Consider the following 123,125-nt stretch of genomic DNA (forward strand, 5'->3'; position numbering starts at 1 on the left):
GCTCTTGGGCGGGGGTCGGCAGCCCGCGACCCGGGGATCCGCCAGGGGGCGCGCGCGCGCGGAGGCCGCCCTGCGGTCCGCCGCGCGCCTCCCGCCTCTCTATGGTGGCTCGGGCGCGGCAGGAGCGGCGGCGGCGCGCTCCCGGGGGGAGGGGGGGCGCCGGGGCGGGGCCTGCACGAGGGGCGGGGCCTGCACGAGGGGCGAGGCCTGCACGAGGGGCGAGGCCTGCACGAGGGGCGGGAGCGACCGGCCCCGGCGGCTGGGGATGGCTGAGGGGGGGCGGGGGGGACAACTTCCTGGGGCCGCCCGCGAGGATGTGGCGACCGCCCCCCGGCGCCCCTCAGCCCTAGAGACGCCGCCGCGGCGCAGCCCGCAGCGCCCCTGCCTGAGGCGCCCGCGGCCCGGATCCGGCCCCTCCCCTCCCCTCCCCTTCCCCTCCCAGGTGCGGGGCCGGGCAGGCGGCCGCGACAGGTGAGGAGGCAGCGGCGCCCGCGCAGGGGTCCGCGGGGCGCCCGGCCTGGGGCTGGGCTTCTGGGGGAGACCAGAGTGGGGGAACGCGGCTCGGCCTCAGGGTCTCGCCAGGCTGTGGTCCTTGGTGGGGGGGCGGGGGGCGCCTCCTCTGTGCGGGGCGCGGCCTGAGACGCTCGCTGCCCACGGGGGATGAGAGGAAGCCCTCAGTCGCTGAAAAGTCTGCGCATTCACGATAGCCCGCACCTGTCCCATTAAAAAGTGCTCCTCACGGAAGCACTTCACCTGTGGGAACACTAACGGGAGACGTGTGTTATCATATATCTCCAAACGCCCTTCCCGACCGGCAGGTTCAGTTGGCTTGTGGGGGTGGGGGGGAAAGAGGCGGCTTTTGAAGCAGAGGAAACTGAGGCAGGTGCGCGCGGCGGCCTGCGTTCAGCAACTAGCCTGACCCTACTTTCCAGGGCAGGAGCCCCGCGGGCTGCTCGGAAGAAGGTGGGGCCTGGAGTTCGGAGGCTCGATGGAGAAGTTTGGGGATATGCTTCTCCCAACCACGTGCCCCCGTCCCCACCTAGGGGCCCCTGGTGGAAGTTGTCTTCTGTTCCCCTGAGGTAACCTGTATGGGGTCGCCGGTGGCCAAGACGGAGAGGAACGGTGGGGCCTCAGCAGCCGGGTTGCCCACGAGACATTTGACTAGACATGGGGAAGAGTGCTGGACCCGGGGAGGGACAACCTCGCAGGCTTCTGTCTGCTCAGAGCTTGATGTCAGGCTGGCTGAAGATAGAAACAACAGTATACTTTTTCCTTTCTGTTGGCCTGTCATTTGTTCTAGGGGAAAAACTGCTTGTGTAATCAAGGAAGAGTGTACCATGCTCCTCCCCGTCCACCCCTGGGAAGAATTACTGTTAGCTCCGACTGAGGGCTTCACCCACAATTGTCACTTTGCCCCCTGGCTAAAGGCCACCAGAGCATAAGGAATAAACATCCCCAGGTGTTATGTGGCCTTCTAAGAAAGTAAGTTTCTTGCCCATCCAGTTTTACAGATGGTTTGGAGGGCAGATACTCCTTGTCACCCCCCGTTGGCTACAACTGTGTGGGGAGCAGTTGTTTTCCCAGTGACAGTTCAAGATAGTGTGGCCAAGGTTGTCCACTTACGGGAACATTTTTCTAGGGATGGAAGCAGGCAGGGGACACGGTGCTGGCCGAGTTTGTGTATGGAATTCTAGGGTTGGGAGCTAGTTCAGGGGATTTCAGGTTTGACTACTTCTTTATCTTTTTTTCTTGATTGTGTTTTGCCTCACATTCAAGGAAATAGATGATGGCAAGCATTTCTGAAACTCTGTAGCGTATTTCCAATTAATTCCGGACTAAAGAGTACAAGTCATAAATTACAGTTTATTTAGAGGTGTTATTTTCTTAAGTTTGAAAATTGGGTATGACAATTAGTTTGATGTGGCAGGCCTAACTGAAATAACTTCATTGTGCATGAAGAAGGTTTCCATTAATCTTGGGACACACACACACACACACACACACACACACACATTTTGATGTCTGTTTAGGAAGATCAGCCCACTAGAAACTTCCATATTGATCAGGAAGACAGCTGTTATCCCAACTGTTTACCTTGGGGTCAGGGATTGTAAATCTTTGAAATCGACTCAATTTAACCCGTTGCTAAAATAACATGCACAAAAAGAGAGCTGTTCACAAAAAGGTTAGACATTAATTTGTTTTCAAAACTTTCTCACGATCAAGCCAGTTGATACTTCTCTGCTTAGCACTGTCTTAAGATAGCAGTGGAAAAAGCATTTTCTGTGACCAACATTTAAAAATATAAAAAACAGCAATAACAAAGAAAGGGTACAGTTTCTTCCCTAATTACCTGTCCATTGTGATGTTTAGTACACAAAATGTGTTGTGCCTAGAACTTTCTGAAAACACCCTTGTAAACCTAAGGAGTGTTAAGGAAACTAATTCCACCTCGATTTTTTATTCTTAGAACCTGTAATAAATACTGCTGTTGTTTTAAAAGATTAGAGACTTTTGTATGAAACTTGTACTGGCTATAGGGTTTATGTTTTGAGAGGAAAGATTTAACCTCTGCACCTTAAAATCTCATAACCTCTGCAATACTGAACTGAGTTATAATTTAGAGTTTAATGAGAATGCATAGTTTAAATTGCTGTTGCTGAAGCCACGAGGTGTGAGCTTCCTCATTATTGTTTGGTAATGGTTACCAGTTATTATTTTTGTTTGGTTACTGATTTGGTAGGTGTGACTTGTGTTTCTCTAGGAAAGATTCTGGCAATCTGAAGGACAGTCTTTTTCTATGCAATCACAGATTCCCATTCCTTCAATAGGGAGGTGGTGAGGTTCCTTTCTTGTTTTGTGAGTTTATATTACTTGGAGTTTTAAAACCCTAAAACCTGTTGGACTCTTAATAGAGTATCCTGTTGTATCCTACATGAAAGCCATCCTAGATGGGTTGGAATCATTGGCCTTACGTGTTGAAAGACTTCAGCTCTCCCAGGTCCAGGATTTATCTGCTGTGGTTAGGACAGTGGTTTTATCTAATCCTCATGATGCCATTCTTAGCTTAAACCCTTTATCCTCCTTTATCTTTGTTAAGAGTGTCATGAAGTTTCTCTGCTTTCTCTAGTTCAGGGTGACTGTTCCACATGTTTGATGCATTTGGGCCCACTAATGTTCAGAATTGGAGCAGTTGGTTAAGAGAATCTACCTGTTTTTAAACATTTTCCTTTTTCAAGGGCATAAAAATCTTGAGTTTCCTCTGGGGAAAATCAGCTCTTTAAAAAGCTAATAGGAAAACAAAAGCTGGTTTTTCAAGCTTTTTACCAGTACGATTGATTATTCTCAACCTTTTCTTTTCTGGTTTTACCAGTACAGTGACTGGTGAGTGATGATCCAGAGGCACGGGAAAACCCAAGATCTCCCAAATCATCAAAAGAAGGTCACATTGTATTCAGTGTAGCTTTAGCCTTTTGTAACTCAAAAGTGAGTTTTATTACAAGGAGTTCCCAAAGCCAGCCACTCCTTAAAAGATTCACTACATAGCAATTTTGTCACCGAGGGGTTCTTTAAAAATACAGATTTCCCAGCTCCACCTCCTGAAGTGTTTTTTTGTTTTTGTTTTGCATGGATAAGTATTTTAAAAGCCTCTCTGGGCAGCTACTTACAAAACGCTCCCCGAGTGATTCTGATCTGCAACTGGGTTTAGGAACCAGTGTTGCATTGCTTTGAAATTCTTTATAAATTGGTAGTCCCTTTAAAAGCGTCATTATGTTATTCAGGATGTTTGATTTGCTAGAATAGTCCATTTCCGAGTCATGACAGATAACAAAGAGCTTTTATAACTTTTATGTAAATTACTTTCCAGAGGGGCCCTGTCTGCCTTATTATCTGTCAGGAGTCATGAGTGAGGGTTGGTGAGAGTAGCTTCCTGTATTTCCTGAGTGGACAAATGAATGATAATGTGGAAACCACTGGAGGACTGAACGGGTAGTCAAATCTAGTTCTGATCAGTGTTGCATAGGAGAGCTGCCTGGTCATCCTCTGTATGTAAGATTTTAAAATAAAGCCAGTTTGCCAGATGTTTCATTTCTACATTAACTGAAGCACTTATTGGATATGATGGATGCTTAATAGGCAATAAAATTTAGTCACAGGTCCTTTGCCGAGTTCATGAAGGAAGAAAAGGTGAAATCCAGAACCCTCTGAGTTAAAGCAGAATGGGGCACTTAATATGTTAGGGAATTAAATTTGGGGAAAATGTAACAGTTTAGAAAAGAGACAAACCTGGCTTTGAGTCCCAGTTCCTCCACCTCCTGGCTGGGCTGCTTTCGTTGTTGTTTAGTCCCTAAATCATGCCTGACTCTTTGTGACCCCATGGACTGCAGCCTGCCAGGCTCCTCTGTCCGTGGGATTTGCCAGGCAGGAATACTAGAGTAGGTTGCTATTTCCTTCTCCAGGGGATCTTCCCAACCCAGGGATCAAACCCGGGGCTGCCTTAGACACGTCACTTAACCTCTGTGGGCTTCCTTTTCTTCATGTGCCAGATGAAAATAATACCTGGTGGCTTTGATCAGTGGATGAAAAACGAGCAAATCTCTTCTTTGTACATTGTATGGAGCTCAATGAATGTTCTCTTCTCCCACTTTCTCAGAGGATTTTTATTCCGTAGGCTTCAGATATCTTTCTAAATCTGGCCTTTCCCCTGTCTCCTTCCAGGAATATCTACTCGGTCAGCTCTTTTAGAAAACGTATGAAAGAGTGAGGACTCAAGAACGAGAGAATATGGTAAAGAGGAATGAGTCACAGATACTTGAAAAAATTTTTTTTCTTAGAACGAGTGGAGTGTAGGCATATATCCAGAATGACTGTGGGAATAAATTCATGACATTATCCAAATTCTGCCTCCAGTGTCTGGGCTGTAGCCTGGGAGCTCAACTCAGGCTCCTGGGCTTGGGTGGGGGGGGAGGGTGCTTATTAAATAGCACCTGACAGATCTTTCTTTTCTCATCTTCCTCCACCCCTCCCTTTTTGGTTTTTTTCTTCTCTCCTTCTCTCCTCCCTTTCCCTTTTTTTAAACTGCCTTTCCTTTCGACTTGCCAATCATGGCCACGGTAATCACAGATCGGCCGCTGGAACTCTGAGGCTAAAAAAGGTTGCTCGTTGCTAACACCTGTCCGCCCAGCTAAATGAATAGGATCTTTTGTGGGCAGGAGGTTAAAAAAAGCTGATTAGTACAATACTGGCTTAAAGGACCTATTAATGACGTAACATATGTAAATGACCGAGTGATTTTAAGCCATTTTGGAGATCTGTTTCTTTTTATTATATTGAATTAGGATGTTGGTTGGATTTTTCCATGTGTGAATCTGCTTATTGCCCAGACAGACTGATTTTTGTCACATTGATTGGGAATCATTTATATTCTAAAGAAGTTTCTGCCCTTAAGGGCCTTTGTGTTGTTCGGCAATGTCTAACTTGCGTATAATACAATTAAAGTTTTGTTCACTGTGCTGCTGACATAATTAGTTTAATTTCTGCTCCTTATATATTTCTCTTGGCAACTGGGAAATTAAAATACAAGATTTTGCATAAAACTGCTTTTTTGAGGGGGTGATTTTACTGTGAGTCCAATGGACTTAGGCCCGAGGGTACAGTTTTGAAGATGTCTTACTCAACATTCCTGTAATAGTCTCTTTTTCTCTCTTAGAATTAATGTGTTAAGACCCATAATTGGCTATTCAAGCATTCAGAAGAGACAATGTTTGGCCTTTACCCCGTGATTCTATTTTTTCCTATATGTCTTCTGAGGAAATGTATGTAATTTTTGGAAACCCCTAAGTATATTACAGTTACAGTACATTACATGAACACATGAACTTTTGCGAAGGCTAGAGAATGGAGTGGTTTTCTCTGATAAGCTGTATTACTTAATTCTCTCCTCAAATCACCACTGTTCTTTTTAGATCATAGCGTGTGCAGACCTGATGTGAAAGTGAAAAGGCTGTGATGCCTGGCAAATCCTCTTCACAATTTTTTTCTGTGATGCGTTTCACAGAGATGGCTCTCGTCTTCAGGAGCAGAAGTCGCTCTCAAGGAGACTTTACATTTAATTACTCTAATCCACACTTAATTTCCTACAGCGTTCTTGGAGAGATTCTCACTAGGCTGCTGATTTCATGGAGTTATGACCTATGGAGGTTTTTACCTCGGTTAAGCCTGCTTTTTTTTTTTTTCGGGAGAGAAAGTGACGTTGGTCTGGTAATTTCTCCATTGTCCTCTCCTATAAAAAGATAAGCAAAACCTTTTGGCTCTCTCAGCCTCTTTCAGCACGCATGTGCTGAATTTGAACTTTACAGAATTTTTTTGAGCTGGTGTTACTTGACTTTTAAAAGCTGCCTCTTCTCCAGTGCTACAGATTAAGCCTACATCTCCTAGTTTGACCTTCACATGGTTTTTCTCTAATGGCATGTAAGAACACGGTTTCATTATCTCTGGGTTGTGGAGTGAATGGTCATGGACAGAGGAGCCTGGCCGGCTACAGTCCATAGGGTCGCAAAGAGACTGGTCGCAAACAGGGCTGGGCAACTGAGCATGCATGCAGTGGTCAGGTCTCCTAGGGACAACCGTTGTGTTTCCACCAGGCCTGTTCTCAGGGTAGGGGAAGCCCACCCCATTTGAACTACTTGAAGCCAGATTGATTTGCTGAAACATTTTAACTGTCTTCATCCTCTTTGATGAAATACTGCCTAGTCATCCTGAAATTTACAGGAAGTTAGGCCTACAGGAGGCTCTGCTGCCCCCACCCCCACCCCCAGTGGTTAAACATAATTAGTTAGTAATCAGCACCATTGTTTGTTTGCAACTGCTGGATTATGTTAAAAGACTTGGAAGAAAAGCTTTTCTTAAGGAAATGGAGCAGCCTCCTCTCCCATCCTGGCTTTTTCTTGTTTTCCTCTATTCATTTACTTTGAAAAATCTTTCCAGTCTTAGTCCTGATAAGGCATATGAATCAGTATATTTTATGCAATAAGAAAGCTTCTTGTTCCTCCAGCAATTTCTGTGAATTCCACCTCCCCCTCCCTTAAAAAGAAAAACAAAAAACAAACAAACTTTCTTCCAGATTAAGAAATCTGCTTGAGAAATAACCAGACCTCATCTTATGTTGTCTTCCAACCTTTTCCTGGGCCTTGAGTCAGTGGTTCCGTAGCCAGTGAATTACACCCCCTCCTGATCATGCTGAATTATTATCTTCAAGGCATGGAACAAGATCCACTAGAGGGTGAGCCTTTATTTGAAAATGCTGGATGAAAGGAGTGTTCTGATTTGGGGAAAGAGGGTGGAGCGTTTTCCAGAACTTTGGAGGGAGTGGGGGCAGCTTTGTTCAGCCAGTTTGAGGAATCTTTGTCAAGAATGGCTCTCAGGAAGAGGGTGGAATTGCTTTGGGATTGCTTTTTGCAGACCAGCAGCCGTGGTTTGGTCAGTTTGGATTCTATGGAGGTGAAGAGGAACAGTTAGGGGTTAAAATTTTGTGCTGGGAGTGTGGGGTGGGAAGAAATAACTGAGGGACTAGGAGAATTCTTGGGCCTTCTCTCACTTCTGTCTGCCTCTCTACCTCTTGAGCGTGATTAGATTTAGGTGCCATTCTTGGTCATTTGTCCTATACTGACGGAAAAGCCTGCGTAGTCGTTGTGTGTCGCAGCTGAAGTTTGCCTCGGCCAGTGCTGGCTGCAGGGCGGGTGGGGAGGGGATGCCCCAGTGCTCCCAGAGTGCTTGACAAGGCCACGGCCACCTCCCTACTGCCCTCACCTTGTGGTTGGACCCAGCCCTCCAGGTACCCTGAGTCATCACTTCCACGCCCATTGATCTAGTTCAGTGTTTCCCAACTGTCTGGACTGGTGACAGCTGCAGACTGGCAGCTTGAGGAATAGTGACGTGAACCAGCCAGTTAGTGAGGTATTAGACACTTCTGCAGCTTCACCCCCAGATGCTTGTCATCAGATTCCTAAATTTTATTTATCTGAATAAACTTTTCTGTACAGCACATCACCATGTCTGCTGTACTACCAAAATTAATATTAAAAGTGAAAATACATTGACATTTACATCTAATTTGGTTTTTGAGATACCAACTATCCACACCTGAACTGTTATTTGTGGAAACACTCAGAAATAGCCACCTGAAATCTTTCTTCTCAGGTTTTCAGAAACAGCACAAATATAAAAGTAAGTCACTAGTTTTCTTTGGAAGGGGATTGGTACAAAATTTGAGAGTTCTGAATATCATGTCAAGAAAGCAGATCTTGATACCATAGCCTGTAAATGTTTACATGTATTTTAATATACATTTGCTCTTCCCAACTGAAAAGCTTTTTTTCTTCCCCCAATGGGGAAAAGTTGAAATTTGTTGTTATGTATTACTGATATTATAAAAACATGTTAAAATATGCTTTATGTAAGTTTTTTGTTTTTTAAATTGTGGCTGTGCTGGGTCTTCATTACTGCATGGGCTTGTCCCTAGTTGCTGCGAGTGGGGGCCACTGTCTAGCTGGGTTGCACGGGCTCCTCATTGCAGTGGCCTCTCCCGTTGCAGAGCACAGGCCCTAGGGCGCAAAGACTTCGGTAGTTGTGGCACACGGCCTCAACAGTTGCGGTTCCTGGGCTCTAGAGCACAGGCTCAGTAATTGTGGCTCACAGGCTCAGTTGCTCCTTGGCATGTGGGATTCTCCTGGATCAGGGATGGAACCCGTATCTTCTGCATTGGCAGGTGATTCTCCACTCCTGAGCCACCAGGGAAGTCCGCTTCCTGTAAGTTTTAATATACTGATTTAAAAAATACTTTACCTAAAGTAATTTATCAGGGATTACACTCAAATCGTGACCTTTTTTTTTTTTTTTAATTCTTAGAAGCATTAGATTATTATTGCAGTAGATCAGAGTTTTTGTAAGTGTCAGAGTCTCCTGGGTACTTATAAAAACTGCCGTTGGTTACTTATAAAAACTCCCGTTTCCTGGTTGCTAGCCCACAGCTATAGAATCTGGGAATTTGGAAATGAAGCTGGGGATTCTGATGTAGTTTATCTGCAGACCACACTTGGAAAAAGTATTGCTGTCAGAAGGAACCACACATTAAAAAAAATGAACAGTGTTGAGAAATGCTGATATTGGGGGGCTGCCTTTAAAAATTCTGCAGAGGAGGAATTCAAGGCATAGGGAAGTAAAAAAATCTCCAGTTCACTTAGAGTCTCCAAGTTAGTTGGATCTTGCAGACCAGCAATGAGGTCTGTTGAGTCTAAGTGGACACTGTTTCTGTGAGGTCACACCAGGGTTTACCTCCTTATTGGTTTCTTCTCACGTGTGTGTGCGTGCCCAGTTGTGTCTGTCTGACTCTTTGCAGCCCCATGGACTGTAGCCCGCCTGGCTCCTCCGTCCATGGGATTTCCCAGGCAAAAATACTGGAGTGGGTTGCCCTTTTTTTCTCCAGGGGATCTTCCCAACCCAGGGATTGAACCCAAGTCTCCTGCTTGGCAGGCAGATTCTTTACCATTGCACCACCTGGAAAGCACATTGATTTCTCTAATTGCCCTTAAATCAGAAGCTGTAGGATAGGGCAAGTATGCTCTGATTCCTTCAGAACAATAAATGACACAATTGGCATTTCTGTAAGTGAAAAGCTAGTGCTTCTGAAACTGTGGTGAAGGGCCAGCTTTGTGAAGTGCTTATCCAGTCTATTGCCAACTAATATTTTTATAAAGTACAAGAAAAATGAATTACCAGAAAGTCATACACTTGGATGCACAGCAGTGTATACCTACTATGAATTTTTTGTGTTTACCTTACTACAGATCTCCATGGACGATGTGTGACTGCACACTTTGAGTAGCGTTGTTCTAGGTAGTTCTGAGGACATCTTAGGAACTTGATGTTGTTGTTGTTCAGTTGCTAAGTCGTGTCTGACTCTTTGAGACCCCATGGTCTGTGGCACACCAGGCCTCCCTGTCCTTCACTATCCCTCGGAGTTTGCTCAGATTGATATCCAGTGAGTCGGTGATACTGTCTAACCATCTCATCCTCTGTCACCCCCTTCTCCTTTTGCCTTCAGTCTTTCCCAGTATCTGGGTTTTTTTCCAGTGAGTCGGCTCTTCCCATCAGGTGGCCAAATTATTGGAGCTTCAGCATCAATCTTTCCAATGAATATTCAGGAACTTGATAGGTTACGTGTAATTGAAGCAACCAACTAAGAACTCCCTTACCTGGAGAGAGTTCTACCACTTGATGACTGCTAGATCAGAAAAGGTGAGGACACACCTTTCTTTTTTTCCTGACTGCAGTGAATCTTTGTTGCTGTGCGAAGGCTTTCTCTAGTTGAGGTAAGCTGAGGCTACTCTCTCGTTTTGGTGTGCAGGCCTCTATTGCAAAGCACAGGCTTTAGACGAGCAGGCTTCAGTGGTTGTGGCACACAGGCTTAGTTGCCCCAAGACATGTGGGCTCTTAGTTCCCTGCAGTGGTAGGCAGATTCTTAAGTCCTGGGAAGTCCCAGGACTCTTACTGTTAATGTATTTAAGAATCTATTGATAGACCTCTGGTACCTATATAAGGAAGGATATTTACCTCTTTTGTCTTAAGTATTGGAAAGGCGTTTCCAACTTTTCTGGCCTGTAACTTGACTTACAGTTAATAAAGATGCTTAAAGGTGGGGGACAGAAAATGATGTTTAAGGGTGTGCCGTTTCTTTGAGGCACTTCAGAGTGCTTGGTTTCTAGAACCCTTTTATAAATAGGAGCAAGCATTATTAGTTTTTGTGGCCATAATGTAAAAATGAGTGTTGATTTGGAGCAGGGGGAAAAAAATCCTCTTCATCCATGCGTTGCGTCCTGGTTTAATTGCTTGGTTGGATGAAATGGCAAGCTTGATAGATTATTAGAGCTGTTATTTTGGAGGTTAAACAATAATGGAACTGTTTGGATGTTTGCAAGGAACACTGCTCTCTGTGTTTGGGCTTTGCTCTGGAGAAAGTTTCAATTGTTCAGAAGCAGTGCTCGTTATAGAATGCAGCTTCTGTGCCTCCTAGCACAGCTGTCTAAACTACTCGCTCTACTGGGGCCTTTGGACAAGCATTGTTTAACACTTTGGGAAACAATTTGTGTTTCTGATTCCAGATTGTCTATGGTTGTTCCTGACTAGTTGGGAGACCGAGAAATGGGAGAATGGTATTACGTGTGTCTTACATGTGTCTTAAGTTTTTTTTTTTTTTCCTTTAAGCATCTCTAGAACAAACTCCGTCTTTCTCACTGGGGTGGGGATGGGTAGGGGGGTTATGATGAGACCATTGATTCCCTGGGCCTTTTCTTTCCTAGTTAGTGACTGTTCAGTAGAATAGCATGTTGTTGGGCTGTGTGCCCACCTACGGAGGACTTGGGTCATTATATCCTTATGGTACTTCTCCTTATGTCATATTTTACCCCAGGGGTCCTCGTGTTGTAAGTGATGGTGGAGTAAAGAAGCCCAGATGAGCACAGAAAGTAAAATTTTGAGCTTGAGGCTTGTGTCCTTTGAGGCGTGTGTCCCGCTTCTGTACATGTGATATCTGGCTGAGAGAATCACAGAGGAAGCATCACTGACACTTTTCCCACTAACCTCGCCCTCGTGTTTTAGAGACGACTACTGAGACTTTTGTAGCAAAAGCTATTTTTACTACCCGACCCGGTAACCACATCTTTCACAGTTTATTTGTCTAATCGCCGTAGTTTTCAGATGCTTTTGAGTTCAAGCAGGGCACTTTGGGCCGCATGCTGAGCTGAAATTGCGGTGAGAGTTCACTCTGCATGGGTTACCTCTGGTGCCTCCTGGCTCTTTGCTTCTGGCCCCAGGGAAGCTCTGAGAAAACCTCGGGAGGGATGGGGCACAGGTAACACCTGAGATACACTTCAAATGGTTGAGCCAGCAACCAACCCACACTGAAAGAGTCCTTTTTTCTTTTTTATTTCTGGAGTCGAAAGGATAGCAGAATAATATGAAATGTGCTTGCCTTACAAACTATTCGCCTCCCTTATTTCCCCATGGTGGTTGGATATTTGGACAAGTAATTGTAATTGCACCTTTATGGGCACATACGTCCCTTTCCCCCAACATCTTTAAGCCTTGGCAGTAATCTGTGCTCTCTCTCTATAATTTTATCCTTTTTGAAATGTTATGGGAATGGAATCGTAACAACATGTGGCCTTCTGAGATTGGCATATTTCACTTAGCATGGCGCCCTCCATCCAAGTTGTATTTAGTCATGTTGTATTTAATAATGCTTTTTGTTGCTGAATAGCGTTAAGTAGTATGGATGGATGGATCACTATTTTATTTAAATTGAAGTATAGTTGGCTTACAATGTTGTTTTCATTTCTGGTATATAGCAAAGTGATTCAGTTTTTATACATATAACTAAATATTCCTTTTCATATTCTTTTCCATTATGATTCATCACAGGATACTGAATATAGTTCCCTGTACTGTACAGTAGGACCTTGTTTTATCTATTTTACATGTTGTAGTTTGTATCTGCTGATCCTAATTTACTTTCCCTCACCCCTTTTCCCGTTTGTAGCCATAAGTTTGTGTTCTATGCCTTGGATGTAGCACAGTTTTTTAGCCATTTACCTATTGTAGGGCATTTGAGTTGTTTCCAGTTTGGGGCTGTTACAGATAAAGCCATTATGAACATTTGTATACAGGTATTTGTGTGGGTACAGGTTTTAATTTCTCTGGGTTAAGTGCCCCAGAATGTAATTGCTGAGTCTCAGAGCAAGTATATATTTAGTCTCTTGAAGAAACTACCAAACTGTTTTGCCCAGCACTGTACCATTTTACAGTCTGTCCCACCAGCAGGGTATGAGATCCAGGTTCTCTGCATCCTCGCCAGCATTTGGTATTATTCCCATTTAACTTTTTAAAACAAGTAGCATATCTGGTTTTTAAATTCATCAGTTTACTTGTAAACCTGATTTAATTGACAGAGAGCAGAGATTTTTGAGTTGTGGTTAGTCTTCCATGTGGCTGTGTCTCGGGACAGTGGTCAGTGGTCTGTTGACCTGCTTTTTAATCCTCTGCCCTGGTGAAGAATCCGCCTGCAGTGCAGGAGACCCCAGTTCGATTCCTGGGTTGGGAAGATCCGGTGGAGAAGGGACAGGCTGCCTATTCCAGTATTCTTGGGCTTCCCTTGTGGCTCAGCTGGTAAAGAATCCGCCTGCAGTGCGGGAGACCTGGGTGCAGTCCCTGGGTTGGGAAGATTCCTGCAGAAGGGAAAGGCTACCCACTCCAGTATTCTGGCCTGGAGAATTCCATGGACTATAAAATCCATGGGGTCACAATGAGTCGGACAGGACTGAGTGACTTTCACTTTCACTTTGGTGTCCTCAAGAGAGGGAAGACTAACCAAGACTAACCTTGGGGGAGGCATGGACCATGAGCATGAGACTCGCTTTCCCCTTTACCTGGCAGGACCTGGCACATCTCTGCATCTGGTCCAGAATGACAAACAAATGAACCAGTTGCTGTCCTAACACTGAATTCTGGTTAATTCTTTACAGGTTTGCCTCAGTGAATGCAGCCTTAAATATGCTGAAAATTTGGCCAAGAATGGCCCTAAGAACTTGTTCAAGTTGTTCTGAACTTGTTCAGTTTATCCTTCAAATTTCATTTTCTTTGTCCAGTGATCTTAGGTATTTTATTTACTTCATTTCTGAATGTTAATTAGCTTACACTGCTCATTTGAGTACTAAAATAACACAAAAGTGTATATAGAAAACAAAAAGTAAACCTTCACCCCTAGCAAAACTAACTACTATTGAGTGGCTCTAGACTTTTGAACTTGGAGAACGCAATGGCACCCCACTCCAGACTCTTGCCTGGAAAATCCCATGGATGGAGGGGCCTGATAGGCTACGGTCCATGGGGTCGCTGAGAGTCGGACTTGACTGAGTGACTTCACTTTCACTTTTCACTTTCCTGCTGTCTAGTCAAAGCTATGGAAAAGGAAATGGCAACCCCCTCCAGTGTTCTTGCCTGGAGAATTCCAGGGACGGGGGAGCCTGGTGGGCTGCCATCTATGGGGTCGCATGGAGTCAGACATGACTGAAGCGACTTAGCAGCAGCAGCAGACTCTTGAACTCTGTTTTGTGTCTCTCTCTCTATATGTGTGTATGTATTCTGTGTGCGTATGTGTGTGTGTTCTCCACCTGCTGCCTGTACTGATTCCCCCCCACCCCCCATGGATCGTATATTGTGGGCATTTTCCCCTGTGGTTCTTTTTTAAATGTTTTAAGTGAAGTGAGTGAAGTTGCTCAGTCGTGTCTGACTCTTTGCGACCCCATGGACTATAGCCTGCCAGCCTGCTCTGTCCATGGGATTTTCCAGTCAAGAGTACAGGAGTGGTTTGCCATTTCCTTCTCCAGGGGATCTTCCCAACCCTGGGATTGAATCCCGGTTTTCCTCATTGCAGACAGACGCTTTACCATCTGAGCCGCCACAAAACTTTGGGTTCCTTTCTCTAACTCCTTTTGTTCTTTTGTAAACAGGATGAGAGTGATAACTTTGAAAGACCCAAATAATGTCTTTTACTCTTTGTTACTTGAGTTTGAATTGAAATAAGTGCGTGGCTTTATTTGCAAGTAAATCCTTAGAATTCTAGGTATTGGGCTCTGTCTCTCCAGTCTGTTGTAAATAATGCAGGTCTGACTTTATCATGTGATCTCTTGCTGAGCCTTGAGGGAAGCAAGAACTGTGAGTGCAGTAATCGTTAGAGTGTATAGTCCTCTGGGTATTTGTCTACTCTTTGGCTGCTTAGTCAGATGGAGTGTTTTCTTAAGTGCTGCTGAAATGCACGGCTCGGTTTTTATTTTGAAATCCCTCCTTCTGTCTTCTCGGCCTCTTCCATTACTTTGATTACCTTGATGGGACATCCGGGCTGTGCAGTCTTATCCTTTTTATTTCCATAGCAGTGTGAAGAGCAACTGTAGGTGAACAGGTAATCTTATCTGCACGGCTTAGCAGTTACCCATCAAGATGAACCAACAAATGTCCTCTAAACTTAGGAAGCTGAAGGAAGGTAACTTTATCTGGTGGCATTTTTAGTGGAAACTCGGGTGAAAAATTTAGGAAGTTTGACCTACTGGAGGCAGAGCATGAGCGAGGAGAGACAGAATGAGAAGAGGATGGGGAGGGGAAAGAGAGAGAATGTGTGGATGTGTATTTGGGGAAGAGACGAATCCAGAGCTATAGAGTAAATAAGAATTATAGGGACTTTCCTGGAGGTCCACTGGTTGAGACTTTGCCTTCCAGTGCAGGGAGTGAGGGTTGATCCCTGTTCAGGGAGTTAGGAGCCCACTTGCCTCCGGGCCAAGGAACCAAACCATAAAACAAGCAATATTGTAACAGATTTAATAGAGACTTTGAAAATGGTCCACATCAAAATAATCTTTTTTTTTTTTTTATGTTTATTTGTCTGCACTGGGTCTTAGTACTGGTCTGCAGAATCTTCAGTCTTCCTTGAGGCATGTAGGGTCTAGTTCCCTGACCAGGGATTGAACCCAGTCCCCTGCATTGGCAGCCTGGAGTCTTAGCCACTGAACCAGCAGGGAAGTTCCCAAAAAATATCTTTAAAAGAAAATGAGTTATGAATTAAGGAAATCTTCAGAGTTGAATTACAGGATCTTTGTTCTGAGAGGGTGGCTCCTGGGGAATAGGACGTGAGCTTACCAGTCACTTCATTATGAAGCTATTGGGGTTGCTTAGGTGATGGAGTTTAATGACAGGGCCCTTCTCCCTGCCTTTCTTCTGTATTAGCAGCTCAGGGGGAAAAAAATTAAGAAATAGCTTTGTATAGAAAATTACACCCATCCAGTGATTTCCAAGATTTCTGTTGCCAGGTTTCTAAAGAGAGCTGGCCTGAATTGCAGTTTGGTCACGTCGCAGACTTCCTTTCTGCCAGTCTTGTCATCGGGCCGTCAGACTGTGTCCCGGCAGCTTAGGAGTCTTCCTTCCTGTGGTCTTGCTCCTCTTTCAGTTCCCGGTATTTCACTGTGCCTGAGGTAGGCAGTTGTAGCGCCCTTGGTATCGGATACCTTTCTGTCCTTTGAAGTATTACGCCACAGTGGATAGTAAAGTGCCCAGATTACATTATAGAACAGACTGTGGGAGCTGCGCCCCCAGGGACAGGCTTGGCTCGCATCCACACCCTCCTGCAGCTCTGGGGGCTTTTGCAGCAGGGTGCTGTGAATCGGGTTGAGCCTCATTCAGCAGTCCCTATATCCAGACACTAAAGTGGCTCGTTAAAGGGACCGACTGCCTGGTCTTTCTGGCCCCAAGATGGAAAGATTCCCGCCATGGCGACAGCCTCTGACTCCCAGGAGAGGCCATCTTATCCTGCACGGTTGTGCTTCCAAACATTACAGCAAGCCTGTGGTGACCGATGCTGTGGTGATAAGTTGGCATCTGGGTACTTGCAAGACATATGAGTTCTGTAGCACCCCATGGTTTGAATTTCTGGGCAAAACTGCCTCACCAGGAAATCGAACGCCTCTCCTTTCAACCCATGCCTTTGGGGAGGTTCTCTCCTTTGTTGTATTTGACTACTCTGTTGAGCCAAGTAAACTTTAATTTTCACAGCTGTAAAAATTCCATTAAGCCCTGTGTATTGCATCCCAGGTGTGAAAACATCTCAGACTAACAGGGCTGTGGGTGACAGCGAAAATCCTTAAGAGTAGTTAGGATACTTGCCTCTGGAGGCTTGAAGAAAATACTGGTCCAAAATAAATACAGTTCATGGAGAAGGAAATTGCAACCCACTCCACTATTCTTGCCTAGAAAATTCCATGGACAGAGGAGCCTGGCGGGCTACAGTTTCATGGGGTCTCAGAAAGTCAGACAGGACTGAGCACAGCACACACACACATACCTTTTATCCTCTTATTGACTATGTGACTTTAAGCAAGTTACTTCATCTCTCACTGGGCCTTAATTTCCTTATCTGTAAAGTGTTAGGATAATATATCCTATGTTTGTAATGAACAATAGTTGAGATATGCATGTACAGCTTTTGAACCTGTCTGACATAAAGGAAGTGCCTAGTAAATGTTATTACTATTGACTAAAACTAAGTCTTTGGAAAGTAAAAAAAAAAAAAAAAAAACAAAAAAAAAAAAACAAAATAAATACAGTTCAGTTGTTACAGTCTTCTTAAAGAAATTATTTTTCGCGGTGCTGGGTCTTCGTTGCTGTGCACAGGTTTTTTCTAGTTGTGGCCAGCAGGGCCTGCTCTCTGCATGGTCTTCTCCCTGCAGTGCCTTCTCTTGTTGTAGAGAATGGGCTCTAGAATGCGCAGCCTCAGTAGTTGCTCTGAGGCATGTGGAACCTTCTAGGACCAGAGATGGAACACCTGCATTGGCAGGCAGATTATTATCCAGTGTACCACCAGGGAAGTCCAGGTGTTATATTCCTGATGGTTCTCATGGGGGAGGGGACTAATGTCTAAGACCTGCTCTGTGAGACTCGTGTTCAGTTTGGGGATCTTTGGTGGGGTTGGGGGGTTGGGGGAGGGAGTGGTAACAGTACTACCAAAGAAAACACGCTTTATTTTACAGCGCTTAGGGAACAGAACCTTGACCTGTCTCTCAAAACATGTTTTGATACCACAAGGGCTGTTTGTATCAGAGTCACTTAGGAAAGGGAGAGGCTTCTTAAACATTCTCATTCTGGGGCCTCCTTCCACTTCTACTAATTCAGAGTGTCTGAGAGACTGGATTGGGAAGTGATAACTTTTCAGTAAGCACCCCTGTTGATTCTCAAGTACCCCTAGAGTTGATTCTCAAGTATCCTAAAGTCCTCTTCATTTTTCATGCTTAATTTCTGTGGTTTATTAGATGATTGCTATTTGGTTGACATTCATTGTCCTTTTTGAAGAGTAGGTACTCTAATTTAAAGAAAAAAAGGTGGGGGGGAGGAGTTATGAGATTCCTAAACATCCAGGATTAGAATTCGGCAGTGTCTCTAATTATCAACAAAGTAGGAAAGCCACTGATTCTTGGAAATTTTGGTTTATCAATTCACTGTCTTCTCAGTCAGTAAAAGGATGTGGGGGAAAAAATAGAAAAAGGATGTGGACATAAATAAGATTAATTTTGTTAAAAAGAGGAAATGTGCAGTATTACTTAGGATGCCAGAAATGGGGAAGCAAGTAAAAGGGGTGGGTGGAGAGGAAAGAATGGGAAAAGATTCAAGTAGTTTATAAACAGTAAACAATTTAAAACTTTAAACTGGATTTTAAATTTGTTCAGTTGCTCAGTCGTGTCTGACACTCTTTGGGACACCATGAATTGTAGCACACCAGGCTTTCCTGTCCTTTACTCTCTCCCAAAGTTTGCTCAAAGTCATGTCCATCGAGTAGGTGATGCCATCCAGCCATCTCATCTTAGTCCTCCGCTTCTCCTCCTGCCTTCAATCTTTCCCAGCATTAGGGTCTTTTCTAATGAGTTGGCTTTTCCATCAGGTGGCCAAAGTGTTGGAGCTTCAGCCGTCAGTCCTTCCAATGAATATTCAGAGTTGATTTCCTTTAGGATTGACTGGTTTGATCTCCTTACAGTCCAAGGGGCTCTCAAGAGTCTTCTCCAACACCACAGTTCAAAAGCATCCATTTTTTGGTGATCAGCCGAAGAATATTTGAGTATATGCTTGTTGTAAAAAAGTATTCAAACATTGATAAAGCTAAAATACCTTCTTGATCTGCTCCCATTTCAGTTCCCTACCATATCTTTCTGTACATATTTGGTAACTTTCTATGGATTTGGAAGACTACAGAATCCTAAGAAATGAGTAATTTCTTTTGACACCTGCTTGTTTAAAATGTTAAGATCTATCAGAAAAAAACCCCAAAGGTGGGCTATAAATGACATGACATACTTCTGTTCACGTAAAACAATGGGTATGATGTTTGTAGAAAGAGTGTGTGTGTGTGTGTGTATGTACATACACAGAAATGCATACATACACACATGCATATATTAAATACCTCTTAAGACTACACATCAAAAGTAAACCTATAGAGCCTTGGGTGCTGAATTACTTGTTTGAGTTTTATTTTTTATTTATGTATATACTTTTTTTGCTCTGAGTTTTAAGATAGTATATTGAAAGAACTTAAGCACAAAGCTATGATTGTCTTGCTTATTTCTCATGCAGTCTCATATTCTTATTTTTTTTTAAGATTTTTTAAAAAAATGTGGACCATTTTTTAAAAGTCTTTATTGAATTTGTTACAATATTGCTTCTGTTTTATGTTTTGTTTCCTTGACCATGAAGCATGTGGGATCTTTATTCCCTGACCAGGGATCGAACCCATGCCCTCTGCACTGGATGGCTTGGGAGGTCCCCCAGTCTCACATTGTTAGAGTTTCCATTTAACCTTATAAAATCTCAAGTGCCTGAAGCCATTAGTTCAAATGTAGCGTCTTTTTAAAGCTGTCCATCTGTAATCCTCAGCCTTTCCTGATTAAAAGAGGGAATGCCGATGAAGCGCGGCTATATTTGGGGGGAACTGTTCAGAACTGTGCAGAATCCCACAGAGGGAAAGGGTAATCTGAGACCGCCCTCCTCACCTGCTGAGTGGCGCTTATCTTAGCAGAATTTTAGGAAGTTCTCTTGCTTCTGTTGCTCCTCACATCATTTACATTTATTTCCTGGGCACAGGACCAGCTGGACTTTCTCTTCCTCATTTAAAGTTTTCTGATATAGAATGAGTCAGAAGCTTCTGACAATACTCAGTCTTTGTTTCCGTATTCGTCTCTACTCTGTGCACCTTGAAAGCTGCTCCATCTTAGGATGTTTGTGGCTTATCGTCAACGACAGAAATATGTTTTAAAGTGTGGTCCGTGAGATAATGGCTGTCGGCCACTGTAAAGATGCTTCTGTCATTGGAAGGACTAATTAACACATACCATAGGAGAACTTCTTTAAACACAGCTATTTTCTGAAAAAAGGAAAACACTGAAGGGGAGGAAATAAAGGAGGGAACATTTTATAAAACCTTCTAAAAGCCCAGCATGGTTATCCTGCTGGAATAATGTAATTAAGGGACATTGAGTTGGATAAATACCTTTTTTTTTTTTAAACTAGCTCCGTGAAAAGGAATTGAATTAAATAACATAGTTTTTGAAACCCTAATTCTGACAATCTACGTGTACATTTTAATGAATCCTAACGTTTACTGAAGGACCGACTGGATTGGCGGCTACATCCAGAGTCCGGTGCCTTGAGAGACCTACCTGACGGGATGAACTAGGCTAGGTGTGGTGGCCTTGAGAGTCCGTGCTGAGCAATAGCTGATGACCGTGGGAAATTTGGAGCAGGGAACAGAAGGATCTGATATGTACTCTAGTTTCTTTCTTGTCAAGTGAGCACACAGGGGAAGCAAGGACTTAATCTTTTGTTTTCTTTGTCTAGCGCCACTGCCAGTTTTAGCCTGCCAGGGCAAATTCAATAATAATTAATAGCTGTTGATGAGCCAGTTGTTCTAGAATCGATTTTTTTTTTAAGCTGACCAATAAATGAGACTTGCCATAAATTTAAGGATTCTTTTTTCTTTTAGAAGTAAGTGTTAATGTGATTTTCACAGCCTCCTATGGTTCCTTAAACATCTAGTAGGTGTGATGGTGGATATTAGTATAGAGACTGTATGACAGCTGATGAAACAACAACCCTCCCATGTATCTGTGTTAATTAGAGAACATGAGTTGTCTCTAGAAACAGAGAGGTCAAAGAAGGCCTGGTGGGGAAGGAGCAGTGGGCCTGGTCAGAGCTGACAAAATTCACTCTAATGATGTGACCAGCCAGCCCTCACTGGGCACGTTCCCTCAGTCCTCTGACCCAGCTGCTCCAATTTGTAAACGTGAAGTGACTTTCTTATCAGCTTCTTGGGGTAATCTGCAGAATTTCAGTAATCTTGCTGTCCTGAGCCCCCAGGCTGTTTTCAGATGAAATTTCAGAAGGTGACTGGCCACAGGAGCTTCCCTGATGATCAGCAGCCTGGGAATAGGTCCACCTGCCTCCTAATAACCAGCTTTCAATTTAAAAAAAGAATCAGTGGGGCACCTCTTCTTTTCTGGGTTGCAGTTGATTGCGGTTGGCTCAGGCTGAGTTGTTTGGGAAATAGAGTCTTGCCTGGCATGAGTCAGCACTGCCCTGGGTAAACCGCCTGCTCTGTTGCAATCTTGCTTACCAAAGATACGTCCCCAGGCAGCACCATTCACTGCCTGAAAGCTACTGCTGTTGGCTCCCGAGATGATCTCATCTCAACGGGGCTCCAAAGACCTCAGCAGCGGCAGGAACCGAAGGCAGCTGGCTGTCTGCCCTGGCCATGTTTTGAAACAGGCAAAATCAGGTAACCCCAGACTCTTCTCTTGAGTGCCATGAGCTAGACCCAGCTGCAGCAGAGACGGGAGTGAGCCTTGGTCTTTAGGAGTGAGTCCATGCCAGATCGATCTGGTTGTCTGAAAGTCAGTCCTTGAGCTCTTCGGAGGGGACATGAGGGGAAGAGTTCATTTTGTTTGGGATGTGGTTTTGGACCTAATAAGACCGCTTTTTATATAACCTCAGAGAAATAAGAAATGTTAGGTTTACAGCTTCATCCGTCTTTTGCCCTTGTAGTCTCTGTTCTTTCTGTGTCTTGTGAGAACTGGTTTAGTCACACTAACCCATTCTTAGAGAGGGGCATACGCGTTTGCTTTCCTGCTTACTGATGTGACTACTGAGTTGTAGAGGACACGATCTTAGCAGTCCGTTTCTGATGTGTTATGAAGAACCTCCCCCCTTCCCTCACTCTGTTCAGACTGCTGCCCTATTTCCTTCCTGTTCTTCACCTCTAAACTTCAGAGAGCTTCGGCCTCATCACTAGGCAGTAATACATCCACTCCTTCAAGTTTGCCCCTGCTTCTTGCAGTTATCCCTGGATGGTCTGTGTTGTCTTTTACTTCAGGCCTTTGCACAAGCAAGCGTTCTCTGAGACACCCTGACCCAACATAACCCGGCCAACTGGCGCTAGCCTGGAAGTCACTTCTGGGAGGCCTCCTCTTACCAAGACTGGATGAGTGCTCGGGAGAACCCTGTGTTTCCCTGAATCACAGGATATGTTTGAGAAGCAGCACCAGTTTTGTTAGAATTATATCCAATGTGCTTGGCACACGGTTCTCAGGAAGGGGAGCGCGAACACGAACCTACACTGAACTTCCTCAGCTCTGATCCTGTTAGCAACTCTTTGTTACTTTGACTTCTATCCCCATCACCCTGTTTCTCTTTTCCTGAAGATTGCAAGGAAACTCCTGATTTCCAGACCCAGAGTCTGTCCTGATTTCAGCCTCCATCTCAATCTCTGCCTACCATTTGGCACTATCAAACCGTTCTTTTTATCCCGCCCCCAGCAGCCCTCTTCCTGTGGCTTTGAGGCCACTTTGTCTCTCTGAGTCTCCAGAGCATCCTTCCATTGTTTATTCTCATTTTCTTTTGGTTAGTCCATAAATGTTGAGATGCTCCAGGGCCTTGGGTTTCTTTCCCTCTTCTCCTGCCCACTTCCTCTAAAGACCTCAGATAGGTCCATGAATTCAGCTGTCTGCCCTCAGTGTGCCTTACCAGCCCAGTTGTGTCTCCCAAACTTCAGATCCTTATTTCCAACTTGACAAGTCTTTAAAAAATTTTTTAATTTGTTTTTAATTGGAGGATAATTGCTTTACAATATTGTGTTGGTTTCTGCCATATATCAACATGAATCAGCCTTAGGTATGTGTGTGTTCCCTCCCTCCCATCTCCTACCCCATCTCATCTCTCCAGGTTGTCACAGAGGGCCGGATTTGAGCTCCCTGTGTCATATAGCAAATTTCCACTTGCTATCTAGTTTTGCATACATAGGTTTCAATGCTGTTCTCTCAGTTCGTCCTACCCTCCCCTTCCCTTCTTGTGTCCACAGATCTGTTCTCTGTGTCTGCATCTCCATTGCCACCCTGCAAATAGGCTCATCAGTACCATCTTTCTAGATTCCACATATATGCGTTAATATACGATGCTTGTTTTTCTGACTTATTTCACTCTGTATAACAGGCTCTAGGCTCATCCACCTTATTAGTTACTGAATCAAGTGCGTTCCTTTTTATGAGTAAGTAACACCAGCTTGACAAATCTTGACAGGCTCTGTCCAGCTGGGTCATTCAAAACTATCAGAGTCATTCAAAAGCCATTTTAAATTCAACACGTACAGAACAAGTCATTTTCTCCCTCCCCAGTATCTGTTATCTGCTCATGTTGCTGTATGTTTGAAGTCTGTTGATTATATGCACCAAATCTTCTTCTTTCATTCTTCTTATGCCTCACATCTCATCTATGGTTGCTCAACCCTTTCGATTATATCAGAGTGTTTGACGTGTGTCTTTTCTTCATTCCCACTGTACTGCTTTCATTTATCAGAGGTCAAAAACTAGATATTTTGTTTAACCAGCCCTGAAGCTTAAAATTTTGCGTGTGAACACTTTGAGGCAGGGCCTGCTCTCTGCCAGGGTTACAGATACTCCCCGGTCTTACACAATGAAGATGTCACATTTTACGTACTTTGCCTCTAGGAATTTGCTTTTGTAACTTCTGATTCAGAGCCTTATCAAACCTTATGTGCTTTTATCATGTCACCCTACATCTTCCTGTGCTTCAGTACCTCTCATTTCTTGTTGCCAAAGTTGTGTTACTAAAGGCCAAATCTAATCTTCTTATTCTCAGGATGTCAGAATGCCATTGGTTCCCTGTTTCCTACTTAGCTGGAGAGGTAAAATCCTTTCCAGTTTGACCCTACCCTACCTGTTACTCTTGCTTGTTTTATTTCTAATTTTTAAATTTTCTTTATTTTTTCTTTCTTTTTTTTTTTACTTTTTGGCTGTACTCTGTAGTATGGGGGATCTTAGTTCCCCAACCAGGGATTGAACTGATCCCTCTGCATTAGAAGGCAGAGTCTTTCTTAACCACTGGACCACCAGGGAAGTCTCAACTCTTTCTTGTTTTACCTCCTTCCCTCTCCTCTTCCCGGCCATTTCTCCTTTCTCCAACTTCACTGACCTTTTAATTTCTCCAGTCCCTGATTATACCACGTCCTTTTAGGACACTGCCTTTTCCTAGGGGGTCCCTCCTCTGACAGGCAAAGTTAGTCATCCCCTAGGAGACCTAGTTCATATGTTACACCTTCCCTGACTTCCTCCGGTAGAGTTCTTCCTTTATTTGAACTTCTGCAGCAAAGCCTGTCTCTTTTGGATTGTTGAATTCCTTCACTGAACCTGGTCCTTGACCTAAAGCTTAGCACCGTCAGACAGTGGTTGAAGTGGATCCCCAGGGTCAAACCACTAGCCTAAACATCTTTATTAGACTTGGCAGTATTAGAAAATCCACAAACTCTCTAGTTAGAAAACGTGGTTTTGGTTCCTGTTTAATGAACTTGAGCCCATAGTGCCTGTTCCGTATATGTCACCTGGAACCCTCAAATAACCATCCAAAGTTATTTTGAAGATTGATAGGACTTCCTGAAACCTAGTTCTAGATCATCACCTAAGTAGTGGAGTACCTTACAGAGTTATTCCGCTGTGCCATTTTATTTGATACCTATAAGACCCTGTGTTGGGTAGGCTTTATTATGCCTATTTTATCGGTGATTGTAAAACTGCTTCTGATTGAAGCATACATTCAGGTAAGACTCAGAGGGAAAACATGCTTTTACACTGTGGCTTCTCTCTTTGTAGTTAAATATACCTTGTTGGGTTCTACAGAGAAGGCTGTGGTTGTTTAGTTCCTAAGTCGTGTCCATATATGTGACTCCAGGGGCTGTAGCCTGCCAGTCCCCTCTGTCCTTGGGATTTTCCAGGCAAGAATACTGGAGTGGGTTGCCATTTCCTTATCCAGGGGATCTTCCCGACCTAGGGATCGAACCCATCTCCTTCATTGGCAGGTGTATTCTTTACCACTGGACCACGAGGAAAGCCCGGACAGAAAAGATGCCTTTGCTCAATAGGTGAGTGCTAAAGGTATTATCTTTTTGTAAGGTCACTTTATCTTCAGGGTGGATGGAGGAGGTACCTAGAGCTTGCTTGGCCTTGAAGAGGCCTGGACCGTGGTCAGAGACCTTGTTCGAAAGGAATGGTACGCGCACTCCAGCCTCTCAATCAAGCTTTTCTGTTGTGCTTCAGATATCTAGAATTTATTAAAATCTGCTCAATAGTGAGTGTCAGACCAGGTTGAGGAGTGAAGCGAGTCATCATAAAATGGGATAAGCTGAGTGTTAAGAACAGAAGGAGTTTCACATTAATTCCAGTAAATGATTATGTTTATTCACAACTTTTGGGGGACTAACATGCCATATGTGGGACTCTGGAATTTGATTATAAAAAGAGGAACCATCAGGGGCTGGGACATAACCTCTGGTCTATACTGGCATGCGGGATCCAATTTTGGTCCTCCCATACTTAAGAGAGGAATAAAAATAATTTAAAAGTTTTTTAAAAAGTCTTTATTGTTATATGTTTAAAAAAAAGATTTTAGCCTAGAGAAGCAAGAGCTGAGGGGTGGCTGATTACAATCTTCAAGTCCAAGAATAGTTTTTGCCAGGAGGATTTTGATTAATTGGTCTTCCTATACTTCAAAGATTTCAGAGGAAATGGGCTTCAATTGAAGGAGTGATTTTAATGAATATGAGAAAGAGTTTCTTGATCATCAAAGTTGGGAAACCTTTGAATGACTGCTGAAAGTGCGTTGAATTTCTGACTGTTAATTATCCATGACTGTGTAATAGAGTGTCCTAAAACTTTTGGTGGCTTCAAATGACATTTTGTTTGTGATTCAGTGTGTTAGTAATTCAGAGTAGAAGGATGTACCGCTTTGCTCCACTGATGTTGATTAGATTGGAGGATCCAAGATGACCTCACTCACGTATCTGGGCCTTGGTGCTGTTGGCTGGGACATTTTGGTTGTCCTCCATGAGGTCCCTTTCTCTCATGGCCTCTCATCATTCATTAATCCAGACTGGGCAGCTTTTACATGTGGTATTTGGCTTCCCAGGGGCCCACAGTGCAGCTGCAGGACCTCTTAAGGTCTAGGCCTGTGTTTCATACAGACACTTCTGCCCCATTTTTGGTTAAAGTAAGTCACGCATGTAGCGCACATCCAAGGGGAGGGGACATGGACGCCACCTCTTACAGGGTAGAGTGTCCAAGTCACACTGCAGAAGGGCATGCCGCATGCTTGGAGTTATCGTGGTCAGTTTTGGAAACAATTGACCACACTGACCTTAGAGATTTTAAGTGAGATAATTGTATCAATACGTATTTATTGAGTAGACAGTTTGGGCGTATACTTTACAAACTCGGCCGCATATCAGAGTCACCTGGGAGATTTTTATAAGCCTAGTCTCCTTAGGTATCACATATGTGACTCAGTATCTCCTGCGGGTGTTCACACATTCTGCGTCCTTTCTCTTAGGTAACTGTCAGTAAAATGAGGCTGGGGTGAGGGGAGGGAACAAGACCGATTGAGCAGGTATAGTATATGAAGCAGAGCGGCAGGTGGGGACTTCCTTGATGGTCCAGTGGCTAAGACGTCTGGCTCCCAATGCAGGAGCCCTGGTTTGATCCCTGGTCTGGGAACTAGAGCCCACATGCTGCAGCTGAAGACCCCACATGCCCCAACTGAGACTCCGTGCAGCCACATAAATGGGGGATGAAGAAGAAGAATGGTAGGCACCCTAACAGAGGCCTGCTGACGTCCCCGTGCTTCTGGGACCTGGCAGATGACGCCCTTGCCTGGCAGCCTCCACCTTCCAGGCTGGAGTCTGTGAGTTACATCTCACTGAGCCAGCGATCACCAGACGAGTGTTTCTTGATGCCTCGCTTGTGTTTTCTCAAAGTTCCTAGCACTTTTTCCTTCATAGCAATTCCTAGTTTATAATGAAATATTTGTGTGATTATTTGACTGGTATATAATAGACAAAAGTAGGTCTGCTTTGCTTTCCAGTATCTTAACATAGTGCCCGTCTCATAAAAGGTACTCAGTAACTATTTGTTGAATGAATAAGTGGTTGATTGAAAACGTGAATGAATGAAGTGAGATTTGAATTGAATTTGGTTTTCATGGGTGATTAGAATTTTGGACAGGTGTAGCAAACGAATGGGAAATTCACATTCCTGAAGCAGAAATTGTGGGTTATGTTACCCATATAATTTCAGAAGATTGGAGCAACTCGTTTGAGGAAAGATGAAGTGTTTGGTTTTGAGTGTCCTTGGTGTGCTAGATTTGAAGTCTGGATGTCGAGCAGGCATTTGGAAATGGCTGCTAACACTGAAGGGTTAGATTGAGTCCAGATACTTAGATTTGGAGTTGTCTGACTAAGACGGAGGAATCTGTTCAACAAATACTTACTGAGCTTCCACTGTGTGCCAGACAACAGGAGGCTGAGCTGAAGCCTGACTGATAAGGCGCCGACTTTGTGAAGAGCTCTGGAGGGTGTTCCTGGCAGGAGAGGAGCCACAAGTAATACATGAAAATAGTTTTTGTTTTTGAGGGAGTCAAAATAAAAGGAGACCACCAAGGGTCTAGAGTGAGGTGAACGAGAGTGATGGCGGGTAAAGAGGGTGGGTGTGTGTGTGTTAGTTGCTCAGTCGTGTCTGACTCTTTGCAGCCCCATGTAGCTGCCAGGCTCCTCTGTCCGTGGGATTCTCCAGGCAAGGGTGCTGGAGTGGGCTGCCATTTCCTTCTCCAGGGGATCTTCCTGACCCAGGGGTTGAACCCGGCTCTCCCACACTGGAGGCAGACTCGATGGTTTGAGCCGCCAGGGAAGCCCCGATGGGAACGGGTGGCATGAGGTAAAGTGGGAGAGGCAGGCAGGGGGCAGATCACCTGGGCCTCTGTAGGCCATATAGGGAGTCTAGGCTTTACAGAAGGACACCATGGCTTTCAAGCAGGAGAGTAACAGTATTTTATGTTTTATTTATTTTTCCAGAATGTATCTTTTAAAAGAGAAGTTTACCTTGACTACTGTGTGGAAAATAGAGTGGCAAAGAGGGGACTAGGGTCTTCCCTGGTGGCGCAGTGGTTAAGAATTGGCCTGCCGATGCAGGGGATGAAGGAACTAACATCCCACACACCGATGGGCAACTAAGCCCCCATGTGGTGACTGAGACCCGACGCAGCCAAAAATAAATGAATAAGTAAATATAAAAAAACAAACAGAAACAACAAGAAGAAGGGGTCAGTGAGGAGGAGTTTGCTCTAGTTCTTGAGAAAGATAATGACATATAAGACAGGGTATGGCCATGGACACAGGCGGGATGTTTGCAGGATATATTTTAAAAGTAAATCCAATAGCATTCACTAGAGAAGGAAAGCAAGAATGGTTAGGGCAGAGCCCCAGGGGGCATTTAGGGGACAAAAGGAAGAGCCAGGGAAGGACAGGGAGGAAAATGGGTCTTCAAAGGAGAGCAAGACTATTGTGTTTTCAGTGGGAACCAAAGGGAAGAAGAAGGTAGGTCATTGGTATCTGGGAGGTTGTCGAGGTTTGATTTAGGAAAAAGCCACGCATTTAGTCATCACAAGATCATTGATGACCATGGAGAAAGGGCTTTTAGCAGAGAGGAGCAGAGTTCATGAACAACTGTGTGATGTGGAAGTAAAGTGGAGCACCATCTGTTCTGGGGGAGCGGGGGGAAGCTGGGGATTGAAGAGGAAGAAAGACTGAACTGAGAGCTTACTTTGTGCATACATGTGTGTGTAGAGAGAAGTGTGTGTGTAGAGGCAGGTTTTCTAAAATCTGTGATGGACCAGTATTTACCGAGCATGTACTCTGTGTCATTCACGTTGCTGGGAGCTATACCAAGTCTATTCTGTTTGCCTTTGTCTCAAAACAATTTCCATAGAAGTATGGTGATCTCCAAGATAAATTTCCAAATTCTTGGGACAGATATAACCTTCCTTTGGAGTATGGGAAGAAATTATTAGAGCTCAGTTTTTCTATATTTTTATCTTACCCTTTGAAATTTCTTTTTTAGTATTATGCTTTAGATGGAACACAGTTTATTTGTGTAGTGTTGTTGATCAGTTGCTAAGTTCTGTCTGACTCTTTTTGACCCCATGGACTGCACCATCTTCCGGAGTTTGCTCAAGCTCATGTCCATTGAGTCAGTGATGCTACCCAACCATCTCATCTTCTGCCACCCCCTTCTCTTCCTGCCTTCATTCTTTCCCAACATCAGGGAAAGATGTTTTCACAACCCTTTTCCAATGAATTGGCTCTTTATATCAGGTGGCCAGAGTATTGGAGCTTCAGCTTCAGCATTAGTCCTTCCAATGAACATTCAGTACTGATTTCCTTTAGGATTGACTGGTTTGATCTCCTTGCAGTACAAGGGACTCTCAAGAGTCTTCTCCAGCCCCACAATTCGAAAGCATCAATTCTTCGACGATCAGCCTTCTTTATGGTCCAACTCTCACATGTTTACATGACTACTAGAGAAACCATAGCTTTGACTATACATACCTATGTCAGCAAAGTGATGTCTTGGCTTTTTAATACGTTCTCTACATTTGTCATAGCTTTCTTTCCGAGTAACAAGAGTCTTTTGATTTCATAGCAGCAGTCACCGTCCGCAGTGATTTTGGAGCCCTAGAATATAGTCTGCCACTGCTTCCACTTTTTCCTCTTATATTTGCCATGAAGTGGTGGGACCAGATGCTATGATCTTGGGTTTTTTGAAAACTGAGTTTCAGGCCAGCCTTTTCACTCTCCTCTTTCACCCTCATCAAGAAGCTGTTTAGTTCCTCTTCACTTTCTGCCATTAGAGTGGTGTCATTTGCATGTCTGAGGTTGTTATTTTTTCTGGCAATCTTAATTCCAGCCTGTGATTCATCCAGCCTGGCATTTCCCATGTTGTACTCTGCATATAAGGTAAATAAACAGGGTGACAACATATACCATGATGTACTGCTTTCCCAGTTTGAAACCAGTCAGTTGTTCAATGTCTGGTTCCTAACTCTTGCTTCTTGACCTGCATACAAATTTCTTAGGAGACAGGTAAGGTGGTCTGGTATTCCCATTTCTTTAAGAATTTTCCACAGTTTGTTGTGATCCACACAAAAGCTTTACCGTAGTCTATGAAGCAGAAGTAGATGTTTTTCTGTAATTCCCTTGCTTTCTCTACAATCCAACGAATGTTGGCAATTTGATCTCTGGTTCCTCTGCCTTTTCTAAACTCAGCTTGTACATCTGAAAGTTCTTGGTTCATGTACCCCTGAAGCCTAGCTTGAAGGCTTTTGAGCATAACCTTCCTAATACGTGAAAAGTACACTTGTACTGTAGTTTGAGCATTGTTTGGCACTGCCCATTTTTGGGATTGGGATTAAAACTGATCTTGTCCGGTCCTGTGGCCATTGCTGTTTTCCAAATTTGTTAACATATTAAGTGCAGCACTTTTATAGCATCATCTTTTAGGATTTTAAATAGCTCAGTTGGAATTCATCACTTCCAGTAGCTTTGTACGTAGTAATACTTCCTAAGGCCCACTTGGCTTCACACGTCAGGATGTCTGGCTCTAGGTGAGTGACCACACCAATGACCCAGACCCACACATCTGGGTCATTAAGAGCCTTTTTTACAGTTCTTGTCTAATTTGCTGTTAAATATAGATATATTGGAGATGTGCTAATTTTTTTTTTTTTAATCGGTGGTCAAAAATGGTGGATTCTACTGGTCTGGTGATTGAGATGGAAAGGAAAGAAAAGGTAGAGAGAAGGATGGGAAATTAATGTGCCAATTAGGTTACACAGTGTTTTAAACCTCTTAAGAACCCTGTGAAGTTATTTCCCCTATTCTGCAGACAGGAAGCTGAGGTCTAGAGAAATTAACATGCCCTAGATCACACAAGTTCAGTGATAGAACTGGAATTTGAAACTGGATCTGTTTTACTTGAAAGCCTTATCACTTCACTTATTCTCCCTGCTCTTTTTCTGCTTACTATTTTTTCATATTTTTCCATTTAATGCTGACAGTGATTCTACAAGGAACAGATTAAAATAACTTCTGCAGTTTGAGGAATCTGAGGCTTCAGATGAACTCCTAACCCCAGCGTTCTCCACTGTACCACCATTGCCTCTCCAGTGGATGGAACCCAGCTGACTTGTTTTGGTGAAGTAGAAGAGATTTCTAGTTATCTGACAAAGAAGGAGTGGAAGAGGGCACAGGGGTTGGAAGATTCTTAGGCAAAGGAGAAAAGAGTAATGGTTTCCATATTTTGAGGTCTTACTGTGTTGTTAAGGCTTTGGGTTCATTACCTCATTTAGGTCCTGCATTTTACAGATCTGAAAGGTGAAGTTTAGGGAAGCTAAGCACCTCAGCTGAGGTCGCATAGGAAGACTTTGAGTTCTGTCTGACTCCAGGTCCCATGTCCTAAATCCTGCATGGCTCTGCTCCTCAGAGAGATGCTATGAGACATCAACTAGAGATGAATAAAGATTTCCAAGCCCAAGGATGGCTTGGTCCCAGTTGTATGAATTTGTTGGAAACCCAGTAAATAAAGTTTTCTGACTTTTTTGTAACATTTGGTAGCTCAGGTGTGGAGAGATTGAGGAAGGAGGGGGAAGAAAGGGGTAGAATAAGAATTCAGTAAATTGGAAGAGGGCCTCAGAATACGGGAATGGCAGATCAAAATTGATCTAAGAAAAGTTGTGTTTGAAGTTCATTTTTATGACAAATATTTATCGTGGTTCTGTTTGATGTACAGTATTTTGGGATGTGGAGCAAAAGAATGCAGAGATGAATAAGATCGGATAATATAGGATCTGTGACCTGTAGAAGGTTAGAGAGGGAGATGGATAAAGTGTTTCACCACAGTGTGTGATTGGAGGGTGTGAGAGAAGTGGAAGGCAAGGAGAGGTGTGGGAACGTATTGTCCAGGTTGGCTCATCGTAGATTGGAGGTGGCATCACATAGGACTGGCCTGCTGAGTTCCATCTAGCATCTCAGGAAGCCGTCTGAGGTTTTGGTTGTTACAATTTAGGTCTGGTTCTCCTAAATGAATTTCGTTTTGTACCTGGAAATGATCAGGATTTTGGAGACAGGATTGTGTTCAGACTTGAGTGAGTGAGCTCAGAGTGGTGGTGGTGGTTTAGTTGTTAAGTCGTGTCCGACTCTTACAACCCCATGGACCATAGCCCGCCAGGCTCCTCAGTCCATGGGATTCTCCAGGCAAGAAGACTGGAGTGGGTTGCCATTTCCTTCTCCAGGGGATCTTTCCCATCCAGGAATTGAACCCCGGTGTTCTGCATTGCAGGCAGATTCTTTACCGACTGAGCTACGAGGAAATGTGGAATGCCAGTTTTTATTTTAGAGTGGATTCCTTTCCTGTTGACTGGATCCTGGATTTGTCTGGGACATTGCTGTTCAATATCAAGAGATCTTAAAACAAATGTTTAATAATAGCAGGCTTGCTTTCATGAGCATGGACTAATATGATAGGATAGTTGGTAGGAGAGAACATTTACAAAAAAGCTGAGATTCTTGATGGCACGCTGCCTGAAGGAAGACATTTAACTCTCCCAGTGATCCTCCTGCAAAGGAGACACAGTTATCCTCAGTTTACAGATGAAACCAAGGTTGTGTTCAAACTGGTAAGAGGCTGAACTGAGATTGGAACCAAGTCCCTCTGACTCCAAAAACTCATACCCCTGCTGTTGTTCAGCCGCGAAGTTGTATCCGACTCTGCTGCTCCATAGCCTGCAGCACGTCAGGCTTCCCTGTCCTTCACTGTCTCCCGGAGTTTGCTCAAATTCATGTCCATTGAGTCGGTGATGCTATCTAACCCATCCCTGTAACTGCTGCTGTATGCTGTTCCCATTAAGCTTCATGAAAGAACCTTGTCCCACTGCAGAGAGGATGGCGTGTTTGTTACCTTACTGCAGTATTTCTCTGCCTTGGGTGGTCCTGAGTCAATGTGGCCCCTTCTACTTTTTTCTAGGTTCTTTCGTTGACCACACTTTGATGTGACCACATTCTTGGTTTAAATATATGAATGCCATCATCCAAGCCTTTCTGCCCTGCTTTCTTCTTTGCTTTTGATTTGGAAGACATTGCATCTCTTTGGAGGGACTTCAGGTATCTGCACACATTGATTTTGTGATGATTTTACTATCTTAATTTTACGGGTTAAATTATGGGATTCCTCGAGCTCCAGTCCCCCCTTCCGTCCCTTCTCCACTGGCTTTAAGTTCAAATTCTGAGTCTGATTTTGGAATACTCAGTTTGGCTCCAGTCCAGCTGTCCAGTTGAGCCCCGGCTCTCTGGATCATTTAGCTATTATTGTTACTACCATCTTTCCCTTCATGGCCACTTATATCTCTAAACAAATCTAGTTACTCGCCGAAACTATATGTCCTTGATTTCCTACTTGCGTGCCCTTGTTTCTGTTGTGTTTTCAGCTTGAAATGTCATTCTTCCTATGAAGCCTTGTCTTATCTCTCCCTGGTAGTAATCATTTCCTCCTCTGAGCCTCACAGTGGAGGATTCTTTTATGTCTCCTTTATGGCACAGCACACTTTATGCCATATATTTCAGTTGTTTGTGTACATGCCTTTCTCTCTCTTGCTAGACCATAACATTGTTGAGCAGGTCTATCTGGTTGACCTTTGTTTCTCCTCTAGACTAGTTCTGTTCCCTGCACATGGTAGGCAGTGGATATCTATTGGATAAATGGATAAGCAGAATTTCAGATTTAAGAAAAAAGCTTACTGGTATAGCTTTTTTCCCTGTTGCTTCTCTTCTTCCTTTGCTTTCCTTCTTTCTTTCTTTCGCACTGACTCACTGAACTTGTGTTCACCACTCCCTTTTCTTACCCAGATTTGCCTCATTCTTTCCCCATTAGCAGTCACTGTGTGGGAGGGAGTACCACATGTTACTGGTCAGTTTTCTCCATCCTTTGTGGCTCCAGATTCTCTCCAGGAATCCTATGACCATCATGGGAACCAAGTGGTGATTATATTCCGATCTTAATGAAAAGACCGTGTGTAAAGAAAAGTCCTCAAGGTTTGTTAATATATGGCTTTCAAGTGGGAAATTTTCTGATAGCCATTTCAAGGGAACGGGATAAAAAATCCTTGGGTGCTAAGGAGGTAGATCAAGGTGTATATTCACACTGCGGGGTATGGGATGTTAGAGGCATCTTGTTGACCAAGGGAATAATGCAGGAAACCACAGAATCTTTTGCTGTTAGTGATGAATCCCTACATTTTTTCCACAGCTGGAAGAGACATTAGAGATGAATGTAGTGCGATTGTACTCTTTTCCAGATGGAAAAGCAGACGCAAAGAAGCTAAATGACTTGTCCATAAAAACTGGGGTATTCGTCGTCCAGCGTTTATTCCCAACACTGAATGTGGCTTGGGGGAACCACGGGCTCTTTGAAAACAGTGGAAGTTTGGCTTGAAGTGGAGGTTCCGGGTCTCTGAAACTGAAGGCTTCTGCACTGCTGAAAAGTAGACTGAGTTTGGTAGCAGGTTGGATCAGGGACTGAGCTCGCCAGAAGGGTCTTGTTAACTGTTGTGATCACTCGGTGAAGTTCCCTTCTGAGAATCAGCTCACTGGGGACTGGCCGATAGACTGGCTTCTTCAACATTTGAAAAGAAGCCAACGTTTAATAATGAAAACATCTCCAAATTTTCTTGTTCTTTTTCCTAGCCCTCACATCCTAAGTTTTGTTCCAGGCTTAATTTTCTTATCTTAGCACTATTTGTGTTAAGTTTTTATTGTTTACTCCAAGTCAGATGTCAGTATGAAGAAGCCTGGGAAATCCAGGAAGTGTCTGAGAGGTTGATGATGTGTTTTGGGTGCTTTTTAGGTGCATCTTTCACCCGACTCCTAGAACTATGTATTCTGTTGTCACTGAAATGCTGTCCAGTGAACCAGTGGTTTGGCAGATATGAAAGGTTACCCATTTGTGGCTGGGGAGCAGCCCTGTAAAGCAATCAGGCGGCCCAGAACAGGAAGTCAAGTGCAAACAGGATGTGCTTGTCTTTACTGTGAGTTGTACGCCTGCATTTTGGAAACTTGGTGTGGTTAATAAGTCAAGATTTGAGCTTGGCTGAAGAAGTCTCTGTTTCTGCTTTGAAAAGGAGCTAAGGCAACAAGACCTGTGCTGGCCTTGCCTTATTAGAGGTGCAGTCTTTTATCAGGTCGCTCTTCCTGGCACACGGTGGTTCTTCCTAGCTTATTCCATATTGCATCTGTGTTTTACAAAATGAAACCCCTGAATTGACTGCTAATCTGTTACTTTTGATAGATGCAAGATTCATGCTTTATTTGGTTATTTATTTATTTTTTGATAACAATAGGAAATTTTAGCCTCTAAGTCACTTTTTAAGTTGCAGGTTCTTTTTATTGAATTCCAGGATTTCTAAATCTCCTTTTGAGTGTTTCCTGAGTTAGGTGGTTTACAGATAACCCCAGGGTCTTTTTAGTCTTTCAAAATTTCCTTGAGTGTGGAGGCTGGATCTGATTGTAACTGCTGAACTGTTTTACACCTCAGCAAGTTTCTGGAATAATTTGCTTGGAGGTCACTCAGCTGGTAAACAATCTTCGGAACTCCTGTTTTCTGATTCTCCATTCCTCATTGCTTCCCATTGTGAAATCTGCTTTATTATGTCTCTCTTGGGGTCTTTGTGGATTATTAAAAAATGCTTGAGTTATTTTAGAGCAGCACCATTCTGGTGAACTAATGAGTTCAGGGCAGGTAAAGCTTTGGGTAATATTATTTTGTGTAACCTGTATCCTTTCCACATTGCAAAGAAGACTGTCCTGCTACTTTTTGTACTGATAATTCCAGGAGCAGATGGATAAAAGTAGCAGCACATCCCAACATCCATGTAAATAGCCTCTTTTCCTGGTATTGGGACGGATGTCAGTTTCTTGACTCTGTCAAGGAGTGGTGAACATGAGGGAGTTTGCACTGTGTTGTGGGATATATAGGCAGAGTAAAACCTGAAGGCCAGGTAAGCAAGGTTTTCTTCACAAGGAGATAGTATGGAGTGAATACAAGGTTTTCTTTGTGGTCCTAGGTGAACTGGAAATCTCCATTTCTGCTTCTTGGGATAGATACTGGGCATTTCACATCCTGGAGTGAGCAGACAACATTTCAGAAAGTCAGCATAATTTTCAGTTTGAGATTATATACATCGAACCACCCAAAGGTCTTAAGGAGTTAGTCTGAATTCGTCCTGCCTTTATCCCCGAATCCCACCTGACTTGAGTGCAGTACACAGTTACAGAGCACTGGTGGTGAGTGGGGGAACAGAAGTGTATATCTTTCATTCCTCTCTGAATTTGGTTAACTGAGAGGCTTGAGGAGCTAAGGGAGAAAAGTCTAAGCTGTCTCTGGGCTTTGGGGAAAATTGACAAATTCATTAGCAATGGGGTTGAATTGGAAGGAATGTAGCAGTGTAGGGCTGCACTGCACCTGGTTTTCCCAGGTGGCTCTCAGCCTACCAATACAAGGAGATGCAAGAGACGTGGGTTTGATCCCTGGATCGTGAAGGTCTCCTGGAGTAGGAAACGGCAACCCACTCCAGTATTCTTGCCTGGGAAATCCCATGGACAGAGGAGCCTGATAGGCTACAGTCTATAGGGTTTTGAAGAGGCAGTGACTAAGCAGGCTGGCAGGCACTTCTGATAAACCACTTCTGACCACCTTGGGCTTCCCTGGTGGCTCAGAGGTTAAAGTGTCGGCCTCCAATGCGGGAGACCGGGTTCGATCCCTGGGTCGGGAAGATCCCCTGGAGAAGGAAATGGTAACCCACTCCAGTATTCTTGCCTGGGGAATCCCATGAGCGGAGGAGCCTGGTAGGCTACAATCTATGGGGTCGCAAAGAGTCGGACACGACTGAGTGACTTCACTCCACTTTCTGACCACCTTAGAGATAGTTCTTCAGGGATTATAAATTAAGAGCTGGTGGGAGGGAACTGGAGTCATTTAGTTCTTAGAGGATCTTTGGAAGACTAGATTAAGTCCTATTAAAGGTATCAGAGTTTGTTTTTTGAGGTAGGGGATATAGCAGATAAATTGTCACAAGGAATCTTAAAAAGATTTTCTTTAAATTATTTTATTGAGCACCTATTATGTACTAGGGTCCAGTGTAAATGCTTGTTATTTTAGTCCTTTCAGTTAGAATTTCAGTGAAGCAGGTTCTATTGTTCTTGAGGAAATGAAGGTTTGAAGAGAGTAAGTAACAAGGAATCTAGAGTCTTTGTTCTTTCCACTCCTAGTACATTTGGTTACCTCAAGTACATAATTTTGATCCCAGACGGGATCCCTGTCTGGAAGCTCTGGCTTCCCCCAGGGCGCAGGAGCGCTACAAACCCTCTCAACTGGTCCCTCCCTCTGTGAAAGTTCTTCAACTTGATTACCAGTTTGCCACTGGCTGTCCCAGTATCTAGTGAAAGCAACTTCTTCAGTCAAAAGGTGCAAAACAGCCTATCTGGTAAATCCTGTCCCCTGCACTGAGCGAACAAGGAGAAGCAGAGTCTTTTTCATCTTGATGGTCTTCATCAGTTTTGATGGAAAGAAAGATCCTCAGTAATTAAACCGCAGATCCGTTTATTCTGTTTTCAGTGTTGTCGAAGACTTCACTCTGCACTGCTTTCTTCCCTGATTGACTCGCCCTTCGGGGCAGAATGCTTGGGCTGAAATTAAATGCATAGGTTTCTCTGTTGCACTGTTCAGTCTGCCATCTCTCCTGAAAGCCGGGCGGAGAAGCAGCCATCTAATCGGTCAGACCCCAAGGGTGCTATTCTGGTGCAGCTGCATTGGTTAGAATTACTTTCCCCTGAACTTCAGAGCAGTTGCTGAGGTCCCTCTGCAGATATGTGTCATCCACTAGTTGGAACCAGGGAGTTTCCAGGAACATTTGTAACTTATGATTATTATGTATGTTTTTAAGTTGTTTACAGCAGACAGTTAGCACTTCAGAAAAAGAACTCATTTGTTATTGGTGGAAAGTGAATTCCCGCTCCTTCTTCCCTTCCTGTTGTCATTGTAACCCTTTCTCCCCCTTAGACCCGGTGCTGTTCTGGTTCTTACCTGCCTTTTGTTCTGTTTCTCTCCCCCCTGGCTCAGGCTGTGCGCTCAGTAGCGACAGGCAGAGGTCTGCTTGAACCGTGTCTGGTCAAAGTCTGTCTCATTTCTTTTCTCTGTTATCTTCTCCATGTGTTGTTTTCATCTTTATGTGTATTCTTTGCTGATTCATTGCAGCACCATTTCAAACCACAGCCTCCAGGAGGGCACTGATGCCTTCTGTGCCTTTGGATGCAGGGGAGGGATGGAAGCGAGGAACTTGTCTATCTTCCAGGCTCTCCCTTTCTGGTTTTTTAATGCTGTAATAACTGCCAGTTGTAACATTTTTCTATTACTTTTCGAAGGTCAGTCTGTTCCCGTTCTTTTTTCTTTTTTTCAAGTAATCTTAGCAGACGCCTAAATTATCTTCAGCATGTGTGAGGTAGGCACATTATCATGAGAGCTTTCCTTAAAGGGACTGCTGTGGTTCTGTAGGTTGAAAACCCATAATTTGCTCATCACCCTGGAATTATGATGGTGGAGTTTTCAGGAGCGAATGTTTGTCCCTTCCCCCCAGTTTTGAATGCTCTAATGCTGTTATCATTAGTCAGACTTCAACAAATACCTGATGATCACATTTGCCTGGCACTGGGTTTGGGAATAAAGCTATAAAGTGACTCGCTTCTGTTTCCTGTTTCACTTTCTACTCCCTAATCGCGGGAGACGAACACTCTAGAAAGAATCATACAAATCTTCAGCCAGGTGCATCAACGCGGCGGTGCTGCAACACTCACGCTCTGAGAATGCACTCGCGGTGTCGCCTGGGGACCGCGCCGGGTTTTGTCTTTTTGGAATCACTAGCGGCTGGACGAGGGCTGAGCAGATGAACGCGTGACAGTTGTCAGGAGGCGTTCAAGACTCTGTGAGAGCACAGACAGGGCCCAGAAGGTTCCCCTGAGGAAGTAAGTGCCACTGGAGGAGGCGGGGTGGGAGCAGGGTCGCCGGGGCTGAGAGAGGAGCTGGGGGCAGGTTCCTGAGGCTGCAGTAAGCTTGGCCTTTGGGGGACTGAAGGCCCCAGAGCACCAATGAGGGATTTTCATTTATTCAGTGTTACCAGTGAAAGCACTTCTTAAAAGGGAAGATGATAGAGCACTGGTTGTACTTGAGACAATTAAGTCAGAAAGCCCTCCGTCCTCCATGGGAACAGCACAGGTGGGCAAAAGTAGGAACTGAAACATTCCAAATGTCAAGGAATTTTTTTTTTTTTTTTTTTTTCTTTATCTTCAGGAAGTGGAGGTCTGTGTGACGCAGTGGTCCCCAAAGGTGGTAGTGAGCAGGAAATGAAGATGATTTTCTGGATGTGTAAATTAAAATGCTGGCTTCCCAGGGAGGGTTCTTCTGTCTATGGTGCCTCTCATAAGGCCCTCGAGTGCTGAAGGTTGGCTTCGTGCGTAGGTACCCATTTGGGCATCCCTGGAAGGGGGCAGGATGTGGTGTGATGGACTTCTCCCCACCGCCCCCTTGAGAGGCTGTCCATAATCTTCTCCCAGTCGGTCGTCAGTTGATTGTTCACCTCCCTCTCCCAGTGCAGAGGCCCTTGAAGCCCTGGTGCTCAGGGTGGGGAATGTGGATGGTGAAAGCAGCCCCTCTACCCCACTTTCCGTAGGACCACAAAGAACTCAAAGAACCTGAACTTACATCCTGTCGCCCTCCATTGGTGCGACCCTGGTCCCTCTTGAGCCCAGTGTTCATTTACAAAATGAGCATTTCAGTTCTGATGTTTTTGGCTGCATTATTATATTAAATGAGACACTAGATGGAAATATAACAACTCACTTGGTTTATATTAAGTATTCTATAGTGTTCTTACCTTTTCCTTAAAAAGTAAAAATTTCTAGGATCATCTGAGAAGGGACTTCAGGACCCTCAGTTCTGAATACCTCCCCCCAGGCCTGTGCCTGTGCCTTGCCTGTGCCTCAAATAACGGCACAGGAGATTCTCTCTCCCACCCGAGCTTGTTTTTTTTTTTTTTGCTGTGTGGTGCTGGCATGCAGGATCGTAGTTCCCTGACCAGGGATTGAACTTGTGCCTTCAGCAGTGAAAGTGCAGAGTCCTAACCACTGGACCACCAGGGAATCCCCTCACTGGAAGCTTCGATCATTTCGTATTGAAGGGTAGCGTGGGGATTGAAGGAGAGGGGAGCCAGACCCAGGTGCCTGGAAGGACTTCTCGGTGTGGATGCAGGCTCTGGAAGTGGTCTGGGGAGAGGCTCAGGCTCGATCCCAATTGGTACCATGCCTTATTCTAGTGTCTGCCGTTCAGTGAATGGCTAATGCCGCCTTCCACCACTGTGCAAAACTGAAAGCCCAATAAGGTCTGCTCCTTCCACATGGAGCACCTACTCTTTGTCCAGCCCGTGAGGTTCAGGCAAGTGTATTCATTGCAGTGACACTCAGAGAAGCAGCTTCCTCAAGCTTCTTCCTTTCCTTACTGCTAGGGTTTAAGGTCAGGTTTGACCGAATCTGGGCTTCCCAGGTGTCCAGTGGTAAAGAATCTGCCTGCCAGTGCGGGAGATGCAGGAGACATGGGTTCGATCCCTGGGTCGGGAAGATCCCCCCCGGAGAAGGAAATGGCAACCTACTCCAGTACTCTTGCCTGGAAAATCCCATGGACAGAGGAGCCTGGTGGGCTCCGGTTCATGGGGTCGCACAGAGTTGAACACAACTGAGCATGCATGTACACACTGACTGAGTCTAAAACCAAAGTAAAACATAGTTGATAACTTTATTTTTTTCATATATATACTTTTACTCTTCTATTTTCTAAAAAATCAGCCTGAAAGGAAAATTTTTATCTAGGAAATGCATTTTCCGTTACCCACATCTAAAGGACTGCTTTGGAGGATGGAAGACTCCTATTAGCTTTGGAAATGTTCCAGCCTTGAAGTCTCTCCTGTTTACGTCCAGCCTGTACACCACCTCAGCAGAGTTGTTGCTCCCGTTCAGATCTTGGAGTTCTAAAGTTGCACAGGATACTTGTCTCCTCTGTGACTTAGGTGTTCTGAGTTCTTCATTCTGAAATAAACATCTCAGAGATAGTCCCAGTACCACAGAGAACATGCTTCCTCATCCCATACCCAGCAAGGGAGAGAGACAGTCTGTAGCGTGGTTAACCCCACAGGTTGCCTGCTTACAAGTGCCACAGTCACCCTATTTTATGCGCATTGTGTTGTCACCGGCATTTTAAATCTTCCCTTTCTGAGATAGACCCCGGTCAGGCAGATTTCCTGGAAAATTCTACTTGGAACTCCAAGATCCTGTTTTTTTTTTTTTACATTAAACAGTTTTTGAGGGAATTCGAGTTTCTTTCCACATTAACTTCTTTTTAAAAATTAGCAGCCTTCCAAGCTGAGAGATGATTTTAAACTTCAGGTGAGTTTTCCGGATAATGATTATGCCTTTGTTGTGTGGGTGATGTGATCAGCTGTGTTAGAGGCCCCGTCCAGCCTGGTCCTTGGGCTGTGGGGAACTCGGGCTTTGTGTGACCAGAGGGAGCGAGGGACATTGGGATTGCCAGCCAACAATCGCCATTGAACAGACTGGCTGTTGCCATTTTAGACTTGTAATGACGTGCAGTTTAATGATCATTTATTTTGATTTGCTGTTTGTGGAGCACATATTGTAGGTTGGGCACTTGGTTATTTCTCATCCCTGTAGTTACCAGCCGGGGAGGTGTTACCCATCTCATACAGGTGAGAAAACGGACTCAAAAAACTTAAGGAGCTTGTTGTCCAAAGCAAGCTACCTTTTTGTTGTTGTTTCTTTTTTAAGAAAAAATACTTATTTTTTGGTTGCACTGGGTCTTCATTGCTACACTCAGGCTTTCTCTCGTTGCGGAGAGCAGGGGCGACTCCAGCTGTGAGCATGGGCTTCTCATCGCGGTGGCCTCTCTCATTGAGAAGCAGAGACTCTAGGCACGCGGGCTTCAGTGGCTGTGGTGTACAGCCTTCGTTGCTCTGAGGCCTGTGGAATCTTCATGGACCAGAGATCTAACTCATCTCCCCTGCACTGGCAGGTGGATTTTTATCCACTGCACCCGCCAGGGAAGTCCTGTTTCTTTTTTGCTTTTTAATTTCTTTGCCACACTGTGCAGCATGCGGGATCTAAGTTCCTCGAGCCGGTGTCGAACCCGTGCCCCCTGTAGTGGAAGTGTGGTGTCTTAACCACTGGACTGCCAGGGAAGTCTCATGAAAGTGAAAGTTGCTCAGTTGTGTCCGACTCTTTGCGACCCCATGGACTATACAGTCTATGGAATTCTCCATGCCAGAGGTACTGTAGTGGGTAGCTGTTCCCTTCTCCAGGGGATCTTCTCAACCCAGGGATAGAACCCAGGTCTCCTGCATTGTGGGCGGATTATTTACCAGCTGAGCCACCAGGGAAGCCCAGGAATACTGCAGTGGGTAGCCTTTCCCTTCTCCAGGGGATCTTCCTGACCCAGGAATCAAACTAGGGTCTCCTGCATTGCAGGCAGATTCTTTACCAGCTGAGCTACCAGGGAAGCCCAAAAGCTACCTTTGTAATTGATAAAGGACTTTATTGTAGTCACCTCATAGCACTATAAATATTGGCAGAATGCTTTGGGCCCTTAGGAGAGATAACTAGTCCTTGTCTCTCAGACTGCACTGATAAAAGTCTGGATTATTTCTCCCATTTGTTCATTCTGCAAGTTATCTGGGGGCCTGCTGTAAAGTAGCCCTGTGCTAGCTGACGTGGATAGAAATGTGAGGACAGACGAGGTTCCTGCCTTCGGAGTTTATCCGGTAGACAGACGGATGTAATTACAGCGTATGATCTTCTCCTGGAGGAAACTGAAAGGGCGCCGAGCAAGTGGGTGACTGAGGAGGACGCCTCCAAACAGGTGGCATTTGGGCAGAGACCGAGGTTGGGAAGAGGAGCAGCGGCAGGGGAGCAGGTGTGGGGATCCCGAGGCAGGAGCGAGCTGGCGCCCTTGAGGAGCTCAGGGCCTTGCCTGTATTTGAATTTTATGTAAATAGAATCATTTAATGTGTATTCTTTTGTGCCTGTCTTCTTTCACTCAGCATTATAAGATTCTTCTCCAACCCACTGCATACAGCGGTGGTTTTATTCTCATCGCTGTCTGAATGGACCTTCATGTCTTTTCTACTGTGGATTGATGTTTGGATCTTTTCCAGCTTGAGGCTGTTACAACAGTACTGCTACAAACATTCTTGTCTACTTCTTTTAAGAGCATGTTTCCGGTTGGGTGTATACCTGGAAGTGGAATTGCAAAGCCCTGTGTGTGTAAATGTGTGTTTCCCAAGTGGTGGTGCCAGTTCACTTTTCTGCCTGCAGTGTGGGAGTTCCAGTTACTCTGTATCCTCGTCGACACTTGCTAGTATCTGTCTTTTCCATTTCAGCCATTCCAGTGGGTGTTCGGTGATAACACTTTGTGATTGTAATTTGTACTTAGGACAGGGAAGAGGTTTTTAAACTGAGAGGTCCTGCCTGTATGCTAATGCGAAATCTCCAGTAGAGGTAGAAAACAGACGCTCAGGGGGGAATGGGCAGCAGGGCAGACAGACTGATTTTTTTTTTTTTAAGTTTATTTATTTATGACTGTGCTGGGTCATTACTGTGTGGGCTTTTCTTTAGTTGCAGTGGTTTTTCTCTAGAAAAAGTGGGCTTTTCTCTAGTTTGTGGTGTGCAGGCTTCTCATTCTGGTGGCTTCTCTTGTTGCAGAGCACAGGCTCTAGGACTTGGGGGCTTCAGTAGTTGCAGCTCCTGGGCTCTTGAGCACAGGCTCAGTAGTTGTCATGCATGGGCCTAGTTGCTCCTTGGCATGTGGCATCTTCCCAGACCAGGGATCGAACCTCTGTCTCCTGCACTGGCAGGTGGAGAGAGTCTTTACCACTGAGCCGCCAGGGAAGCCCTGATTTTTTTCTTTCTTTCTTTTTTTTTTTTTTTTTTTTGCGGGGGTAGGGTGGAATTGAGAACACTTTTCTTGTGATTTACAGAGTGTGGGCTTTAGGGTCTAAGCGACCTAGGTTCACATTCTGGCTTTCTACCTTCTGGGTATGACCTTTAGGTAAGCAAGTTGCTTATGTTCTCTGGACCTTGATTTTCTTACCTGAAAATGGGACTAGTTATGGGCTTCCCTTAGCTCAGTCGGTAAAGAATCTGCCTGCAGTGCAGGAGACCTAGGTTCGATCCCTGGGTTGGGAAGATCCCCTGGAGAAGGAAATGGCAACCCACTCCAGTATCCTTGCCTGGAAAATCTCATGGACAGAGGAGCCTGGTGGGTGGGCTGCAGTCCATGGAGTCACAAAGAGTCGGGCACGACTGAGCGACTAACATACAACCTGCTTTGCCAGACTCTTGTGAGGACCATATGAGATAACACCAGCAGGCACTGCCTAACCCAGCTCAGTGCCTGGAGATGAGAAGTATTCCTCCAGTGGAGAATGGTACTTTCTTCTTTACTTCTTAGAAAATGTAATTACTTCTACAGTTATTTCAAAGAGGTATGGCTAAGCCATATTGATAGGTTTTTCATAGCATTTTCTTTCAAAGTCATTGCGGTTGTATGTTAATTGCTTTTTAAGGATGGTATACAAGATGAAGCAAAGCCCATTCTATATTAATGATGCAGAACGTGGGGGTACTTTCTACACTTATTAGCATAGATGCTTTTGATAATTCTAGCATTATGGTAGTGATAGTAAGCAAACCACCCTCAGAAAACCAGAGATGATTCTGTAAGGCTTGCAACTAGCCATTTTCTCATTTGCTGTGTCTGAAAGTGAAAGTGTTAGTCGCTCAGTCGTATCTGACTCTCTGCGATCCCATTGTCTGTAGCCCGCCAGGCTCCTCTGTCCATGGAATTCTCCAGGCAAGAATACTGGATTGGTTGCCATTTCCTTCTCTGGGGGATCTTCCTGACCCAGGGATCGAACCCCGGTCTCCTGCATTGCAGCCAGATTCTTTACCATCTCAACTACCAGGGAAGCCATGTCAGAAAAGTACGTATTAAAAAAAATAAAAAATACTTCTTTGAGGATAGGGGGCATTTTAATTAGGTTTTTTTTTTTTCCCAAAGGGTTTTTACAATGTCTGCTATAGTGCATTCGAGAGGGCTTCTTGGTAGTTTAGTGGTAAAGAATCTGCCTGTCAGTTCAGAAGACACGGGTTCAATCCCTGGGTCAGGAAAATCCCCTGGAGGAGGAAATGAAGACCCACTCCAGTACTGTTGACCGGGAAATCCCATGGACAGAGGAGCCTTGCGGGATATAGTCTGTGGAGTCACAAAGAGTTGTACACAACTTAGTGACTAAACAGTGGTGACAACATACAGTGGGTTCACTGTAAGTATCTTAATTCCAAGATGTTGCCGTCTGTGTATCGGGGTAAAGCCTGTTGTTGCAGAAGTACCTTGGCTCACAGAGCAGTTAACTAAACTCTGAAGAAACTGGATGAGAACCTTGGGGACCTCAAGTTTAGTGCCTTGGATTTTGGTGGGTTAGCAAGATGGTTTTGAAGTTGCATTGCAAACTTGGAGATTTTCCTAAGATACTGACATTCTGACCCTTCTCTTTTCCATGGGAAAGTCCATGGCCACCCCTGATCCACTTAAAAATCATTTGTGTTGGGTGGGCGGACAAGTGGAGAAGTGATTGTTTTCAAATTACTTAGGATTCTAGGACTTAACAGGGACAAATCACATTATCTGCCTTCTCACCTCTAACTGTGGCTGTACTCAGCCTACCTGGAATAGATCATTTCTCTTACCCTGTTATTAGCACTGTTATTTTCCTGTTCAACAGGGTTCGGTCTACCAAGCTGACAGAATCCCATGTGCCAGTTCGCCACTCTGGCCTCAGACCACAGGGTTCTTCCACAGGGAATGGTACATCTTCTTGTTCACCCCAGCCCTACATCTCCCACCTTTTTTTACCCTTTAGGCATATTGGAAGAGGAGAGCCTGGTAGGTTTCAAACAAACTTAGTAAGAGAGCAGTCAGACTGTATTTGAAAATTAAATTGCCAAGTCCTTTTTTTTCTGAGGAGGGCGAGGAAAGTTGGGGGAGGAATTTTCAAGCCCTTGGCAAAGATTAGGTGGTAATTTTCTTTGCAGATCAGGAGGAAGTTTGCAGATCACAGGGAAAATTTTTCAAGTTGTCAATGTAGGGAAAATTCTTTTTATTTTGTGTAGGGGTATAGCCGATTAGCAGTGTTGTGTTAGTTTCAGGGGACCAGCGAAGGGACTCAGCCAACCACATACATGTATCCATTCAGGGAGAATTCTTTTTTACTTTTATCTTTTGGGGAAATTCTTTGTACACCCCACAGGTGGTTCCACTTTCTGTCCTTAAGGAACAGAATCGGATGCCACATGTGTGTCTCGGTTAAGAGCTAAAGGATGACACATGTTCCCCAAAAAAGTGTTTGTTTTGTTTGGCAGTGTTAAAATGATAAACCTTTTGCTTTCCCTTCCTGAAATAACCCTGGATGTAGTTGTTATTTGGGCTTCCCTGATGGCTCAGTGGTGAAGAATCTGCCTCCCAATGCAGGAGTGTGTGTGTGCTCAGTCATGTCCAACTCTCTGGTACCCTGTGGACAGCCCACCAGGGTCTTCTGCCTGTGGCATTTTCCAGGCCACAATCCTGGAGAGGATTGCCATTTCCTCCTCCAGCGAGTCTTCCTGATCCAGAGATCAAACCTGCATCTCTTGAGTCTCCTGCATTGGCAAGCAGATTCTTTACCACTAGTGCCACCCGGGATGTAGAAGATGTGGGTTCTATCCCTGGGTCAGGAAGATTCCCTGGAGGAGGAAATGGCAACCCACTCCAGTATTCTTTCCTGGGAAATCCCGTGGACAGAGGAGCCTGGCGGGGTCGCAGAGTCCACGGGGAGGTGTCCATGCAGAGCAGTCCATGAGGTTGCAGAGTCGGATGAGACTTAGTGAGTAGACAGCAACATCATAGTTGTTATTTAGGCTTATGGCTTTCCATTTTGGCACGACTCTCATTAAGAAATGTGTCTTGATATTTAAATACATGTCACAGAGAGTCGAAGCCTTGTCTGCTAACCTTGGTGAACCTGTTCTGTTAGGCCAGGCAGGCCTCAGTTATTTTTAGCACTGGAGGTCTTCCCCAGTGACCCCCTGCCCACACATCCACGTCCCCAGGATGAGGCCACATCTCCACCCACACATGGGGCCTGTGGAGTAACGGGGCAAATTTCACATCTTCCCACAGAAGCAGTTCCTTGTAAGTGCAGCCAAATACTCAGACGGGCTGACAGCTTTTTCTTTCAGAGCTGCTCAGAGGAGGCAGTTGAGATTAGAGCTAAAGTTAAGAGGATGAAAATAGTGCTGAGGAAGACAGGTCTTCTTGACTCCCGGCAAAGGAAGAGCTTTCTTAGCTACTGTACCCAGAGAGCTGAGCTGAGCTATATATATATCATGCCTGATGGGGCCAAGTCCCCGAGGGGCAAGGACCTTGTGGAAATCACTTTTGGTCTCCCTGGAGCCCAGGACCTCTGGTGCTTCCCAAGCACTTGTAAAAGCACAGGAATTGAAGCACTACACAGCGGGCCACCTTTCCACTTTTCCCTCCCAATGGTACCTTACACAGTGGGGTCTACCCGTGATGTGGCCACGTCCTTACCTCTTAGGAAAAAAATGTAGCATGTGCAATTTTGTGCACAAACTTTACAGCATTCCTTGTGCAGAAGAAAAGTTTTCTTTTTTTAGTATATGTGCTGCTGAAGCGAGCACAAGTTTTTTTTAATTAATTTTTATTGCAGTATGTAGTTGCTTTACAGTGTTAGTCTCTGCTGTACCACAAAGTGAATCGTTTATCCGTATACATATAAGCCCTCTTTGTCACCACTGAGCATTGAGGACAGTCTCCTGTGTTCTACAGTATGTTCTTGGTTATCTCTCTTATTATTGTTCATTCGCTGAGTCGTGTGCGACTCTGCAGCACACCAGTCTTCCCTGTCCTTCACTGTCTCCCTGAGTTTGCTCAAACTCATGTCCATTGCGTCAGTGATGCCATCCAACCATCTCCTCCTCTCTTGCCCCCTTCTCTTGCCCTCACTCTTTCCCAGCATCAGGGTCTTTTTCAATGAGTTGGCTCTTGGGCATGAGGTGGCCAAAGTATCTATCTTATGCATAATATCAATACTGTATATAAATCTCAGTCTCCAATTTGTCCCACCCTTGGTTTTCTTCTTGTGGTTAAATATTTCATTCTTCCATCTCTCTCTGCTAGTGCTGTCAGCTTAGCTTTGATTCCATCTGCCTTCACCCCTGCTCCAGTCTCGGGAAAGAGGTGACCTTTCTCCTGCCCTGGGGGAGTCCACCCCCATGTCTTGGTCACTTTTCTCTCCCTCATGGCCCTTGTTCCCATATTTATTGCCAGCTTCCCTTCCCTTCCTCTATCAGCTCTGAGTCTTTGTGGGGTTTCCTCTGTGGTCTCTGAATATGTCTGCCTTTCTCTTATCTTGAGACCTGCTGCCTTCTCTCTTCCCTTCACTGTCAAAAGTTTCGAGAGAGAATAATTTATCCTTAGAGTCTGGCAAGTCCTCACTTCTCACTTGCTTCCCAACCTATGGTTATCCATCAGCTTCTCTCTTCCTAAAGGGCTGGGGCATGGAGGACACTCAGTTTCCTAAAATTAGGTTCATCACGTTCCTCTCCACATTCTGCTCTCTGGGTCATTTGCCAGCGTCGAACATTTCTTTTTGAAATTCCACACAGTCTTCCAATTTTCCCACCTCTGAGCATGGTTCCTTCCTTTGCGCCGGTTGGTCCTCTGCTGCTTGCGCGTTAGATCACATGTTCCTGAGAGCTCTCCCAGGCCGTCCTCTCTTCTGCCCCAGACGGTCTAACCATCTTCCTGCCCCTCTCTGGCTTTAGGTACTTTCCAGTAGGCGAGGATCCCCAAGCCTGCATCTTCAGCGGACGCGGTGCTGCGCGTACATCCGCAGGCCCCCACAGGTACTAAAACTCAACTCAGTCTTAACCTGCCCCTCCTCCCGCAGACCTGTGCTCCTCCTGAGGGCTGTAGCTCATCAAGGGTTCTACTCTCGCTCCTGCTGTGTCACTCAGAGAGCCGGCCTCTCTCCCCGCCCCCAGCTCTTCGGTTCAAGGCCACATCCTGCTAAGTCTGTCGCAGACCTCTGTCCCTTTCTCTTCTACCCATGCCCTCATATCTTGCTTCCCACCCGCCCCTCACGGATTGGTCCTCCACACTGCTCACTGCTGTGGTGGTCACTCTAAGATGCAGGTAAGGTCACACAGCCTGGTGTGGCCTCAACTTTTAATGGAGTCCCGCTGCCATTCCAGCCTCCTTACCAAGGAATACAAAGTTTTGTGGGTTTTTCTTTTTTTTTGGCTGCTGCGGGTCTTTACTGCTGCACGTGGTCTTTCTCTAGTTGCAGAGCTCGGGGGCTACTCTCGAGGTTGCGCGCGCGCGCGGGCGTCTCCTTGCAGTGGCTTCTCGTTGCGGAGCAGGAGCTCTAGGCACGCAGGTTTCCGTAGTTAGGGCTCGCGGGCTCTAGAGCGCAAGCGCAGTAGTTGTGGCCCACTGGCCCAGTTGCTCTGCGGCAGGTGGGATCGTCCCTGACCAGGGATTGAACCTGCATCCCTCGCATTGGCAGGCAGATTCTTAACCACTGGGCCACCGGGGAAGCCCTGGAATATAAGGTTTTGCGTGGCTGCTTGTTTACTTGCTGTATTCTCATCCTTCCCTACCCTTACCTTTGACCCAACCAAGCATTTTGTAGTTTCTCTGATGCCCTGGTCCATGCTGTTGGGTTTTTTCTTTTTTTTTGAAAAGTCGTTTTGCTCTTGACTTTCTGGCCCACAGTAGTGTTACTGAGCAGGGTTCTTGGTCTCCTTAATAGAAATTGATCAGAGACCAGGCAAGAAATCCGAGCAAGGCTTTATTAGGGCCCCTGCTACAGCAGGGGGCAGCGAGAACAGGCTACAGGTTACCTTGCCTGCTTGCTGAGGGGGATGAGAGCTCTTCCTTAAATGGCTGGGGGTAGGTAAGGGTGGATCCTGGGGTTGGGCTGGAGGGGTGGCTTAGGTGGTTTGCCCACCCATTTGGTGGTATTGTGTGCAGAGGGCATGTGCAGTGCCCTGCTTTTGCGCCCAGATTTTCAGAAGCGGCAGTTGTGTCTTTGGTCTTTTTGTGTCTTGTTGTCCATAATTTGCCCCAACACATGCACAAGGTTATTTTTAATCCCTTACAGTTTTCTTTGTATTTTGTGGTTCAAGGAGATGTTTATCCTGGTTCAGGCATTGCGACACAGGGCCCCAGGTCCCAGCTTGTCTCAACAGGGTCTGTCTTCCCTGGTCATTCCTCCACCGCGGAGGAAGGAGCTGATCGTTGTTCTTATCTTTGTCACCCTTCCCCTGCTCCCCTCAATCCCCCACCCCCTGGCTTCCCAGGTGGCTCAGTGGGTGAAGAATCCACCTGCAATGCAGGAGATACAGGAGATGTGGGTTTGATTGCTAGCTCAGGAAGATCCCGTGGAGGAGGGCATGGCAACCCTCTTGAGTAAATACTCAAGAGGGTTTGCCTGGAGAACCCCAGGGACAGAGGAACCTGGTGGGCTACAGTTCATAGGTCAGACACTGCTGAAGCGACTGAGCATGCACACACCGCCTTGCACTACACAGACCTCTGTTAAAGCACCCTGAAGTTTCAGTGTTTGGTTTTACATTTCTGGTTCCCCTATTAGACATGAACTCCATGAGGGCAGGCACTCGACCATGCTCACCTAGCATAGCAAAGCACTGGCCCCTCTAAAGGCTGCAGGCACAAATGAGCGGAGGTTCTGACAAGTTCAGTGAGCCACCCACAGCCTTGTCTCCAGGCTGTTCTGCTCCTCCCCTGCCCCCACCTCATTCTGTTAACTGACACATCCTGCTGACTCTATGAGGAGTCTGTCCACATTTGGGACAAGCCTGGAAAGCCAAATGGTAATTGTGGTGAAATCACTGGGTTTAACTTTTTTAAAAAATATTTATTTTTAGTTATTTACTTGGCTGTGCTGGGTCTTAGTTGTGACACACGGGATCCTGGATCTTCATTGCGGCGTGGGGGATCTAGTTCCCATACCAGGGATCGAACCTGGGCCCCCCTGAGTTGGGAACACGGAGTCTTAGTCACTGGACCCCCCCCAGGGAAGTCCCTCTAGGCTTACTTTTTACCTGTGCCTTCCCAGAGAGATCGCAGTGAAAGCATCGTTACAATGCTAGTGGCAATCACTGAGGTTCATTTAGTGCGTTCCAGACTGAAGAATGTCCAGACGAGAAACATGAAGCGCAGAAAGGCCGTGACTTGTTGGCAGTATGTAATAGCTCAGGTCTTCTGGTTCCAGGTTTTGTGATCTTTGTATTATTCCACACTGTTTTAGATGCTTCCATCAGCATCTTGTTTTGGGATGCTTTTTAGGTCTTTTTCTTAGATTTTTTTAAAGAAGTAATTTTATGTGTTTATTTTTATTTTTGGCTGTGCTGGGTCTTTACTGCTGAGCGGGCTTTTCTGCAGTTGTGGCGAACAGGGGCTGCTCTCCAGTTGCTGTGCATGGGCTTCTCTCTGCGGGGGCCTCTCTTGTTGTGGACCCCGGGGTCTAGGCTGTGCAGGTTGCAGTAGTTGCAGCTCCCAGGCTCTAGAGCACAGGCTCAGTAGTTGCGTTGCACAGGCTTAGTTGCCCTGAGGCATATGGGATCTTCCTGGATCAGGGATTGAGTCTGTTTCTCCGGCATTGGCCGGTGTACTTTTACCCCTGAGCCATCAAGGAAGCCCAACAGGTGGTTTTTTTTAAGAGTTACAGACTTCCTCTTTCACAGGGCTAATACTCTGCTGTTGTCTCCAGTCTCTTGCCAACAAATAGCTTGCTTATTTAACTACTCTTGGCTGCTTTATACCATGTGAATTCACAAGGCAGGTTAGGTCTGTTTTCTGGGAACTGAGTCTTCAGACGAGTCACAGTGAGCCAGAGAGACATGTTTTTGATGTGCAGGAAACAATGCATGTGTGGTTAGTTAAGCTTTAAATATTGCGTGCGAGTCATTCATTCAGTAGTCCTAGTTGAGCCACCCATCTGCCAGGCACTGTATGACTGTCATGGTCCCTTTTCTCAAGGGGTCATAGGCAGGCAGCCGAGACAGGTGTTAATGGGACATGCCTGCAGAAGTGAATGCTTGTGTTGGAGGCAGTGTTGGGAAGCTGGAACGACTCTGGAGTAATCTTGAGGTTGAAGGTCATATCTGCGACCTTCACTGTGCTCGGCCTTCCTCTTTTCCTCTTAAAAAATAACTAAGGTGGAACCAGTGGCTTCTTAGTTCCTTCCAGCTCACTGTGGTCTCTGAACTCCAATCTTTAACAAAGGCACTTTCAGTGAGTAAGGAGGCAGAACTGAAAGTACCATTCTTTTGTGTGAGCTGATTATGAATACGCTACATGTTTCATTCATTACCCCCTTGAGTGGAGAGTTCAGGCCTACAAGGTCACCCTGACTGCCTCGGTCTACTGAGAACAGGGCATTTTACTTTATCGCAGCAGCACTTGGCATTTGAGTGGAACCCCTTGTAGCATTTAGTTTACTCTGACATTTGAGAGAGTGGATCCTCTTTGTTTGGTGATCTTAAAAAAAAACCATCAACCTCCTTGCCCTAATTCCTATATTTAATACTTAGAATGGGAATAATAACCCAAAAGTTCTTTTGAAGTCCGCAGAGGCACTGATTCAGCAAGGAAGCCAGTATCTGTGGAGTGTCTGCTGTGTGCACAGGACCGATGTGAGTAAGTGGCCCCTGCCCTCAGAGGACGGGTGGCCTAGGTGTAGAGAAAACATAAGTATTGCAGGTATTACAGGTGCCGTGGTCGAAGCTGATGTCGAGTCCGAGGTACATGTTAAGAGCTGTCAGCGAGTTCTGGCGGCTGATGGGAGCAGAAACCAGGGAGCACCGTCATACAGGGAAGAGAATGTTAGGTTGAGGGTCAGAAGAGCTGGGTTTTCCAAATCTTAGTTCTCTGTAATTAGATATGACATTGGTTTCTTTGGGCCTGGGTTGCCTCATCTGAGTAAAGGAAATACTGATCCCCCCGCCCTGTGTCAGTCTGAATGTGGAAATGTAGGATAGAGTTCTTTCTGTTTGAGCTCTCGGGGCAAGGTTATGTTCCTGAATGACAGAGTTGTCAGGCCATGTGTAATCGCTAAGACAAAAGATGTTCTTTGAAGTAAAGATCTCAGATGAAACCCAAAGAGACATCAGCACCCTTTCCTTTGAAAAGGATGGCAAGTTGGCTTGGCCGATGGAGCTGGCCTGTCCTGGCGAGTCAGTTGTCCGTGTGCGCCTTTATCTAGAAGGGCAGCCGGGGGGAGGTGCAGGATGTGGCCCCTGAAGCCCGTCCTCACCTCGCCTCGGGCGGCAGGTGTGGACCTATACTGGCCGTTCCCCTGTGCCCTCGGGGGGTGGGAACCCAGTCGAGGTGTGTCTTTTTAATTCTGACCTTTCTCCCCTTTCTTCCTCGAATCAGATCTTATCATGTGGGCAACCTGCTGCAACTGGTTCTGCCTGGATGGACAGCCTGAGGAGGCCCCACCGCCCCAGGGTGCCAGGACGCAGGCCTATTCCAACCCTGGGTACAGCTCCTTCCCTTCCCCCACAGGCTCAGAACCAAGCTGCAGGGCCTGTGGGGCCCACTTCGCAAGCATGGCCAGGAAGGTGAGTGTCGACTTCTGGGCCTGCTCAACCACTGTAGCCACGGGCCCTCGGGCAGGCCTCCCCTCCTTGGTGCCTGCCCTTCCCTTTGCCGGTGCAGAGCTGGCAACCCAGACCCAACCCGTCCTTTCACATGAGTATTAGAACTAACTTAGCAGGGCACGTCCCTAGTGGTCCGGTGGTGAAGACTATGCGCTTCCAGTGCAGGGGGCATGGGTTTGATGCCTGGTTGGGGCACTGAGGGCTTCCCTGACTGGTGGCTCAGATGGTAAAGAATCCGCCTGCAATGTGGGAGACCTGGGTTCGATCCCTGGATTGTGAAGATCCCCTGGAGGCTGCCCACTCCAGTATTCTGACCTGGAAAATTCCATGGACTGTATAGTCCATGGGTTCACAAAGAGTCAGCACTAAGATCCAACATGAGTTGGAGCTAAGTTGGAACTTGCAAAGAGTTGGAACTAAGATCCAACATGCTGCAAGGTATGGCCAGAAAACTAACCAAGCAAAAGCAAAGCATTTCTGCAGAGAGTTGGACACAGCTAGATCTGAATTCAGAGAGCAGCTCAGCCACTTCCCAGCTATGTGACTTCACCTCTTGAGATTCAATTCCTGACTCTGAAGTGGGGATATCATAGTCATACGTAAATCACATCTCACAGTGTCCTAGGAATAAAGTGAGCTAAGCTGTTCAGGGGGCCTGGCGCGGTGCTTGGGGTGCAGCAGGCACTTGCTGTTTCCTTCATTAGCTGCCATCGTAAAAAGCCTGACTCGAGATGAACTTGTTCTTTTAATTGAAGGCAGTGTCAGGAAGATCTCAGATACATCAGGAGACCCTGACAAGGTGAAGACTGGAGCTTGTTTATGTACTGTAGCCATATCATTTAAAATGCATGATAGCGGTTTCCAGATTAGTGAACAGGAGGTGAAGTTGCTGGCCGGCCGATGGTGTGCGTGGGTGTGGGCTTCCCCTCTTGTCTGGGCAAGCACGCCGGGGGCCGAAGGTGAGCCCTGACCCAGGAAAGGACTCAGAGAATGAGAAGTGTGCAGCCCAGAATGTGATGTTCCAATGACGATAATGGGAAATTTGAGAGGAAAAAATACTTTCTAAACCATCTGCTGTGTGCCAGGGACTATTTTAAGAAATTTGTAGAGTTTTGGTTTCATTTAATCCTTGCAATACCTCTATGATGTAGATGTTTTGTTTTGGATTTCTTTTTGCTGTGCTACATGGCATGTGGGATCTTAATTCCCCGCCTGAGGATTGAATCTGCACTCGCTGCATTGGAAGCACAGAGTCTTAACCACTGGACCCCCAGGGACATTCTATGATGTAGGTTTCAGGGGCCCTAAACTCCTACTTTACATATGAGAAACTAAGGCTTAAAGTTTAACAGAAAAAGGAAACTGTATCTGTCAAGTTCCTGACAAATAGCTTCCCAGACATGAAAATACTGGTTCTTTCCCCTCCGCTTAGGTAGTGCCCCACAGCTGCGTGGTTATTAAAAGGCAGAGCCAGGATTCAAACATATGTCTCTGACTCTCAAGTCCTCTCCCTGAAGATAGCGTGTCAGACTTTCTGCAGCCTGAAGTGTTGACCAGCCACCCCTCTGTACCTGTAAGATGGTGGAGGCTGGGCAGTTTGCCTTGTAGGTTGTTTTTGCCTGTACCTCACTGCCGTGCAGGGAAGGGGAGCACACAGCCAAGCTCTGTTGTGAATTGCTGGGCTACCCCAGTCGCTGAGAACTCAGCCGGAGAGGCGCCAAAGCCAGGGGGCTGTGGGTCCGTGGGCAGGCGGCCCTTCTCTTACACGTGGACTGAGAGGTTCAGTCCGTAGGTGGAGGCTGAGGTGGAGAGGAGGAGGAACTCGGGGCCGTGCGGTCCTGTTCACTTGCCTGGCACCAAGATAGACATTTCAGGTGCGTGGTGTCCCTGCATCCTTACACTACTCTGTGACGTACATGCTACTGTTATGTGTTCCCATATAACCGATGAAGGAATTGTCCTCTATCTAAAGCAGTCATTTCAAGGGCTCCTTAAGCACATCAGGAGTCTGTTGGATGGTCAGAGCTCCTGCTGTTTTTGTCGCTACATTGTGAGCAATGCTAGGAACAATCAGTAGAAGTGGCAAAGTGACTGGCAAGAAAGGAATAGGGAAAACACTTGTCTGAATGAAGCAGCGTGGGAAATTCCCTGGTGGTGCAGTGGTTAGGACTCTGCACTTTGACTGTGCATTCACTCCCTGGTTGGAGCACTAAGATCCTGCAAGCCATGCAGTGCAGACCAAACAACAACAACAAAAAAAAGCCACAGCATGAATTTGCAGTAGGTTTGTTTGATCCTCCACCTGCCCCCTCCCCCCCTTTTTTTAAAGTCAGTTATACTCTGGAGTGGAAACGGAGAGAAAGCACAGAGAAGATAGTGGTGGTAACTTGGGAGCTGATTTGAGAGAATAGCATTGAAACATGCATTACCATGTGTAAAATAGGTCGCCATTGGGAGTTTGATGCATGACTCAGGGCGGCCAAAGCTGGTGCTCTGTGACAGCCTGGAGGGTTGGGGTGTGGAAGGGCGGGGGTACAGGATGGAGAGACAAATGTATGCCTGTGGCCGATTCATACTGAGGTCCCGTAAAAACAGTCACAGTATTGTAAGTAATTCAGTTCAGTTCAGTTGCTCAGTCGTGTCCGACTCTGCGACCCCATGAATCGCAGCATGCCAGGCCTCCCTGTCCATCACCAGCTCCGGGAGTTTACTCAAACTCATGTTCATCGAGTTGGTGATGCCATCCAGCCATCTCATCCTCTGTCGTCCCCTTCTCCTCCTGTCCCAATCCCTCCCAGCATCAGGGTCTTTTCCAATGAGTCAACTCTTCGCATGAGGTGGCCAAAGTATTGGAGTTTCAGCTTCAGCATCAGTCCTTCCAATGAACTCCTTTAGGACTGATCTCCTTTAGGATGGACTGGTTGGATCTCCTTGCAGTCCAAGGAACTCTCAAGAGTCTTCTCCAACACCACAGTTCAAAAGCATCAATTTTTCAGTGCTCAGCTTTCTTCACAGTCCAACTCTCACATCCATACATGACCACTGGAAAAACCATAGTCTTGACTAGATGGACCTTTGTTGGCAAAGTAATGTCTCTGCTTTTCAATATGCTGTCTAGGTTGGTCATAACTTTCCTTCCAAGGAGTAAGCGTCTTTTAATTTCATGGCTGCAGTCACCATCTGCAGTGATTTTGGAGCCCCAAAAAATAAAGTCTGACACTGTTTCCACTGTTTCCCCATCTATTTCCCATGAAGTGATGGGACCAGATGCCATGATCTTAGTTTTCTGAATGTTGAGCTTTAAGCCAACTTTTTCACTCTCCTCTTTCACTTTGCACAAGGGTGGTGTCATCTGCATATCTGAGGTTATTGATATTTCCCTCGGCAGTTTTGATTCCAGCTTATGCTTCTTCCAGCCCAGCGTTTCTCATAATGTTGTCTGCATGTAAGTTAAATAAACAGGGTGACAATATACAGCCTTGACGTACTCCTTTTCCTATTTGGAACCAGTCTGTTGTTCCATGTCCAGTTCTAACTATTACTTCCTGACCTGCATATAGGTTTCTCAAGAGGTAGGTCAGGTGGTCTGGCATTCCTATCTCTTTTAGAATTTTCCACAATTTATTGTGATCCACACAAAGGTTTTGGCATAGTCAATAAAGCAGAAATAGATGTTTTTCTGGAACTCTCTTGCTTTTTCGATGACCCCGCAGATGTTGGCAATTTGATCTCTGGTTCTTCTGCCTTTTCTAAAACAAGCTTGAACATCTGGAAGTTCACGGTTCACGTATTGCTGAAGCCTGGCTTGGAGAATTTTGAGCATTACTTTACTAGCTTGTGAGATGAGTGCAATTGTGTGGTAGTCTGAGCATTGTTTGGCATTACCTTTCTTTGGGATTGGAATGAAAACTGACCTTTTCCAGTCCTGTGGCCACTGCTGAGTTTTCCAAATTTGTTGGCATCTTGAGTGCAGCACTTTCACAGCATCATCTTTCAGGATTTGAAATAGTTCAACTGGAATTCCGTCACCTCCCCAGCTTTGTTCATAGTGATGCTTCCTAAGGCCCACTTGACTTCACATTCCAGGATGTCTGGCTCTAGGTGAGTGATCACACCATCGTGATTATCTGGGTCGTGAAGATTTTTTGGGGCAGTTCTTCTGTGTATTCTTGCCACCTCTTCTTAATATCTTCTGCTTCTGTTAGGTCCATACCATTTCTGTCCTTTACTGAGCCCATCTTTGCATGAAATGTTCCCTTGGTATCTCTAATTTTCTTGAAGAGATCTCTAGTCTTTCCCATTCTGTTGTTTTCCTCTATTTCTTTGCATTGATCTCTGAGGAAGGCTTTCTTATCTCTCCTTGGTATTCTTTGGAACTCTGCATTCAAATGGGTATATCTTTCCTTTTCTCCTTTGCTTTTCGCTTCCCTTCTTTTCACAGCTATTTGTAAGGCCTCCTCAGACAACCATCTTATCTTTTTGCATTTCTTTTCCATGGGGATGGTCTTGATCCCTGTCTCCTGTACAAAGTCATGAACCTTTGTCCAAAGTTCATTAGGCACTCTATCTATCAGATCTAGTCCCTTAAATCTATTTCTCACTTCCACTGTATAGTCATAAGGGATTTGATTTAGGTCATACCTGAATGGTTTAATGGTTTTTCCTACTTTCTTCAATTTAAGTCTGAATTTGGCAATAAGGAGTTCATGATCTGAGCCACAGTCAGCTCCTGGTCTTGTTTTTGCTGACTGTATAGAGCTTCTCCATCTTTGGCTGCAAAGAATATAATCAATCTGATTGTGGTGTTGACCATCTGGTGATGTCCATGTGAAGAGTCTTCTCTTGTGTTGTTGGAAGAGGGTGTTTGCTATGACCAGTGCGTTCTCTTGGCAAAACTCTATTAGCCTTTGCCCTGCTTCTTTCTGTATCTTCCAACTGAAAAAAAAAAAAAACAAAAAAAAAACCGACTTGGGAAAATCAGGAGATCCAGCACATTTTTGACATTGGTCAGCCAGAAGAGGGAAAGCGGATGGATGAGAGAACTGGCCCCAGAAGAAAGAGAGATGGTTGGGTGGGGATGGGAAGGTGCTTTATTTTCTTCATAGTGGTTTTCACCACCCAACATACATGTGTTTGTGGACTGACTGTCTTTTCAGATGGTACACAGAGTAAGGGATTCTGTCGGTTTTGCCCACAAGTTTTTCCCAGTGTCTATCTAGACTGACATGGTAGGTTGGGCAATACAGTTTTTCGAATGAATGAATGAATGAGTAGACTGTTGAGAAGAATTTGCAAAAGAGCAAGTAGATCAGAGAGTTTCTACTTTCATCACTCTATGGCTAGCATTTCCATGCTGAAGAGTTTCACTGAGGGCCCGGTTCTGTCCCAGCAGCGTGGTAGCAGCTAGAGGTCACGCTTTTGTGGAGAGAGGGCCAAGACATAGGGCATTCCCCTGGGGAGCTTACTGTCTGGTTAAGGAGGCCTCCATTTACAAAGAACTAACGAGTCAGCTGCATAAGTTAAGTATGAGGCCATCAGGCACTGTTGGTAAAGGGATCATTCTAGCCACAGAGGAAGGCTTGTTGATTTGCAGAGCAGTGGCTGAGGTAACAGCACCAGAGGTGGAGCAGATGCAGGCTGGGCCTGGGAAGAGTGCGTGGCCTGTCCGACCAGGATGCAGGGTACTGGGGAGGTGAGGCAGCAAAGCTGACCTTAGTAGTAAAGGCCCAGGGCTTCCACAGTGAGGAGCCTGTAGCCACCAGACCACAAGGAAGCGCTGAAGGATTCTGAACAAAGCCACAGCTGGCTGATCATATTTCAGGGAGCGGACATGGCTTCACGAGGAGGGTGGTTTGCCGGAGCCGTAGGAGAGGCACTGAGGCAGCTCCACACCAGTGGGAAGTTCCCAGAGCCTAGTCTGGGGGAGGCCGAGACCGATCCAGGTAGTTTCTATCTGGTGAGCGGCTCTTTGTGCCAGACCTTGTGAAGGAGTGGTTGTCAACCCATTTTACAAATGAAAAGGAAGAGACTCAGACACAAAAGGCACTTCAGCTACTAAGATACAGGGGACTGTGGCTATGAAGACGGATGAAATGGAGGAGGAGGTCAAACCGAAGAAGCCAGGGTATCAGTCTGTCTAAAATGAGGCATGGCACTGAGTAAAATAATTAGCTTCTGGGGACTTCTCTGGTGGCTCAGCGGTTAAGACTTTGAGCTTCCACTGCAGGGGGTGTGGGTTCGATCCCTGTTCGGTGAACTAAGATCTTGCAAGCTGCCTGGCGTGGCCAAAATTAAAAAATAAAGTAATTTTTTTTCTTATTTAGTGAAAAATATCCAGTGTGTTAGGTGTGTTAGGCATTGCCTGGGCTGGAAAGGTAAAGATGAAGAGTCATCCCTCCACAGTAGGGAGCTCAAAGTCTAACAGGAGGATGAGGGCAAAGGCGCAGCTGTGTGAGGAGACGGGAAGAAAGCTTCTGTACCAAGAAGAAGAACTTAAAAAAAAAAATTAGTTGTTTATTTTAGTTGCACTGGTTCTCTGTTGCTGCGATTGGGCTTTCTTCAGTTGCAGTGAGGGGGTCTACCAGCTCCAGTTGCGTTGCTCGGGCTCCTCTTGTTGCGGAGCGCAGGCTCAGTTGTTGGCAACACGTGGCCTCGGTAGATGCTCCAATGCACGTGGAATCTTCCTGGAGCAGGGATCAAACCCATGTCTCTGGCAGGCAGATTCTCAACCCCTGGACCACCAGGCAAGTCCCAAGAAGAGCTTCTGTAGGCGGAAAGGAAGTTCTAGTTGGAAGGTAAAAGATGGTTATTGGTACAATATTTTCTTGCCACAAAGGGATGGATTAATTTTGTGTAATTCACAGTGAATTCTGTGAATATTAAGGATGTTTTCTCCTACGAGAGTTTTGCACTTGTACTTTCGTGCTTGAGTGGATCGGCATCTTATCTCAAGGGTTTGGCATTTAACAGCTGCAAGCTTTCAAAATGTCTTTTCTTGAAGTGGTTGAATTGAAATGACGACATGGATCCTCCTGTCTCTTTTTCCTTTCTTCATTGTGGTCAGTATTTGCTGAATGCTCCCTGGTACAAAGCCCAGTGAGCACTAAGGGCTTTATAAGAGAGGATGTAAAAAAATATGGAGCCATGGCTTCCCAGAGCTTCCAGTCTTGGAAATTGCAGGACAGGACTAGCTGGAAGTGACATATCCTGTCTGTATTGGTGATACCTGCATGTGGTTTAGCAGCAGCCCTGACGGTTTTGGAGGATGTTTGGCCTCTCTAGTTGACCAGGTGGAGGAAGGGGAGGATAGGGTGGCCTGGCAGGGAGGTTGTGTTTTTAGACATGGAGGAGATAATCAAGTCTCAGAGTAGAAAGAGGGGATGGCTCCTTGGTCCTGGCCCAAGGGGAAGGGAACTCGAGGTGACTGTGTTACCTTTTACTGTGTGGGGTGCCTACCTCCTGCTGAGGTTCACTGTGCATTAGCTCATGTAGTAGCTGAGTAGTCCTTCGAGGTAGGCTGAGCATCTGACTTTTGTTTTGCTTGTGTTTTTCTTGTTTGGGGCTGTGCTAGGTCTTCGCTGCTGCGAGGGCTTCTCCCTAGTTGCGGTGCGTGGGCTTCTCATGGCAGCGGCTCCTCTTGCGGACCACGGGCTCTGGCGTGAGGGCTGGCTGCAGTTCCCTGGCTCTACAGCGCAGGCTCGGTACTTGTAGGCACACAGGCTTAGTGGCTCCGCGGCATGTGGGATCTCTTTGGACCAGGGATCCAACCTGTGTCTCCTGCATTGGCAGGCAGATTCTTTACCACTGAGCCACCAGGGAAGTCTTGAGCTGATGCTCTGGGAAGTTGTCTGTTTTGCAGAGTTTCCCCAGCGGGGATGCAGCCAGCCAGGACTTAATCCTAGCGTGTCCCTGCTGCCCTTTCCCTCCCAGGAGGGGCTGCCTCTGGGCAGGACGGCAAGGAGGAGGGCTGAGAACATGGGCCTGGCCTGTGCCAGGGAACTTGGCTGGGGTGGGGGGTAGCAGAGGAAGGGTGGATTGGCAGAGGGGAGCCACACGCAGGCACCCCTGCTGGCGCCCCATGCTCCAGGTGTCTCTGTGGGCACCCGGGCTCCCCTCGGTCATCTTTCTTGCCACCTCGCTACTCAGTGTGTACGGTTTGCTGGAATTTATACTTAACGTGTTTTCTTTACTTGTTCTGCCAGCATTTGTTGACGGTTGCTTTTTCCTTCTCCTTTCTTCTCTCCTGACTCTTCAAACTGGGGTTTTAGCCTCAAGCGAGCACTGACTTACTGTTTCCTGTCGGGTGTGTTTCAGGCTTCAGAGCCCCTGGGGGCAGGTGCGGAGGAGCTGGGTGGGTTGCTGTCTTTGCTTTCTGATCTGGTATCCTGTGCGCTGCACACCGTAGAAGATAGTTGTTTAGATCCAGCTGATGGAGCAACTCAGGGCTGTTCAGTTGTGTCAGACTAGGTCTTGTCAAACTGTACTGATGTAAGCAGTGTTCCATGTCAGGACCTACAGCTTTATGACATGGAAGCCTTGTAATTTCACTGTGTCATCCTAAACACATCTTATCGCCCACTAGAAAAGCTTTAGCTGTGACTGAACCCCCAAAGTACCCCAAAACATCTCCTTTCCACCCAAGCGTGACTGGTACCAGAACTGTTCTAAAGTGCGTGCAGCCATGTGAACGTTGTATTGTGTGGTTATCACTGGGTGGAGAGTGAGGGAGCTTGACATGTGTCCTTCCAAGTGTCAGCAGTCACAGCCTTACGTTCGCTTCCCTTTACTGCTCAAATGACACTTAGAAAAGACTAAATATAACCCCCTCTGCTCTACAGACTTCTTCAGCGCCACACCAGAGTGCCTGTGATTTTGACTCTGGGAATCTGAGTCTCCTGGGCATTCTTGTTTGCTTGAACAGCTTTCTATACTTAGAAAAGAGAGGGCAGAAAGATTTAGGTTAATTCTGAAGTCACCCCAGGATGAAAAGTTGTTAATTTCTCTAAAGGGTCCCTGCAGGACCAGCGCAGGGGCCCAGGGCTCACCCCCGTGGTGGCGTGTGGCCTGCTCGTGGCCGGAACAGGGCTCATCGGCTGTCCCTGCACTCGCTCAGCCTCCGGGGCGAGGGGCCGGAAGCTGCCTCCTGGGGGCCGAGCACGCCCTGGTGCCCTGTGATGCCGGGAGTAGCTGCTGCCAGGCGGTGCCAGCTCGCCTGCCTGGCGGCTCTCGTCAGCCACCCGAGACACCCTGTACTTCCACAGATGAGAGCTCCCCCCTTGTGTCCGAGGCCTCCTGTTGCTGACTAAATATTTGTCTTGGGTTTGCTCTCATACAGCCCCGCACTCCCAGCACTCGGAGTGGGCCTTCCCGGGGCAGGGCAGGGTCAGGGCCAGGAGTTCCGAGAGGGAGAGCCAGACCCTTGGCCAGGCACGGTGGGGTCTGGCGTGGGGCTGAGTCAGTCCTGCGGCCTGGTGGAAAGAGCACGAGTGTGGGCACCAAACCCAGACCCACCGTCCCCTGCCTGCCCTTCAGGATGCGCCTTCGTCTCTACAGGCCTCGGATGCTCTGTCCTGGAAGCAGGGAGGTAGGAAAATACCTGCTTTCAGAACTAAATGATAAGCCAAGTCCAGCTCTGGCACATGGTAGCCCCTCAGTCATTTAATTATACATATATATATATATATATATATATATATATATGGAGTAGTAATTATCATAGATTGTATAGTATTGAGAAGTATAGAACAAAAGACAATTATTGGAGGAGAGTTACTCCGTGATACTGATTTGAATCTTGACTCTCATCATTGGCTTTTATTTCCTAGAAATAATAATTAAAACACTAAACACTTATGGAAGACACACGTGTCTGATATGCTAAGCGCATTATCTCTTAACTTTACCACAGTCCCATGAAGTAGTTGTTTTCATCATCCCCTACTTTACAGATGAGGAAACAGGGCCAGAGAGGCTGAGTTACAGCCCCAAGGTGACCCCACAAGAAGCGGAGGAGGGAGACTTCATAAAAGGCAGGGCTTTTCTTATCCTGAAGCTGTCACTCTTAATTAACAGCCTATCTGTCTCCCAGTGAGTAGCATGAGTGACGTGAGCCTCCAGTGGAATCCTGCCCGCGGGGCCCTGCTTGTGGCTGCAGGAGACCTGTGGGGGCCCTGCTGCCTCCGCGGGGGTTTGACCCCAAACTCTGCCTGGCGGCCCGACCCCCAGGTAGAGGAGGAGCTCAGTGAAAGGACGAGTCACAGGTGGTCGTCCCAGCCCTTGTCATGCTGTTTTGTCCTCACGGTCTGATGTGGTTTTCTCTGCCTCTCGCTCGTAAGCAGCAGACCTGCTTGGACTGTAAGAAGAACTTCTGCACCAGCTGTTCGAGCCAAGTGGGGGCTGGTCCCCGGCTCTGCCTTCTCTGCCAGCGCGTCTGCGCCACGGGCTTCCGGCGGGAGGAGCTCATGAAGATGAAGGTGAAGGACCTGAGGGACTATCTCAGCCTCCACGACATCTCTACCGACATGTGCCGGGAGAAGGAGGAGCTGGTGTTCCTGGTGCTCGGCCAGCAGCCCGTCATCTCCCAGGAGGGCAGGACTCAGGCGCCCCCCTTGGGCCCCGACTTCCCCGAGCAGCAGGCCTTCCTCACCCGGCCCCACACCAGCACCGTGCCGCCTACCTCACCCGGCCTCCCGTCTGCACCCCCCGGCCAGGCGCAGGGCCGGCAGCAGGTACGGCCACGCGCGGCCTCCCGTCTCTCCAGGGTGGGCTGGGGTCCCTCTCCCCCAGCACCTCGGGAGAGGGGTTCAGTGCACGGGTCACGGGACGCCTTTGTGCCTACCGCGGACGGAGGGTATTTTCTGGACTGCAGACTCACGTTTGGGCTTTTCTTAGACAGATGCATGGTACTGGGTTTTTGTGTTTTTCTCTTTCTTTGTAATAGGTTCCTATTCCATTTAGAGAGTTTAAAAAAATTGGTTGTTCTAGAAACATTTTGAGAAAATTCACTGTTAGGTCTCCACATTTGGTTCTGATCAGATTACCCTCCTGTTTTCTCACCCCATGGTCTTCCTTGGCTAATGGGGAATTCGGTTCCTCAGTGATCATCACAAGGCGCAAGGGAGAAAAAGGACCACGTAGGACTTCCCTGGTGGTCCAGGGGTTATGACTGTGAGCTTCCAATGTGGGGGGCACAGGTTTGATGCCTGGTTGGGGAAATTCTGCGTGCCATGTGGTGAGGCCAAAAAAAAGAGTATGTGGAGGCAAGGCAGAGGAGGGAAACGCTGTGACTGAGACCCGGGCACGGCCCCTGCCAGCGCTGTCCGGGCTGGGTTGTGGTTGGAGGGCTACTGAACCGTAGGCGGCCTTGTCAGCATCCCAGCAGGGTCTGGGGGTGGCGGGCTCAGAGCAGCACCTGGACTGAATTATGAACCAGGCTTGGAAAGCTCAGAAGCGAGGATTATGTTGCTTCTAGCTGAGAAGCCCCTCTGAGGGGGAAGGTGGGTGTGGAAGCCAACTGTGGGATTAGAGTGATGCCGGTGGACCTCTGGCTTCACAGGTGGCTCAGCGGTACATAGTCCACCACTGACACAGGGGGCTTGGGTTCTACCCCTGCGTCAGGAAGATCCCCTGGAGAAAGAAGTGGCACCCCACCCCAGCATTCTTTCCTGGAGAATTCCATGGATAGAGGAGCCTGGTGGGCTACAGTCCATAGGGTTGCAAAGAGTCAGACATGACTTAGTGACTAAACAAAACAATGCTCTGAATGGTGGTTATCACTGAGGAGAGGTTTGAGGCGGGTGAAAGAGGAAAGGATAGGGTGTCAGACAGCAAGACTGGTGTCAAGTTATAGAATAGGAAGCAAACACCCACACACTCGGTGGGGTGGGGAGCGGGGGAGGACCCAGTGCCGGGAAGGCAGGAGGCTTCAGCCAGAGGTCTGGGGTGGGCACGGGGGAAGTGGTCCCCCGCTTCCAGTGGCAGAGGCACTGGACAGAGGATGGGAAGTAGCCGGAAGCTGTGTGTGTAGCCCCGGGGGACCCTGTAAGGTTAGGACCAACAGGAAGTGGGCTCCCAGGACGTGAGCAGAGGGCCAGCTCTGCAGACTAGGTGCTCATGGTGGGGAGAGGGGAGGGTTGGGTGAAGAGGCAGCCTCTGGCTTCCAGGTGCTGGGTCTCTAGGAGCTATTTTCCCATGCATTTGTTTATTCAGTGAGCATGTATTAACCACCTCCGAAGTGCCAGGATCACTGTCATCGGGGCGTGGTGACGTCCTGTAGCTATCCTTCAGTGTCTCAGTGAGCCTTTTAGTCATCTGACTTGGGCAACAGTGGGAGGATTCGGACCTAGGAGATCCAGTTTCCACATCCTGTTGGTCATTGACTCTTGGGTCACTTCGAGGAGGTCTGAGCCTTTAACAAGGCAATGAGGTTAGTAATCCAGACCACTTTGGCTCCTGCCAGGATATGGGGAGGACTGACTGGCGGCATGATCCCACGTCTGAAGGGCTTTGAGCTGCCCAGAGCAGGCATGCGCCAGTGTTGTCGTCCTCCACACAGGATGTGTGGGGCTGCCGTCTCTCGTTTCTGACCCCCACCTCTGCTGGGACGGGGCCCCTGACTCAGCCCTGACGAGCACTGGGCCATGAAGGCCGCTGTGACCGCATGCTCCCCTGCAGGAAGCGCACACAGCCTGAGCGGGCTTTCCCCCTGCGTGCCCTGGGACGCCACTGCCCCTCGGCTCTGCTCTGCCTGCTGGACAGGCAGGGCCACCTGTCCTGACTGCCTCCCTTTGCTTGGGTCCAGGGTTTTCTCTCTGTTTATGGGGAGCCAGTAGAGTGCCTCGAGGGAATTTTTTTTCCCTGAAAGAACCTTCAGGTGGGTTCCTTTCATTAATCAGAAGTTTGCAGACTGCACGCATAGGTCACACCATGTGCCAGAGCTTCATTGGGTGCTTCTCTGATGTTTCCAGAAGGCCTTCAGGTCAGCTCACGTCCCCTGTTCTGGTGAGGCCTGCATTTTGCCAGCCAGAAAAACAGGGCAAGCGCAGTAGCTCGTGCAGGGCGGCCTGACGGCCTGCAGCGAGCAGCACACAGGCTGTGCGTCTGCTGGCAGCGCTCGCCCACCGGGGCCCTTTCCTGCGCCTGTGACGCCCCGGCAGTAGCTGCTAGTGAAGGAAGCGCATGGACCAGAGCTAGCTGCGGGCAGACACTCACTGGAGACTTGGGTTCAGCCCGTGGGCACACTGGAAAGGCCGGCGCGTACTCTGCAGCACAAGACCCGTTTTTCTTGTGGAAAAGAGAAGACGTACAGAAACTGGCTACTCAGGAAGAGGTTAGGCTCCGAATAGCTTCTTGGAACGCAAGGTGACACCAGGAGGCCAGTGGGTGCCACGCTGACGTAAAGCTAAGAGAAAACTGGGCGTTGTTTGGGAAGCCTCTCTGTCCACGTGTGCTGTGTACAGGAGCTTATTGTCACTTGGCATTTTTGGTGACAGTTGTTACTTCTGCTCTTCATTTCTGTTGTGATTGCATGCCTTTTCTTAATTAGCTCCATATTATGCATTCTGACCTGAGGTGAGCAGCGGGGGCAGTGAGTGACTGTTTCCCAGGTTGTCCCTTTGCTGGTCCTCTGAAGAGTCCAGTGGAAAAGGCCTGTGAGCTCAGACACCTCTTTGCTCTGGGCTCACACCAGACCCTTTGCCTGTTTGGGGGCTGTGGGTGGAGAGGATCTAGGTGAGGGATTTGTGGCTTAAATGGTGACGGGATTAGGTGGCTCCCAGTTCTGACTAACTACTCTGTGGCAAAACCTGAAGGAATACCCAGGGGAAACCTTTTGAGAGTTTAGACTTCTGAGCCGAATGAAACTTCTTAAGCATAGGCATTAGTCTTATATAGTCTCAGGTTAATCGACTCTTTGATGCCTTAAAATAAGTTTTGACCGGGTTTCAAGATAGCTCTTAGTAACAGTCTGCCCTGCTGCTTTGAGCATAGTTCTAGAATTTCTAATGAGAGCAGTGACTAGCCAGAAGCAGGGGGTGGGGCCGGGGGGGTGAGGGTCTGGAAACTTTTATCTCATCTGGGCCAGATGAAGAAGCTGGGGAGATTTCATGTGGCAGAAGCGAAGACATAGTTTGAACAGTTGGGGAGAAGAGAGTTGACACTGGTCTGGGGGCAGAACCAGGGATGGCGGGCAGAAGTTGTAGACTTGGCGTTTTGGCGTCAGTGTCAGGAACGGACTTGACAGCCGCCCGGCAGAGGAGGGCCGTGTGATCTTCCTTCCACTCGGAGTGTGCAAGCTGAGCCGACACTGATGGTGAGTGGCAGATAATGCCATCCTGGCAGTAGGCAGAATTAATGCCATCCTGTTCTAGAGTTGAAATCTATGCGTATTGCTTCCCTGCCTGACAGAGTCAGGCTTCTAAAATGCTGTTAAGTGAGACTCCAGGTTCCCGGGGAAATGGGAGTGTGTTTGGATATGGCGTGAGCTGGCAAGAGCCCCATGCCATCCCTGGGACAGCTCTGCGGATGTGACGGCATCTTTCTCTCGCCACAGGCCAATGGCCATGTGTCTCAGGACCAAGAGGAGCCCGTCTACCTGGAGCGCACGGCCGGAGCTCCTGCTGAGGACGAGACCCAGGTGGGCCCTGCGGTGCCTGTGCCTCCGCCTTGGCTCTAGCTGCTGTTCTCGCCAGGACCCTCTGGGCGGCCTCACGGGGGAGAGGGGAGGAGCAGGCTGTGATGACAGTCCTTCTGAAGTCCTGTCTTCAGGGGTGGCGTTCAGTGAGCGTTCCAGGCGAACCTCAGGAGCGGTCCGTGTCACACCAGAGACTGGGGAGCGGCACAGCCCATTGGTTTCCAGTCTCTTGACTTGCTGAGAGCAGCCAGAGGGCAGGCTTCTGGTGCCGCTGTGCCGGTCTTGTTCTTTTCCTCTGCTTCTAGCACACGGTGGCCATTGTCAGGGGAAGGAGGTCAGATAATCGGGAGGAAAGATGAGAGGGCGTTCAGGGCACTGCCGTGGGGCCGCAGAGCTGTGGTCTCCGGTGTGCAGAGGGGATGCTTGCCCGGGAAGCGGGCTTCTTCCGTGGGAAAGCAGAACTCTCCAGGGGAGAAAGACCCAAGCCGCGCGCAGCAGTCTCTTGTGCTGCCTTGTTCAATCTCCACAGGGAGCCCGGGTGGCGGGACTGCTGCCACCTCTTTACGGGGGGCAGACGGGTTCAGAGGGGTGAGCATCATGCTCGGTACTGCTCAGCATCAGTCAGAGGAGGAATAGGGATCCAAAACCACCTGCCTCAGCCTGCTGCTGCTCCTCCTGCCTGGCCTGGGGGTGGGTCTGTGGTCAGCTGGGCCTGAGCACAGCCCTCGGGGCAGGAAGAGACGGAGGTCTGTCTGGCGATGCAGAGCCTGGGGCCACATAATCCTCCACGTGCCCCTGTTCCTGCTTGCCTTGAGGCCAGTCACCAAAAGCACAGGGTGATGAGAGCTCTGGGGTCCTGGGAGTGAGGGCGGGGCCAGGGAGCCCACCCATCCCATCTTTGCCTTCGCAGTCCGTCGACTCAGAGGACAGCTTTGTCCCAGGCCGGAGGGCTTCGCTGTCTGACCTGACCGACCTGGAGGACATCGAAGGTCTCACTGTGCGACAGCTCAAGGAGATCCTGGCTCGCAACTTCGTCAACTACAAGGGCTGCTGTGAGAAGTGGGAACTGATGGAGAGGGTGACACGGCTGTACAAGGACCAGAAGGGACTCCAGCACCTGGGTGAGGGGCCATGTGGGCGGCAGCGGCGCAGAGCTCCAGAGCGCCTGCTGTCTCGCTTTAGAGTCTACATTGACCTGACTCGATTTCCGTGCTTTTAGCTGAGGAAGGAGCCAGCCACCTTACGCATTTGCATCCTCTAATAATAACAGTCCTTTGGAGCTGAGTTCCCCGGGTGGGGGTCAGGCATCATGTATATGTATTTAATCCTCAGGGCAGCCTGTGAAATAGGCATTGTTAGCATCTTCCCTTTACTGGAGAGCCTAGATTGGCCCTGAGGATTTCTGGGTCTAAGTCCATGGCCTTTCCCGCCTTATGTCGCCCCATCAGACTCACCACTATCTGGCCATACTCAAGCTCTGTACACAGGTGCTGGCACGCTGTGTGTGACCTGTCTGCCTGGGGCTGTTCATTTTCCAAAGCATTTTCCATGGTATCATTTACAGTGATGCACAGTAAAACAAGGTCTGTGGTCAAATGAGTTTGGGGAAGAAAAAACTTGCTGTTATGTCCATGCTGCCGATTTGTGGTAAGATGAAGACTGTACCAATCAAGGCAGAGAAGCCCTGCAGGAGAGAAATGGGTCTAGCTGTTTGGAACTCCGCATTTCCTGAAATGACTTCACCCATTCGCTCCCCAGCTGATTGGGCTCCTGCAGGTCAATGTTGCGCTGACTTGCCTGCTCACAGTAGTTGGAGTCAGATTCGGGTTCTCCTCTCCCAGGAGCTCAGATTCATCAGAGTTAGGGGACATCTGCCTGATCACCTGATCACAGGTGATGGTCCCCAGAACCTCCCCAAAGGAGGGACGAGGGCCTGGGACTAGGAGATGGCGCCTCTGGGGAGTCACACCCAGACTCCCTGGCCAACCAGGACAGACTGTTCCTCCTTTCTTGACTTTAACACTGGCTTCCGATGCGATAGAAGAAAAGGACACTGTGCTTGTGCAGTCTCCTTTCTGCCTGGCAGTTTTGTTCATAGTAAAGCAGTGGAAGCCCTTTTTCTAAGACTAGACCAGACACCCTGGCAGGGGCGGTGGGTGAGTCTCCCATCTGTGGAGGGTCTGAGGGGGGTGGCCTGGTTCCCAGCAGGAGAGCGGTCAGAGTTCAGAAGTGAAGCCAGGGTGGCTGGAGGCTTTCCTTGTCATCATGTATTCAGACGCCTTCTTTCCTTCCCTTTGCAGTGTGCAGTGCTGAAGACCAAAACGGTACGTAGCTGTTCCTGTTCTGAGTCAGGCGTTCACTCCGTCTTGGTCTGTGTGGGAGGGTCTCTGTGTGTACCTTCAGGGAAATCACTTGGGATGTTCATCAACTTCTGGTACCAAGTGAAAAGCAGGGGTGGCGAGCTGAGAGCCTTGTGTATATAGCATACTTCGTGGCACTCAGCTGCCATGTACCAACCTGTGTGTTAAAGACCACCCACAGGTCTCTTGGCACCCCCAGAATGCACTGCAGGAATCTGACTGCAGATGCAATCACTCTGAAGCATGATAGACCTTTTTGTGAAAGCCTCAAGGCTATACAGCCGTTTTACTAAGGGAAAATTTGGAGTGTCTTCTGAAAAAGTTTTAAAGTGCTTTTCAGGCCCCTACACTACTCTGAGAAAATCCTTTCTTAGGGAAGAGCTCTCACCATATTGCTCTGGCTGATACATTCCAGAGTTGAGCATTTGGAGTTCTAGACCCTCACCTGACACCAAAGTTTGGCCATCCACTTGGGGTCTTTCTGACTCCCTGGGAGAATGCTGGCAACTGAGTTAATGAATTTGTTAATCTTGACAGAAGTAATCTGTAATGAAATTCTGTAAATTACTCCAGCTCATCTTATTTATGGATGAGCTATTTATATAGCCCATACTATCTATTATATCTATAGGTATTCCTACTTATATATATAGGTGTTTATATTGTTCAGTTTCCAAATGTTCCCTGTTAGGGCCATCAGCTCCTCACAGGAGTAAATAGGTTTCACTGCCTCACAGCCCACCCACCTCAAGTGATTTGACTTTCTGAATAGTCCAAGGAACAGGTAAAGTGCAGAAGCAGTGGAATATGAGAGTCCCCTGTGGGACCGTAGAGGTGGGACCGTATACGAGCAGTTCCCTATTTATGGCCGCCTGATTCATGCTGCCATTTAAAACGTGCTGGGAAGGCTTGGGTTTGGGGACCCGAAGGTTCTTCCGTTCCTGCAGCTGACCTAGGATATAGGTCATGCCTAGTGTCTTCCCAGTCGCACCAGCCGGTTAGCCTTGTTGAGAACTGTGCTGAGCAGTTAGTACTGTCTTTGCAGTCCCTGCCCTCAGGCCACTTCCCTAGAAGCCAGCCTACCTGGATTTCAATCTTTGGGCAAGCTATTTAACCCTTTGGTCTCACTTGCCTCACCTATCAAATGAGTAACGAGAGTACCTACTTCATAGTTTTTGTTGGGGCTCAGTAGTGAAGAATCTGCCTGCCAGTGCAGGAGACACGGGTTCAATCCCTGGGTCAGGAAGGTCCCCTGGAGGCGGAAGTGACAACCTGCTCTAGTATTCTTGCCTGGAGAATTCCATTGACAGAGAAACCTGTCGGACTGTAGTCCATGGGGTCACAAAGAGTCAGACTAACATGTTCACTTTCACCTCAGGACTGGTTTCAGGGATTCAAGATGACTGTCAGGCCTCAGAGCACACAGCAGATGCTAAGTATATTATTACCTCAGTAGAAATTGATTCCATTTGTTGGATTTAGGGGCCCGTATCTAGTGGGGAGACAAGGAGGCAAACTCACAATTCTGAAGGTGCTGAGGAGCAGTCACGGGGTGTGGGTGAAGTGTGTGTGGGAAGCAGAGAAGAGGGAGCTATAGTCTCTGCTGGGCTCTGGCACCATGGAGTCTCCTCCAAGGAAGCCTGAGGAAGCAGGCCGTGGCTTGCTTTATTCAGTTAGGGGTATGTTTACAGAGTCTCATGATCCTTCATGAGCTGTTCATTACAACTCTGTTGATGCCTAAACTCTTCTCAGCCAGCTTTATATCTTTTCAGCATGTTCTGCCTCAGGGAATATCGAGTCCCTCCATGGCACTCCCTGGCTTTATTGCAGCCTCAATTGTCTGAACGTTACTTCTTTTTAAGCTTTGAGGCCTTTGCCTTACTCTCACGTTCTGGGATGTCTTTGATCTATAAGTACTTGACTTTTCATATCTATAGCCTAACCTATGGAGGTGCAGCTTAAACAAGCAGGTGGAGTGAGTTCCTGGGGAGACGGTTCCTTGTCCCTGAGGGGGGTGTGTGGATCTGGGGGGCTGTGCCCCCGGCCCACACACTTAGTCTCCTTACTGTCCCTCTGCCATGTCCAGGGGGAGCAGTGCCGTGCAGCCTGGAGGAGAACCTGTGTCGGATCTGCATGGACTCGCCCATCGACTGTGTTCTGCTGGAGTGCGGCCACATGGTCACCTGTACCAAGTGCGGCAAGCGCATGAACGAGTGCCCCATCTGCCGGCAGTACGTGATCCGAGCCGTGCACGTCTTCCGGTCCTGAGGGCTCGCGTGGGCTTCTGCAGTGCCTTAGGGGACAGAGCTCCAGGTGTCTGGGCCCACGGTGGGCCGGCTTGCAGACGGGCAAGCTAACCAGAAAATGTGCAGTGTTCCCAAGACCAGGGCGAGCAAAGATGCTGTGTCACCTCTTGGGCATGCCTGTCTTGCTTCAGAGGTACACCGTGCAGCTGGCCGAGCCCCAGGCCAGTGGAAACTGGTACAGATCGCACAGGCCAGTCCCTGTTTCAGTGATCTTGGGGTGACGATGGTAACTGATGGAGAGGACTTTCCAGAATTTCGACCACATCTTCCTCCCTTCCTCTGCGAACCTAAACAGTCTCACCCTTCCTCCTGTAGCCCGCCCACCCCCCCGAGCGGCGTGCCTCTGTTTCACCCACCAGGAGTCCTGGTGGGGACGGCTGTCTTCCTCCCCGGCACACCTGGATTCATTTCTGGTCTCTCTGGCTCTCTGTGCTTTAACCGACCTTTGCTAAAGTCTCTTGATACCTTACCTAAAATCCATTTGTTTCTTTAGACCAAAAAGATGGTAGCTTACCAGGCCAACAGTGATCCTCCTAGGGACAGAAATTTGGACCAGTAAACTTACTTCTGGTGAGAAATGAAACGCAAATGCGATTGGAAAACTTTAAGTCATTAAGAGTTGCTTCCTGAAGTGCTGGGTTGGGAAGCTCTCCCTCTCCTGAGCTGACCTTGGGAGTCAGCAAAGCATCTGGCTTTCAGACTGGTGGGAGATTCCAGTCTGTGAAAGACAGTACGTGGGTCACCTCTGCTGCTTCTCCTGGGGTCTGACTTTGTGCCATCCTGTTTTAGTTGATGAGGAAAAGGGAAAGCGTTGGGTGGAAGCAGTGGCTCTCTGCTTGGCTTTGACTTCTCCAGCAGACAGCCTTAAACCATTTTCCCCTGAGTACGAGGTCCCTCTTGCCCATGGAGGTTTTAAACATGGTCTCACTTGAAGGTCTCACTGAAGAGACTTAGGCAAAGGGCCTATTCTACTCCAGTCAGACAAGCATGTAAGACTGAGCACTCAGAGGTATCAACCCTTGAGCAGACAGCTGCCCATGTCTGTTCTCCAGGTTGGGAGGGACTCCCGAATCCCATTTCCTTTCTCACCCTGCTGATTTAGGGGCAGGTCAAGAAGCAGCATTCCCTTGGCTCTTTAGGAAGGGCCGTGCAATGAGTGAGTGTTGTTCTTGAGCCCTCTCAGGGTCTCTTCACCACTGCAAGAGCTCAAGTTTGCTGGAGAAGCTTAGCCAAGCCCAAACATACATTCTGTGCACTATCAGAAGAGCTGCGTGCGCCGCCATTACCGTTGGATGAGCTATGCAAACCCTCAGACAGCCGAGGGCTTTGGCAGTCACCCCTATTCCCACCCCGTGCAGCTGAGATCTCTCAGACCAGAAGAACCAATCACGACTTTGGAAAGCAGTGGGAAACCTGTAAGGGCACCTGTTGGTTGGTACAGGATATACTTAATGCTTTCTCTCCATCAAGCACTAAACCACTGACCTTGACATTATACCAAGTCCTAGATAGTTTGATTTTGGGCTACAGCCTTTGTAGGAACTGGGGGGAACGGAGATTTCCCTGTAAAGACACCATCTTTCTGCTGGACAGTAAATACTATAGTTTACGGTGCCTACCAGTTTAACAAAGAATTCAGCTACTCCTTAGTTCCACTGTGAAACAGGTCTGCACATAGCGGCTCAGCTACAACCTAGCAATAACTTCAGGGCGGAAGCTGGCTGTTTCCCTGCTTAAAACTTCCTTTCTCTGCTGAGGCCTTACCACTCCCTACCTCCCAGTTTCCCTATTAGACGTGAGTTAACAATATCTTGATGGTTGGTTTGTAACCTCAGTAAGAGTCAGAACTGATGTCATTGACTCATCTTGGAGAAAGAACTTGCCTTTAAGTCTTCTAATCCCTTTTGGTGAAGGTTTCCATTTAGGAGAAAAGGTGTTAAAACAACCTAACCCTAAGTGCGCCCCCCCCCCCCCCCCCCGCCCGCTTTGTATATCTTCTTTATTACTACACCAAATAAAGGCTGGGAATTCTTAAGATCCCATTTCAGTTACTATCTAACTTAAGTAGCAAACTTGATTTTTATCCTTGGATACTCTCTTCTGCCCCTCATGGATCCTTGGTCTTAATTACCATGGAAACATCTAATTCTTCCATTATCCCATGGCTTTCGCTGATTGTTCTGAGATTTCAGTTGTGACTTGTTTTAAAAGACAGGACAGCTGACTGGCTCATAATACATTGGAATAGCTGGATCCAAACGAGAAAGAATAAGCTGTACAGGAATTAGTGCTCAATGTATATTGTACAAATTTGTTGAAATCTTTTGGACGTGAATGTGTTATTTCAAGTGGCTTATATTAAGATTTTCTCAGACTTACTTGGGTGTTAGACCAAACCCAAATGTGTATTTTTTGTTACAGAGCTCTGCTTTATAATTTTGTAATAAAGTTTCAACATAGATGCCTGTCCCAATCTGGTGTGAGGACGCCAGGTGTCATAGTTAAGACTGACCTGAGTTCACAAGCCACAGGCTAATCCCAGGCTGTATGCACACAGGCCTGCTCTTGCGAGACTGTGCTATTTTTGGAGATGCTTGGGTCATGTGGCCTTGGGCATGGGAAAGCCCAGAAGAGGATGGGCACTGGGCGGGAAAAAGGACCAAGCCCAGAGAGCAGCATCAAGTGAATTCAGATATGGACCCTGATCTGGTAGGAGCAGACTTTCAAGATGTGGGTGGAAAGGAGTCTGAGGGCAGCCAGGGTGCCCAGGTGTCTTCAGGCGACCCTGGGAGATGGCTGGACTGCGGCTCAGAGGCTGGCCCCGCCTCGAGGGCAGCGTGCCCTGTGTCTCCGTGCAGGTGGGTATGCCTGTCTGACCAGTGAGCAGGGGAGGGAACTCCTGAGAGCACAACCTTTGGGAGAGCTGGATTGAGTGCAGATCTGCCCTGTGACTGCAGAAGGAAGGGATCTTGCCAAAAGGGCGTAGAAGCTCAAGGCTGAGCCACAGCACTTTGTCATTGTTCTGGGCGGCTGACCCGTTCAGCACTCAGGGTGACCTCTTGCCTGCTGCCAACCAGCAAGTAAACAAAGGCTCAAAGGAGGGCAGGCCTCCAGCACCCTGCTGGGGAGGTTTAAGATGATGTTGCTTATGGTCTGTGAAATACAAAATTGTATATAATCTCAGCCGCAAAGAGAAACATGGATCAGAAAGACTGGAAGGAAACCGACACCCTGAATGGTGAGCTGAAGGTAACATACCCAGCGAGGTGGGGAGGGGCCGAGCTCATGACTGAAATGACCCCCTCTGTTGCACGGGTGCACTCTGGAGACCAGCCAAGCAAACGCAAAATCCTGAGGGGAGAGCTCTGTCCAGCTGCTTGGCCTGAGGAGGCTGGAGAGGGGGTGAAAATTTATGCAGGTCAGTGCTCAGAGGAGCAGCAGCTTTTGTCTCCACGGAGGATAGAATAAAAAGTGTCTTATTTTCAACAGTGAAGCCAGACTGAATGGTGCCTATTCAGAACCCCCAAATGTCCTGGCCTAGCGTCAGGGCACCTCCCCCTGCCCCTTCCTCCTAACACACTGCAAGCAGCAGGTGGAAACCCAGGTCAGGCAGGCTGAAGTGACCTTAGCTGATTACCCTGGAAGGCAGGGGGTAGGCAGTGGCCCCTGCTTATCCTCTTACTCAGGTATGCTCCAGTCACCTCACTTCCAGGGGTCGGACAAGCAGCCTGCCGACTTGTTGATACGGAAAAACAGGATGGACCCTCGGAACTAGATGGAAGCCAGTTCAGAACCAGAGGCTGACATGAGGAGCCTGCACTCAGACCAGAGTGCACACAGTAACGCACAGGCTGTGGTAGTGTCTCGCAGGCCCTGAAGGCAGAGGCCAGGGCCCACCCTCCCAAGCAGGGTCAGGACACACACCTGGGCTGATTTCCCCAACTCTGGATCACCATGTGCGCAGCCGCACCTTCAGTCCACTTCCTCTTTTCAGCAACCTTACGATTCAGGTGCACTTCCGGTCCGTGTGCCTCTGGGTGACAGCTGTTCAGTTTTCAGGGCTTGCTTCGAACCAGCTGTCTGTACCTGCAGTGTCCACTGTGAGCGTCGGTTCACCTCGGTTCACCTCACGTGACTACTTGAAGCTGAAGATGGTAAGTCCAGCTCTCGGGTATGTCACCAGCATGTCCCACATGCTCAGCAGCTGAGTGTGGTTGCTTCCCCTCGGCCAGTGGAGGTCGCCAGGATGCTGCTGCTGGTGCCGTAGAGAGTTCTCCTGAACCGGACTCGTCTATGCTGTTTTCCCTTTATTCACGCAAATCCACCTCAAGTGGCACAGGAGGCGTTCTCTATAAGCAGGCCGCATCTGTCCTCAGGTGGGTTTCTGAAGAGCGGTCCTGTCTGCAGATGGGGTAGGGCAGCTCCTCCTGAGCCTGCAGCCCCGGAGCCCACACCACCGCCCTGTCCATCCTTCCTGGTCCTGCTCCCCTCCCTTCAAACCAGGACCCACACACTGTTTAACAGGAGAGCAGGGAGAAGCGAGACATAAAAATCCATTTTGTTTTCTTTCTGATGCAATTTCATTCCTGGCAAAAATGGCCAGGCTGAATACAAGTTTTGCCCACTATAAGCATTTCTGAGGATACTCTTTTAAATACAACTTTAAAAGGAGCCTGGAAGTAGAAGGGGAACTTCGACAGCCAGCCTCCCCTCCATTCCTTAATCACCACAATTACAGGAGGTGTTTGGGGAAGGACAAAGGTAACTCCGAGGGGGTTCCATTTTTCTTTTTTTTAAAACTTCTTTTCAAAGAAAAGAAAAAAAAAAAAAGGTCAAAACCAGCACCCAGATCTGAAAGACCTATGTAAACTGGCAGGAGAACCTGACTTCACTGGTGGTACACAGCAACTCACTCCAGTCTGGAAGACAGCACGCGTGGCTGGTGGGCTCTGGAAGATGCATAGCTTGGAGGAGAGAGTGGCCCCCACCCTGGGTTCCTCTGGCGCCCGCCCGCCCGGCGCCCAGTCCAGAAGCAGTGCAGTGGGGAGTACACCCGAGGGAGGGGCAGGCGGCAGTCCTAGCAAGGAGCCACCAGCCTCCGTTTCCGGATACACGCCCAAATCCACTCTGGAGAGACCTGCTGGGCCTCACGATTCCTGTCCCCGCCACCCAGCACGTGTGTGGCTGAGCCCACGTCAAATTCCTGCACCAGGTCCCCATCGAATGCCACAAAGTAGCGTCTGAGGCGGCTGAAGTCTGGCGTGGAGGGTGGCAGGTAGAGCCGCACTCCAGTGAATATGTCCAGCAGCACCTGCAAACGCACAGCAGTCAGGGCCGAGCGGGGCTGGGGCAGGTGGCTCTGACCTGGCTCGGGAAGGAGCTGAGAGATGGAGACTAGTAGTCAGGACATGGGGAAAGGGTTTACAGGAGAAAAGGTAACGGCCCAAAACCCCCATCCTGGGACTTCCCTGGGTGGTCCGGTGGCTAAGACTTGGCTCCCAGTGCAAGGGGCCCAAGTTTGATCCCTGGTCAGGGAAATAGGTCCCACGTACTACAAGTAAGGACCCCATGTGCCACAACTAAGATCTGGTGCAGCCAAGTCAAGACAAAAAACCAAAAACCCCCATCCTCCAGCCACTCCAGGTTACACATGACCAACACGCCTTTCCCTCCTTGCTGAGAGGAAAGGGGGTGAGGGGACGGGTCCCCACGAGGCACTTGGAAAAGGGGAAGCACAAGTCTCAGGAACCACCCAAGGACTGGTGGGCAGGGCCTGTGGGGCTCGGAGTGATGCTGCCCGACCCACGAGCAGCCCTGTGTGCGCCGAGGGGCCAGGAGCCCTGCTCGAGACTGATGGATTCCAGGGCTTTAGTAGGGGAAGGACAGCAAGGTCCCCGGGTGCCATGGTGACCTCCATGCTGACTGCTGGGGGCGGGGTGGCACAGCCTCCCTGTCCTGACCAGATGCCGACACCTCTATCTGCCTCTAAGCCAGCAGCGCCTCCAGGGTAGAACCGAGTCACTGGCCTTGGTAAGCGCTCAGTAGCGGTTGTCACACCAAACTGACCATGGAGTATGAGAGGAGAGGAGGATGGTCACTGAACCAGCGCCCTCTCCTGCTCCTCACTGGCTGGCCCTGTTCACAAACTCACACGGCTACACTCCCACACCCAGGCTGGGCTTTCTCCCCTTTAATGTCAACTGGGATTTGGGACCGGCAGCTGGGTGGGTCCCTGCAGACTGCCGGCTGGGCCCGCTGTTCTATCTCCTGCCTGCGGGCACAGCTCTCCTTCCTCTCTGCTTGCTGGCTGGCTGCCTCTGCAAGGCAACAAGAGGGCACAGGGTGGAGCCAGCGGACTGTGGCTCTGCCCGAGGCCAGGGGAGCTGCGGGGGGTGGGGGACAGCCCGCCTGCAGTCAGCCCGCCCACACCTTGCTCAAGGCTCAGAGGCCAAGTGCAAAGGGCTGGGCACGCGGGGCGCACACCCTCACCTTGGCTTGGCATGGGGTCGCGTCGGGAGCCTTCCGCTTCAGTCCCACTCTCACGGGGGAGGGCTTTGCAGCTGGCGGGTTGCCTGCAGGTGAGAGCTCAGGGTGAGAACCCAGAAGAGGGCAGAAGCGGTGAAGTCAGCCCCTCTGCTCTCAGCACGGGTGAGACAGGAGGGGCTGTCCGCTGAGCCCTGAGAGCAGAGGTGCTCACCCCAGCTCCTGTGGCTCTCGGGGGCCCTGTCTGTCAGGAGTGCAGGGCAGGAGGGGAACCTGCAGATCAGCGGCTGCCGTCGGAGGCACACGCAGCAGGAACGCAGGCAATGCCAGCTGCAGTGGACGGGGTCCCAGGGCCTCAGGGCTGCGATGGGAGACGGGCCCCCGCCCCCGTCCCCGTCCCCACGCCCACTCCTCGGTGCCCCAGGCACTCCCTCCCTCCTTACCACCTCTGTTGGTGCAGCCGCCCGCCTTGCCCCCAGCCTTCTTGGCGCTGGTGGGAGGCTGCCTGGGGGAGGCTCTCGGGGCCGCGTGAGGCACAGCCGGCCCTGAGGTGCCCTCGTTCTCCCCACTGCTGCCCCCTGTGGCGGAGCTCCCCTCGTCCCCGGCCGTGACGGCGAAGGCTGCCCGCTCCTTAGACAGCTGGTACAGCTCCTGAGAGAGGGGAGGATATCGGTTATCCCTCCTTTCCCAGCCTCAGGGCTCAGGCAACCTGTGTGGTCTGTTTTAGGTGCCCGGGGCTGAGGAAAATGAGAGGACACACAGCAGGCAAAGGCAGCTGGCTTCCTCAGGGCTTTTCTAGCTCTGGCCCTGTTTCTGCAGAAATCTGCACAGATCACTGTTCTCTGTTCCTCAGTCCTCCTCAGCAATGTGGAGCCTGAAGCCTGGGGGGAAGTCCTCCCCAGGGGGCTGTGAGACAGGGCGCAGGGCTGCCCAGGGTGCCTGATGCAGGCAGAGCGCTCTCCTGGGGGACATGCCGCTCCCCCTTTCCAGTAACTGCCCTCCTGGCCCCTCTCAGCACGCTGGAAGGGGAGGGGGAGAACGCAGGAGGGCAGGTGCCCTAGGTGCCAGAGCTGGGAGGGGGGAACAGGACATGCGCGTAGCCCAGGCGCCGGCACCTTGAGTTGGGGGAGGTTCGTGGCAGACTTCCAGTCCTTATCATCACGGATTCGGGTGCAGCGGGGGAATCGGATGGAGATCCCATCGGCTGTGTGAGCCTCAGATTTCGAGAATTCAGCCCCTGTGATCTCCCACACAGCAGCTTTCTGTCAGGAGAAGTCAGGTCATTCACTGGGTAAGTAGAAAACACCTTCCAATCAGGTAAAAGCAATGGTGATGCTGCTGTTTAGCTGCTAAGTTGTGTCTGACTCTTTGTGACCCCACAGGCTGTAGCCCGCCAGGCTCCTCTGTCCGTGGGATTCTCCTGACAAGGATACGGGAGTGGGTCGCCATATGCTCCTCCAGGGGATCTTCCTGACCCAGGGACTGAACTTGTGTCTCCTGCTTGGCAGGCGGGTTCTTTACCACTGAGCCTCACCTGGAAGCCCAGCTAAAAGCAACAGCACAATTAGGACCGAAATAGCAATGGGTAACAGGAGCGAGACAAGTTCTAGCCCCGCGGCTGGTGCCGTGTGGCCTCGGGAGTCCCGCTTCTCCCCCAGGCCTCAGTTTCTCTGTCAGCGCAGAAAGGACTGGGCCAGGCCACGTTCGAACAGACCCTCTGTGACTCGAGGAGGGAGAGGCTCTTCCTCTCTGGTGAGGATGACCCCTCAGTGTTGACTGGTCATCTCTGTGCCTGTCACCTGGTTCTCCACCCCGGGGTGGACTGTCAGTGATGCTGAGATGACGTCTCTGTGGCACTAGACAATGTACAAACTCACTTTGGGGGCTGGAGAACCCCAGGCCATGGGATAATACCTTTGGGTCTGGAACGATGAAGTCAGGGTAATAGATCTTATTGATTTTCAGCCAGTTGGGTATCTTGCTGGGATCCTAGAGGAGAAAGGATGCTGTCCTGGGCTGTTGCCATAACAGGACTTAAATGTGCTCTTGGTGGCAGGCTTGTGAGAAGAGGTGACTTATCACAAAAGGCTGCCCCTCACCCCTGGCATCCTCCCTGCCCAGAGAGGCTGTGGCCTGGAGGGCACACAGGCCAGATTCCACAGGGTAGGTCCTCAGAGGATTTAAGGGCCTAACACAGCTCCTGTGCAAGCAGCAGCTCTCTTTTCTGTGGAGACAAACAAGACCTACAGCTTCCTCCCCACCCCCCACAACACTGCCCATCTCAGAAATGATGGCTGGTCCAGAGGCCAGGGCCCCAGGGCCCCCCTCACCTTGCTGATCTTCACCATGTCCAGTTCCGTCTGCAGGCGGGCGAGCGTCGCATCGTCGTGGCCTCCTGCACACTTGGTGACCGTGCACCACTTCTGGCTGCTCGGGTCATAGCAGCCCATGAGGAAGATAGACATCATGCCACCTGGGGGGAGGAGGGACTGGGTTGGGGGTGGGGGGTACCTGCCAGCCCTGTGAGAGGCAGCCTGCGGAGGAAAGGGCCCGGGCCTCGGCATCAGAGTGCTGGAGACCACCTCCTGGATTCACTTCTTACTAGCCGTGTGAGGTTAACCTTTTGGAGTCCCAACTTCAGTGCATTCGGGACAATCACACTGAATGCTGGACTAAAAGGAACTGAATAGTGCCTGGCACCCAGAAAGATGCCGTTGAGTACCACTTCCTCAGACCCCAGCTTCCCCTCCAGTTAGGAAATGGAGATATTCCCTGAGGAGAAAGCCACCAGGCCTTGAAGAGACAGTGGCTGGTGTCTTTCTGGGCCAGCGAGCCCAGGGCACTCTCGCCTGACCTCCCCCTGCCTGGGTCTGCAGCGCCCCCTGTTCCTGCCTGAGGCAGCATGGGCGAGGCCAGCCCCTCAGCCAGAGCTCCGGACGCCATGACTGGCCGTGCCAACACATCCAGCCAGCAAAAAGGCCGGCCTGTGCCTTGAGTGGTGCCTTTCAAAGACGCACCACCCCAGGGGCCAGAGGCCGCCCTGACCTTTGCTCCCTTGCCCGTAGAAGGCCCCAAGAACCACCAGGTCAGCTGTGTCGGCCATGGCGCCCTCGTTCAAATAGTCCTTCTTCACTTTCAGCCAGTGGCGCTTTCCAGGCTCGTAAGTTCCCTGAGGGGAGGCAAGAGAGACCACAAACGGGCATGGAGGCGCTGCGACGGGGGCTTTTCACCTGCTCACACGACAGCAGCATCTGTCGAGTGCCCTCCCGGAGACGAGCACCAACCCAGCCTTTAGACCAGAATCCTGCGATGGCACCCCCCCGAGCACCTCTAACTGCCACAGCCACGTCCTGGCCAGGGCCGAAGAGAGCAAAGGACATAACCACCTTACCTTCACGTCCTTCAGCACCAGCCCTTCCAGCCCCTCCTGGATCACCCTGTTGATCATGTCCACCAAGTCGGAAGCTTTCTGCGGGAGAACAGAGAAGGGCTTTGGCAGCGAGGTGGAGGTGGTTCCCTTCCACACACTAGCAAAGCGCCTGCTGCAAACACGCTGACTTGAACACAAGGAACAAAAGGGATGGCAGAGCAGGGACCGGCCAGAGAGCCAGTTCAGCTGTGACTGGGCGTCCACCTGGCAAGGACCTCTCACGCCCTGCCCTCCCAGGTGGGACTCGCACACGAACACCGGCAGAGCCTGTCTTACTGTGCTTTGCTATACCACATTTTGCAGATACTGTGTTTTCTTTCTTTTGACAAAATGTTGTCAGATCATGGTAACCATTTTTTAGTAGTATTTTCAGTTAAGGTATGTACATTGTTTTTTTAGACATAATGCTATTGCACACCTAACAGACTAGAGTGTTAATGTAACTTTACTGTGTATTGGGAATTCATAAGTTACCTGACTTATTTTCTGTGATACTGCTTTACTGTGGTGGTCTAGAACCAAACCCACAATATCTCCAAGGTCTGCTCGTATCCACATCAGCCTCCCTCTTAAAAAAATAACTAACACCCATTCTCCCAACCACGTCTGACCCATGGGGCACTCTGCTCTGCCGAAGGTGGGATCCTCACTTACTGTGACTTGCTTCATTTCTGAGAACATGATCCGGTTGGGGATTTCAACCATGTTGTCATGAAGAAGCTTCCGCCGCTCACACAGAGGCCTGAGGGGGACAGGAGAGCTGAGGTCAGGCCTGGATGCTCCCCGCACCCCCCAGAGTTCTGAGGAGAGACAGGGACAAGGATGGACTGGTTTCCTGAGACGTATGCCATGGCTCCGGGCCCTCGTGCCCCAGTTCTGCCCATCCAGGGTGACCAGGGCTCCGTCGGGACCAAGGATGGATGGCTATGAGCTGTGGCGCAGTTACTTCATTGCTATAGGTCCTATCCCTACCTCACCAGCCCAGACTGACTGTATAAACCGTGGTCCCCTTTGAAGAATAACCCTGACTCTCCTTGGCTGTACTCTTTCTCACTCCAGGCCCCAAGCGAGCTGTGGTGGGTTAGCAGGCTGACAGGCCTCAGGACCTCAAGCCCAAGCCCCAGTTCCTCCGCTGGCAGTTCTGTCTCCTTCCATCTCCCTCCCCTTCCACACTCAGGGCTGGGGGCTGGGGTGGGGGTGGGGGTAGGGATGCCTCTCTAAAGGAGGAGGGGGCCAAAATGGTTTCTGGGACTCAAGAGGTCAAGACTGTGAGTTATCCCGAAGGTGGTCGCAACCACAGAGCCTGACAATGGAAAGCTTCTGGTTGTCAGCCTCTCCCAAGACTAAAGCCTCTGAACTGAAATTCATCTGCCTTACGTACCTGGAGGTGTTTTTGAAGAGATAAACTGAAACCCTACATTGCTCGTAGTCGGTATCTCGTAAACAGTCCATTTTGCTGTGGATGGCAGGGTTTCCTCTGTGACTTAAGCTTTCAGAGTCGAGATCTAGTCAACACACTGGCTCTTCCTAACACTGAATGGGGAGCCGGCTGTGCAGTAATTGTTCCCGCTGCAACTCCTGGGCCCAGAGCTGCAGCACCAGCCCCTTGCCCTCTCTCCTTTCAAATCTGAAGCCCCCACCTCCCTACCCAGGAATCAAAAACAGACTCCTCACCTATCCATCAAGCTGATATCATTGAAGTAGATACAATCAAACACAAACAGGCAGACATTAGCATCCTGGAAGGCAGCTTTCTGTAAGGGAAAAGGAGGCAGTAGGTACACGAGGGACAAAAGTAAGAGGGCATGGAATGCAGGAGAAGCAGCCCACTTCCCAGACCCTCTGAAGCGTGTGGTGCATAACGCGTGTTTGTGCTGTGGAGCCCTTGGGCCATAAGGGCGCTTGGCAGACACGTCCTAAGTGGAGACTGACCCAGTTATAAGCCAGGTGCCACTATAAGGTCTTTTTATGCAAAACACAGAAACAAAACACATCTAAACTTAGGGCTAAAATCAGTACCAATTCAGAGATGAAGATAAGCTTGACCGTAAGCGGTACACTCCTCTGCATTTGGACTGAAAGCACACACGCATGCACACACTCACTCTCACTCACTGGGCCTGAGCCAGTACCTTGTGCACTCCCAGAGTCCCAAAGGGCAGTGGTTTGCCTGTCCTGTTGTCGATCAGGAGCACCTCAGAGTCCAAGATCATGCTGTGGCCCCCAGGGAAAGCCCGGGGGATGAAGTCCTTAAAGTGGGCCACCTGGAGGCAGAAGGGTCGCTCAGAGGAGGGGGCCAGGACCCAGGAAGCAAGAGCCGGGCCCTGAGGGGGCACAGAGCACCAGTGTGTGCCAGCCTAGCTGGTGTGCAAACAGACTCGGGTCTTGGCAGCTGGCCAGACAAGAACAATCAGCTATGTTCCAGGACCTCTGCCCAGACCCTGGAAGAGGTTAAGCTCACACTGGGGTCGGTTTCTATTGGCTGCAGCGAACTGCAAGAAAAAGGAACAGTCTGAAAGTGAAAATGAGGGGAAGAAGGGAGGTAGACAAACATGGAACAGAGGGAGGGAAGGTGGGCAGGCGGGATTCGTGCAGAACAGACCAGCAGGAAAAAGGATGGAAAGAGAGAAATGAACTCCCTTAGGAGCAGCAAGAAAACATGAGGCGGGTCTTCACTAATGCGCTCGAGGAGGTCGTGCTCAGCTCTCAGAAACACTCCAAGCTAATGGCCAGACCAGGCCAGGCAAGGGTGTGGGCGTCCCCTTCCCTCGGGACTCTGAGCAAAGGCAGAAGGGGGAGCAGGGACAGGAGGGCCACCCACCTCCCAGCTACGGGAGCCAGCTGTCCCCACTGCTTTTCCCTGGGCAACCCCCAAGGGCTCCCAGGGGCCCCGGGAGCTGAGAAGGGCCGAGGGGCGAGGTTCTCAGTGCCCCCTGATCAAGGGCAGGAGCCGGGGGTCTCAGAAGCCCCCATGGGATTGTGTTTATGTCTGAATGTAAGCCTCTGGAGGCACAGAACTTCCGTTCTTTTTTGAAATTTTTCATTAAATGCTGGATGCCCACTCTCTTAGACAGTGCCCGGCATCAACCCTTGATAAATATTTGTTGAACAGGGGACTTCCCTGGTAGTCCAGTGGCCAAGACTCTGTACTTCCACTGCAGGGTGCTCCCTGGTGGGGGAACTAAGATCCTGCATGCTGTGTGGCACAGACAAAACATTAGAACAGTAAAACTAAAAGAAGTTGAACAAATTAATGACTGACTGCCTAACAGTTCTTTGTACCTGAGCCGTGACGTAGCTCAGGGCGAGCACAGAGGACCTAGAAAGGTGGAGGACAAGCACAGCAAGCTGTCACCAGCTGAACTTGCTGTCCTGGCGTCACTGCCCCGAGGCTCCACGATGGCTGGCCCCCGGCTACGCTCTTGGGCTGTTCCTCCTGAGCAGCCCCACAGTATTGGAAGATTCCAAAAATGAATAAATCAATTCATCCTTCCATTCAAATACAAAACAGATTCTATTTTGCACCAGAGCTGGAAAGGCATTGGAACACAGGCTTTGAGATCCTTAGAGACAGGCAGAAGAGTCCTGGCAGAAAGGAAGGGGTCTGTACCTTGTGTGGCAGGACGGGCTTGAGACTGCGGCTGAAGTAGCTGAAGTGGTCCCCCTTCTTATGCACCTGGACTCGCTCCCCGTCATACTTGATCTCAGAGAACATGCCGTTTGGACACTTCTTCATGGCGTACTCGATGGACTTGCAGGCCTCAGCCTTGGAGGCGGGGAAAGGGGGAGGACAGCTGGAGACTTACAGGTGCTCTTCCCAGAGAGGTGGCTCGGCAGGGACAGCGCGGAGCCCGGGGCCCCTTAGCCAGAGCACACCCTCAGGGCAAGATGGAGTGAAAAGGCTGGGCAGCGTCATATTCCGATATATTGTTTTCACTTTATGAATGAAAAAACTGAAATTCACAGAGGTTAAGTGCTCACTTCTATTACACAGCTAGTGAAGGGCAGGAATGAGATGTGAATCTAGACCCAACTCCAAAGCTTGGGTGGTTACCCAGTAAGCGTGTAACCTATTGTTGCTGTTTAGTCACTAAGTTGTATCTGACTCTTTTGTGACCGCAGGGACTGTAGTACGCCAGGCTCCTCTGTCCATGGTGTTTCCCAGGCAAGAATACTGGAGTAGGATTGCCAATTCCTTCTCCAGGGGATCTTCCCGACCCAGGGATCAAACCTGCATCTCCTGCATTGGAAGGTGGATTCTTTACCACTGAGCCACCAGGGAAGCCCAGTATAAGCTATGCCATGCTTCAAATGAGACTGTGGAACAGATTCCAAAAAAAATTCTTATAAAAATCAGAAAGTCTACTAATGGAGGTGACTGGTCCTGTCCCTCAAGTGGAGATCTTACTACTTTAGTGCTGGCTGTCCCAACACGGAACCCTAGACCAGCACTTCAGGCACACACCACAAGGCTTCCATAAAGAGCAGTGCACCCCAATGAGACAATCCAAGGCTCTCGGAGCAGGCACAGCAGCAGGCGTGGCCTGTCCTGTCGCACAGGAAAACCCACGCCAGGAAGGAAATCCCATTTATCATGGAACAAGCAGAGGCCCAAGGAGAGCTGGTCTTCATTCCTTAAGCTTCTTCTCTTTCCAGAAAAAAAAAAGGAGACCTAAGGTACCCTCTCACAGGAAGGCTGGCTCTGTCACCAACTCTCAGAGCTACTTTAGGGCATGTCACAGAGACTCAGGAGTTACTGCACACATCCACCTGACTTCAGGAAAGATGACAGATGAACCGCTCAGGGTGGACACTTCAGACACCATTTACGTAAGAAAACTCAGGATCAAGAGAGACTGAGGACCTCACCCAAGATTCCACAGCTGGCTGAGGGCAGAGATGGCTGAGTTCTCAGGTCTTTCCACTGCTCACGCTATCTCCCCCAGGAAAAACACCCCCTGCGACTCTACTCTTCCCTCCCCGAAATCTTCCAGCCATCTTTCTTGCATGGCCTTCAGCATCATACCCTCTCAGATCTCCCAGGGAAGGGTAGCAGCCTCACGCAGGATCAGGAAGCAGGGCAAGAGCAAGGTCCTTACCAGCATGGGCTGCACCGGGGTCATCAGAGAGGCCTGCACACACAGAGCTCGTCTCTGGCCTGGCTCCTTCTCCACCTCCTGCTCGTTGCGGAGGACCCGCTCCACCACATCCTGCAGGTTGCGCGAGGCTTTGAAGGCTTCATAGGCATTGGGGTCTAGGGCATCTAACCTGCCGAAGCCAACAGGAGCAAGGAAACAAACACCACTGTTCTTGATCTTATCGCTCTGAATAGTAGCAATATGCTGCAACATGTTATGTCCAGCAACAACAGGACATAACTGCTGGGATCCCAATATATGGGGAAGTGGTTATGTCCTACTGTCTAAAGACTTTCACAGGAGAAAAAGATCTTGGAAAACTCAGCTCTTTTGAGACACCATGCTACCTGGATGCTGCCATAGCAAAGAGGGGGCTGGAGTAGGCAAGCAACTCATACTTTTTGAACATATCCCCTATGTTTGACACAATTCTGTGAAAAGGGTACTGTTATCTCCATTTAACATGAGAAAATGGAGGCTGAGCTAGGTCAACTGATGGGTCCCACAGGAAGGAAGGAGGCAGAATCAGGATTCAAACCCAAATTGGGGTTTACAAGTCCTGACACCAGCTGACAACACAGGAAGTGGGCAGCTTCCATCATCAGAGGACCTGGTACTTACACGTGTTTTGCACCTGAGTTCATCTTCAGATCATGCTTTATCAACCTGATGATGCACTTAAGGTCATTGGCTGTACACCTAGAGGGATGAGGCACATTCAACTTAAAAAGCTCCCAAACCTTCCTTCCCTGGTGAGTCCACCTTCCCAGGCCCGTCCCCGGTGGGCAGTGCCCCCACCTGGAGGCAATGTCCTGCAGGGCCTGTTGCTGCTCGTCCTCCTTGGTGAGCTTGGAGAGCCGCATGAGGAACTCGTCCACCTCCTGGATGGTAAGGAGGCTCTTGGCAGCTGGAGGGAAAGACTTGCTCTGCTCAAAGAAGACTCTGATTGTCTCTGACACGTCACCCTGTCTCCAAAAACCAAAATACCATGCAACAACCCCAAAGTGGCCGTGTGTAACCCCCAAGCCCTCATGACTACAGGTGAATTAGAGATTTCAATCACTGCTCCTGTCCGAAACTCACAAATATTTATTTCACTGCTTAGAGAATCTATTCCACCCACAGCTCCTGGAAACGGCACTGCCATCCACCACAGGATCTGGTCACCTGCCTGAGCTGAGAAATGATGTAAGAACTAATGCAGGGCCAAGCCAATGTGAGTCCTGTTAGAATCTGAATTATGAGACAGACACAGTCATCAGATTATGGGGGTGTTTGGACAGCAACTTTCCAGGTGCCAAGGCTGGAGTCATGAACAAACCAAAACTTAATGGCAAGCCCAAGTTTTAAGGGAAAAAAAAGCAAGGAAAAAATAAGGCCCAGAGGAAATTCCCTGCTAGTGGCTAAGACGCAGAGCTTCTAGCGCAGGGGTCACAGGTTCGATCCCTTTTAGGGAACTAGGACCCTATTAATACATGCCACATGGTGTGGCCAAATAAAGGTCTAGAACAAGAGTCCCTGGAGAGAGAGTGGGAAGTCTAAGATCCACTCTCAAAGTCTAGGTCTTTCTCTCAGGCTCAGCAGTAATGTTAAGTCCAGTCTTCAGAACCTTGTGAAACTAACAGCTGTAGCCTCCCATTCAACTCCTCTCCTAATGAAGGCTTGCTCGAGTGGGTTTCAGTTTTCTGAAACAGTATCTGCTCCACCAGGAAAAAAAGAGAGTGCAGGTGACTGGCTCAGCAGAACCCCACTTGGAATCCACCTATCCTCCCCTTTCTCTGACCTGCTCTAGGTCTCGTGTCATGTCATCTGAGTTGCAGTTAAAAATGCGGCTGAAAAGCTTCACAATCTGCTTATCATTCAAGTTGTAAACACTCTTAATAACACCCGGCAGCAGCAGCTTCACTGTTAGGTACACGTCGCCGTGGAAACCATCTGGAGGAGACAGAAGAAAGAAACCTTTCTTGAGACATGGAGCTTAAACAAACAAGCACATAAACTCAAAGAACCAAGAGAGATGTCTGCACTGCTGCCCCGGCCGCACAGGCCCTCAGGGGAGGGTGTGCGTTTCTGCAGAGGCCGGGGCATCCAGCAGCTGGGGGTCTGTGAGGCTGCCTCCCTGTTAGCCCCTGGATGAACTCCTGCGGGGCAGAGCCATGCCTCTCACTGTCGTGTTCCCAGGGACGGGCACATCACAGATGTTCAACGGTCATTTGTTAGACGAATGAAAAGGATCACAGTCGGGAGATTCTATTCCAAGCTGTGCAAGTGGCTCACAGAACCCAAATCAAACAGGAGAGTGAATTTTCCTTTTGGTCAAATGGGATAGGTTCTTCTGGCCTCCTAGGGGGCAGAGGAAGGAAGGAAGGAAGATGCCCATGTGTTTGGAACAGATTTGGCTACACAATGAATTTCAAGACAGCAAAATAGCAGAACATCAAACCAAGCAGGAGGCCTGTGCAACTGTAGAGTTCATGCGCCCATGAGGCCGGCCCTGACTCTGAGCTCTTGAGAGAAGCCCATCCAGGGTGCTCGAGGCCCACCTCCTGCTGAGCCTTTCTGAAGGAAGTCCTGGATGATCTGGGTTTTCGTGTTGTAGCTAGGATTTTCAGCCACCATGGCACACAACTTCCGAAACTCACGCAGCAGACAATCCTTGTGTTTTGGGTCACATTTGCTTGAGGACAGACTTGTCTTAGGGGCCTTGGGGGTAGGGCTGGAGTGGGCTTCCCCAGAGTTGTTGGGCTTGGCTGTTGGAGAGAGAAAAAGGGAGAGATAATTCATTTTGCGTTGCTGAAAAGAAAGCAAGAGAAACTAATGGGCACTCTGCTGGTTCTCTATGTGTAGCTTTACTTAATCTCCCCAAAGAGCCCTTTGGGAGTAGATATCATTATACGTATTTTGTGGGTGAAAAAACAGAGGTCAAGTGATTTCCTCAAATCTCACAGCTATTAAGAGTAAAGAAACAACTGCTTCACACTGAAGCAAAGGACCAGCTGACGTGTATTTCTTTACATGACTGCTCACCGAAGAACAAGGGCCATTTTCAAGCCAAGAGTGGTCAGGATGATCTCAGTGCAATTGCAAAGCTGAACCCAGAAAAGTTGGAATCAGGAAGGAAAAAGAAATCAAGGGACGCCTTAGTTACTCTGAAACTACTGCTACTGCAGATTGATGGAACTGAAAGAAGCCTTAAAGATGATCTAGCTTGACCTCTTGTTGGTGAGAAGACTGAGGCCTGAGGACAGAAGCATTCCCAGTCGCTTGCCACTAGCCCCCTGCCCCTCCCCACCACCCCCAGCACCACTTTTTCTTCTCTCTTCCTGTAAAAACGAAAGGGGGCTTCCCCTGTGGCAAAGTGGTAAAGAATCTGCCTGCAATGCAGGAGACTTGCAGGAGATGTGAGTTCAATCCCTGGGTCAGAAGGGATTCCCTGGAGAAGGAAATGGCAACCCGCTCCGGTTCTCTTGTCTGGAAATACCTGTGGACAGAGGAGCCCGGAAGGCTACAGTCCATGGGGTCACAAAGGGTTAAAACACGATGGAGCAACTAACAACCACCACCACAATAACAAAAAGCTCTAGATTTGGAACTCCCTGGTGGTCCTATGGCTAAGACTCCGCGTTCCCAGTGCAGGGGCCTAGGTTTGATCCCTGGCCAGGGAACTAGATCCCACAGGCTGCAACTAAGACCAACACAAACAAATAAATAAATAAACATTTTTAAAAAAAGGTAGGCAGCAAGGAGGACTTTTCTCCCGACACCCCAAACAACTCTCAAGTGATCCTATTACCTTCTTGTGACCATTTACAAAGTAAATTTCACTCTGAAAGCTGCAGTAGACAGTCGTTACCACGCTGTCTGCTGATATAAGCATCTTCATGCCTGGAGTTTGTAAATTAGAAATCTATCCTCATCTCTGACCTGGCATTTAAAGAGGACTTTAAGGGACAAAATCTCCAAAGTGTCACTGTTCGGCAGCTTGGAAGAAATGGAACACCCGCCTTCCCTGAAATTCCCTCCCCAGAACCAAGCTCTTCGAGAAATACACTGCCCTTACTGTCACCTGAACTCTTCTATATTTCTATCTTTGGTTTACCACTAGGCAAAAACCAAGCAAACTTCAGAGTTTAAAATGATTAAAAATTGTAGAGTCAGGCACTGTTTCTGCAACTTTCTCTTCTTTATTCCTTGTGAGATACCATGGGGTCCACAAGGTAGGTGCTGCCATTCCACTTCACAGATGACGCCAGAGGCTCAGACCTGGACCGAGGTCTTCTGACCTCAAGTCCGGGCTTCTTTTACTCAAACAGAGCAACCTCCTCGAACAACTTCTGAGCCCTTGAGTTTTGATTTTATTTTCTTTAGCTGAGGCAGTCATAAGAATGTCTCCAAATAAAACAGGTAACAGGTTGGAGAGTAAAAAAGCACAGGTTTTGAAGTTAAACAGACTTCAGGGTAACTATTAAAAACTCCATAATGACATTGAGCATTGGTTTTCTCATTCATAAAATGGGCCTAATAAAAATACTACCCAACATTAAATGAAGAACAAATGAAACCACACATGCAAAAGCCCCCAGCCCAACACTGTCTGCTACACAAGGACATGCAGGATATCTCCCTTCTCTACTTTCATCTCCAATTAGGGCAAGTGGAGGGATGCAATTTCTCACAACTCTTCCATTATCAAAAAGCAAGGAAGTGGGACTTCTCTGGTGGTCCAGTGGCTAAGACTCCATGCTCCCAATGCAGGGCGCTGACGTTTGATCCCTGGTTAGGGAACTAGATCCCACAGGCTACAATTAAAGAGTTCAAATGCCAAAACTAAAGATGCTGCATTCTGCAGCAAAGATAAATGATCCCGTGTGCCACAACTAAGACCTGGCACAGCCAAATAAATAAATAAATATTTTTTAAAAACCCAAAAACCAAAGAAACCCCAAAACAAGGAAGTCAATGGCAGGTTGTAATAATGTCTGATCCAGGTAAACTACTTCAAGGGGAAAAAGTCTTGACAGAACAAACATCTTTTTGCTGCAACAGAGATTAAAATATACAAAGAAATGCTATACATGTGGGGCGCTGAGAATTAGCTGGCCATTACCTCTCTGCTCAGATGAAAGCAAATTACAGTTGACTCTTGAACAACATGGGTTTGAACTGCATGGGTCCACTTACATGCAGAGTTCTTCAATAGCAAATAAGTACTATACAGTTGGCAGTTGATTGAACCCAGGGATGCAGAACTGAAGGCATGGTGGAACCATGCATAAAGTGGAAACTTGAATAAGGAAGGCAGACTATAAATGACATTTGGAAGTTCAACTGTGCATGGGATTTAGAGCCCCTAATGCCCGTGATGTTTAATAGTCAACTGTATTAAGGAGGCTAGATGGCACAGAATGGTCACTCTTAACCAGAGTACCAAATTTTGGTCTCCCAGGATACCTAAATAAAAGAAGGGCTGCAACAGCTCATGTAGCCCTAACCTATCTTACCTGAAAAGCCAGAAAACTTCCGGGGATTAGAATTGGTGACAAATGAAGCACCTTTCACTGGAGATGCCACCTGGCCAGTGGCTGTCAACTTAGCCTGGACAACAGCTTTCTTCTTTGGTGTGCCTGCTGCCTTGGAAGACAGATCTGTAGGGCCCCAAAAAGAAGGGAAAATATCTTTCAGTGAAAAATCCCTGAGAAAGCTTTCAAAGACTCTATCAGTTGCTCTTATAGCCTAGCTAGCTAAGTTACTACCATGGTATTAACCAAAAGGTGACTGCTGGCTGGCTGGTCTTCTTGACTGGAAGCAGTAGGTTATTAGGGTATTGGGGAGAGGGTGTTCTAGGGACAAAAGACCCAGTTATTCTTTACTTTTATTAGTAACTTAAATATTCATCAATACTCTCCACCCCTTATCTCACATATAACCTTCAGATTATTCAGAGGAAGTCAGAAATCATGTGTCAACAGATAAAATGTGAGGACCTCAGCTTATGGAATTATTCCCAATTTAAAGATAAAAAAGAAAGTAAAATGAAGCTGGATAAACAGAGCATGTTGATCTGGTATGTGCAGGAAAACTTGTAGCTGCTGAGTTATTTGAGCTGTGTGACAGTTTAACTCTCCCTTGCATTTTTCTTCCTCTGAATGAGCTGGGTCCAGAAGTAACAAAGGCTGAAGCCAATGGCTAAGGCTAGGCAGAGCAGGAGGGGAGCTGGAAAAAAAAAATGCATTAGTTTTCTCCCTGAAGTAACTTTCCTCTCAAAGAAAAAGGACAGATGTCCATTTTAGTCCCCCTATACTAACTAGAATTAAACTGAACTGAAGACAAGAATATTACAAAGACACTGAAGGTCAGAAAGGACTAACTGGATTTATCAGTGTCAGATTTCTAAAATAGCATACATTTGAATACACATGTATGTGCACATATGTTTTTGTGTATATACAAACATGTATTTTCCAGTTCTGTCTGCTGAAAGGGCCCAAAAGCAAGGATATCTCATGGCACTCAGGACACAGTATCAACATTTTTGTCTCTAATGCCATTTCCCGCACTAACAGGAACAAAGACACTTCAGAGAAATGGTTGATTTCACGGCTGAGATAGGTAATCCTAAGAGCGAGCGTACTGTTAGGCCAGAAGGCAAGGAAGTACTTTAAAACAATTTTTAAAAAGTGATTTGGACATCAAGGACAAAAACTAGCTCAAAGGGATTCCCAACTGACCAAATATGGGACAATTTAGTACCAAATTAATAAAGAAGTACAGGATAATGATAAGCCACAAGGAAAAAGTGGTAATCTGAGTCCACACAGAGAATAAGTTGAGAGAGAAAAGGGAGTAGTATAGTGTAGGTACTCTTTTCTTCAAAAATGTCAATGTCATAAAAACAAAAAAAAAAAACCTCAGAGATGTTCCAGATTAAAGGATGCCAGACTCGACAACTAAGTGCAATACCTGATCTTGTATCAGGACTCCATACCGAAGGGAGAGAAAAGTTATAAATTATCTGAGCAATTGACAAAACTAGAATACAGACGGTAGATTAAAATATTATATCAAAGATAAATTTACTGGTTGATAGCTGCATTACAGTCACGACATCCTATTTTTAAGATATACACACTGAAGTATTTAAAGGCAAAGGACCATGATGCATGCCCAAATAGTTCTGGGGGGAAAAAGTCACCTGTGTGGAAGGAGAGAGTAACAAAGAGAGCAAAAGAGTAAGCACAAACATGAACACAAATGATAAAGCAAAGAGAGCAAAATGTTAACAACAGGTAAATCTGAGGGAATTCCCTGGAGGTCCAGGGGTTAGGACTCTGCACTCTCACTGCTGAGGACCTGGGTTCAATTCCTGGTCGTGGAACTAAAATCCCACAAGCCTCACAGCACAGCAAAAAAAAAAAGATGAACATAAGCATTCTTTGTACCATGTGCTATTTTTACTCTTGCAACATTCCTGTGAGTTTGAAGTTATTTCTGAACAATAAACTTTAAAAATACAGATAGGAAGAAAGAAATTGGGCTCTACTCTCATCTCGTTGCCTCTCAGAGCCAGGAAGATGAGAAAGCAGTATTCTCCACCCCACCTGCAATGTGCTGACTTATCTGCTCTTTCTCGTTCTCTTCCAGCTCTTCCCAGCCTTCCAGCTCGGTGAGGTCCTCAATTTTTTTTGTGGTGGCCCGGGCCCGCTCCAGTTTCTCAAACATGCATTTAATGTGGTACCACTCTTTCATATCGCCCCCCGACTCTGAAAAGGGATTGGGCACCACTTTGCCGATTCGGCATACGCCCTTGACAATCTTTTCCTTGCATTTTTTGCAGCCAGCGGTGCCACGCTTAGCGTAGTCCACACAGAAGCGTTGCTCTGCCATCTCACAGGGGCCACTGCAGCGTCCCACATGCGATCCTGGCAAGAAAACAAGGCAGGTGGCACGTGGTCTTAGGTTGCTTTTCTGGAAGGACGGAACAGGCTTTCTTCTCTGGAGGAGGTGGTGTCCACAAAGAACTGTCTCTGACCACTGGCCAAAGTGTCTTATGTCAGGCCGGTGATGTTCTCGGAATAGGAACAATTCTTTTTTTCTGAGTGCACGGAGGGTTGGTGGGAAAAGGATCTTAAAAGCCAAAGTCATACAGCTGCATGGAAGGGGGAGAGGCAGAAAAGTGAGTTACAGAGGAGCTAGACCTCTAATTTCCTCAAAGGCTGACATCCTAACACAATAATCCATGCTGACCAACCAAACATTTCCCAAAGTATGAAGGATTTTTTTTTGGCTGCTGTCCGATTCCTGACCAGAAATTGTACTTGCGCCTCCTGCAGTAGAAGCCCGGAGTCTTAACCACAGGACCACCGGGGAAGGCCAGGTATGAAAGATTTATTGCCTACAGGATGAAGAATTCCTGTATAGGAAAATTCAGTCTACAACAGGACATTCAATTACCTAATTGAACACTTAAATATTATCTAAAGTATATCTAGTAAATCACAATCAAGAGAATTCAAGTAACATAAAACCCTTTCTCAGGCCACCAGCAAACCCTAAGCCTTAAAATGGATGGTGACCCTTTAGCATAATAAGATTCTAAAGTTTCTTTTTAATCATCAAGAAAAATTACATTGGGCGGTCCCTGGTAGCCTAGTGGTTAGGATTCAGTGCTTTCACTGCCATGGCCAGGGTTCAAACCCTGGAGGAGGACCTGAGATCTTGAAAGCCAAGTGGTGCAACTTAAAAAAAAAAAAACATTATTTTCAGGAAGTCTTTAATGTGAAATATAAAATATTTGTTATCCTCAGAAAATAATTAAGCCACTATATAGATTTGGGATTTAATCAGAAGCCCTATTTTGAGAAGCAATTAAATGGAGCCTAAAACCTAACCCCCTAGTTTCAAATCCTAGCTCACTGGCCATAAGACCTTGGTAATTTCCTTAATCTCTCAGTTCCTCAATTTCCTCAACTGTAAAATGTGGATAATAATAGTACCTAACTCAGAGTTGTCATTCTAAGAATAAAGCCCTTACATAGTCAATGAAGCGATTATCCTTTAAGCAAAGGCTCCCTGTGTGCAATAAGCCGGGTTACAACTCAGCAAATTCAATCTGGAAATGCTGAAGTAACTGGATAGCAAGAATCAAAGGAAATGCTCAATCAATCCACATGGAAACAAAGACCATATTCACACAGTATCCCCCACTTTCTTTTAACCTTATTTTCTAAAGTATCCTCCCAGTTCCAACTTTCAACAGACTGGAAGTTATTTTCAGCCTGCACCCGGCTTTGTCGTCAAATTGCTTGTGGGTGATAATGAAAAGCAAGCTTTACTTGCTGAAGTGAAACGTGATGCAGAGAACAGCAGGTAACTGGGAATCAGAAACGCGAGCACAAGTGCGACCGTGCAGTTCTGGTACTATGCTATCTTTTGAGAATTTCCCTTAACTTCCCGAGTCCGCTTCCTTATTCCTAAAACAGGCAAAATATCTACCTCAAAAGAAGGGATAAATGACAATGGGTCCGTGGATGGGTGAATGGGAGTGGGGGGGTGGGCGGGGTAGGGCTCTGAATTCCCTTGCAAATGTACACAAAAGGTGCGCATTCGGCCTTTTCCGTTTTGGGGGAGAAACGGTCGTTTTCATGAAACTTCACAAAAGGCTCTGTAAACCCCTAGAAGCTGAACCACAGAGTATGTGAAAGTAAGCAGGCCCGTAAGAGGCGCTCAAGAAAAAAAAAAAAAATTAGGGTTCACCACCTTCCTGGAAAGCGAATTTATGAAAAGCCGCCCCCAGGACTCCAGGAGCCGGGGGGGAGGGCACCTAGCCGCGCCCTCCCCTCCGCAGCGTCCGGGAGGCGCTGGGCCACCAGGAGGCACGGAGCCGTTTGGGGAACCCCGCCTGGCTCACAGGCCCCCCCAAGGCCGCCACTCAGCATTTCCTCAGAGGGACCCGAGAAGGGAAACCGCTGAGGCCTGAACGCAGCCGGGCCGGGAAGTGAGAGTCCCGCGGCCGCTGCTCCCGGAGGGGCCTCCCCTTTCGGGGGGAGGGCGAGACGCAGCGAGGCCCTCGACGCGAGCCGGAGGGGCGGCCAGAGCACAGCCCCGGGCTAGGCTGAAGGGGACGCGGCGGGAAGATAGAGGCTCCCGAGCTCCGTCCGCAGCGCCCCGACTCGGGCGGCGGCTGGGCGGACCCGGCCAGAGGAGCCCCGCGGGGGTGCCCTGCCTCCCCGGCATGGGGCCGTGGGGGTCCCGGGAGCCAACCCCCGCGGACTCCCGGGGGGCCGCCACGTCACAGAGGGTGTGCCCCGGGGCTCTCCGAGTCGGCGGGCGGGGGAGGAGACCGGAGGCTGGCTCCCGGGCCGCGCCGAGCCCCGCACTCCGGCCGCCCCCCTTTCCCGCAAGCAGGCCCCACCGCGCCGCACCCTCACCTGCCTTCCCGGCTCCGGCGCCACCTCAGGCCTCTGACCAGGCGCCCACAGGCCGCGCGCAGCCACGACGGTTGTAGTACCTGTCTCTTTAAATCCGGGTCCTCGAGCTGGCCTCAGCGCGCAGGCGCAGAAGCCCAGGCCCCGCCCCACCTCCGCCGCTGGGCCACGCGTCCCCGCCCCTTGCCTGCCACGTGGGTGGTGGCCCGGGTGCTGTGAGTGAGGCCCAGCCAGGGCTTAAGTGTTGGGCCCTGGGGTTGGCTTGGGAAGTGCCACTGCGGCTGGAGAAAGCAGAGGTGCCAGGATGTGGCGGCGCCCTGAGGCGCATACTGTTCTCAACTTCCGGGAATTTACCCCACCCCCTGCCAGTTTACCTCATTTGCTCTTATGTTAGAGATTATCTAGTCCTTAAAGGTACTTGATGAAAGTGAAAGAGGAGAGTGAAAAAGTTGGCTTAAAGCTCAATGTTCAGAAAACTAAGATCATGGCATCTGGTCCCATCACTTCATGGCAAATAGATGGGGAAACGGTGGAAACAGTGTCAGACTTTTTTGGGGCTCCAAAATCACTGCAGATGGTGACTGCAGCCATGAAATTAAAAGACGCTTACTCCTTGGAAGGAAAGTTATGACCATCCTAGGTAGCATATTAAAAGGCAGAGACATTACTTTGCCAACAAAGGTCCGTCTAGTCAAGGCTATGGTTTTTCCAGTGGTCATGTATGGGTGTGAGAGTTGGACTGTGAAGAAAGCTGAGCGCCGAAAAATTGATGCTTTTGAACTGTGGTTCTGGAGAAGACTCTTTGAGAGTCCCTTGGACCACAAGGGGATCCAACCAGTCCATCCTAAAGGAGATCAGTCCTGGGTGTTCATTGGAAGGACTGATGCTGAAGCTGAAAACTCCAATACTTTGGCCACCTCGTGTGAAGAGTTGACTCACTGGAGAAGACCCTGATGCTGGGAGGGATTGGGGGCAGGAGGAGAAGGGGACGACAGAGGATGAGATGGCTGGATGGCATCACCAACTCGAAGGACATGAGTTTGAGTAAACTCCCGGAGTTGGTGATGGACAGGGAGGCCTGGCGTGCTGCAATTCATGGGGTCGCAAAGAGTCGGACATGACTGAGCGACTGAACTGAACTGAAAGGTACTGGTTGAGAGACTATATTGTAATAAGCTTGGGGAAAGCAAAGATTTATTCTGTTTTCCTGTATTCTCTCTGTCTTGTGTCCTGCAAAGTGCCTAGCATATGGTAAGTATTTGGTAAATATTACTGAATTGAAAAGGGACACTGGATAGATACAGATAAAGTATCATTATCAGATAGATACAGATAATCAGTATCAGTATTAAGGAGTCATGGGTACAGTAAACCCTTGATGGTGTGTTGTTTAAGTGTATTTATTTTAAACCTCAGGTTAACTTTTTTTTTTAAGAACTTTTTGAGAGATTGGAACTGCTGTTTTTACAAAAGGATAGCAGACTCAGAGGAGGTGAGAGAACTTGTTCACAGTCTAGGAAAGGTAGAACAACTGGGCATTGTTAGGTAAGCAAAGGTCAGACCCTGGGGAAAATTCTGTGCTCTGTAAAAAAGATCCTGTCGTTAAGACTCCTGCCTTCCACAGCAGAGGGTGCAGGTTGGGTCCCTGTTTGGCAACTATGATCCCGCATGCCCTGGAGTGCAGCCAAAAAATTTTTTTAAAAAGATCATGCCCTTTGTTATATAGAGGATGGAGAGCTATTAAGGGCCTTAGGAAGCAGTGAGGGAATTAGTCAACCAGTGCTGGCTTGGGCAGAACATGAAAATGGAATGACACAGAGATCAGCATGGCACCATACTAGGGTGCATCACTGACTCCGTAGACCTGAGTTTGATCAAATTCTGGGAGGTGGTGAAGGACAGGGAAGCCTGGTATGTTACAGTTCATGGGGTTGCAAAGAGTCGAAAGACTTAGTGACTGAACGATACAAGTGTCACTCGAGTGTATGCTCCTTGGTTCTTTGTCTCGTCACAACAAAGATTTGGAGTGACGGACATTAAAGCCCCTCGTCGGGGGGTGGGGGGGGGGGTGGGGTGGGGTGGGAGGGGGGTGGGGAGAGAGAGAGACTCAGGTCCTTGGACCTTCCTTTGTTCTATTTTCAAGGGCTTTCCCTTCCAGGTCTTTTAGCCACCGCCATTTTGGACTCCTTTCCCTATTCTAACTACCTAACATTCTCCCCTCAAGAGATGGGAGGCCCAATTCTTTAGGAATAGGGGCGTCGAGGTCTCTCTGGCTACTTCCTGCTGAACTTGGATGGCGAGGGCCATTGGGCCTCCCCCTCTTGCTAGTCTCAGGCCTCAGAGTCCTTATAGCGGTGTCCATCTAATGGTGACTGATACTTTCCGTGGTTGGCTGTAGTTTTATATCTTTGTTGAACTGGCGCTGCATGTCGTAGCTTGACCTGGGCAGAGACAAGACAGGTTAGACAATTGACAGCACATGGAACAATCATTAGCAGCATCAATATGGCATAACAAGGACTAGTTGGTGCATTAGCCAATTTTAAATTTACATCACCAAGATGGCTCAAGTCCCTCCTTGTTCAGGGATGAGAAGATCTATCTCCTGTCTGTTTTGGAGTATTATCTCAGCCAAGCTGTGTTGGCTCTTTAGAACTGTCTTAAGAAATCTTATCCCCAGAGACCAGACTTTGGGGTTGTTTATTAGAAGGCACTCATTTGTAGTTTTGAATAGGTATCTGAGATCTCCCAGGGGCTCACAGGTGTATTGAGTGTCCTCTTCTGTTTTATTCCACGGCTTGACTCCTGAGTAGTGAATCCAGGAGTCATGTCCTGGCACTTTGACTGCTGTGGGATTAGAAGGTATTACAGGGTAGGGGCCCTTCCATGTGGGCTGGAGTTGAGCCTTTGGGGACCCATTTTTCCAGACTTTAATTAGGACTTGAGTCCCTGGAGCATATAGTGGTGACTCCTTAGAGTCTTTTGGGTCCTGGTTCATACCCCACAAGCATATATCCTGTTGGAATTGCCCAAAGGCCATGGTACAAGACTGGAGGGTCTGAACCTCTGGATCTAGGAAGAGATCACTGACATAAACAAAAGGTCTTCTATCATGTTAGCAATAGCTGCAAGATTTCGAAGGCAGGGGGGCCAGCCTTGGGTGGTTGGATCAAGTCTCTAGGATAAGTAAGCTGCAGGCTGGGGCTCAGATCCCAACCTTTGAGTTAACACTCCCAAGGCTATTCCCTCTCTTTCATGGAATAAAAGAAAGTTGGAATGGAATGGAAGTTGCAGTGCTTTTTTGGATCTGGCAACCTCAAGGCAGGTGCCTGAGTTAAGGCCTGTTTTAGTGTAGCCTCTGCCTTCTTTTGAGGAATTCCCTACATTAGTGGGATTGAATCATCTCGTCCCTTTAAACTTTTATGTAAGGGCTGGGCAATTAGACCATAGTTGGGTATCCAGATTCTACAGTACCCAGTTAGCCCCAGGCAAGCTCGCAATTGTTTTCGAGTCGTGGGGGAGGGCAACTGGAGGATTCCTTGTACTGGATCAGAGGACAGCCTCCTGGACCCGTGTGTAATCTGAACTCCCAGGTAAGTGACCTTTGTCTTGACCATCTGTGCCTTAGCACGGGAGACTTTATATCCCCTTTCTGCCAAAAAGTTTAGAACCTGAATTGCATGTTGTTGGGCACTTTTCTCATCTGGAGAGCAGATTAGTAAGTCATCTACATATTGTAATATTTTCCCATTAGGTCCCAGGTCCAGATCTAGGAGATCCCGGCTAAAGGCCTGTCCAAACAAGTGGGGGCTATCTCTGAACCCCTGAGGTAATACTGTCCAAGTCACCTGTTGGTGTTTTTCTCCTGGGGCCTCCCACTCAAAGGCAAAAAGATATTGGGATTCTTTAGCCAGTGGTATGCAAAAAAATGCATCTTTGAGATCTAAGACTGTAAACCACTTGGCACTGGGTGGGATTTCTCCCAAGATTACATAGGGACTGGGTACTGTGGGATGGAGGGGGACCACGGCTTTATGTATAACCCAGAGATCTTGAACCATTCGCCATTTTTCTTTACTGAGAGGATTGGGGTGTTACATGGCGAACTGGTGGGGACCAATAGCCCACAAGCAAGGAATTTCTTTATTAAAGGCTGTAGTCCCTCCCGAGCCTCTCTTTTGAGAGGATATTGTTTTCGGTTAGGAAACCGAGTGGGATCTCTGAGGACAAAGATGACCGGTTCAGCTTGGTGGGCTCGTCCGGGAATCCCCTGGTCCCACACCGGGGGGTTAATTTTGTCCTCCCATAGTCTTTGCTCTCTCTCTATTGGAGGTGTGATGGGTTCCTCAGTCGTAACCAGAAGCTGTAGGGCCCTAGGGGCTGAAAAGCTCCCCATCACAAGGGTGGTCCCCAGTTCAGTGAGTATGTCTCTTCCCAGTAGGGGAGCAGGACACTCAGGGACCACCAGGAGCTGGTGGGAAAATATCTGTCCATCCCAGCAACAAAGAAGTGCTTGGGTGAATCTTTTAGTAGTTGCTTTTCTTGTAGCACCCAAAATGGTACAGGTTTGGGAGGAGAAGGCTCCGGAGTAGGAGATCAAGACAGAGTAGGTAGCCTCTGTGTCAACCAAGAAATTCTCAGACCTACCTGCCACATCCGGTTGCACCCTTGGCTCCAGCCCCATGATGGTTATCTGTGACAGGCGGGCTGGCTGGAGCAGGCCACTTCAGTCCTCTTGAACCATCGTGAGGGAAGGCTTGGCGCTTGACCTTGAGGCTCTTGGGTCCCGAGGGCAGAGTGCCGCCCAATGTCCCAGTTGATGGCATTTGTGGCAAGCTATTCTAGGAGACTTGTTAGGACACTCTTTAGCCCAATGCCCCGCCTGTCTACAGATTAGGCATTTGCCTTGTGCCTTGTCATTCAAGGGCTCGGGGTGTGCCATAGGGCTTCCCTGGAGGGCGGCCAGCATCTGGGCATGCCTTGTCTCTTTCCTTCTCTCCCTCTCCTGGGCCTTGGCCTCCTTCTCCTGTTCTCTGTTGTAAAAGGTATTGGTGGCTGTCTGGACCATCTCATCTAGAGAGGCAGCAGAGTCCTGCTGCTGTAGCTGTTGTAACTTAATTCTGATATCTGATGCACATTGGGACAGGAATTTGTCCTTTAAAATCACCTGTCCCTCGTAAGAGTCTTAAGTCGAAATTGGTAAACTTTTGGAGGGCCTCTTTTAGCCTTTCTAGAAAGGCTGTGGGGTTCTCATTGGACTCCTGAGTTATTGCTGAGACCCGAGCATAGCTAATTACTTTTTGCTGGGCTGCTTTCAGTCCTGCCTTTACACAGATTAGAAAATGATCCCTTTCCCAGATGTGCTCAGGGTCATTATAATTCCAGTTAGGATCGGAGGAGGGGACTGCAGTTTCCCCTACTGGGTATCTATCGCTTGACATGTGAAGCCCTGTTGCATACCTCTGGGCTTCCTTTAAGACCCTAGTGTGTTCAGGGTCAGATAAAGTTTGACTAAATATGACCATGATGTCCTTCCACATCAAGTCAAAGTCCAAGGTAATATGTTGGAACGTATCTATATATTTGCCTGGGTCATCTGTATAGCTTCCCAGGTCTTGTTTGATCTTAGTTCTAAGAGGGAGAAGGGTTTATGGATGCGGGTTGGTCCGAATTCTCCTCCAGTTTCAACTAAGGGACATACTTGAGCTGGCTTTTGTGGAGGGGGTGCTCCTGGGTATGGGGGCATGCTTGGATACAAGGAAGAAGCACCAGGCAACTCGGGAGCTGTGGGAGATGAACCTTCATGGGGTGGGTTCCTTCTCTTGGTTGCCTGTGCCTAACACCATTTGCCTAGTGGGGTCACTTTTAGGGCGCACAACAATCCCATACTTAAGACAGAGTTCCTTCATACCTCTCAGTCTGAAGAAAATTTGGACACAGGGGATCTCTGTCCATTTCCCTTGTCTTTTTCAGAATAATTCTAATGGCAGGATGGTATTGTAATTTAAAGTCCCATCCTCGGGCCAGTGTTCCTCGTCCCCCAGTGGATACCGTGGCCACGCAGTGGCACAAAAGAATTTTAAACGATTCCTCCTCAGAGTTAGAGGATCGAACAGTTATCAAGGATGCATCTCAAGGGTGTCTGCCGGGAAGTGGATTGGTTATTTCCCATCTGAAAAACAGTCATGTTAGGGAGGAAAAGGAAAAGAAAAAAACTGATAGGCTTTTTGAAGCTTATCCTATCCAGTACTGTGGCAACCTGAGAGCCAGTCAGGATGCAGATCTCCAGGCAGGCTGAGGCGTGACAGCCTCCTAGAGGTCTAATCCCTGGGCAGGTCGAGGCGTGACGGCCTCCTGGGACCCTTGGGACTAGCGGATCCCTGAAAGGCTGAGGCGTGACAACCTTTTGAGGGCCAGATCCCTAGGCAGGTCAAGGCGTGATGACCTCCTGGGACCCTTGGACTGGAGTTTGGGCGTCCCCAAGGTCTCCAGGATGACCAGTGCTGGGTAGAATTAAGGGGTTTTAACTCATTGCTAGTTTGTCCACCGTGGATGGGAATAGATACCGTGATGTAAGCTCATCCTACCTAGTACTGTCGCAACCTGAGAGCCAGGTCCCCGGGTCAGGATGCAGATCTCTAGGCAGACTGAGGCGTGACAGCCTCCTAGAGATAGGGGCCTCCCGAGAATTGTGCCCCTGGGCAGGTCGAGGCGTGACGACCTCCTGGGACCCTTGGGACTGGAGGATCCCTGAAAGGCTGAGGTGTGACAACCTTTCGAGGACCAGATCCCTAGGCAGGTCAAGGCGTGATGACCGCCTGGGACCCCTGGACTGGAGTTTGGGCGTCCCCAAGATCTCCAGTGTGACCAATGCTAGGTAGGACTAAGGGGTTGGATATTATACAGCTCTTCCCTCCCAAGGCCAGCTATTTTCTGGTTATCCCTCTAGTAGATTGTAGAGGCAACATTGTGGGCCAGGATGGGGCTGAGGAAAGGAGCATGAAACAGGAAGGAAGTGGGGACAGAGCACAACCTTTGAAAGAATGGCAGAGCACCAGGGCATAACGCAAACCGATTAAAGTCAATTGGGTCCAATGCGCAAACTTTATTTTTTTATTTTTTTTTTAAGAAGTTGAATATTTTATTATTAAATTGTTTATTCTCCTGCAAGGCTGTTGCTTCACTGTATAAAAATAGCACTAGCAAACAGTATATTGCAAAGTTAAGACAGTAATATCCTTCACTGGACATTATACAACTAACAAACTTTTCTCCACTGCCAGTTATTTCTAGTGGGAAGATCATTTTGACCCAAATCCAAGGATAGCTGTAAGCAAGTTACAATGTCATATAAGGTATAAGATAACCAGGTTATCCTTGAATTACATAATTTTTGTAATTAGTTTTATCAGAGATAATTTCAGGAATTCTGAATAGTATAACTGGACCCTAGCCTAAAAATCACAGGATGCTGTGGAAAAGATACAGTGTTTATCTGAAGGCATTAGAAAGTTAAGGGGTATTTTCTTCAGGAAACATTGTTACAAGTAGTTTCTTTTGCTAAAAGTTGCTTTTTAAATATCTATCCACCACTAATTTAAGACAACTATGCTAGATTAAGTTGTTTCAAAGTAGTTTATTTAGGGGTTCCATTTTCATTCCTCAATAGATTTTATGTATTTTTCATATGCTTCTTCACTCATTAGTTCATCTAGTTCTGAAGGGTTACTGAATGTCATCTTGATCAGCCAACCATCTTCATAACAAGACTTGTTGACAAGTCCTGGATTTTCTGCTAGAGCTTTATTAATTTCTGTTACTTCTCCTGATAGAGGGGAATAGAGTTCACTAGCAGCTTTCACACTTTCCAAAGCACCAAACTCCTCTTGTTTATTCAACTTTGTCCCAACTTCAGGCTGACTACAGTAAACAACATCTCCCAAAGCTTCCTGTGCAAAATTGCTGATTCCCACTGTTCCAACACCATTTTCTGTTGTTACCCATTCGTGTTTTTCTGTGAATTTCCGCACCGACAGCAGAGCAGGGCCGGTGCGCAGGGCCCGGACGGCACCCGCCCGCAGTCCCCAGGGACGCGGCGAGCAGGGCGCGCTGGGTGCTGAGATGGCGCGCAGGCTGCCGACCGCGCCCGCACGCTCCGCACCGCTTGCAGCGCCATGTTCGCACGGGTGCAGAGGGTCTCCGCGCGGCACCCAGAGCACCCCGGCCGGCGGGGGCGGGGCGGCCCCGGCCCAATGCTCAAACTTTAATCCGCAATCTGTAAACCAAAAGACACACCCAGAGGTGGCAGAACAGCCCTAAGGCGCTGTCAACAGAGGGAGGAGTGGGTGGTTCCCCAATGGCTGGGATGATCCTCCCACTCATTAGCATATGAATTAACCACCACCACCACCCCCCTCGAAAAACTTAGGCTGCATTCCCTGCCCCGAACCCTTGCCCTCAGTGATGGCCCACACCCTGAAGCATGTGCTTCTCTGAATCCTAACAAATCCACCTCCCACTTATCGCTTCGTCTCTCACTTAATTTTTGCAATAAGACCTCAGAGCCTGAGTCGGGGGGGGGGGGGGGGGGGGGGGGGGGGTGGTGCATCCTGGGTTTTGGTCGGGCTCGAGTCCCGGGATAGAGAGCTGAAGGACAGGAGGAAAAAGCAGTGGGAAAAACATGCCAAGGAATCCCCTTCATAGCCTGCTGGAAAATTTGCTAGATATCTGACCTGTGCTCAGTTTTCATTGGCCTGATTTTTGGCACAAAGAGTAAGGACAGACGAACCCCCACCGGCTTGGGTAACTGCTACTGGGGATCAGCAGATAATGCCTTTGGGACATACCGAAGAGTAGCCTCTCTAGAGTCCCTCAATTGCGCCCACTGCCGCCTGCCTGTTCGCGGGGGGTTTAAGGAAACGAGAAACGAGAGATTGTAATTGTTAGGCATGTCCTTCCAGCCATAGGAGCGAGGACCTCCTACCTTAACTGGAGGTCTTCTGGAATCTGAGGCTGAGCCGCGTGGGCTTTCTGCTGAGTTCGTTTTTCGCTGCCCCGGTTTCTAGCACGACAGGCCTTCCTCTGCGCTGGGTTTTCTTCGCGTTTCGCTTCTACCGCAGGACCTTGGCTGAGTTGGGCTCCTGCTGCGCTTGGCCTCTTCCACGTGGAGGTTGTTTCAGCCAGGTTCAGCCCGAGTCACGGCACCGTAGATGGCAGGCGAGTGTATGCTCCTCGGTTCTGGGCCCCCCCCCCTCTTGTGACGAGACAAAGAACCGAGGAGCATACACTCGCGTGACCCAAGGATGCTATAAAAATTCATGAAGAGGTTCACGTTTTTAAGGAAAGTTTTGTTTTTGTTTTTTTATTGTATCTATATCAAACCATGGAGAAGGAAATGGCAACCCACTCCAGTCTTCTTGATTGGGAATTCCCATGGACAGAGGAGCCTGGTGGGCTACAGTCCATGGGGTCCCTAAAGAGTTGGACTTGACTTAGCGTCTAAACAACAACAGCATATCAAACCACTATGCTGTATACTTTAGACTTACACAGTGATGTGTGTCAGTTACTTCACAGCAAAACTGGGGAGGAAAAAGGTGCTTGTAGTGACCCATGTGAGAGATGAAAGTAAGTGCCCTGGACAAGCTCAGTTAGTTGGGATGGATGCATCTTTTGATAAGCATTTAAATTTTAAATTATCTTCTAGGTAAAGTGCTCATTTGTCTAAAGATCTAATATAGACGACTTGAATGAACAGGTAGATAATGGTGCCATCAACTGAGATAGAAAATGAGAGAGCAGGAGGTATTTGGAGTAAAAGGATGAATTTTATTTTGGTTGTATTGTTTGGTTGGTTGAGGCCAGCCATGAGGTCACTGTTTGAAGTGGGCAAAGTCCCTTGTGTTTGGCAGCATGAACAGGTCTGGGGCTGGAAGGTCACTGGAGGTTCAAGTCCAACTCTGGAGGTTGAGCAATCCTGAACATAATGTCACTGCATTTACTACAGCGTTTTGAAAGTCCACTAGACTGCATCTGACTTTTTCCCTGTCCCTGTGCTGTTAGATGCTGTCATCACTGTTGAGCTCTTGAAATGTGGCCAGTCCTTTTTGAGATGTGCTGGGTAGGGGGGAGGGATAAATTAGGAGTTTGGGATTAACATATCCACAGTATATATAAGATAGATAACCAAGAAGGATCTGCTGTATAGCATAGGGAACTATACCCAATATCTTGTAATGAACTATAATGGAAAAGAATCTGAGAAAATACGTATCTATAACTGAGTCACTTTGCTATACACGTGAAACTAGCAAAACACATAAATCAATTGCACTTCAATTAAAATAAAATAAAAAAATAAATAAATAAAATCCATGGGGAGTTCCCTGGCAGTCCAGTGGCTTAGGAATCGGCACTTTTACTGCTGTGCCTCGGTCAATTCCTGGTCAGGGAACTAAGATCCTGCAAGCAGCGTGGCAAAAAAAACAAAAAAACAAACAAACAAAAAAAAATGTGCTATAAGTGTAAAACACAGTGAATTTTGAAGATGTATTATCAAAAAAAGACTGTAAGATATGTTGTTAATTACATGTTGAAATGATATTTTGATATGTTGGGTCCAGTAAGAATATATTATTCACATTAATTTTAACGGTTTAGTTTTTCGAAAATGCAATGATGAGAGAATATAAAACTGCAAGAGAGGGGGACTTCCGTGTCGGTCCAGTGGTTAAGACTACACACTTCCAATGCAGGGGGCACAGGTTGGATCCCCAGCTGGGGAACTAAGATGTCTTGGGGTGGCCAAAAACAAACTGCAAGTGGCCCCAGTTATACTTCTGTTATACTTCTGCAAGTGGCCCCAAAGGTTAAGACCACACACTTCCAATGCAGGGGGCACAGGTTGGATCCCTAGCTGGGGAACTAAGATGTCATGGGATAGTCAAAAGCAAATTGCGAGTGGCCCCAGCACCACTTCTGTGGTGCTATCCAACAGAACACCACCCCAGACTTCACAAACCGGTTTGTGAAGAGTGACATCGGTGCCTTATGCATCTTTTTATCCCCAGTGCCTAGAACAGGAGCTGGTGCATAGTAGGCACTGTGCAAGTGTTTATGAGTACATGAATGAAACCTGTGAGTGAATGAGTCTGAGAATAATAAACCTCCCTCAGGAGGATGTTCATTATGTTGTATCTTTGACAATGTTGGATGTAAATGTGCAAAAATACTTAGGCTCTAAATGTTCTGCTTGCACTTCCCTGGTGGTCCAGTGGTTAAGAATCTGCCTGCCAGTGCAGGGGACATGGGTTCCATCCCTGGTCCAGGAAGATCCCACATGCCTCAAGGCAACTAAGGCCATGTTACAGAATTACTGAGTCTGAGCTTTAGAGCCCGGGAGAAGGCAATGGCATCCCACTCCAGTACTCTTGCCTGGAAAATCCCATGGAAGGCGGAGCCCGGTGGGCTGCAACCCATAGGGTCGCTAAGAGTTGGACAGGACTGAGCGACTTCACTTTCATTTATCACTTTCATGCATTGGAGAAGGACATGGCAACCCACTCCAGTGTTCTTGCCTGGAGAATCCCAGGGATGGGGGAGCCTGGTGGGCTGCCGTCTATGGGGTCGCACAGAGTCGGACACGACTGATGAACTTAGCAGCAGCAGCAGCAGAGCTTTAGAGCCCACGCTCTGCAACAGGTAAGGCCACCACAGTAAGAATCCCATGCACTGCAACTAGAGAGCAGCCTCCGCTCACTGCAGCTCGGGAAAGCCCCCTGGCAGCAATGTAGACCCAGCACAGCCAAAAATAAATATGTGAACATGTTAAAAAAAATAAATATTAAGCTTGATTAGAGCTCCAAGGAGGCCCTTAATGATCTTTGACTCAGAGGCCAGCCATAGAGTTGAATGAGGTGTGAAAGCTGGCGGTTGCCTGACCTTCGAGAAGTGGGAGCTGACACCAAGGAGAAGGAGGTGATGTGTGATGGGAATAGTGGGACTTTGGAGTCATCCAGACTTAGGCTTGAGTTATGTTCCACTGCTGGCTGTGTAACTTTCATTTATTTTAGCTTCTCAGGGGCTCAGTTTTCGTGGTGAAATGGGGATAAAACTCTCTCTTAGGATTGTGTGCCGCAATTAAACGAGATGACATATATTAACTAGCAAACTGTTTGGCACTTGGAGGTATTTCAGGAAATATGCATTCCCCTGGACTCCCCGGCCTGGATACATTCATGGTGCTGCAGAGTTTAATCATTCAGTAAGTCATCAGTCTGTCAAGTATTGATTGAGTGCCTACTTTGGTTTAGACACTATTCCAAGAACTGGAATGGAGCACTGAAGCATAGCAGACAAAAATCTCTGCCCTCCTGGAGCTAACTGGTTAGTGTGGGAGATAGATAGTCAACAGTAAGGAAAAGACACGTTCATATTCGCTTGTAGCTCAGCAGTAAGGATGCTGGAGACCTGGGTTCAATTCCTGGCTCAGGAAGATCCCCTGGAGAAGGAAATAGCAACCCACTCCAGTATTCTTGCCTGGAGAATCCCATGGACAGAGGAGCCTGGCAGGCTGGGGTCACAAGAGTCGGGGACGATGATGGGTGTTATGGAGAAAAAGAAAGAAGAGATGGACAGGAGGTGTCAGGCAGGGCAGGATAGGGATTGCACATTTATTATTACTATCATTTTTGCATTTTTTTTTTTGGCTGCACTGTGTCAGCTTGTTGGACTTTCTATAATTTTAGCAGTATTTTGTTATTCAATAATTATTAAATTATCTTTAATTAATATTATAAGTTATTATATTTTGATTTACAATATTATTGATATTGTAAATTGGGCTTCGCTAGTGGCTCAACTGGTAAAAAATCCGCCTGCAATGCAGGAGATCCCAGTTTGATTCCTGGGTTTGGCTGTGCAGTGCGTAGGCTTGTGGGACTTTTTATTTTTTGAATTATTATTAATTTTAACAATATTTTATTATTTAATAGTTATTAAATTGTCATTATTATATTTAGTTAATAAGCAATTATTAGTACTATATGCCCACCTGTGCTGGGTATTTGTTGCTGCCCGTGGGCTTCCTCTAACTGTGGAGAGCGGGGGCTTCTCATTGTGGGGGCTTCTCTTACTGCAGATCACAGGTTCAAGAGGGTGGGTTCAGTAGTTTTGGTCCAGGGGTTTAGTTGCCCCACAGCACATGGAATCTTCCCGGACCAGGGATTGAACTCGTGTCCCCTGTATTGGTAGGCAGGTTCTTAACCACTGGACCACCAAGGAAATATGGCTTGTGGTATTTTCGTTCTCCAACCTTAGGGCCTCAGGGATCAAACTAAGGCCCTCAGCAATGAAAGCACAGAGTCCTAACCACTAGACTGCCAGGGAGTTCCTGCAGGTCGCAGTTTCAAGTACAGTGTTTCAGACACAGCAAACTGTTCGGCGCTTGGAGGTATTTCAGAAGATGTACATTCCCCCTGACTCCCCAGCCTGGATATGTTCATGGCACTGCAGAGTTTTAATCTGGAAAGCCTTGCCAACAGAGTGATGGGTACACCGGAAGGAATGAAGGAGAGAGCCAGGCGGAGAGGGAGTAGCAAGTAAAGGCCCAGGGCCAGCTTGTGCCTGTCCTGGTGAGAGATCACAGGGAGATGGGTGTGTCTAGGGCATCAGGAGTTAAGGCTGAGAAGTACTGGAGATGAGATCAGCAGGAGATCTGAAGACAGACCCTGGCCTGTAAACCACTGTAAAGAAGCTGTTTTATTGCAGGTGAAATGAGAGACTAGTGGGTAACATTGAGCAGGGAAGTAACGTGATCTGATTAGGTTTTAACAACATTGCTGTCACTCTGCCTGTTGTGTTGAGAAACTGGAAAATGAGTTAGTTAGTTTCTACTGTAAAAGGGAGAAATGGGGGGCAGCTTGGGTGGTAACAGTGAAAGCAATAATAACTGAAGGCTCATGGACCCATAGGGGATCTGTGGATAGGCTCAAGGGTGTCCTTGAACCCCTTGCAGTTTTATATAAATATTTGTGCGTAGCACATTTTTTGGAGGGAGAACTTCTACTGGAGTCTCAAAGCAGTTCCATGATCCAAATCAAGAAGGACTTTGGGGGAATTCCCTGGAGGTCCAGTGATTAGGACTCTGCCTTCACTGCTGAGGGCGTGGGTTCAATACCTGGTGGGGGAACTAAGATCCTACAAGCTATGCAGCATGTCAAAGAAAAAAAGAAGGACCTTGGTAGCAAATATGTAGGATTGTTGTTGTGGTTTGGTTGCTAAGTCAAGTCTGACTTTGTGACCCCGTGGACTGTAGCCCGCCAGGCTCCTCTCTCCATGGGATTTCCCGGCAAGAGTACTGGGCTGGGTTGCTGTGCCCTCCTCCAGGGAATCTTCTCGACCCAGGGATCAAACCCACATATCCTGCATTGCGGGTGGATTCTTTACCTCTGAGCCCCATGGGAAGCCCCAGTATGCAGGATGCTTGCTGGTGATTCAAAATCCCATGCTTAAGTCCTTCCCTGAGACCTTGATCCTAAATCTTCCAGGGCAGTGATCCTGTTTGAGAGTCTCTTAAAGCTTCTGCCATCCACTTTAGGACTGTAGCATCCCCGACCTCTGGCTTTCACCCATCAGGATTGTTCAGAAGGAGGAAAAAAAAAGTCACAGGGAAATGTGTAGACTGTTCTTTTTTATGCCACCCACTGTGGAAGCTTGGAAGCCATAGGCTTTAACAGGGAAAAGGCTTCACACCTGCCTAGAGACAGCGTGGGGGCACTCGTGAAGCTAGTTTGCACTCTCTGGGTTCTCTTTTTAATAAGCTCTGGTCTATGAATCACATAAATCTCAGCACTGAGAGCTGATTTTACGGTTTGGTTTGCTTAATAGTCACACAATTAAAATAAGTTGTAAAAAACGGTGGTGGTGTTTGCCAGGATAAATATTTAAAAGGGAACAGCTGTAGAAAGATGTAATAATTCATATCGGCCCATGGCTCTTCATTCTCAATAAAGACTGTGGAAGTCATTTTATTTTATTTTTTGGCTGCACTATGGGGCACGCAGGATCTTAGTTCCCTGACCAGGGACGAATCAAACCTGTGCCCCCTGCAGTGGAAGCGTAGATTCTTAACCACTGGGCCACCAGGGAAGTGTCTGGAGGTTGGTTCTTAATCAGAGGGCTTTTATTTTCCCCCTTTCCTTTGAACATCTTTGTGTTGCAGCTGCCAGGTTGAAGCCGGACAACTGAGAGGAGTCAAGAGTGCCTTTGGTGGAAGTTGATCCATTGCACAGGGTCAGGGCTTCTAGGCAGGACTGAGATCACAGATATAGAACATGGAAGACTCAAAGTTACTACCATCCTCCTTGAACGTTTGGTTAGGTTTTCTAGCATGAAGTCATGGGGGTTATGTTTTTTAAGAGGTAAGTTCACAGTTTTCAAGGGGAAAATTGATTTTACCAAGAGAGACTGTTTGGGAAGTCAGTTCTCCTCCACTGGACGGTGGGCTGGTCGATGGGCACTGATGACCGCTGGTTTTCCAGTGCTGATACACAGCGGAGGTTGCAGTCTGGGTTCTTTCCTCTCTCATCCCTTGTGTCATTTCCTTTATACCAGGAGAGCCCCAGGCCCTCTCCTCTTCTTTTCTGGAAGCTTCCCCCCGAGCTCTCCTACAGAAGCCTTCTGACCAACCAGCCCGCTATGCTTTCTCTCTCCTGCCTTCAGTCTTGCCTTGTAAGATTGTAAAGGAGAACATTCTATTGTTTACATTTACTTTATACACAATACTCTCTGGGTAGTACTTAATTCTGACACCAGACATGTGGGTTTTGCAAACATCAAGCAATCCTGTGACATCAGTTCAGTGTTCTGAAATGTATTGTTTTTGTTTGTTTTTTGTGTTTGGCTGAGTCCCAAAATATGCGGGATCCTGCTTCTCCGACCAGGGGTCAAACCTGAACCCATGCCCTCTGCAGTGGAAGCCCAGCGTCCTAACCACTGGATTGCCAGGGAATCCCCAGTGTCCTGTAACTTAATTCAGCTCTGATGCTCTCTACCTGGAGCTAGAGTCACATCTCATGTTTAAGGGCTCAGTTACCTGAGACTACCCCCTCCCACCACTTGGATGCCAATCACAAATCCAGATTACTATCTGTGCTTCTGACTGTCTATAGATCAGAATTTCCCAAGACCACAGCCTTGTGGTTTGATTAATTTGCTAGGCCAGCTGACAGAACTCAGGAAAACAAATTACTAGATTCCCCTACATCCATAAGGATGTAGCTTAAGAACAGCCAGACAAAAGAGATACACAGGGCAAAGTATGTAGGAAGGGGTGGAGAGCTTTTATGCCCTCTCTGGGCATACCATCCTCCCAGCACCTCCCTCCCAGCACCTATGTTCCCCAGCCCTGGAAGCTATCTAACGCCATACTTGGGTTTTGATGGAGGCTTCATCATAGAGGCATGATAGGTTAAATCAGGGGCCATTGGTGATTGAACGTAGTCTCCCGTCCCCTCCCCTCCCTGGAGGTCAGGTAGTGAGACTGAAAGTTTTAACCCTCTAATCAGGGTCGGTTCCCCATGTAAATAGCATCTATTCTTGTTCAGTCACTGATTCGTGTCTGACTCTGAAACCGCATGGACTACAGTATGCCAGGCTTCCCTGTCCTTCACTATCTCCCAGAGTTTGCTCAAACTTTTTTCTAGTGTATTCTTTTCCAATCCATTCTTGAGGGCCTCATTAATATAAACTTAGCTGTGGTTGAAAGGGACTTTTAAATGATACCATTGTCTATCTTCTCTAATCACTGGAAATCCCAAGAGTTTTAGGAGCTCTGTGCAGAAATGGCGATGAAGGCCAACATACATATTTCTTACTATAAATCACAATATCACAATTATAAAGGCAAGGCTGTCCTCAGGGAGTACTCAGACTCGGAGAGAGTGAAGCACAATACCCAGAGAGAGCAAAAGGAAGCCAGGGGAGGAAACTGACTAGGTATTAATCGATACCACATCACTAATGTGGAGAAGGAAATAGCAACCCACTCCAGTATTCTTGCCTGGAGAATCCCATGGACAGAGGAACCCGGAGGGCTACAGTCCATAGGGTCGCACAGAGGCACAGAGTCGGACACGACTGCAGCGACTTAGCACGCACACATGCACAGAACTAGTGAATGCGAGAAATCTGACCCTAGACTTTTGGTCAAAGTCCTGCCGGATACCTTTCTCTTTTTAAAAAAATTTTTAAGTATAATTGACTTATAATGTTGTGCTAGTGTCTACTGAACAACAAAGTGAATCAGTCATACGTACACATGTATTTAATCTTTTTCTGGATTCTTTCCTTAGATGGGTCATTTCAGAGTACTGAGAAGAGTGTCCTGTGCTATACAGTAGGTCCTTATTGGTTATCTATTTCACATTTAGTAGGTATATGTCAATACCGATGTCCCAATTTATCTCTCCTCCTACTTCCTCCCTGGTAACTGCAAGTTTATTTTTTAATCTGTGACTCTATTTCTGTCTTGTAAACGAGTTCGTTTGTACCATTTTTTTCTAGATTCCACATATAACTGCTGGATTTCTTATACTGTTTACAATACAGCCAGGTTGCAGTTTTCTTGATGGTAAGGGCCATGTCTTAAATTTATTTAGTTTAAAAATTTTGTTTATTACTTTATTTATTTATTTTGGGCTGTGGTGGGTCTGTTGCTGCGACTGGACTTTCTCCAGGTGTGGTATGCGGGCGCTACTCTGTCCTTGTGGTGTGTGGGCTTCTCATTGCGGTGGCTCCCCTTGTTGTGGAGCTTGGGCTCGAGGCGTGGGTTTCAGAAGCTGTATTGTTTGGGCTTAGTTGCTCCGTGGCATGTGGAGTCTTCCCAAGCCAGGGATCAAATCCGTTTACCCTGCATTGGCAGGCAGATTCTTAACCACTGGACCACAAGGCAAGTCCAAGGGCCGTGTCTTCGTTTATTTATTCAACTAACATTATTTGAGTGTCGGTACTAAAAACATTTACATGCATTAGGTCAAATTAATCTTCTCCATAATCCCAGAAGATAGAAACTATTATCCTCTGTGTTTTGTAGTTGAGAAAGTAAGGCTGAAGTAACTTGACCAAGGTCACCCAATGTAAAAATAGTGTACCTCGGGCCTGGTGTGTCTGTTGTTTCCTGGTTGGAATGTCTGGGAGCTGAAGTCATCCTTCTTGCTCTGGTCAGAGACCAATAAGGAGCACAATTTATTGCAGGTGAAAGGGGAGGCTGGTAAGACAGGGCAACGTGGAGAGAATGTGATCGCAAACTTCAAAATATTTGAACTTCCCAGACTTCCCTGGTGTTCCAGTGGTTAAAAATCCACCTTCCACTGCATGCAACTTGGATTCAACCCTGGTCAGGCAACAAAGATCCCACATGCTGTGGGGCAACTAGGCCTGTGCTCTGCAAAAAAGAGCCTGCAAAGCAAAAAAGAAAAAAGAAAAAAAGTGCTGGCTTCCCAGCCCAACCAAGGTCTCTGAACAGCACCAAGTTTCCTTAACCTTGCCTGTAAACTTTCCTAATCTTATCTGTTGCTATTTGCAGGTATCCTCTCCCATTTCCCACATTTTATCATTAAATAGAGAACACTGGACTGGGAATCAAGTTACACCTACACTTACTTTAGCAATTAACTTGCTAAGTTACCTTAGACAAATAACTAGACATTTGAGATGGAGGTGAAAATAGCTGTTTTTTCCAGGGGGTGTTGAGACTGGAAGAAACCTGGGCTTCCCAGGTGGTGCTAGTGGTTACCTGCCAATGTGGAGACATAAGAGACTTGGGTTCAGTCCCTAGACTGGGACAATCCCCTGGAGGAAGAAATGGCCACCTACTCCTGTGTTCTTGCCTGGAGAATCCCATGGACAAAGGAGCCTGGAGGTCCATGGGGAGTCCATGGGGTCACAAAGAGTTGGACATGACCGAAGTGACTTTGCACGGTCTAAAGGTTGCTAAGTAGATAAACCTCTCATTATGCAAATACAAGGTAGTATTTAGTAATTTGTTGTTGTTTAGTTGCTAAGTCATGTCTGACTTTTTAGCGACCCCATGGACTGTAACGTGCCAGGTTCCTCTGTCCGTGGAATTTTCCAGGCAAGAATTCTGGAGTGGGTTGCCATTTCCTATACTGGAGTGGGTTGAACCTGTTATCTCCTGCAGTGGCAGGCATTGGCAGATGGGTTTTTTACTGCTCAGCCACCAGGGAAATGATGCAGGGTTGAATTCCTTTACTTCTGAGCATCAGTTTTTCCATCTGTAAGATGAAGATACTGTATACCTTACAGGGTTGTTGGGAGGGTTAGAGATGGTGTATGTTAAGCCCAATCTCAAACACATGGTAGGAATCTAGTGAATGGTAACTATTATTAATAAATAACCTGACAACCTGGTTTGATATTCTCTTATCACCACATTTGGCAGAACAACAAACAAACAGTACTTACACACAACAAAAGCAACAACCACCACCATCAGCTACCCAACCAGCATGGTCCTCTGAACTCCCCTAAGGGTGACCGCTGGCTCCCCAGGTGCTTGAAGCCCACCAAAGGCGTGGCAAACTGGAGGTGCAGCCAGATGGAACTCTGTTCCTCCTCTGAGGCTGGGAGTGCTTTCAATGCAGGATGATGGCTTGATGCAGAGACTCACTGGGAGAGAGCTTTGACTGCCAAGTGACAGGGGTGAGCCAAATGAGATGGTAGCAGGGAAGGGACTGAGAGCAGCTGGGAGACAATGAGCACTTGCTGACTTTTTGGTCTTAACTCTGCTGCCGAATCACTTTATTCCTCCTTTTCTCTGCTTGAGAGGCCTCCAGGCCATCAGGGCTGCCTGCCCGCTCCTGCTGCCATATGGGCATTCTTCTTCCCCCTTAGCTTGTTTGGTGCCAGGAAGAATTTGTTTTAGTTGCTAAATGCGGAGATGATACATTACACTCTGGGGACTATGGTGTATACATTCCTTGTGGTGCCGCTCTCAGTATAGATAAGGGCTTTCATATGTCTGATAAAGGAGACACAGGGAAGATTCTTTTTTTCTTTTTTTCTTTTTTACCATGCTGAGTGGCTTGTGGGATCTTAGTTCCTTGACCAGGGATTGAACCTTGGTCCTCAGCAGTGAGAGTGCAGAGTCCTAACCGCTGGACCACCAGGGGATTACCTATGAGGCAGATCAATTTCTTTCCTTTTTTTCCTTTTCGAGTATTTATTTGGCTGTGCCAGGTCTTATGTGGCATGTGTGATCTTTAGTTACAGCTTATGGACTCTTAGTTGCAGCATGTGGGATCTAGTTCTGTGACCGAGGATCAAACCCTGGTGCCCTGCATTGAGAACATGGAGTCTTAGCCACTAGACTACCAGGGAAGTCCCAAAGAAGATTTCTTACCCCTTCGTTTAAGTGCTGAACTGACTTCCATTTGGGTTCCGATGTCCATGAGTCAGTTTGCTCCTCTGACCACTTTTCCAAGCCACTTCCTGCCTTATGAGTATTATTCACTCCACAGATATTTATTGAGCCTTATTATGTGCCTGGCATTATTTTAGGTTGTGAGTAAGACAGACGAGCTCCCTGCCCTTGTGGAGTTTACATTCTGGTGAGAAGATATAAGATTTATGTATCAATAAGCAAGCTAATTTAAGATAGCGGTAGCAACCCACTCCAGTATTCTTGCCTGGAGAATCCCATGGAGAGAGGAGCCTGGCAGGCTACAATCCATAGGGTCACAAAGAGTCGGACACGACTAAAGTTGACTGAGCATGCAAGTTTACTGAATTCATAGGGAAAATGTGCTAAAATGACAGGAGGTGCGGGGTGGGATGGCTGTTCACATCATTTGAGAAAGGGACATTAGGACTGAGAACTGAATGATGAGAGGACTACCATACTATTTGAGATAGGTCCTGAGCAGAGGGCCAGGTGCAGGTCCTGAAATGGCATGTTTGAGGAAGAGAAGGTTAGCTGCTGAGACCTGGAACACAGAGAATAAAAGGGGAGCGTGTAGCACATGAAGTTAGAAAGTAGTTCACAAAGTGGGGGTCCCTTGGATCACATTTAGCTCACATGGTGTTTTTCAGATTTCACTAAAAAAAATGATCCTGACTTGCAATTTCTCTTGGAAAAAAACAAAACTTGGCCATGCCAGGCCTCTATTCTTGAATAACATTTGATTTCAACACAGAGCAGTTATATGCTCACTTGTCTGCTCCCAACCTCCTTTAATGAAGCTCAAGGTCAGCAGTAGGTCAAATAGTAAATATTTGAATTAGTAACTTCAGAGTTACTAATTGGACTATAAAGAAAGCTGAGTGCCAAAGAATGATGCTTTTGAACTGTGGAGTTGGAGAAGACTCTTGAGAGTCCCTTGGACTGCAAGGAGATCCAGCCAATCCATCCTAAAGGAAATCAGTCTTGAATATTCATTGGAAGGACTGATGCTGAAGCTGAAACTGCAACAACTTTGACTACCTGATGCGAAGATCTGACTCATTGGAAAAGACCCTGATGCCAGGAAAGGTTAAAGGCGGGAGGAGAAGGGGACAACAGAGGATGAGATGGTTGGATCGCATCACCAACTCAATGGACGTGAGTTTGAGCAAGCTCTGGGAGTTGGTGTTGGAGAGGGAGGCCTGGCATGCTGCAGTCCATGGGGTTGCAAAGAGTTGGACACGACGAAGTGACTGAACTGAACTGAACTTCAGAGCATATAGTAGACTGGAAAGGGCCTAGATTCTTTTTTTTCCCCTGTGATGAAAGCATATAATGAAGGTTTTTAAGTGACAGAGTGACTTGATCTATTTCACTGTACTTTGTAGATAACAGATTGTGGCTGGGAGGGAGACAGCCAACAATTAATGCAAAGGCTGTTGGTGGTGGTTAGGACCAGTGAGACAGAAAGAAGCAGACAGATTCTGGGCATATTTTAGAGGTAGAGTTGCCAGGACTTAACTACTGCATTAGATTTGGATAAGAAAAGGTAATGAAGGATGCTTCCCAGGAGAAAAGTCAAGCCTGGGGATATAAATTGGGAGTCATCAGTATATGGGTGATACTTTTTTTTTTTAATTTGAAGTGTAGTTGGTTTATAATGTTGTGCTAGTTTCTGCTGTACAGAAAAGTGAATCAGTTATACATGGACATGTATCCACTCTTTTTAAGATTCTGTTCCCGTAAGGTCATTGCAGAATGTTGAACAGAGTCCCCTGTGCTATACAGTAGCTCCTTATCATCTGCTTTATATTTAGTAGCATGTATGTGTCACTCCCAGTCTCCCGATTGATCCCTCTTTCTCTCTTTCCGCCCTGGTAACCATAAGTTTGTTTTCTATATCTGGCACTCTGTTTCTGTTTCGTAAATAAGTTCTTTTTTTCTTTTTCTTTTTTTAGATTCCACTTATAAGCAACATCATCTATTTATCTTTCTCTGACTTATTTCACTTAGTATGATAGTCTCTAGTTCCGTACACATTGCTGCAATATGGATGACATTTAAACACATGAGGGACTTCCCTGGTGGTACAGTGGATAAGAATCCACCTGCTAGTGTGGGGGACATGGGTTCGATCCCTGGTCCGGGAAGATTCTGCATGCTATGGAGCAACTAAGCCCATGTCCACCACAACTACGGAAGCCAGCGTGCCCTGGAGCCTGCATGCAACAACTACGGAAGCCAGCGTGCCCTAGAGTCTGCATGCCACAACTACTGAAGCCAGCGTGCCTAAGGCCCGTGTTCCCCAACAAGAGAAGCCATCGCAACGACAAGCCCGCGCATCACAACAGTGAGTAGTCCCAGCACAGCAAAGAAGACCCAGCGCAACCAAAAATAATTTAAAATACCAAACCAAAACAAACCCATGGGAATGAATGAGGATTCACTGAGGGAGGAAATGTAGATAGGAAATAAAATGCAGAGTTGGAGGAATTTTGTTTTCCTGTTCAGATTTAAAGTATCTAAATTCCTGGTATCATGCAGGCTACTAGAATCTCAACATTGAAAAGGCAATCTAAGGTCATCTATCTGCCACCATTCCTACTCACATATGTATTTACTCAAACGTCCCTACAAAATGTTCCACCAAGTTGGCGCATCATTGTCAAGAAGCATACTATTTCCATTAAGACCTTCTATTCATCAGAAAGTGGCTTTTCCTCCTGTGAAACTTTTACATACGTGAATATATATATATATATCTCCAAAAAGGGACAGTGTTGAGGGTAAAAGAATGTACTAATCATAATTATACCAAGACACCTGGGACTCTCCTGAACAAATCTTGTAACAATACCTTAGCCATCTCTGTCTCCAGATTTCAACTGGATGACTTTGGTGCGAGTGATAGTGGCTCAGTTGTGTCTGACTCTCTGCGTCCCCATGGACTATAGCCTGCCAGGCTTCTCTGTCCATGGAATTCTCCATGCAAGAATACTGGAGTGGTTTGCCATTTCCTCCTCCAGGGGATCTTCCTGACCCAGGGATCAAACAGAGGTCTCCTGTGCTGCAGGCAGATTCTTTACCATCTGAGCCACCAGGGAAGCCTCCTTTTAAGAGATATTTCTAAGTATAAAGACAGGTCAACTTAAAAAGTATCAGCAGATACATGCTTGACTTTATCTTATAATCTATAGATATTACATTAGAATATGTAATGAACCCGTACACCTTTTCTATAGAAAGTCCCCACGTGTACACAATTATATCCATGTATGTCCATGGGATTCTCCAGGCAAGAATACTGTAGTGGGTTGCTATTTCCTTCTCTAGGGCATTTTCCTAACCCAGAGATCGAACCTGCATCTTCTGCATTGGAAGGCGGCTTCTTCACCACTGAGACATCTGGAAAGCCCAAAAGAGGGAATTAAGGGGCATTAAACTATTAGCCTGAGATCTAGTTAGCATAACTTAAAGTAGCATAACTCAAGTTAGTAAATTAGTAGTAGCATGAAGCAGGGTTAGACCAGATGCTACTAGTAGAAATACTTTTATTGCTTTATTTATAAATTTCAGTTTATGAATGCCTTTCACATGCATGTGTCATTAGACTCTCACTACACTCTGTGGGGTATCATCATCATTTTCTGGTACATCAAACTAAGTTTCAGAGAGGCCACTTGCCCAAGATCACTAGATGTTAAAAAGTAGAGGGTGGGGGTAACCTATTCAGTATCCTGTGGTAGATCATAATGGAACAGAATATGAGAATAAATATATATGACTGCATCACTTTGCTGTACAGTAGAAATTAACACAGCATTGTAAATCCACTATAGTTCAATGAAAGCAATAGTAGAGTGGGAACTAGAACTTGTCTTCTGTTTTCTCTTGACAGGTCCCATGTTCTTTCCATTACTCCATACTAATCTAGTGAGTGCTACATTAAAAGTTTT

The 123,125-nt window shown here is 47.6% G+C and overlaps 2 protein-coding genes and 1 pseudogene across 20 annotated transcripts; 1 reads left to right on the top strand and 2 right to left on the bottom strand.

Moving 5' to 3' along the window:
* Window positions 1-225: 225 nt before the first annotated feature.
* RFFL (ring finger and FYVE like domain containing E3 ubiquitin protein ligase) lies at window positions 226-75,697 on the top strand. 13 transcript variants are annotated; one of them, XM_070478685.1, is made up of 8 exons: window positions 403-471; window positions 25,007-25,069; window positions 53,715-53,902; window positions 64,276-64,668; window positions 68,490-68,573; window positions 69,481-69,691; window positions 70,871-70,894; window positions 73,017-75,697. In XM_070478685.1, exons 3-8 carry the CDS (start codon window positions 53,723-53,725, stop codon window positions 73,196-73,198), a joined length of 1,074 nt encoding a protein of 357 aa, XP_070334786.1. In that variant the 5' UTR covers window positions 403-471; window positions 25,007-25,069; window positions 53,715-53,722; the 3' UTR covers window positions 73,199-75,697. The 13 variants fall into 13 exon arrangements, with proteins under 13 accessions (XP_070334781.1, XP_070334785.1, XP_070334786.1 ...); XM_070478682.1 differs by lacking the exon at window positions 403-471 and adding an exon at window positions 21,294-21,418; XM_070478680.1 differs by lacking the exons at window positions 25,007-25,069; window positions 68,490-68,573 and adding an exon at window positions 45,011-45,174 and having other exon boundaries at window positions 226-471.
* A 2,074-nt stretch (window positions 75,698-77,771) lies between these two features.
* LIG3 (DNA ligase 3) lies at window positions 77,772-107,909 on the bottom strand. Of its 7 annotated transcripts, none has more exons than XM_070478676.1 (20): window positions 107,695-107,909; window positions 95,886-96,433; window positions 93,789-93,932; window positions 90,831-91,037; window positions 90,071-90,222; window positions 89,086-89,252; window positions 88,909-88,986; window positions 88,249-88,417; window positions 86,760-86,915; window positions 85,282-85,413; window positions 84,824-84,903; window positions 83,804-83,891; window positions 83,111-83,188; window positions 82,765-82,888; window positions 82,050-82,192; window positions 81,634-81,708; window positions 80,835-80,981; window positions 80,163-80,370; window positions 79,726-79,808; window positions 77,772-78,547 (listed from the first exon to the last, which is right to left on the bottom strand). In XM_070478676.1, the coding sequence occupies exons 2-20, from the start codon at window positions 96,427-96,429 to the stop codon at window positions 78,314-78,316; spliced, it is 3,009 nt and encodes a 1,002-aa protein (XP_070334777.1). In that variant the 5' UTR covers window positions 96,430-96,433; window positions 107,695-107,909; the 3' UTR covers window positions 77,772-78,313. The 7 variants fall into 7 exon arrangements, with proteins under 7 accessions (XP_070334777.1, XP_070334778.1, XP_020750379.2 ...); XM_070478677.1 differs by lacking the exon at window positions 107,695-107,909 and adding an exon at window positions 98,795-98,853 and having other exon boundaries at window positions 95,886-96,206; XM_020894720.2 differs by lacking the exon at window positions 107,695-107,909 and adding an exon at window positions 98,795-98,818.
* On the bottom strand, window positions 106,328-106,887 carry LOC139038936 (glycine cleavage system H protein, mitochondrial pseudogene; annotated as a pseudogene).
* Window positions 107,910-123,125: the final 15,216 nt, after the last annotated feature.

This window comes from Odocoileus virginianus, chromosome 17, assembly GCF_023699985.2.
Source record: "Odocoileus virginianus isolate 20LAN1187 ecotype Illinois chromosome 17, Ovbor_1.2, whole genome shotgun sequence".
Lineage (NCBI taxonomy): Eukaryota > Metazoa > Chordata > Mammalia > Artiodactyla > Cervidae > Odocoileus > Odocoileus virginianus.

Excerpts from the sequence above, each read along its gene's own strand:
- RFFL (XM_070478680.1), top strand. The coding sequence starts at position 266 with ATGGCTGAGGGGGGGCGGGGGGGACAACTTCCTGGGGCCGCCCGCGAG. Across the intron at positions 45,175-53,714 it reads AGGGAAGCCATGTCAGAAAA|ATCTTATCATGTGGGCAACC; the intron begins GTACGTATTAAA and ends TCCTCGAATCAG. Across the intron at positions 70,895-73,016 it reads CAGTGCTGAAGACCAAAACG|GGGGAGCAGTGCCGTGCAGC; the intron begins GTACGTAGCTGT and ends TGCCATGTCCAG.
- LIG3 (XM_070478676.1), bottom strand. The coding sequence starts at position 96,429 with ATGACTTTGGCTTTTAAGATCCTTTTCCCACCAACCCTCCGTGCACTC. Across the intron at positions 91,038-93,788 it reads GAAGTTTTCTGGCTTTTCAG|CCAAGCCCAACAACTCTGGG; the intron begins GTAAGATAGGTT and ends TCTCTCCAACAG. Across the intron at positions 88,418-88,908 it reads AACTCAGGTGCAAAACACGT|GTTAGATGCCCTAGACCCCA; the intron begins GTAAGTACCAGG and ends TGGCTTCGGCAG.